Here is a 134287-nt window from a genome sequence, read left to right on the forward strand (position 1 = left end):
GGAGAGGTAGAGGCATGGTGGGAAACAGCATGAGCAGGGACTGAATGCTGCCACTGGCCCCTCCCACAGAGCTGGGAGGAACCAGCTTTTAAGCTGACCTCCCCCCCAGCACTCCCTCCTCTTCTCTCTTCCCTCCACCCCCCTCATTCACAGGCAGCAAGGGAAGTGACTAGTTTATCCAATAAGCTTTTGCTTATCGGATAGTTGATTAGTTGCTTACATTCCTACTGCAGACAGGGTTGCTCTTGTCCAGGGCAGCAATGAGATGCACTGCAACTTCATTTTTTTTAAAGTTACTTCAAAACTATCAAGTATCCTCTTTCCACAAGCCAGAATGACAATACTGAACTAACCATAATTACAGGTTGGGGAAAACCATGTCACTAACGGTCACCACCACTGCTTGAAAGGTACATTTTCCATGGAGGTCAATAGGGCTGGGTTATTTTATATATAAAGCTACTGAGATGTCAATATCTACATTATGTAAATAATTACCTAATTGCCAAATGAGACCATGTCCCAACCTGCTTACAAAGGACCCACCTGATCCAATTTAAACTTTAACCTAGGATTGGGACCAAATCAATCTGTAGACATTATCCAAGAAGATCCAGTTAACACTTAAGCCTGCAGTCTAGAAATAGTCTGAAAGCTTTTCCAGAAGAGAGCTTCTGGAAAAACTTTTTGAAAGAGTGTCCACACAGTGCACCGAAAAAGTGATCTGCTTTTTTGAAAGATAGTGTCCAATCAATGTGGGCACTAGAGCACCTGTGCTTTTTCCTGAAGGTCACCTCTTTCGAAAATAACTCCTCTTCCCCATCCACACATGCCTTTTCCCAGAGAGCTCTTTTGGTAAAAGGCTTCTTCCTCATAAAAGAGGTTTACTGCTGTTGGAAAAACCAATGCGTTCTTGCCACTTTCTGTTGAAAGATTGCAATTGCAGTGTGGACTAAGTTTTTCTGGAAAAATGGCTGTTTTTCTGGAAAAACTGCAGTGTAGATATACCCATAGTCTCCATTCAAAAATATAAGGGACCAATCAGTAGAAGCCCTACTGCTCAGTAGAGGTGATGTTTTAAAAAAAATTAGAGAGGCTTTGAATTGATGACTTCTGACAACAGTAATTTCTGTCAGTGGACGTGGAGTTTTTAGCACAGGTTTCACTTTGTGTGCCAAAATAACTCAGAAATGCATTGTCATAGCTAACTCCATTCAGGTCTAGGCAACATGCAGCCCAAAGACAGAAGCACAAATCCCTTGAAACTGGAAGTCAAAACTTCTCACCTCTTCGCAGAGCTCACAAAGGGCTTGTTTACCCAGACACACCAGTCATGACAACCCTCTCTGGAGAGAGATGATACATCCTGCCTCTGTGTGGATGTACCAAGTGTTTTCACATGGCATCTTAACATGTTGTTTAAATCATCAATTGCTTGGATGAGGAAGACTCATAAAGAGTCTGTCCATCATCCATACCACTGTGACATGGTGATTTTACCACTGTGGTAACAGATCCCCACTCTGGGGGCTCTTGTGGAGCAGTAGGAAGCCCAGGGCAGTCCCTTGGGGAGAGAGGCTGGGGGTACCTGTATTTCAGTGGTTCTCAAACTTTGGCCCGGGGACCACCTGGATCAATATAAACCTTTCCACAGACCAACAGTTGCTAATGGAAACTTAACATTACTTACATAATTATGCCCAAGCCATTTTGCTAGTACTGCAGCTAGGGAGAACTGTTTAATTATCATAAACAGATTAAGCATTTTAACTCATGTTACTTTATCACACTTCATTTTAAATAAAATAAATTTATGTTCAACACAAGGTTTTAAGGTTTTCTTTATTTATGGCGCAAGGTAGGGAACCTTTTTTGGGTGTCAGGTCTCTGACCCACAGAAAAATCAGTTGGGGACCATACAAGTGAAAAGCAAAAAAAAAAAAAAAAAAATCCTCCTAAAACCCCCAACTGATGTGGCCCCCAACCGAGACACCCTACTTCTCTGTCACTCCAGCCTTATGGGCTGAGAAGGGACAGGGAGTGCTTCCCACAAGCCAGATTTATTTTTCTCAGGTTCTGGAGTTAGTGGATTTTTATGGACCCCTTATGCTATGGGGTGGGGACAAAAATGAGGGGTTCAGTGTTCAGGACAGGGCTGTCAGCAAGTGGGATTGGGATGGAGTATGAGATCTGGGAAGGAGGTGGGGTGCAGAAGCAGGTTGCGACTAGGGTGTCTGGCTAGGGGGAGGGAGCAGGAGCAAGGGAGGATGCAGGAAAAGAGTGGAGGTAGGTGTCTAGCTGGGGGAAGGGTGCAGGAGCAGACTAGAGGTAGGGTGTCTGGCCACGAGGGAGGAGGCAGGAATGGACTGGGGAAAGGGTGTCTAGCCAGGAGGGAGGGTGTTTGGCTAGCATGAAGAGAGCAGGAACAAGAGAGGGTGCAGAGTTTGACCATGGGGGAAGGTGCAGGAGCAAAGGAGGGTGCCTGTTGGAGCATGCTAGGGGTATGGGGTTTTGGTGAGCAGAGGGGTGAGAGCGAGAGAAATTGTGGTGCAGGGGTCTGAGCATAAGGAAGGGTGCTTACCTGGCTTAGCACCCCTTGCAGCAGGAAAGCTTTTGGACAGCTCGCTGCTGTTCCCCCAGGGGGGTTGAGGTGGGGGGGAGAGAGGGTGAAGCTTAGCCCACACCCTTCTCTCAGCACAGCCGTGAGGCTGCAGCACCAGCTCCCCGCTTGGAGGGAACATGGGGGTAGTGAAGAAAGCCCCAATCTTTCCTGCCAGACCCAGCTTGTGAAGTAGAGCAAGCTGCTCCATGTACTGCTGTTCCCCCAGTGTGGTAAGGAGGGGTTCAGGAAGAGAGATCGGCAGTGCACAGGGCACACCTTCTGGACCTGAGTGCACTCAAGCTGGGCTCTGCAGTCCCTGCCAGAGCAACTCCCCTGGGTTTTGCCTTGGACCCGCCCTGGCAGCAGCAGCCGGGGTAACAAAGTACATGCAGCACAGAGAAGGAGGAGGAATGGTGGCAGAGCCAGATTGGGGACCCCATGTGCCAAAGGCAGTCCTGCAGCAGGCTGAAGGGGGCCACACAGCATGCAGTGGTGGGGACTCGCTGGGCAGCAGCATGCACTGGAACTCAGAGAATGCTCCAATCTAGATTTGAATCCAGACTCCACATTCCAATCTGCTTTGGAAACCATGCACCACTGAAAGCCAGCCCAGCTGCCTGTCCAGAGACCACCAAAGGAACCTACTATGCTCTGATAGGGATTGGGGAGGCTGTTGCTGCTGTGCTGTGCTAGGGTGTATCCCTGCAAGGCTGTCCCAGCTGAGGGAAAGGAGAGATCAGTGCAGGGAGCCATTTCTGGCTCACTTCTTCCCCACAAGCTGGAACTGGCATGGCTTTCTTCCCCCTCCCTTCCACCAAAATATTGGAATTTCCAGGACATTTCACTACTTGATGGGACACTGGGATAGAGTATTTAAAATTGAAATTGTCCCGGAAAATCCAGGATGTATGGTCGGTGTAGTGATAACTCAGAGCCATCGGGGGGCCCCCCTAATGTCTGATGTTTTGTCGGTGTGGATGTTTGTCTTGAGATGAAACGCTCTAAGTTAGAAATGTTTGTATGTGCTGCACATTAGGCATGGGTCTGTGAAACCCAGGCTCGTGGGCTCAGCGTACACATTACATGTGCTGAAAGGGCCACATGGCATTGCACAGCTGGGCTCCAAATGGGCAGCCCGTCCCACAGCCCTGCTAATGCGTCCAGGCTGCACTACACCTCGCTCCTGACTCGGGCTGTGGCAGGTTCGCCTATAAGCAGGGGGTGATGCGTACCGGGTCCAGTTCACCAGGGGGAGCAGGCAGCGGTGGGCAGCTCCATCCCAACCACCATGGGGGCTCCACGTTGAACTGGTTAACCCATCGCACGGGGAGCGTCATCCCTACTCCTGACTCGGCTCGGCCCGCGGCCACAGTGCGAAACAGCGGGGGGGGGGACCAGTCCCGGCTGAGCCGCGCTCTCAGCGGGGTCCTAAGACCGGGGCCTGACTTGAGCGGAAGGGGAGTCAGAGCCCGCGGACCTGCGCAGGGAAGCCTCCCTCTCGGAGACCCGTAGGGAGGCGGGGCCAGCAGCACCCAAGGGAGCGTCCCGTCCTGGCTCATCGCTGCGGAGCCAGGCCCCCACCGTGGGGCAAAACCCGGAAGTCGCGGCTCCGCCCCGGAAGTGAAGCTGTTGGATTCCGGGGCAGGCTGAGTCCGGCGTCGGTTGCCAAGGAAGCCCGGTTGCTACGGAGGCAGCGGCAGGCCGCTAACACGCTCCCTCCCCAAACAATCGCGCCGGGCTGAGCCCCTCCCCCTTGGCCCCGCAGCATGTTCATCTACCTGAGCAAAAAGGTGAGTGTCAGCGAGCCCGTCCTGCGGCCGGAGCCGACCTCGCTCCTTCGGGCCTGGCCAGGAAATAACTTACCGTTTGCACGAGGCCTTCCCCTCCTAGTTACTTGTCAGGGACTTTCCTCACCGCAGATATTTCCTCAGCCTTCCTGCAGTGAACCCCAATTCCACATGCGTCCTCAGGCCCTAGGCAGGAATTCCGGGGGGAGGGGAGGTGGTGTGTGTGTGTGTGTGTGTGTGTGTGTGTGTGTGTGTGTGTGTGTGTGTCTGTCCCGCAAGGATGTGACTGCATCGCCCGCGGTCCCCAACTAAGCGGGAAATCAGCCCCAGCCTCCCCCCGGCCGGCCAGAGCATGGGGGAGGGAGGTTCGGGCTGCCCGCCTCTGGCCTGCGGGAGCGTGCTTACTTGGGAGACCATGGGGACGTGCTTTCGCCCCTTCCCGCTCCCGCGTACGGGCCTGGTCCTGTTCCCCTTGTTCAAATGCTCGCTCCTCCTCTGTCAGAGCCTGGGGAATTGAACGTGGGTCTCCCACAACCCATGCACTAATCGAGGGTTTATACACTATTATTGAGGAAAAATACACTATTTTACACTATTATTGAGGAAAAAAAGGCATTTGGGGGTTTGTGCTGATAAGTCAATCAAGATTTACCATTACTTGTAACTGAGCTAAACCCAAGTCAAGCTCAATTGGTGTTTCGCTTTTGTCTCTATTTAAGAGTCAGTAAGGGATGTGCTAGGCACTAACTGCTGAAAGGAGGGGGAATCTAGGCAAACAGCTCTAAGTGACGGGACTTAGCAACATTCCCTGTAAGCTGAGTGCTTGGATGGCCACCCAGGAGAGTTTCAAATGCTGCCCACCTGCTTAGCAGTGTGCTCACAGCATGTGTTTCTGTTGGTGGTGCATATCTGTACATTCCTCCTTGTACACATTTATTCTTGCACGTAGATGGTTTGAAAACCACTGCTCTAGAAAGACCCTTGTAATTCCAACATAAGTAAATTCTCAGTGTCATTATCCCTTTCTCCCTTAGGGCTCGTCTACACTGGCCCCTTTTCCGGAAGGGGCATGTTAATTTCAGCTATCGTAGTAGGGAAATCCGCGGGGGATTTAAATATCCCCCGCAGCATTTAAATAAAAATGTCCGCCGCTTTTTTCCGGCTTTTAGAAAAGCTGGAAAAGAGCATCTACACTGGCCCCGATCCTCCGGAAAAAGCGCCCTTTTCCGGAGGCTCTTATTCCTACTTCTAAAAGCCGGAAAAAAGCGGCGGACATTTTTATTTAAATGCCGCGGGGGATATTTAAATCCCCCGCGGATTTCCCTACTACGATAGCTGAAATTAACATGCCCCTTCCGGAAAAGGGGCCAGTATAGACGTAGCCTTAGTATTTGGCACCTTCCACCAGGATTCAGATTGCTCAAAAGATAAATAAGTAGACCCTCTACAATAGATGTTAAGAAATGTCCTATTTTTATTGATTATAATTATTACACTTTCCCTCCCTTGTATTTGATTATCTTGGTTTGTTTAATTTTATGTAAATGGCCTTTACAGTATTCTCTCAACTTTAATTCCAGTAATGTGTTTACAGTTCTGTTAAGTTACTATAGCAATTTATATTATGATGCACAATATCCCAAGTGCATTTGCTTAATGTTTGTGGTTGGGGTATTTTCAAAATAAAACATTGTTGTTATTATTAATCAGTCCAAATGAAAAATATTTATTTCTTTCAGATTGCAATTCCTGGTAACGTTCGACTAAGATGTATATCTTGGAACAAGGAACAAGGTTTCATAGCTTGTGGTGGAGAAGATGGATTGTTGAAAGTTTTAAAACTAGAAACACAGACAGGTAAATAAAAATGCTGAAAAAAAAATCCACCTGCTTTCTGAACCCTTAAAGAGACACTCTTCTTTGAAAGTGACATTGAAATATGACATTGTGGGTAGGTCTGTCACGCGATTACAAAAACTTATTTGTGATTAATCACACTGTTAATAATAGAATAACATTTATTAAAATATTTTTGGATGTTTTCTACATTTTAAAATATATTAATTGCTATTTCAAAACAGAATACAATGTGTACAGTGCTTATTTCATATTTTTATTACAAAAATTTTAACTGTAAAAAACCAAAAATATTTAATTTAACATAATACAAGTACTGTACCACAATCTCTTTGTCGTGGAAGCTGAACTTAAAAAGGTAGAATTATGTACCAAGAATAATTGCACTCAAAAATAAAGCAATGTAAAATTTTAGAGCTTATAAGTCCATTCAGTCCTCCTTCTTGTTCAGCTAGTTGCTGAGACAAATAAGTTTGTTTATATTTGAAAGAGAGAAGGATGTCTACTTGTTTACAGTGTCACCTGAAAATGAGAAATAGGCATTAACATAGCACTGTTGTATCTATCATCACAAGAGATTTACACACCAGATGTGCTAAAGATTCATAAGTCTCTTCATGCTTTAATCACTATTCCAGAGGACATGTGTCTAGGCTGAAATGGGTTCTGCTTGATAATCCAAAGCAATAGAACTTAGGTATATTTATTTTCATCATCTCAGGCAGATGCTTCCAGCAGAAGGTTGATGGTTTTTTTGGTGGTTCATGTTTTGTAGTTTCTACATCAGGGAGTTGTCCTTTTAAACTTTTGAAACCATGCTCTATACCTCATCCCTCTCATATTTTGGAAGGCACTTCAGATTCTTAAACTGGGTTGACTGCTGTAGTTCTCTTTAGAAATTTCACATTATCATCTTACTTGCATTTTGTCAGATCAGCAGTGAAAGTGTTCTTAAAATGAACACATGCTGGGGCATCATCTGTAACTGTTATAACATGAGATATATGACATAACGTGGGTAAAATACAGAGCAAGAGACATAAAATTCTCCTGAGGAGCTCAATAATAAACTTAATTAATACATTATTTTTAATGAACATCAATAGCAGGAGCCTGACCTTTGGAATGGTGGCTGAAGTATAAAGGGACATATGAATATTTAGCATATCTGGCACTGAAATACCTTGCAATGACAGCTACAAAATGCCATCTGAATGCCTATTCTCACTTTCAGGTAATGTAAATAAATAGCGGATTCATTATCTCTTGTAAATGCAAACAAACTTGTTTGTTTTAGGAATTGATTGAACAAGGAGTATACAGGCAGTCCCTGAGTTACGCGGATCCGACTTACGTCGGATCCGCAGTTACGAACGGAGCCCTCCCTCTCCCTGGTCTCCAGCAGACCAGGGAGAGGAAGCAAAGCGGCGGAACACACGGGCAGCGGACAGCCCAGACGCGTCTGGGCTGTCCGCTGCCCGCGTGTTCCACCGCTTTGCTTCCCTTTCCCCGTGGTCTGCAGACCAGGGGGACTGGGAGCAAAGCAGAGCAAAGCCACGGAGCCCGAGGACAGCAGGATAGCCACGGCGCGTCTGGGCTGTTCCGCTGCCCCCGTGCTCCGTGGCTTTGCTCCGGACGCCTGTGGTACAGCAGCTGGGGTGCTGCCGGTTGGTCCCGTAGCGCCGCTCTGGGCGCCACTGGACCAACCCGGCAGCACCCCAGCTGCTCTGCCCCAGGCGTCCTGATTCAGCCACTGCTGGTCAGTTTCAGCAGTGGCTGAATCAGGATGCCTGGGGCACAGCAGCTTGGGTGCTGCTGGGTTGGTCCAGTAGCGCCGAGGAGAGGCGGCACTACTGGACCAACCCAGCAGCACCCCAGCTGCTCTGCCCCAGGTATCCCCAAGTCAGCCGCTGCTGAATCTGACCAGTGGCTGACTACAGGAAGCCCCTGCCCCAGGCTTCCTGGAATCAGCCGCTGATCAGTTTCAGCAGCAGCTGACTTGGGGATGCCTGGGGTTCTTAAGTTGAATCTGTATGTAAGTCAGAACTGGCGTCCAGATTCAGCCGCTGTTGAAACTGATCAGTTTCAGCAGCGGCTGAATCTGGACGCCAGTTCCGACTTACATACAGATTCAGCTTAAGAACAAACCTACAGTCCCTATCTTGTACGTAACCCGGGGACTGCCTGTACTGAATGGACTTGTAGGCTCTGAAGTTTTACATTGTTTTGTTTTTTAATGTAGTTATATAACAAAAACAATCTATTTGTAAATTGCACTTTCATGATAGAGGTTGCATTACAGTACTTGTATGAAGTGAATTGATTAATACAGGATGAGCCTCCCAAATCTGGGACTTTCTGGTCCGGCAACAACCATTGTTCGGCAGGGCCATGGACATTGCTGGATCAAGTAGCTCCGGAGGCTAGGAGCAGGAGCCAGTTGTGACAGAGCTGCAGCAGCTGGGCCTGGTGGAGGACTCCAGGCAAGCTAGGGAACCCCCAGCATCAGCAAGTTTTGAAGGGTGGGAGGTGGGGAGCCTCACCCCTGCTGGGGAACCCTCCAGAATCAGTGGGTCCAGGCGGTGAACAGAGGCCAGGTGGGGGTTGGGTGCTCCCAGACTGGGGAACTCCAGGAAACTATCAATGGTAATGGGACCAGGTGGTCCAGGAGCCCCGGCTGGGGAATCTGGGGATTCCCGGTAACAGCGAGGCTGGGGTGGTTGGATGGCCCCGGCAGGGGAACCTCTGGCAGAAGTAGGACCCAGCGGTGGCAAGGAAGCATTGGCCAGGGAGGCCTGAGAGTCCCAGTGGCAGTGGGGCTAGCAGTGGCCAGGTGGTCTCAGCTGGAATACTGGGGAACTCTAGTGGCAGCAAGCAGGCGGCAGGATGGGAGCTCCAGCCTTGGGAGCTCCAAGGAGAGGAGCCTGGGAGTGGGGCAGCCAGAAGGGGAACATTGACTTCCTCTGGTTTGGCAAACTCCCTGGTTCAGGACCCCGAAGGTGCTGGTCAGGGAGGTCCAACCTGTACTATTTCCTTTGTTTATCATTTTTATAGTGCAAATAGTTATCATAAAAATAAAGTGAGAACTGTACATTTTGTTTTCTGTGTTTTAGTAGAAATCAATATATTTGAAAATATTAAAAAATCTAAAATATTTAATACATTTCAGTTGGTTTTCTATTATTATTTAACAGTGTGATTAAAACTACAATTAATCATTAATTTTGAGTTAATCATGTGAGTTAACTGTGATTGACAGCCCTAATTTGTGGGTCTCCATAAAGACTTTGAAAACAGACACACATATCAGATTTATAGAGTAAAATGATGCACTTTTTACAGTTATATTACTTAAAGCAATTGTCATTTAAAATCATATTTTGAAAAATGCAGTCTAATTTATTTCCATCATATGGGTATCTCAGTACATTTTTGTACGATCAGCATCAGTACTCTAGATCAAAATTCCTTGGAACGGAGACTGTGGGTGAAATTTTCGAAACTGCATAAAAGCCTCAGATTCACAAAGGTAATTAGATACCTAAGTTCCATTTTTAGGCATCACTGTGGACCACAAAACTTCCATTTGACTACTGCTTAACATTGTAGGGATAACTTTACTTTTCACTCAAACATCTGTAAAAGTTCCTTAAGCACCTATGTTTCAGTCTCTAAGCATGGGCCCTGTCCCCTCTAGGTGTCTTCCTCCTTTGTCTTGCCTGGTTCCTATTAGGGTTGCCAACTCTCCTGAACAGACAGACTGGACACCATTTGTGGCAATGGTATCTGGTCCATCCTCTCTGGGATAGTTGGCAACCATAGCCCCTATATGATCTATTAAGTAAGAGATGATAGGTGGAGGAATTCCTGCATTGCCTGTTGGGCCTAATCCGGTAAGCAAGCTCAGAGGCTGCATAGCTCTGCAAAGCAAACAATAGGACATGGGTGGCCAACCCATTCTGGGCAAAGAGCCAAGATAACAGTGGATCCAGCGCGAAGAGCCGACGCAAAGTTGTTGAGGGGGGAAAAAAAAAAAAAGGAATGCCTCTTTAAAAGGAGCCCCTGGTTGCATTTGGTCGAGCACCTCCACCCCCAACCCACCCAAAAGGCTCTGCCCCTTTAAGAAACCACAGTTAAACGCATTTTGAGGCTTTTTGGCCACAGCAGGTTCCTGCCGCCATCTTTACTTCTGCAGCTTTCATGTCCATTCTGGACCGCTTTCCTGCCCAAGTCAGCACAGGGAGCTGGGAGGAGAGGGCTGTTTTTGAGGGGGGGCAGCTTTCAAGCCACGGGGGGCACTTCACGAGCTGCACCCGGGGGAAGGGAAGAGCTGCATGTGGCTCGCAAGCCTCGGGTTGGCCACCCCTTCAATAGAGAGAAGAATGACCTTCCCTTATGACCTTTAGCTTGGTGGTTACTGGATTTCCTCAAGATATAGTTCTCCAGTTCAGTTCACTCCACAGAGGAGAAGAGATTTGAACAAAGATCTCCCAACCCTCAGATGAATGCCTTATGCACTGAAGAATAGTGATAGAAATGTAGCCGTGTTAGTCTGGGGTAGCTGAAGCAAAATGCAGGACAATGTATCACTTTAAAGACTAACAAGATGGTTTATTAGATGATGAGCTTTCGTGGGCCAGACCCACTTCCTCAGATCAAATAGTGGAAGAAAATAGTCACAACCATATATACCAAAGGATACAATTTAAAAAAATGAACACATATGAAAAGGACAAATCACATTTCAGAACAGGAGGGGGATGCAGGGGAAGGGGGGGGGGGAGGAAGGAAGGTAAGTGTCTGTGAATTGATGATATTAGAGGTGGGGAGAGTGGGATGTCTGTGAGCTAATGGTATTAGAGGTGATAATTGGGGAAGCTATCCTGGTAATGGGTAAGATAGTTTGAGTATTTGTTCATTCTTTCCCGGAGAGTGTCGAATTTTAATATGAATGACAGTTCAGAGGATTCCCTTTCAAGTGCAGATGTAAAAGGTCTTTGTAGCAGAATGCAGGTGGTTAAGTCATTGAGAGAGTGTCCTTTCTGGTTAAAATGGCAAGAAACTGTTTTTTCTTTGTGATCTTGTCTGATATCTGTTTCGTGGGCATTAATCCTTTGGCGAAGTGTCTGAGATGTTTGTCCAATGTACATAGCAGACGGACACTTTCGGCACATGATAGCATAAATTATATTTCTGGATGCGCAGGAATATGTGTTCTTGATCTTATAACTCACTTGGTTAGGTCCAATAATGGTATCAGCAGAATGAATATGTGGACAAAGCTGGCAACGGGGTTTGTTGCAAAGGAAGGTACCAGGGTTGGTATTAGTGTGGTATGTCCTGTGGTTGTTGGTAAGAATCATCTTGAGGTTAGGTGGTTGTCTATAGGAGACTATGGGTCTGTCTCCCAGAGCCTCTTTGAGTATGGTATCCTGTTCCAATATAGGCTGTAGTTTATTGATAATGTGTTGGACAGGTTTAAGTTGGGGGTTGTAGGTGATGACAAGTGGTGTTCTATTGTTGGTTTTCTTGGGTCTGTCTTGAAGTAGATGGTTCCTAGAATGACTTAACCACCTGCATTCTGCTACAAAGACCTTTTACATCTGCACTTGAAAGGGAATCCTCTGAACTGTCATTCATGTTAAAATTCAACACTCTCCGGGAAGGAATGAACAAATACTCAAACTATCTTACCCATTACCAGGATAGCTTCCCCAATTATCACCTCTAATACCATTAGCTCACAGACATCCCATTCTCCCCACCTCTAATTTTAACAATTCATAGACACTTACCTTCCTTCCTTCCCCCTCCCCCTGCATTCCCCTCCTGTTCTGAAATGTGATTTGTCCTTTTCATATGTGTTCATTTTTTTTTAATTGTATCTTTTGGTATATGTGGTTGTGATTATTTCCTTCCACTATTTGATCTGAGGAAGTGGGTCTGGCCCACAAAAGCTCATCATCTAATAAACCATCTTGTTAGTCTTTAAAGTGCTACATTGTCCTGCATTTTGCTTATGCACTGAAGTATGGGATAGTCTGTTGCAGGCCTCTCTTAAATAATTGAATAATTAAATATTAATTGGGCCAGAGAGGGTGACAACTACTTTACATATGCCATTGCTGAATAATAAAGGTTGTAAAGGAGGCTCTACTCTCGCCCCTGCCGCCATCTGTTTTGTGTGGAGTTAAATGCTTGCCTAATTCTGTCTTGCAAGAAGTGACGTAGATGCCTAAACAATCTGATTCTATGAAAGGGCTTCCTAGATATGAATCACAAGACAAGATAGGTGTCTTCTTCAGTCCAGATTGAGTCCTCAAAATCCAAAAGGGGTGGGGCTTGGAGCTCATCCCTCTCCTTGGAATCCCCCAAGGTACATCTAAACTACATCCCGTTTTCGATAAAGGGGTGTAAATTAGACATATCGAAATTATAAATGAAGCCAGGATTTGAATTTCCTGCGCTTCATTTACATAATGGTGGCCGTGGCTTTTTTTTCAAAAAGCCGCTTTTCAGAAGAAACCCTGTGGTCAAGATGGGGATCGTTTGACAGAAATAGCCCATTTTGAAAAATCCTGTATTACAGGAAAGCTTACAGGATCTTTCGAAACAGGGCATTTCTGTCTAACGATCCCTGTCTTGACCGCTTTTTTTTCTGAAAAGTGACTTTTTGAAAAAAAAGCCATGGCCGCCATTATGTAAATGAAGTGTGGGAAATTCAAATCCCGGCTTCATTTATAATTTCGATATGTCTAATTTACATCCCTTTATCGAAAAAGGATTGTAGTTTAGATGTACCCCCATGGACTAACTTCAGTGGGTCCCTCCTCCCCCATGTGCTGTTTTTTTTTTCCCTGGGTTGCATTCTGAGGCACATGTGAAACATCAATGTTTCTTAAACTGTGTTCCGGGGAACACCAGTGTTCTGCGAGGCAGCCGAAGGTGTGCTGCGGAGAACAACAGAGTTCAAAATGGCTACTTTTTTTTTTTTTTTTTGGATCAACAAAAAATCCTTGGTGTTCCTCATTTAAAAAAAAATTGTTTGGTGTTCCTCGGTCTTAACATTTAAGAAACACTGCCATGCATTCATTGTACAGGCAGTCCCCGGGTTACATGGATCCGACTTACATTGGATCCCTACTTACAAACGGGGTGAGGCAACCCCGCACTAGCTGGTTCCCCCCAGCAGACCAGAGAGACGCGAAGCTAGCGCCCCCCTCCCCTCCCAGCAGACCAGGGAGACGTGGAACGGCTTTTCTCAGCAGACACCTCAGCTTGAGAATAAAGGACTGAGGGAAGTGAGGTGTGGGAGAATAAAACTGAGCTCTGGAGAAATGTTTGGCTAGAGTTTCCCCTACAATATGTACCAGTTCCGACTTACATACAAATTCAACTTAAGAACAAACCTACAGTCCCTATCGTGTACGTAATCTGGGGACTGCCTGTATAGGGAGCCTAGGTGCTTGATTCAGGTTTAGTGGATCACATCATTTTACCAGTGATTTTTTTCCCTAGGTGCTTAAAAGCTAGGCATTGGGGCACTCAGCATTGCAACAATTAAGCTCCTTTGTTGATCCAGGCCTACAGATGATGGAAGTAGGGGGTGCTTGAGGTAGTTTCCATTATATACATGGCTTACAATTTGGCTCAATTGCGCTCAACACCCCCACTATAAAAATTGTTCTAGCACCGCTGTCCAGACCTAAGTAATTTAGGAGTAAAAGTCCCTTTGAAAATAATTTACTTACTTACAAATACTTACCCTTTTCTCTGCAAGTTGCAATTCATATTTAAATAGCTGTTTGTTGAACAGCAGTTAATATTAATTTAGTTTAAAAAGAGTGTGCTACTTGGATTGAGTTCAAATTTGAGAGAAATCTATTTTGTAGTTTGAGAGTTCATTTTAAAATAAGTATGTTAGTCACATTATTTGTTTGTTAAAGCGTCAAATCCCAATCCCTGTCAGTGGGATTTTGCTCCTAATCCATTTAGGTACTTGAAAAAAATCTTACCCTATTCCTGTTTATATTAAGTACTGGTGCAGTTCTGAAACACCTGCTTGGTACTTAACAAATAAGCTGGCTTGTATATTTATTTTGAAATGAATTCTCAAACTGTTAGGCTGATTTCTCTCAGATATGAACTCAATCCAAGTAGCTCACTCTTCTTAAACTGAATGAATATTCACTGCTGGCCAGCATATTGCTATTTAAATGTGAACTGTAGCTAGAGGAGTAATGGTTATGTATACATATTTGTAAGTCATGTCTGCAATTTACATTGCTTTCATTATTGTTAAATCATTCTTCTGTTATACAGCAGAGTCTAGAGAGCAGTTTAAGCGCGTTTTACAAGTTAAGTACATTTTAGGAAAAGGAAATAAGTCTTTCAAATTCTTGTGCTTTTTCAAATGGAAAATAAATAAGGGAAGTTGGCTTTGGTTTCTCTTCAAGCCTCTGGATCCTGATAAGAGTCTGAGCTTGGAGAGCAGGTGCAGCTAATAAATAGTGCCCTTATGGGGCACCTGGCATTGGTCACTGTCTGAAGGCAGGATACTGGGCTAGATGAACCAGTATTTTACTCTAATACTTACCTGGCATTGCCTGTGTCCTTCAAGTAGGGGACTGACAATGTGGGGGGTGCAGAAGTCAGGGCAGGGCCTTGGTGGATGTGGGGAACTCATGGCAGGCGGCCAGGGGCATGAGAGTGTGAGAGTAAGGGTTAGAGGTTGATACGGGCTCAGGGCAAGGGGCAGAGGGTGAGGAGGTCTCAGAGTAGGTGGTGGGGGTGGCCACTGGCTTCTCCCGGGGGATGGCCCAGGACAGTGGCAACTGTGCATCCTGCCTGCCAGCTTGTCCCTGGGTGCCATCAGGGCATATCTGTTCGCTAGCCCAATCTGGGTTGGGGGAGTCTTTCCCGTCCCCCCAGGTCCCTCTGGTGGTGGTGGTGGGGTTGTCTCCCTCAAGCCCTTCTGGGGGGGGGGGGGGGGGACAGCAGGGCAAAGGGAGGGCCTAGTGACCTTTTCTGGTGGCAGGCAAAGTAGCAGAGTTCATCCCTACTAGCCACTCACTTGGTAGTGTCGCTGCTCGCAGTGGACACTCTTCAAGATAGCTCTCCCCTGCAGGCTTGCTGCCCCCAGTGTCCACTCTCAGATAACTTCCCTTTTCCAATGTTTCTGATCTCCTGGCACAACCAAATCCTGACCTTGGTTCAAGTTATAGTAAGAAGGAGCTACATACAAAATGTTGTGGCCCTAACTTTTACCATTTAGGGGGAATTCTTAAACAAAAGGAGTCACAGACAGACACACTCTAAAATAGATATAAAGATATGAAATGTAGATAGAGGATGGTCCACATATTGCAATACTTTCTTCAGAGAGTAGTTTTATTAAAGTCAGTGGGATTGATGACATGTATTTGGATTGCAAGATTAGATTCCAAATGTACAAGTTGATGTATTTTCTTATTACAATTATAAAAGCTGTTTGTATTGTATTTTTGTTTAGATGAAGCTAAATTAAAAGGACTTGCAGCTCCTAGCAATCTTTCAATGAATCAAACTCTTGAAGGTCACAGCGGTAAGAGTTACATTATGCTACTCTGTCATCTTGTGCTTAATATTAAAACATCTAAAGGTTGGAGTAAAAATGCAGCTGTTAATACTCTATTGTGAAATTGATAAAATAATTTTATTGTTGTGCCATTTTCCATTAGATGACTGGAACAAAGATTTTCAATATAAATATCAATCATGTAACATCTTGTCCATCTATTACTTTTTTCCTTGGATTAATTTGTATTTAAATGGGCTTGAACTGCTGCTCACAAACAGGGAGGAACTAGTTGGGGAAGTAGAGGTGGGTGACAGCCAGGGAAGGAGTGATCATGAGATGGTAGATTTCAGGATCCTGACCAAAGGAAGAAAGGAGAATAGCAAAATACACACCCTGGACTTCAGAAGAGCAGACTTTGACTCCCTCAGAGAATTGATGGGCAGGATTCCCTGGGATGCTTTCATGAAGGAAAAAGGAGTCCAGGAGAGCCGACAGTGTTTTAAAGAAGCCTTATTAAAGACACAGGAAGAAACCATCCCAATGCACAGAAAGAAAAGCAAATATGATAGGCAACCAGATTGGCTTACCGGGGACATCCTTGGTGAGCTTAAAAACAAAAAGGAAGCTTACAAGAAGTGGACACTTGGACAGATGACTAGGGAGGAATATAAATATATTGCTTGAGAATGCAGGGGAGTTATCAGGACAGCGAAAGCACAGTTGGAATTGCAGCTAGCAAGGAATGTGAAGGGTAACAAGAAAGGTTTCTACAGGCATGTTAGCAATAAGAGGGTGATCAGAGAGAGTGTGGGGCCATTACTGGATGAGGGAGGAAACCTAGTGACAGATTATGTGGGAAAAACTGAAGTACTCAATGCTTTCTTTGCCTCTGTCTTCATGGACAAGGTCAGCTCCCAGACAAATGCACTAGGCCAGGGGCGCCCAAACTTTTTTCAAAGAGGGCCAGATTTGATGAAGTGAACAAGCGTGAGGGCCGACCATTTTGCCTGACATTCTTTGAACCATTAAAATTAAATGCAAATTAACTATTTTATGCAAAGTTTATTGCAAACGGCATACTTTTCATTTCGTCACATGGATGACAAATCTAAACAGGTGTTAAATCACTCTGCCTTTCATATCTGAAGGCCAGATGAAAAAAAAATCCAGGAAGCTGAAATATATGTCAGGAACATTGTAAAGTACATTACATGTTATTGGTAATAAAGGTTGTCTGTCAACTTTTAAGTTCAAAAAATATGAACAGGAACATAACACCAAGTATACATGTTGTGTCCAAATATATTTATAACTAATTTAGACCAACTGACATTAACTGAGATTTTACAATGTATTCATCTCAATACATATGGATTCGTTGGGGGCCATAAAAGATAGATATTGCCAAATTACCTGTGGGGCCGTATTAAACCGGAACACGGGCTGCAATTGGCCCGCGGGCTGGACTTTGGACATGCCTGCACTAGGCAGTGCGATATGGAAAGGAGGTGGACAGCCCTTGGTGGGGAAAGAACAAGTTAGGAACTATTTAGAAAAGCTAAACATACACAAATCCATGGGCCCGGATTTAATGCATCCGAGGGTACTGAGGGAGTTGGCAAATATAATGGCCAAAGGCTCCACAATGACCTTTGAAAACTCGTGGAGATTGGGAGAGATCCCGGATGACTGGAAAAAGGCAAATGTAGTGCCTATCTTTAAATAAGGGAAGAAGGACAATCCAGGGAACTACAGACCAGCCACCCTTACCTCAGTCCCCGGAAAAATCCTGGAGGGGATCCTCAAGGTATCCATTTTGAAGCACTTGGAAGAGGGGAAAGTGATCAGGAAGTCACCATGGATTCACAAAGGGCAAGTTGTACCTGACCAATCTGATTAGCTTGTATGATGAGGTAACTGGCTCTCTGGATATGAGGAAGTCAGTAGATGTGATATACCTTGACTAGAGCAAGCTTTTGATACGGTCTCCCACAATATTCTTGTCAGCACATTAAGGGAGTACGGATTGGATAAATGGACTGTAAGATGGATAGAGAGCTGGCTTGACTGTCAGGCCCAAACAGTAGTGATCAATGGCTCAATGTCAGGCTGGTGGTCGGTTTCTAGCGGAGTGCACCAAGGATCTGTTCTAGGACCGGTTTTGTTCAACATCTTTATTAATGACCCAATTGAGGGGATGAATTGCACCCTCAGCAAGTTCGCAGTTGACACTAAGCTAGGAGGAGAGGTAGATATGCTGGAGGGTAGGGATAGGGTCCAGAGTGACCGGACAGATTAGAGGATTGGGCCAAAAGAAATCTGATGAGCTTCAAAAAGGACAAGTGTAGAGTCCTGCACTTGGGACAGAAGAATCCCAAGCATTGTTACAGGCTGGGGACCAAATGGCTAAGGTGCAGTTCTGCAGAAAAGGACCTGAGGATTACAGTGGATGAAAAGCTGGATATGAGTCAGTGTGCCCCTGTAGCCAAGAGGGCTAATGGCATAATAGGGTGCCATAGGGGGAGCATTGCCAGCAGATCTAGAGAAGTAGTTATTCCCCTTTATTCGGCTCTGGTGAGGCCATATCTGAAGTTCTAGGCCCCCCACTATAGAAAGGATGTGGACGCATTGGAGAGGGTACAGCGGAGGGCGACCAAAATGATAAGGGGGCTGGAGTGCATGACCTATGAGGAGAGACTGAGGGATTTGGGTTTGTTTAGTCTGCAGAAGAGTAAGGGAGGATTTGATAGCAGCCTTCAGCTTCCTGAAGGGAGTTGCCAAATAGGATGGAGAGAGGCTGTTCACAGTAGTGATGGATGGCAGAACAAGGAGCAATGGTCTCAAGTTACAGAGGGGGAGGTCCAGGTTGGATATTAGGAAAAACTATTTCACTGGGAGGGTGGTAGAGCACTGGAATGGGTTACCTAGGGAGGTGGTGGAATCTCTATTCTTAGAGGTTTTTAAGTCTCGGCTTGAAAAGCCCTTGCTGGGTTGATTTAGTTGGGATTGGTTCTGCCTTGGGCAGGGGGCTGGACTTGATGACCTCCTGAGGTCTCTTCCAGCTCTATGATTCTATCACCTGGCATGGCAGTTTTAATTGAACATATATGTACATCATATAAATAGAGTTTGTAGTTGTTGTAGGGTAGGACTAAAGAAGGGTAGAATGGCAACTTTTCAGTACCAAGAAAATGGGCATAAGGAAATTGGAAGCACTTTGAATTGTTCCATTAGATAGAAAGAGTCATGGACCATGGAAGGTGAAATTTGAAGAATCAAGGAGTTCACTATGTACACTTAAGAGAAAGAGAAGTTATTGTAGGTTAAGATGACATCAGAGAACAGTCCTTTGCTTATTTTGAATATTCTGAAATGAGGCTTGTTGGATCTTTGGCATTTGAATGTCATATTTGAATGTGATGGAAAAGGTCAATTGTGAGAGAGATTATACCGAGATTTCCATCAGTCTTAGATGGATGATTATATTCAATCCTGAAATAGACAGGAAGTTGGTATGCTGTGTTAGCTATCTTGGTCCCAAGGTATTAGATATTGGCAGATATTTCTGAGGGATGAGTGTGACCTGGATCTAGGTGAGAAGATTAGTAACCACTGCTTCTTAAATTCAAAGTTTGCAAAGTTGGGAAGGAGGACATAAAGAAGGGAATGTTGTTAGTCAAGCTAAGAAGAAACGAAGGCATAACAGAGTTTGAGTGGTCTTGTCAGTTTCTAATATGAGTTTAGTATCATAGTTTCATAGAGCTAGGAAATTTGGGAAGTAAATCAAGTTATGAGGTTGATCATGGACCAATATTTTTGATATAAGCAATTGTGAGATTTGGATCTAGAGTAGTGGTGTGCAGGATGTTCCATGTAATAAGGAAGGATTTTCAAGGCCTTAGGCCAGGTGTCGGCAACCTTTCTGAAGTGGTATGCCAAGATTTAACCCTTTAGCTCTGGGCCACGCTGCTCTTCTGGGATGGGAGGAGGGGCTCTCTCCACCTCCTGCCCTACTTGATCTCCTGCCCTGGGCTTTGCTCCGGCTTTTCCTGGTATACTTTCACAGTTTCACTTTTTTTTTTACATCGTGATTAATATTAAAAATAAAATAAGTAAAAATAAAAAGAGGAAACCCAAAATAAATCCCTTTGTCAATAATAAAGAAATAAAACAATAAAATTTAAAAATTATACAAAATACAAAAAACAATACTTACTTAAAACCTTTAAAAGTTCAAAAAAAGGTTTAAAGAAAAAAACCAACCTAGCATGCGCACACACAAATCAATATAAAACAATAAAGCCCAACTATTAAACTCCTATTCAAGATAGGGATGTAAATGGTCAACATCACCTTTACTGGGTGATGCTTATTGCTTACCGTCAGTGGGCTGCTCCAGCTCTATGGGGCCTGGAGTGCCACAGGCAGGGATGCTCCAGCCTGGCAAGATCAGTCTCCACCTCAGCAGGGACTGCTGGGTCTGCTGCTGCCCAACACGTGGCCTCCACCTTTGGTCCCAACTGGGACCACCAGAGCAGCTGCCGCCCAACATGCAACCTGCGTATGGGGTAGGAGGACTGAGTTCCTACCGCATGCCACTTATGGCATGCATGCCATAGGTTGCTGTCCCCTGCCTTAGGCCTTAACTGCCACTTACACCTTTGAAAATCTTCCCATGGTCGAATTTTAATTATTAGGTTTGTTGGCCTAAAGAAAGATATTATGACCCATGAGTTGATGAGGGTATGGCAGGCAGAAACAGAAAAAGAACAAAAACTATGTAAGGATACAGACTTGGGTTTTATCCTCACAGAAGTAATATGGAAGGTTGAATTTGGAGAGACTAAGGGAGCAGAATAGCTGAAGAGGTGGGTGCACTTCATTAGAGGTCTGTGGAAAGGAGAGCATATATTGCCAGTCACAGAAAAGAATGGCTAAAACAGCAGAATCAAAATTAGTAGCGACAGGAGATTCTGTTAAAAGGGTGGTTAAAGTTTTTAAAAGGATGTAATCTTTACTACAGTATCTTAGATCATTTCCTGATTAGTATAAAAAGTGAATTTTATATAATTTTCCAGGTTCTGTACAAGTGGTGACCTGGAATGAACAGTATCAAAAGCTAACTACCAGTGATCAAAATGGACTTATCATTGTATGGATGTTGTATAAAGGTATTGTATGGGTATGGTGACCATGTTTTCTGAACCAAGATTAGAGACACGTTAGCCACGCCCCCAAGCCTACATTAGCCCCCCTCCCCCTCCACAAGAAGTACCACTTCCGAGGTCAAGATGGACACATGACCAGAAGCAAAGGGTGTCATGACCCCTCTAAGAACTCCCCATACTGTCCACCTACGACTAGGGATATGTTTGGCCCCTGCAAGTCCCCCATGCAACTATCCTGCAATTGCATTAACCCAATTTTCATTGCATTAACTTGGTGGGGAGAGGCTGGGAAAAGTGTTCTAATATTTTCCTTCTATGAGTGGAGTGAATTTTGTCGTGTGCACCAGTATTGAGTTGCTGTGTGTTTATTCAGATGTGTGCCACTGTGGCACTCAAGTTATTAATAAATATCTTATTAACCTCTCATTTCCCTTTGCTGCCATGTTTCCTACCCTTCCCTTGCCCCATCTGCTCCCCTGATGCCTGCTGCCCCTCACCCTCCTCGGCTGTCCTGGCTCCTGCCTTTATCATTCCGCTCAGCCCTTTGGGGACCTGCCCCCCTCCCCTGTACCAGCCCTTCTCTTCCTTCTGTGCCCACTCTTCCTCTAGCCCCACTCTGATCATCTATAGCTACCCCTCTCCTTTCCCTCTCCTAACACCTCCCTCATCCACCTGCCCTGCCTCTCTCCACTGTCTTTTGGTGCCTTCCCCTTCCCTCCCTGTGTCTGCCCCTCTGCTTCATCCCCACAATCTCTTAGCACCTTCCCTTACCCCTGCACCTTCCTGGTGCCTCCCCCTTCCATCACTGCCCCACCCTCTTTCTCCCTGGTGCCCACCTGAGGCCTCTTCCACAAGTGGCATTTACTTATCAGATAGTCGACTAGTCCTTCACATCCCTACTTTAATTGTGGGTTACAAAGCTCAAATAGGTTTAAAGTGTATTTCAAGTTTTTTTTTAAACAAACTTTGAATAACTTTAGTTGTGCACAATTTCCATAGTATAATCCTTTATAAAGAATGAAATAATCTTTCCAGAACTGTCTTAGGAAAGATGACCGTTTTCAAGCATACACTTTATGGCTGCCCCTGTGACCTTTCAGAAGCACTTCTGGGTGCCTTCTTCTGTTGACAGAGCGTCCCGCAGCCTGGATGCTGTTATGTCGACAAAGCGATGTAGTCTGGACACTCTATGTCGACATAAGTTTTGTCAACAGATACTGTCGACAAAACTTATGTCGACGTAAGCCTGTAGTCTAGACATACCCTAAGTAATATATAACTTATAGTACTCATTTGCTGTTTAATATTTGAGCTTTTAAAAATATATGCATCAGCGCAATTAAAAATTCCTCAATTGTAGAAGTGCACCAATTATCACAAGCAATTTTACCAACACAAATCAATGAAAATGTATATATTGAGAGAGAAAGAAAGAAAAAGTCTTTGTTAGAAAACAGAGTCCTTTATCAAATTACTAGCATTCTTAGAGTTCAGTTCCCTATCTTGGTTGCATCAAATCTGATGGTTTACTTTGGCTAGAATTAATTTTACTGGTAAAACACTCATTAGGTCATTTAGTTCATTACCCTGTCAAAGAAAATTGTTTCCTATAGTATATTGTTTATGTATTGTCTATTGAATGTCATAAGCAGGAGAGTGATAGAAATGTAGCCATGAGTTTTCTTTGCATCCTTTGTGAAAGCTATTCCATAATCTGGTAGCTCTCATTTTAGGCAATTTTTTAGTTATTTGTTTATTTTAAATACACATCCTAAGTTTTCTTTTGTTTCTTAACTTGATCACTTTACTACTTTGAACCATCCTTTTTAATTCTCCATCTCTGGTGTCTGCACTTTATGATATTTGTTGTTTTGTAATGATGCCTTTATACTTCTCGTTGTTATTGGATGACCTGTACATCTTAATAAATCATGCCTCTCCTTTCTGTTTACATCACCTCTGTGTATGCAGCCGAATGCCACATTAGCCTTTTTTGTTGCTGTATCACATAGCAAAATGATACCCAATTTTCTCTAATTATCTGCTCAGTCTCACCTTAGATCTTGTTCTTTATTATTGTTCCACAAGTTTCTTCCTTTTGCTGAATATCTGTATTTCAGATAAATTTGAATCTAATTTTATTTCCAGATAACGTTTATAACCCCTTTATGTTCTATTATATTCTTTCTTCCAACTTTCATGTGTTCATAATACTTCAAAGTTAGCATCATTTGTGAATGTCATTATTATGCTATTTGCAGTTTTTTGACATTTAATGACTAGCCACATCTGAATATGTCTTGGGTTACTTTCAATAAACACTGTACCTTAAAGGATTGAAAAGTGAAAGGTACAACTTAGTTCCGTTCTCTGATAACAGGTGCTTGGTATGAGGAGATGATCAACAATAGAAATAAATCTGTTGTTCGAAGTATGAGCTGGAATGCTGATGGACAAAAGATCTGTATTGTGTATGAAGATGGGGCTGTGATTGTTGGTTCAGTGGATGGTAAGGTTGTTACAAATAGTAAATAATAATAGTATTACCATAGCATACAACCACAGAACAAAAATATGGACCCTGATCCAATGAGCTTACAATCTAAATATAAGACAAGAGACAACAAATGGTTACAGACAGAAGACACAATCTTGGTCACCATGATAGGTGGTGATCTCCAAGCAGCTTAACTGTTCTCAATTTTTTTTTTTTTTTTTTTGTAGTCATCAGAGCATAGGAGGCTTTAAGGGAGGGATTTGAAGGAGGATAATGAGGCTCTCTATGACGTGCTCCTCCCAAGCTAAGGGACAGTTTAAAAGAAATCACTAAGGAGAGTGTTTGAAAATTTAAGAAGTAGTTTATGGAGGCTGGCATCATGGGTTATGTTTCCCACAGTAACACTGATTACAGAACTTTCTGCCTGAATATACATATCACTGAGTTAGTTGCTGTGTAAACTGTAACTTTGAATATCTCATTTGTTTATGTTGTTTTTGCAGTGTAAGTAATTTGCATCTTTTCAATTTTCTGGTATGTTTCATAAGTTTAATAATGTTCTATTAAAGGTAATCGTATTTGGGGGAAAGATTTGAAAGGTTCACAACTGTGTCATGTAGCATGGTCCTCAGATAGCAAAACTCTACTCTTTGGAATGGCAAATGGAGAAATTCATATTTATGACAACCAAGGGAATTTTCTTGTAAGTTCAGAGTTATATACTATATAGTATACATGTCAACTATCTAATTTTTAATATAAAACTGTAGATCACAAGACAGATATACTTTACAAGTACAGTAAAAGCTTCATTGTCCAGCATATTGGGAGAGTGGGTGGTGCCAGTAAGTAAAACATTACAGGCAGTCCCCGACTTACGCGGATCCGACTTACGTCGGATCCGCACTTACGAACGGAGCTTTCTCGCCCCGGAAGTCGGGGCGAGAAAGCCCCGTTCGTAAGCTGCTCTGGTGCCCCTGGTCTGCTGGAGACCGTCTCCAGCAGACCAGGGGCACCGGGCGGGTTCCCGCGCTTCTGAGGCTTTGCCAGAGCAAAGCCTCAGAAGCGCGGGAACCGCTGCTGCTGCCCCTTGAGACCCGGTGCCTGTGGTCTGCTGGGGACGGTCCCCAGCAGACCACAGGCACCCGGACTGAAGCCGCAGCCGCGGGGGGGTCCCGCGCCTCTGAGGCTTTGCCAGAGCAAAGCCTCAGAGGCGCGGGGAACCGCCACTGCTGCCGCTTCAGTCAAGAAGCTCTGGCAAAGCCTCAGAGGCGCGGGACCCCCCCGCGGCTGCGGCTTCAGTCCGGGTGCCTGTGGTCTGCTGGGGACCGTCCCCAGCAGACCACAGGCACCCAGACTGGAGCGGCAGCCGCGGGGGGGTCCCGCGCCTCTGAGGCTTTGCTCTGGCAAAGCCTCAGAGGCGCGGGACCCCCCCCCCCGCGGCTGCGGCTTCAGTCCAGGTGCCTGTGGTCTGCTGGGGACCGTCCCCAGCAGACCACAGGCGCCCAGACTGGAGCGGCAGCAGCGGCGGTTCCCCGCGCCTCTGAGGCTTTGCTCTGGCAAAGCCTCAGAGGCGCGGGACCCCTGCGGCTGCGGCTTCAGTCCGGGCGCCTGTGGTCTGCTGGGGACCGTCCCCAGCAGACCACAGGCACCCAGACTGAAGCTGCAGCCGCGGCGGGGTCCCTCGCCTCTGAGGCTTTGCCAGAGCAAAGCCTCAGAGGCGCGGCATCCCGCTGCCGCTGCGGCTCTGCTCCCCGTGTCCCTGGTCTGCTGGGGGGGGGGGCGCAGCTAGTGTGCTCCCCCCCCCCCCAGCAGACCAGGCTTTTGTTTTGGACTCTGGGGCAGAGCAGCTGGGGCGCTGCCGATTGGTCCTGCAGCGCCCGTGGGCACTACTGGACCAACCCGGCAGCACCCCAGCTGCTCTGCCCCAGGTCCTGATTCAGCCGCTGCTGGTCAATTTCAGCAGCGGCTGAATCAGGACGCCTGGGGCAGAGCAGATGGGGTGCTGCTGGGTTGGTCCAGTAGCACCCCAGCTGCTCTGCCCCAGGCGTCCCCAAGTCAGCTTCTGCTGAAACTGACCAGCGCTGACTACAGGAAGCCCGAGGCAGAGTTGCTCTGCCCCGGGCTTCCTGGAATCAGCTGCTGATCAGTTTCAGCAGCAGCTGACTTGGGGACGCCTGGGGTTCTTAAGTTGATTCTGTATGTAAGTCAGAACTGGCGGTCAGTTTCAGCAGTGTCTGAATCTGGACGCCAGTTCCGACTTACATACAGATTCAACTTAAGAACAAACCTACAGTCCCTATCTTGTACGTAACCCGGGGACTGCCTGTATAGTTAAACAAGAGGTGGAGAGTTTGGATGCAGGAAGGGTTGTGGGGTGCCAAATTTGGGTGGTGCTCACCTGAGGCCTCTCTCCACAAGTGGCAATATGTTCCTCTGCTCATAGGTGGAGGCACGGCCAGGAGGCTCTGTGCACTGCATCCACCTGTGGATTCTGATCCTGCATTACCTATTGGCTGTGCTTCCCAGTCAATGTGAGCTGCAGAACCAGTATCTTGGGGCAGGACTGGGAATTCCCATGGCTGTTCCTCTGCATAGGAGGAGCAGGGATATATGGAGCCAGGCAGGGAACCTGCCATCTCTGCAAATAACTGCGCCCTATTGAAAATCAGAAATGCCAGTTTATAGAGACTTCCAGTTGGTAAAATGCTGGATAATGTGTCTTTCACTGTAGTAGCTATAATCTTTTATAAACTCTGGTCATCTGGAGAAATGGGCTGTGCCCACGAAAGCTCATGATACCATCTACATGTTTTGTTAGTCTATAATGTGCTACCAGACCATTTGTTGTTTTTTAAGTTTAATCTTTTATTAATTAGTTTGTTTTGAATCTTCAGAATTGCACAAGGTCCTATGTGAAGACTTCTTATTCTGATTTTTATGCATGTATTAGAAAACTTGGCAATGTGAATATTCTGATAAAGTTTAAATACACTGTTGTTATGAGCAGCTAAGTGACAAGAACATCAATTAAAGCATTCTTTGTCTTGTAATCCACTATTTAAAAGAGAAATTTGAAAACATATAGATGCTAGCTGCATGAGCTTCATTTCATTTATCATTAGAACTAGCGTATCTTTGTCATAGAACAGTGCGTCAGTACAGTGAAACAGAATTTTAGTGTTATATTAAATTAAAGCTCTTAAAATAATTACATCTCATCAAGTCCCTGCAGAAAAATAAATATGTATACTATTTTATGTTTCTGTCAGTGTGTATTTTATTTGCCATTGTTTAGTTTGATCTTCTAGTTATGTGGAGTATAGGAATAACTTTGAAAATACTTCACTGACTTCATTTTTTGTTATATTTGGAATTTGTAGCATTACATTTTAGGCAACAATACACTAGAAAATCCTCTATATGTCCATCTTGATGGATAGCCTTTTGCCCTAATTAACTAGGTGTATCATTTAATAGAAGAGACCATTTAAAAAGAAGTCCAAAAAGACTTGAAGTGCTTCTGTAGACCAAAAAAAATTCCTTTTATTTAATTTTTCTTTTTAAAAATTGATAACTACAAGAGGTCAGATGCAGATAGATGATAAAGCAGTAACCTGGAAAGAAGGGATTGGTAAATATCTACCCTCTCTCAAATTCTAGCCCTGCTACCATTTGTGAATAAGTAAATCAATACCACTGTTTAAAAGTGGATAATATTCTTTGTGTCCTCACTATGCAATTTTAAAACTCTGTGATAACTATTTTAAAGACACATGTTTTAAATCCAGCTGTGATCTAGTCTCAACCATGGTCCTGGTTTAGCATTGTTTAGAATCTGTTACTCAAAGAAGGGCTCCCATCTAGTTTATACAACAGTAATGTGAAGTATGCTTCAAACCATTTTCAAAGTCAGTGCATCTTTTTGCTTGTGTGTTAAAGGTATTAAACAATACCAGATATTTTGAGTCTTTTCCTTGTACGTGTTGAACCTTTCAGATCCAGCAATATCCATGGTCCAGCATGATTTTAGTTAGCCAGATGCCCACTTACCATGGACATGGCCAAGTGTCCCTTGGTGCCATAAAGTTTGTTTACAGCCACCAGTCCTGGCTCTCAGTGTTCTGTGCTGTTGTTTAACTCTAATTCACCCCTACATGTCTTCTAAAAGCCCAGTAAACAGTGGAAGTGTTGGTAATGTTGCTAGACAACATTGACCTTCCGTGATTGAGCAAATTCTCTGGTTCAGCACTCGTCAGGTCCCCAGGGTACCGGACTAGAGAAGTTCAGCCTGCATAGTACTTTATCACCCAAAGCTCATTTTGTTTAGAATATGTGGGAAGATTGGGCTCGAGTGACTTTAAAACATACTGTAGTTGTGGATTACAAATATATATAAAACATCAGCTTTTTCCAGTTGTCTCTTGAATTACTTAGAAATGTATTTAGTTTTATAAGAATTAACATCTGCAAACTGTATAAACAAATGGGGAGGCCTTTTGTAGAGCTGGTTGGAAATTTTACTGTTAAAAATGCTGATTCTTTTAAACCAAAACTTTCATCAGGAAAGGGTCAGAGTGGGTTTTGACAAATTTCAAATTTAGAAGTAAATTTTTGTGGAAATTTTTTTTGAAATTGTATGTCTTTATTGACATTTTCAAAATAAAAAAAATCCTTTATTTGGTTCAAAATTACTTTGTTTTGAATTTCAAGTCAATTTATAGTTAAAAATACATAATAATTTTAAAAGGTTGCAATCTAAATGCAACATTGTGAAATTATTAAAACAAAATGCATCAGTTGACTTGAACCATTCCCCCCACCACCATATTTTCTTGATTGTTGAGCTTTTGTTTTGAATGAGAATGGGAAAATCTTCTTGAGATCTTGAGAACTCTCCTGGAAGGGGACAACCACTTCCCACCCTGCTCTAGTAAATTTGTAAGATGTTGGTATAAATATAAATTGCACTTATAACCAACTTAGTTAAATACATAGATTAGTTAAATGATATAAACAATTCCCTTTCTAGATGAAAATGAAACTGAATTGTTTGGTGAATGTAACTGGAGCATTCAGTATTGCTGGAATACATTGGTACCCTGGTACAGAGGGATATACTGAGCCAGATTGCCCTTGCCTTGCTATCTGTTTTGATAATGGAAGATGCCAGATAATGAGACATGAGAATGACCAAAGTGAGTATAATTTTCTTTTTAGCCAAGCAAAATGAGGCCTTATTCTCAGCTTGAAGAAATTTCTCTGTTTGTCTGTAATGCCATTACTTTTGAATGCTTCATCTTCGTAATTCCAAAGTGCCAGGGTATGTTCAAGGAATCAACAGCCAGAAACAAACTGATTTTTTGTGAAAATCATAAGGGGAAAATGAGGAACACATGGAGACCCTAGCATCTCTTGGCTGATCCAGTAGCTTCAACCACCTGTGTAATTGTCTGTAGGTCAAAGTATTAGTTGACAGCCCCAGACAGAAAGAGAAGAAGTGGTGTGGGGTGATAGAAGGCTCATATTGAGCTTTAGGCATAGAGGGAGACTAGGGAAACCTGCTTCAAGGGCTCAAAGACATCTAGCCATGGTTAGAAAGGGGGAATGAAGTGGCAAACATTATGGGGGGGGTGAAAATGCCACATCTCTTGCCATTGGGGGGGGGGGGCGGAAATGGAAGCTATGATATCATGGAGGGACACAGTGCAACTGGTATGTCATTGGGTGGGGGAATATATGCCTTCTTCCATATGCCAGAGCAGGGGTGGGCAATAATTTTTGACTGGGGGCCACTTCAGAAATTTTTTAAGTGGCCCCGGCCACCCCAGAAGGGGCAGGGCCAGGACACTTCCATGCTTCCACACCCACAGACCCTGATTGGTCTGAAGGTAGGGGAGTGTGCAAAGTCTTTTCCTCCCTCCCTCCCCCCCGAGAAAACCACTTTGCGTGCTCCCCCTCTACTCCCAGGTCAATCGGGATGGGGAGCACGTGAAGTCTCTTGCTCCCTGCCCCGGCCCTGCAAGGTAGCACTGTGCTTAGAGTCAACCGCCAGTTGAGTAGTAGCTGGCGATTGACATTAACTGCTGAGCCCTTTGCAGGGCAGGAGGAGACTTCATGTGCTCTCTCCACCCCCAAACCCTGATTGGCTTGGAGGTGGAGGAAGAGTGTGAAATTTCCTCTCTCCCTGCCCTGGTCCTGCAAGGAGCATGTGGCGCTTAGAAGTGCCCCACCCTGACAGGAATGCATGGCACTTAGAAGCGCCATGCACTCCTGGCAGGGCAGGTGGAGACTTCCTGTGCTTCCCTCTACCCCCACGCCAATTAGGGCTTGGTGGTGGGGGAAGCACACCAAGTCTTCTCCTGCCCTGCCAGGAGTGTGCGGTGCTTCTAAGCACCGCACACTCCTTGCAGGATGGGGGCGGGCGGAAAGAGACTTAACGCTCTTCACCCCTGCCCCCAGCCTCTGATTGGCCTGGGAGTGTGGGGAGCAGCAGGGCCTCTGCTGGCTGGATCCGAACCACAGAGGCCCTTTTGCTCACCCTTGTGCCAGAGGCATTGCAATGGGGAGCACACTGTACCTGTGGTATGTAGTGCATGGAGTAATGAAGTAGCACACAGAGCTCCTGTCATGAGGATAGGGGTGGTACAGAGTCCATAAAATAGAGGAGAATGGGAAGGTGGCAGACAAGGAGCTTGCGGGGAGAATGGACAAATGCAAGGAGTTCTTTGGAGTCAGTGGGGCCAACAGCTACCCCGGGCCCAACGACAAAGTGTGGGGGCTGCCTGGCTCTACTTGGGCAGAAGGGGACAGCTGGGGGCAGCCAACCCACAGCGCCACCTGGATTGGGGCATTGGATCTCCCACTGCAGCCCTCAGAGCCATGCAGAGCGGTGCTCCGATGGCAGTTCAAAGCAGTTCTGGATGGTGGTACTGTGGCAGAGGCAATGGCTGGAACTCTGGGTCCCTTTGAATTGCTGGGCCCAGGGGCAACTGCACTCTTTGCCCCTCCTTGTAAGCAGGCATACTTGGTGTATGTAATGCACATGGCCTACAGAAGCAACAAAGTGACCCTTTGTCATAACATCTAAAAAACTTAAAATTATGTGTCCCTAAAATTTGAATTGATTGCCTTTTCACTCAGGTATAGGATACTGAATACTGAGTGATTCTTGTCCAGAATTGATACTTAAACTTTTTACATTTTTCTTTTTTCTTTCTAAAAATTAGACCCTGTTTTGATTGACACTGGTATGAATGTAGTGAGTATCCAGTGGAACCACTGTGGAAGTGTGTTGGCTGTGGCAGGCTTCCAAAAAGCAGCTACTCAAGATAAAGATGTAAATCTGGTGCAGTTCTACACTCCTTTTGGTGAGGTAAAAATATTTAATATAGTTATCGTATTTCAGATGGAAAATGCACACTATCTAAATCCCAACCAATTTTGGTATACATTTTATTTATATGGTGATTGCCAAAACCATGATCAGTGTGTCAGAAGTGCACTGTAGTTTGAATATATAGTAAGAGTATATGGAGGTTATCTTAACATTATTTTTGTAGGGAATTAATTTGTCTACTTATTGCATGTCTACTAATTGAATGGATAATCAAACAGTATTAATCATCACGATTTGAGAAGTTCATTGTGTGAATTTATTACTGCACAGCATTAGTATGTTATGCTGTAACTATATTCAGTGAAACTTAGTTCATGACACCTGACATCAATGACACCTCATCTGTTGGTTGGGCATAGTTTTGTCATACACAGAGTTCTAAAGGTAGTTAGGTGCTTAACCGATACTTTCAGAAATCTGCTCCCAAAATCTTTTATGCCCTATCTTCCTTGCTTTACCCCATAATGAAGGTCTTTGATATAGCTATAGCATAAGCCAGGCCACCCACCAGTTTCCTCCTCCTAAGTGATGGGATTTTTGTATTTTTTGCTGCTCTCACAATACATTGTCTAACCTCTAATATATATTGGCCTCTGTCGAATGACTGGGCTAAATGGACCTTTAGTCTGACCCAGTATGGACATTGTTATGTAATATAACTATTTCTATTATTTAAGGATCAACAGAATTATGTAAAATAAAGGTAATTTGCATATAAGAAAATTTCTAACTTTTGTAGGGAAGGAAGTAGGAATTTAATAATTGTTTAGTTAACTGGTTAAGCAGTTAAAACTGTAATGTTTAACCAGTTAGTTGCCTGCTCAGCCTAAAAGGAAGTCCAGACTAGTTCTGAAGATAGTTGTAGTAGGTTAATAACAGTGAGAGAGATGTCTTACATTTTGCTCTGAAAATAAGATCCAGTATAACCCTGATTTTTGGAAGGAGGGCTGATCTACAGCTTATAATATTTGATGCCCAAATCTTTGGGACAATTTAACTGATGTCTGTTTCATTACATGGGTGACTGAACCAAGCATTCCAGATGAACGCAGAAATATTCATAAGTAAACCATTCTGATTTTGAGGTCTATGGAAAATTGTGTTGTATTAATTTCTGTAATAGGGAAACCAATGTAATAGATTAGGATTTATTGGTGTCCTTACCGGTCTCCTGCTCCAATAATAATGATAACCAGAAGGATGCATGTGTGTGTGCTCCGTCATGTGTGCCATGTTGTCTTGCACAATTAGTTAACACAGGAGACTCCTAAAGAGCCCCCCAAATACCACAAATCAGATAAGGATCGAAGGTGCCAGGCCAACTTTATTATTAAGCAAAGTACAGTAATATAGTTGTCAGTAGACTCTACCGTACCACTACGCATATGTACCCTATAACAATGGACTCAGCTCAGTCAATGGTAGGTTCTACTGTCCTCTCAGTTGGATAAAGACTGTCCCTCCAAGATATCACTTTGTACACAGGTACAAACAAGTTACACGTTACTCCTGATGTGTCAGGTTGCCACCTCTGCTGTTGTCAGGTTACCACCCATCCCCCTGTACCTCGTGGTTTGATTAGAATGTCTCTATTCATCATGCTGTCATTTTAGACTCTTTCCTGAACCTGGGTTGGTATCTGTGGGGAATGTGGGTACTAAGGTCTTTAACAAGCTGGTGGTACCATCCTTTTGGAATGTGTTTTCAATTTATGATCAGTACCAATTACTGTTTTACAATCAGTCCCTAGTGCCAATTACTGTTCTACACCTGGGACTATTACCAATTAGTGTTTTGCACTCTGTCCTGTTTGTGCCAAGTTCTTTGAGCAGGGGCCTGCCTGTTGCTAACAGCTTAGCTTTGCTTTCTAATAGCCAAGGTTTGTCCATTGTTAGGTAGGCCTCAGGCCTCAAACCGGGCCTGTGCTACATGGGCTTTTGTTTCAAGTCCTCCTCTTACTACAATTCCAACACTTACAAATAATGGCTCATGTTCTCAGAAAATGTCCTCTCTTTTTGTGAGTGTAGTTTATGTCCACAGTATATTTTGGACTTAAATGGCTATGTACTTGAGTTACACCCTTTGATGGACAATTAGTCATATAAATTTGTACCTTCTGTTAATTTGTGCCTAACGTTATGCCCTTGAAAGTAGGGATATTAGCGTATAGTCATGTAAACGATTAACTGATAAGCCTGGGCAATAGGGTTGCCAGGTGTCCGGTATTGACCCGGACAGTCTGGTATTTTCGTCTCCTGTCCAGTAAAAAAATTCAGAAACTACCGGACACCTAAAATGTCCGGTATTTTCTGATATTTTTTTCCCGGCCAGGAGGCGAAAATACTGGACACTTGGCAACCCTACAACACACTTGGCAACTGGGCCCAGCCCCTGGCCTCCCCACTCCCCTGATACCTCCCCACCCCCCCAGACCACCTGCTTACCTGATTCCACAGAGAAGCTGCGTTCTGGCTTGATCAAGAAAACAAAATGGCTGCCGGCAAAAAGCCTAAAGACCAAGGGGAAGCAATGCTTTCCCTGAGTCTTGGTGCTCATCAGTTCCCCTGTTCCTATCCCTATTATGACTCTGCACACACACTGAAAGGCCATGCTGTTTTAATACTGTTTTATTTTTAAATATTTTTTTCCTCAACAACTTTGGTCTCCCCCCTTTTTCCCCCTCAACAGAATTTTTTCCCTGGTGGGTTTTTTTTTTGGGGTGGGTGGGGGGCGGTGTTCAGTATTTTTGGTTAAACCATCTGGCAACCCTGTCAGTTAATCCAAACAACTGCATGCACCCCCATGAACACTGCATCTCATGAAGCTGCCTGACCCCCTCCTACCTCCATGCTGCTGTCTCTGATAAGAGAGGCAGCAGTATAGATGGTGGGGGGCAGACAGAAGCTGGTACACGGCGTGGGGAGGGGGCAGCTTTTAAGCCAGTTCTCCTTCCGTACTGGCTCCATAGAGCCTCCTGGCTCCCTTGCTGCCTCCCACAGAGGCAGGGGCTCCCTGGAAATGGTGTTGGAAGCACATTGGCTGCTGGCCCTGCTCCCAGGGTCCATCAAATAATTGTGTAATCGCTTAAATTTGGTGCTGTTACACAATTATTAAATTAAAAAATATCCAACATCCCTGCTTGAACTGGAGGTCATACTGAGGCATGAAAATCAGGTTCAGATGTAACAGGAATGTGTTTTACAGAAGCCATAACATAAAGATCAATGCATAGTAATATCCTGATTATTCCAAAAACTTACAAACAGGAATAGATCTACAGACATGAGTAATTTTATATATAGAATAGGACTACTTGTAATTTTTTTTACTTGTATATGTGTCTACAGGCTATAGTTAATCTGTAGAAATATATGGATTTCAAATGTGGCATTTTGTGAACGTCCAGCGGTTTACAGCCTAAATCTTCAAACAGTGCTGCCAAATAGAAAATTCTGCAATTGTGCCTGGAAGTAATTCCTCAATTGGATGCTATGATAAACATGATTATAATATCGGGATAAACTAAATTCTTGATAAATGTAAATGTCTATACTGAGTTATTAATGAGTTATTAAGTTATTTATTTAAAAAGTAGCTCAAATAATGTATATTGTGGACTGAAGGAAGATAAATACATGCTGTCATTCATGTTTTAATATTTAGTTTTGTGAGTTGAGTTATGAGTGAGTCATTTATTGTAAATTTTGTGGTTTTCTTTGACCAATAAAACAGTACAGTAAAGGCAAAATAACACTTTATGGTGATGCAAATTAATTTCTTTTAAAAATCTGTTTAGGAATACAAGTACCAACTTCAATGATCACTGTAACTATTATCTATGACTGGTATAACTGAAAATATGATTTAGCTTCAGATAATTCAACTCTAATCATGAAGTAGTGTGCAGAACTTTATGGTATATTTCAAATATTCTCACTCTTTCTCTTTTTTTTAAAGCATTTGCGTACACTGAAAGTTCCTGGCAAGCAGATGTCAGCATTATCCTGGGAAGGAGGTGGACTGAAGATTGGGTTAGCTGTTGATTCTTTTATATATTTTGCAAACATTCGGCCAGATTACAAGGTAGGAAGTAGTACAGCACTTGATTTACCTTTTATTACAGTCATTAATGCACTGATAGTAGAGCACACAATTTTCTGTTCTATATTATGTGTAATCAACAAAATACCGTAAAGTTTTGACTATCAGATTTTGTGCAAAGCGAAGAGAATGTAGCTTAATTTTTGCATACCAGCTTGTGCGTGGAGTACTGACAGTCTAGAATGTTTTGGTTTTTAATCTGACCAAATGTAATATGGACTCTAGTAATGGGAAGTAAATACACATCATGGCAGTGTCATTTCTATATGTGCTCTTTTTTTAATAATTACTGTACTTTAAGGAATTTTGATAAATCTTTTTCTAAACTAGTTTAAATTTTTCATATCTTATATCTGCTAATGTTTGTGATGGGAAGTGGGGAGAAATTATCCATCAGTTTTTGAAAAATCTCAGCTTTTATTTTAAAACATGTAACCATCCCTAAGCATATTTGAAGTTATTTACACTGAAAAATTTCCCCACCATATTTCCCCACCAGTGCTACCATTAGTTGTAACAAGGGTGGAAGTTATAGTTGAGGCAGAGATCAGGTGTGTCTTCTTGTTACTAGTTAAACTTTACCTGAAGGAGCTAGCTTTCACTAATAGTATCCTAGCCTTGTCTGCCCTACCATTTTCATCATTGCTACCACTGGTGAAGAGGCTGTTGCAGCATATGAGCTTCCAGTATGATCTAAGGTTTTTGGGTTTTTTTCCATACTAACAGCCTGAAACATTATAAAGAGAGGGAAACTGATTGATGCAAACTCTCCATTCATATCAATGAGATCTTATTTGGGTCTCAAACTGCCACTCTTTGTTCCCACTGTAATTCAGTTCAGCTATATTAGATTTGTTTTCCCGTGTAAGGATAACTGCACATAAAAAGCAGCTACAACACTGCTTCAGTGAAAATGCTCCTGTGCTGACAGAAGAGCTTCTCTCATCAGCATAATTAATCTACCTCCATGAGAGACAGTTACTATGAGAAGGTCTCCTGCCTACATAATAACGGGGTTAAGTAAGTATAACTGTTGCTCAAGGGTGGGGATAAAAGTCTCTAGTGAAGACCTGACCCAGAGTGTGTAACCAGTCACCACGATAGTTGATTTAAAACATGGTTTGTATCTGCTCATCACTGAGGTCCTACTTTGCGATATTGCAAATCCCTCCATACTAGGCTTTCACCACAATTTTATCAGGGGACCTTGCTTGGGGCTGACAATAGACTCCTCTGCTATCAGTTCTGTGAGGCTTCCGTTTGTTATATAGATGATCTCTTACACCAAAAATCACAACAATATTCAGTTACTCCCCACCCTAAAGGACTAGTCACTTATTCCAGGTCATTAGTACCTCAGATCGCATACCAAAGACAATGCTTATAGCCAATTCTGTAATAAACTAAAGGTTTATTAACTCAAGAAAAAGAAATGGGAGTTATTTACAAGGTTAAAGCAGGTGAACTTACATACACAAGTGAGTTACAGTCTTATATTTCAAAAGGTAATAGAAGCTGCTGTAATATTCAAGCTCTGAATGTCCTTTAGGGCTAACCCAAGATAAGCAGCTTGGGGATCTCTTGCTTATGTTTAAAAATGTTGTCCTTGTTACCTGTGCTGGGACTCCTCCAAGAAATAAACTTGGACAAAAGGTGAATTTGAGCATGACTGAGCTTTGTTTATTAGTACATATTCTTAATGATAAGACACACACTGCATTCATGCTGGTAGGTTAGAGGCAGGCTGCAGGTACGACATAGATTACTTTTGATTTCACAGGCAGCTGAAACTGGCCAGACATCAGCTTCCCAGAGATCGACCGTGAAGGCAGCAAGGGTCCCCAGAGATCCCTATGGATCTGTGGGAGGGCTCTACTTCTTCCAGGCTGTCCCCAGGCTTGGCATGCTGTTACATCTTGTCTGAAAGAGAGACGTCCACCTTGTCACGTTAATTTAAACACTTTGCAGATCATTTCTTGCCTTAAAAGGTAAGGTTCTGGACAGCCTTGTGATTGGGTGTTTCTCATTCATACTTCCTCATGCATTCCATAATGGTATATACATATTCATAAACATGGATACAATCAATTTATCAGAGCAGTGGCAGATTCTTAAGCAAGTGTCTAATATTATTGGGACTTTTCCACTATTTCAGCAAAACAGGAACTTGGTTAACCACATTTGTTCTTAGTCACTTTTATTCTGTATGATAAGACTACAGCTGAAAGAGAGGAGAATGGGCTACAGCTAAGGGACAGCCGGGGGACTGCTGGCTACAGTCGTCAACAAATTCCACTTCTGTTTTCTTCTGCTCAGGCCTTTTTATTCCCATTCCTGTATTCCAGTTGATAGAACAAGTGTCTGTGCTAGTCTGCTCTTCAGGAATGTTGTGGAGGAGAGGAGCAGTCAACAAAGTGTTTGTCCTTTTGATGTCTCACAATGGCTCATTTTGTTTGTGGCCTTATGTACAGGACCAGCACTTTACACTAATTAATCTTTCTTTGGTGAGTTGCACAGTTACAGTGGCTTACAATTAGGGTTGTCAAGTGATTAAAAAATGTAATCGCGATTAATCGCATGCACTGCCCCTTTGAAACGCTGCAGCAGCATTTCAAAGGGGCAGCGCTGCAGGACCCCGGGATTGTCTAGAGTCCACAGCTGATCCCAGGCTTAGTGCAGGTGCCCCTTTGAAACGCTGCCCCAGGAGCAGCACTGCAGAAGCCCGGGATCAGCTGGAATACCCAGCTGATCCCAGGCTCTGCTCATGGTGCCCCTTTGAAATGCAGCAGCGGTGTTTCAAAGGGGCAGTGCTTCACGGAGCCTGGGATCAGCTGGGATCCAGAGCTGACCCTGGCTCTCTGCGGTGCTGCCCCTTGGAAACACTGCCCTGGTGTTCCCAAAGGGCAGCACCGTGGGAGCCCAGGATCAGCTGGAGTCCCCGGCTGATCCCAGGCTGCATTGTGCTGCCCCTTTGAAATGCCAGGGTGGTGCTTCAAAGGGGCAGCGCTGCATAGCTGATCCCAGGCACTGCCCCTTTGAAATGCAGTGGCGGCATTTCAAAGGGGCAGTGCTGCCCGGGGTCAGCTGTGGACTCCAGCTGATCCCAGGCTCCTACTCTCCTGGAGGCGTTTCAAAGGAACAGTGCCGCTGAAACACCTGTGATTAACATGTTAAAAAAATTAACATGATAATTGTGCTCTGCGTTAATCGCAGGCGTTAACACACATTAATTGACAACTCTATTTACAGTTCAAATACTCAATATAACTTTATACCATAGGCTACAGATGTTATAAAGGAGATCACCACATGCAGCATTCTACAAGCATTTCATCAAGTTTAAACAATAAATACATACCTATAAATTTAACATCTATTTTCACTGCTAACAAATAGGTGATCCAGACTGAACTACAGTTACTCATTTGTGAGTATTCCGTGAGGTCTGTGGACGTTGGCATGAGAGCTGGTTCCTCGCCTGTCATTATCTCAGTGTCTCTTTCCTTTGGCTTCCTGCCTTTTGCTGGAGACATGACGAGACAACTGCCTACATTTTCCCAGAAAGCACTCATGTAAATACCTTCAGGCAGTGAGTGTAAACATGGATGTGATGGCAACAATACTGCTGTGCAACAGAAACCGAGCTGTCCCATTAGTAAATGCTTACAAAATTGCATGTAAAAGTCATAGTGTGAAGAGGGTGTTAGCTTTATACCTGAAAGTGCTATATAGCTTATAGGAGTGGGGAACCTTTTTTGGATCGGGACCACTGACCCACAGAAAAATCAGTCGGGGGTTGCACACAAGTGAAAAGCATTCTCCTCGAATACCACCTAATAGATTTTTTGTGACCAGCCCTGCGGTGGGGCAATTGGGGGACGGGAGAGGAGAGGCTGGAGCCCCAGCACGGGGCCAGATCCAGGCCTGAGGTTTAAACATATGGGTCTGGGAGATTTGAAAGACTCTACTTTCCTTGAAGTCTGCATAGACTTCTAGCACGTTTGAATAGTACAAGTTTGATTGTGACTATTGGGTCATTTATAAAGTTTTACAACAGCCATTTTGACTTATGGTATTATGAATAATTTCATTTGATGCAATTATATTACATTTGTTTTCCTGTGCAAAGTTAAAAATCATATTACTATAAAATTGGCAATACATATTAAAAAGGTAAATAAATTAACATTTGTGTTTAGGTACAGTTAAACAGTACTTATAAAATCTTTATACTGTGTTGTATATAACTTTTTAAGAAAAAACAGCAGTACAAAAGTGGATTTCTGGTTAAGAGATTAGTGAGGCATTGCTTGCCTGTTTTATCTGATGTTATCTGATAGCAAATGTATGCTGTCAGCATGCTGAAAAAGTTGTCATTTGAACAAAGAATATTCCATGCTATTACATTTTAAGAATAATATAATAGTGAAGAGAGGTTATTGAAGTAATGAATTGAAAAGACTGCTTGTTAACCATTCAAATTTTTGTTAACTAGCTTTTAGATAAGATTGTAAAATAAAGCTGAAAGGAAGAAAGTGTAATGTGAAACTTGCAGAAGAATGTATTACAACTATAATTGAAGATAGTTGAAACACTATCTTTGTTGTAAAAAGCCACAAGAAAATAAGCTGTGTTTGCTAGGAAAAGACCATGAATAGTTCACTGTAAATTTGTTGAAAGTAGTTCTGGAAATTTGCATTGGAAAAAATTTCTAATCAACCCCAGAGGAAGCACTGCCTAGTGTGTTCTGTGGGAAATTTGTAACAACTGGGATACATGCCTATAGTATTTTTATATTAATTTGTTTTTCTTAGAACACTGAAACAAAAATTTGGGTAGCATCCCTGTATATACATATTTCCAGACCTGCTAAGAGGTAGAACTATCAGAAGGAGGAATAAGGGATTTTTTGAAGTCTGATTTCTAAGAACTTTGTATGTAAGCTGCATTTCTTTTCCTTGAAAAACTGAGTCTGTGTGGTAACAGTTGTGCTTGCACAAAGATATGAATTCTTAGCTACGCATTTGTATTTAATTACCCTTTCATTTTCTACTTTATTAATGCAGCAAACATATGGAGTCTATTGACAGTACATTTAGTTATAATGTTAAAGATTGCTAGTTCAAAAGTAAATTTTGTCTTTATTATATAGCACATTTGATTACTTTTGTGACTTTGGTGTGCCCTTCTGATTATATCAGTACCCTTTTCATGGGAAATAGCTGTTCACAATGGCCACTGATGGTAGTGATTGAAAGTCATTAACTTGGGCCAGATTTGAACCAGTGAGCTAGAATTGAAAGGCTTAGTATCCCATTTCCACTCTATTAAAGCACCCAGTCCCTAACATCTTTCATTTAAGTACTATTGGCAACAATAACAGATGACTGTGAATTATATGACAAGCAGTTAATATTGTGTGCCGCTACTAAAATAATGAATGTGGGAGGTCCCATATCTTCTTACTATTATATAGTATCAGAGGGATAGCTGTGATAGTCTGAATCTGTATAAACAATAAGAAGTCCTGTGACACCTTATAGACTAACAGATTTACTGGAGCATAAGCTTTCGTGGGCAAAGACCCACTTCTTCAGATGCACTCATCTGATGAAGTGGGTCTTTGCCCACGAAAGCTTATGCTCCAGTAAATCTGTTAGTCTATAAGGTGCCACAGGACTTCTCGTTACTATTATATAGCATAAATTGAGTGGAAGTTTTAGCAAGATTCAATTATATCTTAATGGTCAAACCTTGAATTATTTCTACAGTGGTTTCAGAGTTTTTGATGGTGTTTAAATGATTTATCTCCAATTCATGGAGGGCAAGTGTTCACATCACAAAAATTAGCACAGATGATTCATAGAGTACTTAGAACCCACTCTATCAAATTTAACAGAGACTAGATTGTGGAAAATGTCATCCTTGGGGGACTATTCCAAATCAAGGTTCAATGGGTTGGCATAGCAGTGTGGGAAAGAGGTCTCCTACCCATTTTGTTACTTAACAGAAGGCTTCAGTCTCCTGGTTTGTCAGTCTAGCAATTTATAATAGGTATACATTTTACAATTTTTGATATGGCATTTTACTTGGGAGGAAGGGGGAAATATATCGATGGATGTTGTTAGTGTATATGAATCAAACTTTTCTAGCGTAGCAACATACTATGTGTCACTCTACTTAAATAATTTCTGCTCATAATTAACAATGTTGTTTATCTCTGCAGTGGGGTTACTGCTCCAATACAGTGGTATACGCATATACCAGGCCTGATCGTCCTGAATACTGTGTGGTTTTTTGGGATACAAAAAACAATGAAAAATATGTGAAATATGTCAAGAGTCTGATTTCTATAACCACTTGTGGAGACTTCTGCATTTTGGCAACTAAAGCTGATGAAAACCAACCTCAGGTAAATTGTTTTTATCTCACTTGAAAATATCTTGATTTTTTGCACACATGTGGCTAATCTTAAAATTACAGTCAAGTGTAGGAAAATGTACTTCAGTTTCTGAATCCGCACCATTCAATTAAATGTAGCCACCATTTGGTTAGGACACACTTAAACAAGAGAAAAATTGCTGGCACAGTTAACTAACAAAATCAATAAAATGTAGCTGGAATCATGAGCTTTCGTGGGCACAGCCCACTTCTTCAAATGACCAGAATGAAGTGGGCTGTGCCCACGAAAGCTCATGATTCCAGCTAAATGTTTTGTTAGTCTTTAAAGTGCTACCAGACCATTTGTTGTTTTTTAAATTTTTCCTGTTAAAGACTAACTTGGCTATCCCTCTGTAGCTTTTTAACAATCAATGTAAGGCAGAAAATGAAATAGCCATTATAAACCCAGACCTGTGCACTGTGTAAATTCAAAAGCTTGTCTCTCTCACCAGTAGAAGATGGTCCAATAAAATGTTACCTCATCTACCTTGTCTTTCTATTGTATTTGACAGCAGTCCTTTCATAATAATAAAAAAGTGATTAATATGTTGAGTCAACCATAAACTGATAATCTACATGTTAAACATATGTTGGCTTAAAATGCAGGTAGTCCCTGATTTACAAACGATTTATAAAAGCAATAAAATAAGTTTAGATAATGTGATTAAAATAATAGGTGGGGAAAAGATAGACTAAAATGGACATTCAAGTCTGAGTCCAAAGACCGGTCTATGCTGAAAAATTAATATAAAGGGAATGAGTGTGAAGTTGAGATGCAGGCATCATTTCTTCTTTTTTCATTTTTAAATTATTATAAAAATAAATCATGCTTGTATAAAAAGTCTGTATATGTTACTAAAGGGTTAGTACCATGAACTAGTGCTGTTATTTATATATTTACATTTCACCTTCCACTTTCTGTGTAACACTAAGATATTATGGTAATAGATGCTGTAAAAATGGCTAAAATAGATGGGTGTACATTTTACTACCAGATTTACATTATGTAATAGGTACTACATTCAGTTCTGAAATAATTTAGTTATTTTCTGTATCATTTGTATGTTGCTTACAAAGGAGGAGCATGAGATGGAGTCAATTGGTGCAACGGTAAAAGAATCATTTTAGTGCTAATTCAACTGATTGTACCATAATAATGTGCTGGTGTGTGTGCTGAAAATGACACTATCATACATGGCCAGAAACACCCATCTAAATTGAAGTGTAATTAACTGAGGGGTTTTCCTGTTCTGCAACTGTAATCAGGGTCACTATGAGAGACAGCTGAAGTCAGTCAGTTAGGGTGCAAGCCAGCACAAAACAGCTTCTGTACTACCTCACTGGTTACTCAGAAGTTCAAACAACACAGGTCCCTTAAAATACCCAGGCCCAGGCCTCCATCCAGAGACTCAGGTCAAATATGATGGGGTATGTCTACACTACCCCGCTAGTTCGAACTAGGAGGGTAATGTAGGCATACCGCACTTGCAAATGAAGCCCGGGATTTGAATTTCCCGGGCTTCATTTGCATAAACTGGGCGCCGCCATTTTTAAATCCCTGCTCGTTCGAACCCCGTGCCGCGCGGCTACACGCGGCACGAACTAGGTAGTTCGGACTAGGCTTCCTAGTCCGAACTACCGTTACTCCTCGTGGAATGAGGAGTAACGGTAGTTCGGACTAGGAAGCCTAGTCCGAACTACCTAGTTCGTGCCGCGTGTAGCCGCGCGGCACGGGGTTCGAACGAGCAGGGATTTAAAAATGGCGGCGCCCAGTTTATGCAAATGAAGCCCGGGAAATTCAAATCCCGGGCTTCATTTGCAAGTGCGGTATGCCTACATTACCCCGCTAGTTCGAACTAGCGGGGTAGTGTAGACATACCCATGATGATTACTGAAAATCTTGTTGCACCATATAAAAGAAAAAGTTCTTCTGATCCCAAAGGAGCCAGTGGGTGCCACAAGGCTCCCTGATTGCGGTGCTGGTAAGTAAACAAACCGGGACAGCCATTTAATAAGTTTCTCAAAGTGATTTTTGTGGACCACTTTGAGAAACACTAGTCTAGAGACAGGATCCATAGAAGGAATCCCAGCACAGTATGCCTTCTAAGATACTGGGATGGGCGACTGGCCTTGTCACCTTCATATTGCCCCTTGCTGGTGAGAATCTTGTTCTTTCATGTCATCTCTTAACTAGTAGTTGCAATCTTCTGATAGTATGTAGTTATCATTTTTTCAAGCCCCATTTCATAGTTTGTCTCAAATATAAAGGTAGGAGGTAGGAATAGCATTATTCTCATTCATTGTGTTTATGGTGGCTTTGGTATTTTAGCTTTCCATGCTGCTGAACATGATTGTGATTCTGTGAGATGTAAATGTTATGAGCAACATTTCACAAAAGGATGACTTTGTACAGTATATTAACTTTCTGACCTAAACAAAAATTGTAGCATTGATATTTGCTCTTATTTCCACACAGTATGTGCTGGTTCTCTGCAATTCGATTGGTACACCCCTTGATCCAAAATACATCGACATTGGTAAGCAAATGTGAACAATAGTGTTCTGTTGCTTTTTCCACCTCTTATACCAAATATAACAATCATTTAAACAAATACCTTTGAGTGATACAATTTTAAAACATAGCATTCAGGTTTTACCACCTGTTGTTTGCTTGATTGTATCCTTTTAGATATAACTGCCTGTAACAATTTTAAATGTTATTCACATCTCCATCATGCTAACTGTTGGTTCTAGGCATGTATTATTTGATAGCTATAAAATCAAACTTTTAATATATTTATACCATGCCCTTAAGTATGGTTACAGTTTCATGATATCAGGAAGTTAGTGACCTTGATTCAGCAAGATACTTAACATATGTAACTGTAAGCAGATGAATAGTCCTACTGAAGTCAATATTATAAAATCATAGAACACTAGAACTGGAACGAACCTTGAGTGGTCTTTGAGTCCAGTCCCCTGCTCTCATGGCAGGACAAAGCACCATCTCTAGACCATCCCTGATAGATGTCTATCTAACCCGCTCTTAAAACTATCTCCAGAGATGGAGATTCCAGAGCCTCCCTAGGCAATTTATTCCAGTGTTTAGCCACCCTGACAGTTAGGAAGTTTTTCCTAATGTCCAACCTAAACCTCTCTTGCTGCAATTTAAGCCCATTGCTTCTTGTTCTATCTTCAGAGGCCAAGGAGAACAATTTTTCTCCCTCCTCTTTTGACAACCTTTTAGATACTTGAAAACCGCTATCATGTCTCCTCTCAGTCTTCTCCTTAACAAACCAAACAAGCTCAATTCTTTCAGTCTTCCTTCATAGCTCATGTTCTCTAGACCTTTAATCATTCCTGTTGCTCTTCTCTGCACCTTCTCCAAATCTTTCTTGAAATGTGGTGCTCAGAACTGGACACAATACTCCAATCAGCACAGAGTAGAGCGGAAGAATGACTTCTCATGTCTTGCTCACAACACTCCTGTTAATGTCCCTGTTTGCTTTTTTTGCACTAGTGTCACACCCATAGATCCCTTTCTGCAGTACTCCTTCCTAGACAGTCACTTCTCATTCTGTATGTGTGAAACTGATTGTTCTTCTTCGAGTGGCCCCGTGGGTGTTCCACTCTAGGTGTCGGGTCCCGTCCCGTCGCCACGGCTCGGAGAATTTTCATAGCTGTGCCCCGCCAGCCCGCGCATGCGTGCTCCTTCAAAGCGCTGTTCGTGCCTTTGATCAGCCGCGCGCAGGCTGGCAACCACCAGTTCCTCTCAACCGCCTCAGGTCGCGGTCGGAGCTCCCTGTGTTGTTATATTTATATTTCTCAATAGCATTATTAGTTCGTTTCTCAGTGTAGATAGTTACTTTTAAGGTTAGTCATGTTCCTGTTCTACAGTTCTATTGTTCTTTTAAAAAAAAAAAAAAAAAGTTTTCTCGTCAGATCAATTCCTTTAGCGCTACGGCCAAGCGCTAAAAAAAGCTGAAATTGACAAAGAGCAAAAAGACAGAGACTGCCTGGGTCGGCATCCAGCCACCCTCTTCGGCTCCTAGAAATGCCGGGGTCTCCCGGTTTCAAAAAATGTTCAGTTTGCCGCGAAGCTATGCCGGCGGCTGATGGCCATGACGCTTGCATAAGGTGCCTGGGCGAATCTCACGTTCCTCAAAAGTGCACCCACTGTTGCAAGCTCATGTCCAGAGCCCGCAAAGAGCGGGAATTAAAGCTCCGGATGATATCGTTTGACAGGGCACTACAACCTGATCCGATACGCTCAGCAAAAACTTCTGATTCTAAAAGGAGAGCGGCTTCTCCCGGACCGGCGACTTCAAAGAGGGCAAAGCTGTCCCCGACTCGCTCCCTCCCTCTGGCAGCCTCAAGGGCTTCGGCAGCCCCCAAATTGACCCCCGTGGGGTCCCGAGGCTCTACTGACTGCGGTGATAGGGGATCGCAAATGCCGAGGGCCTGGGCTGCTTCAGTGCCGGCATCGGCAGCACCGGCTTCAGCTTCAGCAGCTGACGGTGCAGTGCTAACGCTGAAACTGACAAGCCAGTCGGTGCCGGGCTCAGAGGCCTCAACTTTAGCGGTGCGGGCTCCAGCAGCACCGCTTGTGACTGCACCGGCGTTGGCGGCACCGGACTCAGGCGTACAGGTCTCTGACATGGCTCCACCGGCAGATTTAATGACGTCGGCACCAGGCGCTCTACCGGCACCGACAACAGAGCAGCTGCAGCTGATCTCCCCGGCACTGCTCTGCTTTCACTCCGTGCAGAGCTCTCCAGTTGCCATGGAAACTGACAGTGCCTCAATGCCTAGGAAAGCTCTATCAAAAACTCATGGGAGGGACAGGTCTGCCTCCCCAGCTTTCTCACCAGGACCATCTCCATCGCCACCAAGGCGTGCACAGTATCGAGACTATAGTGTCTCTCCGATCCATGTCGCATACAGACGGCGCGATTATAGAGACACAGTATATCTAGAAGCACAGCGATCTCGTTCACGATCTCGTTCTCCGGGTCGGTCATCTAGATATGGGTCCTCTAGACGTTCTCCACGCCGCGTCTATTACATTCAACACAGTAGTGCACGTTCATCGCGTCATTCTTCTCCGTCACGTTCTGAGCGCTACTACTGGCACTATTATCACTCGTGCGACGGCAGTACCCACTGTGAACATGTATTATCCTCACATAGGGGATCATCCTGCAACTGCCGATCACCAGTCACGCAATACTTACCTCAACAACCACAACAGTTAAACTCACCTCCTCCATCGATAAGCCAATCTGTCCAATAGGATCAGTCTGAGCTGGAAGAGGGGCAGCTGTCTGACACAGAGGACCCCAAGCCAGAAACCTCGCCAGCGGACTGCGCATCTTCATCACCAGATGAGGCAATCTGCCTAGGTGAATTGTCTCCACCGGAAGATCTAAAACAATTCCAAGACCTGTTTAAAAGAGTAGCAGGCACGCAGGAAATACAGCTGGCAGATGTTCCAGTGAAGACACACCGTCTCTTAAAGAACCTCCGTCCACAGCAGCGTGCAAGGATCGCCTTACCAATTGACGAAGCAATCGTGGAAGTGGCGGATGAGATATGGCAAATGCCAACTTCGGTTACTCCTACGAGTAAAAAAGCCGACAAGAAATACTTTGTGCCGGCAAAAGGGTTAGATTTTCTATTCAATCACCCTCAGCCCAATTCGTTAGGTGTTGACGCAGCACAGCGAAGGACCAAAGCACCACAGTACAAAAATGCGCTCCCTGATAAAGATAATAAAAAGTTGGATATATTTGGTAGGAAGGTCTATTCTTCAGCCACACTCCTATTACGTATTGCAAACTACTTGGCTCATTTATCAAACCACAATTTTGATAATTATTCAAAGCTATCAGAGTTATTACATCATCTTCCGGACGCTAAGAAACCTCTACTAAAAGCAATAGTACAGGAGGGATACGCAGCATGTAGCACTGCATTGCAGATTGCAATGGATGTGGCCGACACAGCAGGATGTGCGGCCACAGCTACGGGTATCGCAATGAGGAGATCATCATGGCTTTCGTCTGCAGGAGCACCAAAGGAGCTGCAAAGTAAAGTCGAAGATCTCCCCTTTGATAAGCTTAAGCTTTTTGCAATGGATGTGGCCGACACAGCATGGATGTGCGGCCACAGCTACGGGTATCGCAATGAGGAGATCATCATGGCTTTCGTCTGCAGGAGCACCAAAGGAGCTGCAAAGTAAAGTCGAAGATCTCCCCTTTGATAAGCTTAAGCTTTTCGCAGCAAATACTGATGAAGTCCTCCATTCGGGCAAGGATTCTCGCGCCACCCTACGTACACTGGGGATGTACACGCCCAATTTTAAGCGTAGGCGCTATTACCCTTATCAGAGAAGATATGATTTTAATTTTCCCAGGCAACAGACAAGCATGTCGGATAATCAGCATCCTAGGCAACGGCCTCAGCGGAAACAGCCCCAGCAAAATCGTTCAGTCAATCAATCTTCAACCAAACAGCAGATTTGACTTCTCCATCGAGGTTGCAAGCACGCCTTCCTTGGTCGATGTGGAAAACGAAACTCCTCATCTTTTCCACCATCGACTGAAATCATATCATCACCAGTGGTCCAACATCACCACAGACAGATGGGTACTAGAAGTGGTAAAGGACGGCCTCCCAATTCCTTTTCTCTCCATTCCCACCCCACCCACCCTGTCCCTTTTCAGGGACCCTTCTCACAAACAACTGCTGAAACAAGAAGTTCTTCGCTTGCTCGCAATCGGGGCAATAGAGAGAGTACCCAAACAATTTTGGGGAAAAGGTTTTTATTCCCGATATTTTCTCACACCAAAGAAATCGGGAGGCTGGAGACCCATCTTAGGCCTTCGAAGGTTAAACCGCCATCTTCGAAAATGCCGGTTCAAGATGGTGACCTTATCAAGTATCATTCCGTCGTTGAACAAAGGAGATTGGCTTGCAGTCCTCGACCTGCAGGATGCTTATTTCCACGTTGCTATTCATGTGGTTCACAGACGTTTTCTTCGATTCCAATTAGGGAACGAACATTTTCAGTACAGGGTTCTACCGTTCGGATTGGCGTGTGCCCCCCGGGTCTTCACCAAAACTATAGCTGTAGTGGCGGCTCATTTACGCAGGACAGGAATGACAATATTCCCTTATTTGGACGATTGTCTAATCAGGGGCTCAACATATGCGGAGGCATGTCATATGGTGCAGGCAGTGTCCAGCGAGTTTGCATCCCTGGGCCTTCTCATAAATGTAAAAAAGTCATCATTAATTCCATGCCAAGACCTGGTTTTTTATAGGTGCACGGCTCGACTCAGCCATGGCATGGGCGTACCTACCGTTGGAACGTTTTGTGGTGATCCAAGACCTTGTACATACTGTCACGCATGCTCCAACAATTCCTACACGTGTCTGTTTACAGCTGATGGGCCACATGGCGGCTTCCACCGTAGTCGTACAAAACGCAAGGTTACATTTTCGCTGCTTCCAGCATTGGTTGGCCATGGTTTACAATCTGGCAAAAAACAGTATCCACAGACTGGTGGTGGTACCCCAACATGTCCCAGAGTCTATTCAGTGGTGGGTCAAACCAGGCAATCTTCTCACAGGCATCCCATTTCATCGCCCGCAGCCTACAAGGCAGATAACTACAGATGCTTCCCTCACGGGCTGGGGGGTGCACATGGACAACCTGACGATTCAAGGTCGCTGGTCAACTCAAGAAATGTTACACATCAACGTACTCGAGTTACGGGCGGAACGACATGCTTGCAAGCATTTTCAGTCCCACATACGGGATACAACTACCAGAATCATGACAGACAACATGGCAACTATGTTTTATATCAACAGGCAGGGAGGCGCTCGATCTCGCTCCCTATGCGCGGAGGCTGTCCGGTTATGGAATTGGTGTATTCACAACAACACCATCCTAGTAGCATCCTACCTTCTGGGTACCGACAACTTAGTAGCGGACTCACTCAGCAGACGTTTCCCCCACGACCACGAGTGGGAACTCTGCACAGAGGTTTTAAGACATATATTTGTTCGGTGGGGGTTTCCGACAATAGACTTGTTTGCCACAGAAAACAACAGGAAATGCCCCACCTATTGTTCAAGAGCTGGAATAGGACGTCAGTCACTAGGAGACGCCTTCCTTCTCCACTGGGGGCGGACGCTGTTGTATGCTTTTCCCCCAGTCGTTCTAATACCCAAGGTTCTCGAGAAAATCAGCATGGATGGGGCTCAAGTAATTCTTATAGCCCCAGCGTGGGCTCATCAGCCTTGGTTCTCAATGCTCCATCAGATGTCGGTAAGAGCACCGTACCCCCTACCTCTCCTCCCAAATCTCTTGACCCAGAACAATGGATTCCTGCACCATCCAAAACCCAAGATTCTACACCTCACAGCATGGATGCTCACTGGTTTAGCAATTTCGAACAGCGTTGTTCCCAGCGGGTCAAGAGAGTGTTGATACATAGCAGGAAAGATTCTACGCGAGCTACTTATTTAGGTAAGTGGTCCAGATTCCAGGCATGGTTTGCAGTTAATAACCTGGACCCCTATTCCACATCTCTACCTCGTATATTGGAGTACATTTTACAACTGTGTGAGAAACAAGGGCAGCATCGTCAGCGAAGAGTAATTCTCGGATGAGTTGCCGCACTGTCTTAGTATGGGTCTTTAGTCGCCTCAGGTTGAACAGACTGCAATCAATACGGTATCAGATATAGACACTGTCTTCATCATCAAGTTCTACTTCGGCTCTTTGGAGCATCATACTGAAGAAGATCGTGAAGAGAGTCGGCGTGAGGATGCAGCCTTGCTTTACACCGTTGCGTATTGAGAAGGGCTCTGAGAGGTCAGTGCCATGTCTGACTTGGCCACGCTGGTCTTCATGTAGCTTTGGTCTTCATGATCATTTTAATCGATCCTTTTAACAAATAATTATCCTCCTGCAGTGTTTTAGTCTACATAGTGCAGCTTCATAATGGTGCATTAAATTAATGGTAATTACAATAAACTACTCATAGTACTAGCTGAGAGAGAAACTTAATCATCTCAGGTATTAGGGATTGTAAGCAAGGAATTTGTTCATTTAAAAATTATTTATAATTCAATAGCTTTATTTCAGTTAAGATTATTCTCAAATTATTTTCTGGTACTTAGTGCGTATGAAAGTGTTGGTTCTTTTGTTCGTTGTTTCATATTCCCACTTTATGCCTTGGATTTCTTCAGATTGTTCTTTTATAATACACTGGAAGACTTACCCAGTATTGCTCAGGTTCTTCAGGCCAGGGGGCTGGCAGTGTGGGGGGTGCAAGAGTAAGGACTTCTTATTGTGAAAGGCTTGTAGCTCCTTATGGAGTTATTGCCAAGCGTGAAAGATTTTAGAACGATTTATTGCAAAAGATTTGGATTTCGAGTTCTTACTATGTAACCTGTGTGAGTGAACCTTTTGTTTCTAGCCTAAGATATTGAATTTCTTGAATTTGATTTCTCATTTGGCAACACATTACTCTATCTGCATATTTTAAGGCCTGAGTCATTTAATTGCCCAGTTTCTTTTCTGCATATTCTTTTAACTACGCTTTACAACTTCATTCTAAAATTCAATAGATGCATACAGAAAATCACACATTGATCCATGTACATTTATTTTCCTCAGTGAATACTGTAATATTATATTATTGTAATAGTCAGTTATTATATTATTTTGCTCTGTGGAAATATGATTATGGGGATATTAGTAATAACTTTGGAATTACCTGCCTGTTTTAAAGTTTTTAGAAAACAGTATTAAGGAAGCATCACAGTGCTTTATTTCTTTGGGCCATGCTATTTACCACTTCAAATATTTTCTTAAATTGAATTAAGGACATTTACATTTCCAGGAAGCGTGTCCACACAGGAGTTTAATGAGGTTTACCTCATTCACTTTAAAAGTTAATTTTGGATTAGCTTTCCTGAGCATCTACGAGTACAAGACCTTACATTGTTTGAGTTGGTATCTAGTAGCTTAAGTTGCTATAAATACCACCTGCTTAAAAGATATGAAATGTATTAAACTATGTATGCACAGATATTAAGAGTAGGGGAGATTCAGGTGGTTTAAGCTAGCTTGATTGAGTTAACATGATTGAAAACACACAGTTTTGCCTATGTATGGACAGTTACAGTGAAGTAAGTTGGTAATGAACAAAGTACATTATTTTGCTATTTTTTTCTATGGGACTAAAGAGATGCAAGTCTGTCCACTTAAGCAAAGTTTCGCTAGTTTCTGTATGATGAATTTGGTTTATATCTTAATTTGCCATTCTAATTTTATTCATTACAGGACCGTTATTTGTTACAATGACCAAAACCCATGTGATAGCAGCTTCAAAAGAAGCATTTTATATTTGGCAATACCGTGTTGCCAAGCGGCTCACAGCAATGGAAATTAATCAGGTAGCACGGACTAGAAAAGAAGGCAGAGAGAGGTTTGTCTCCCTTTTTAAGTTTTTTCTTGCTTTAGCACAACATAACTGTTGAGAGACTTCCTAGAAATATCCACTCCTATTTTTTCTTTTAATTTTATGTCTTCAGTTTGCTGGCTCCGAAGCCTATTTAAGGAGATGAATAAGAATAGTTTTAAAACAAATGTGTAATTGTTATATAAAACTGCTTTTGGTTAGAGCATTTTCACAGTATACTCCTGTCTCTTTGACCTCCTGTTCAATGGCATGTTAGAGTTTTGAGAATGGGAGAAGATGGTTTTTAGCCTCTTTTTTTTTTTTCCTTTGCACCCACTATCTCTAGGCAAGTTTATCCACTCCATAACTATTTCCATGTTGATGGTATCCACATCCACCCCTTGCCCAGAGGCAATGCATGGTGGGCAGTCACATGGCATGTCCTCTCCTCCCCTGACTTTCTGCCAACTACTAAATGTTCCTTGCAAATTCTGCCCTACAAAGCAATGAGGGTGGGCAGGGCCTTGGGACACCCAGCAGCAAGAGGCAGCAGTTTCCCCTGACATCAACATTCATTGTGGGTCTGTGCAGCTCGGGGAGGGAAGAAGGATTGGGATGACTTGCTGTGGGCTGAGCATCTCCCCCTAGCCCTGCTACATGGAGCTGTTTCTCTTTCCTTGCTGCTGGAATCCCAGCATTTCCTGGTGCCTGCTTTGCAGGCCACTTCGGCACAACTGCCCTGGGTCTGTTTCCAGGACAGAGGTTGCTCTCCCACTCCTATACCAGGAGCTTTGCCTAAGGGAATATTGTTCCCTTCATACTGTAGCAGGGCCTGCCCTGCTTTCCATTTAATAATGGCTTCAAAGGTGAGTTGGGGCAAAAGTGGTACTCCCTCTTTGGGCTAGCCTCAGCCACCTGGCAGCCCCTGGCCAAAATGTTTGGCATTGCTATTCCCTGCCCCCCTGAATATTCCTCTATGCCCCTGTAGTGGGGCATACCCTACTGTTTGAAAACGCTTCTTTAGATCCAGAGGAGGCCACCCCAGGGCCTTTAAATTATGTCTCCCCTACTATCAACCGTTATGTGTTACCCTTTTTCTGACCTGTATCATTATAAACAAATTCACACCTCAAACTGTCTTTCACCTTATCTCCTGTATGGCATGCTGCCATCTCAAAGTAGGCATTAAAATCTTGTTTAAATGTTAACCAGTTCAACTATATGTTTAATTGGCTCACTGCATCATGCTGCAGGTGGTAGGCCCGGTTGGGTTGGGCAGGGCCGTGGCACAGTCTGGGGCTAATCCATCTGGGTTGGGCAGGGTCTGCCTCACCCTGGTATGCTGAAGCCGGGCAGGGCCCACTACCCTGCAGGTGGGGGCTGCTCTGGCTTAACCAGGTTGGGGGGCTGTCCCAGCCAGGCCAGGCAGGGGCCACAAGCAATGAGCTGCTCTGGGTGCTGGTTAACTGGTAACCCTGGTAAGCAGGCAGGCAAGGCAATGCTTACTGGGTAACTGGTTAACCAGTTATCCCTTTAAATCTTTATCTCAAACTCAGCATGTCAAAAGCTATTCTCCTCATCTTTCTTCCAGAATGTTTCCTTCTACTACTTCTCCATCATTGGCAATAATGTCACTATTCCTCCTGTCTCTCAGATTCCAAACCTTGCTGTGATTTCTCCACCCCACCCACTGCTTTCCATCCTTCCACACAGATACTAGCATTGGCTTCATAGCATCCTTCAAATCCTCCAGCTTCTCTATTTCCACATTTTCATGTTAATCTATAGTATTGTGTGTATAGCAATAATATTAACTCTTCTTTGAATCGACTTAAGGGAATTAAAAAACATTACTGTACCTACCATGTCTCTTTTACAGGGACACTGCCAGAGCTTAAAAACTGACTTACTTTTAATCTTTCTTCTTTGAGAAGTCCCCATGGATGCTCAACGCTTGGTCTTGGTGCCATCCCCAGTGCCTAGATCGGAGATTTTGCAGCAGTCCCTGCCGGGCCGTGCATGCACGGCACCAACCGGCGCGCACCATGCTAGTTGGCACCATGCATGCGTGGCCCGCACTCTCCAGTTCCTTCTCAACCTCCCTCAGCCTGAGTCGGAGTTCTACAGTTCTCTGCCTTGTTCATGCCTTTCATCGTTCATTAGCTATTATTTCTCAGTTTTAGTTAGTGTTGTTAACAGTTTTGATAGTTACACTAGTTACCAAAAAAAAAAAATGTTCGTCATGCTCGGCTCTCTAGGTTTCAAACGCTGTGCCTCCTGTAGAGATGCAGTACCTATCTAAGATGGACATTCGCAATGTGTCAGATATCTAGAAGAACACTATACCTCTCAAGATTGTCCTTACTGCACCAAACTTAAGGCCAGAACTTGCAGGGACAGGGATCTTCGCCTCAAACTCATCCTTATGGAAAAGAAGGACCACCTGGCTTCGGATCTGGGAAGACAGCCTAGGGAGGTACGTTCACCCCCAGGCTCATCTCAGGGCAAGAAGGCACCCAAAAAGAGGAGTTCCTCTGTGCCCAATCACCAGTCCTCCTTGAGAAAACGGTCTCCGCCCAAACCATCAGTGCAGAGGCCTCGTGTCTTCACTTACTACGCGCCGGGCATCTCAGGTGTCCAGGAACTGTCGCACACCGGCAGCACCGACAGAAAACGGCTCAAGCATCACCCTAAGACCATTCCGGCACAGACCTTGGTACTGTCATCCACATCGGTACCAGCTCAGGCCCCACCAACTTCATCAGTACCGAAAATTACGGTACCAGTTCCATTAACGGTTCCAGGCTCTATGGCACTGATGGTTTCCACTGCACTGACGGTACCTTCTCGTTCGTTGGCACCATCGGCACCGCTCATATATTCGGTACTGTCAACATACTTGTGATCTCTGCCATCTATGCTGAACACTGCATCTGCACCGTACAGACCCACATTACAAACCCCAGCACTGATACTCGTGGTACCGTTGCTGTACATGCGAAGTGCTGACTTGGCAATCACATCTGCCCCTCAATCACCACTCTTCAGCGCCAATGCTTTGCCAGTATTGATGACATCATGGGCTTTATCTCCGGTGCAGTCACAATTCTCTAGCTACGATGAAGAGGAGGTACAGGCCGCCTCCTCTCTGCACTGCAGCCCTCTGATGAAATATTACAAGCCCAAATATGATTCAAGAGTGATTCGTCCTTGGTATGGACACCACTGGATGCCTCCTCCAGTACCGTATCCGACACAGTGGCCTTATTGGAGTTCTTGGGGCTCATACAGAAGTCACTACAGCATGCAATGCAAGCCCTTATAAACACAATGCCTCTCTTACACCTCAAACATCCACATCGATGCAACAATCAGAGGCGCCCAAGCAACGGAGGAGTCACCCCTTGATTTGTCACCTCTCACCAACTCCTCTTCATCACCGGATGAAGCGATCATGCCACCGCCACCCACGTATGACGTCCAGCACTTTAATGATCTTTTTAAGAGAGTTGTGGATGAGCTCAAAATTGCCACGTAGGAGGTGGCACAACCCCAGCATGAGCTTACTGATATACTGATGAGCTGCTCCATCCTACAAAATTGCCCTCCCCATCAATCCCACCATTTTAGACCCGGCCAACACAATTTGGCAAACACCTGCATCAATTCCACCCTTGTGCAAGCATGCAGACAAAAAATATTACATGCTCACCAATACCTCACAATTCCTCTTCACTCATCCCACACTGAACTCGCTAGTGGTGGAAGCCACAAAACAACATTGGGCAAAATAACATTGCTTCCGCAGTACTCTACTGAATAAGGACACAAAGAGGCTCGATCTGTTTGGGCATAAAACTTATACTTCTGCAACTTTACAGTTCAGAATCTCAAACTATTCCGCTTTATTAGTGAAATACGACTTTCTCTGTTACTCCAAACTCATGGAGTTCGTCAATGATATCCATGAGGCAAAAATACCTCAATTTTCCGCTTTACTTTTGGAGGGACACACCATTTCTAGAGTTGCCCTCTAGGCAACACTGGATTCCGCTAGAATCACGGCTACTGGCATTGTCATGTGCGGAGCCTCTTGGTTTTCCTGGCTACTCTCCCATGTGAAATCCAGTCCACTGTGAAAGACCTGCCTTTTGACTGTGAAAAACTGTTTGTGGCCAAAACAAATTAAGTCCTCAACACAGTGAAGGACTCCCATGCCACTCTCCGCATGTTGGGGATACATACATCTACCAACAGGCGGAGACAATACCGCTACCAACCATACCAACTGCCACGTTACCCATCCTATCTTAACCAGCAGCAGGTTCTGTTGGATCTACGCAAGCTACATCTAACAGCATGGCTCCTCCGTAGCTCTCCCAGGGAGAATGAACCTTTCCAGAACAGATGCAAGCAATCCTCATCCATAGTCATAAGGACTCCACCCGTACCTCTTACACTTACAAATGGAAGTGATTCTCACATGGTGCACATTGAGAGGCATCCTTGACACCCTCTCCTTTATCCTCGACTGTTTGCTCACCTTAAAACAATCATTGCTCTCCTTTAGCTCCTTTAGCACATTAAAGTACACCTAGCAGCCATAATGGCCTTCCATTGCAAAATTGATGGCCATTCCATGTTTATTCACCCTGTTACCAAGAGGTTTCTTAAAGGATTGCATCTTTCACATCCCAACATTATACAACCGGTACCTACCTGGGATCTAGGGCTAGTGCTGTGAGCCTTGACCAGGCTGCCCTTCAAGCCCCCTCGCCTCATGCTCCCTTTCGCACCTTTCCATGAAGGTTGCGTTTCTGGTTGCCGTCACATTAGCCTGCCACGTGGGTGACATAGTAGCTCTCATGGCTGAACCACCCTTCACAGTATTCCACAGCGATAGGGTTGCCCTTTGTACACATCCAAAATACCTACTGAAGGTTCCATCATCAGTTTATATAAATGAAATGGTAAACCTACCTGTGTTCTTTCCAAATCCTCACACCAACTCCTTTGAGTCTGCCATGCACACCCTTGATGTTCGGCATGCATTGTCCTTTTATTTAGAAAGACCCAGACCCTTCAAACAGTCACCTTGCCTATTCCTTGCTTTTGCTGATTGAGTGAAGGAACACCCCATATCGAAGCAGAGGTTGTTGAAATGGATTACAGACTGCATAAAAACTGCTTATGCACTCAAGGGCCTACAGCCACCATTACGCTTGACAGCTCATTCCATCAGGGCTGTATCCGCTTCCACAACATACCTATGTAACATGCCACTAATGGACATTTGCAAAGAAGCCACTTGGGCATTGCAACTTACTTTTGCTAAGCACTATGCACTTCCCTATGCGGGAAACACCGCAGTGGGCTCAGCAGTACTTTCTTCTGCTTATCGTAACATTCCGAAGCCCCAGCCACCAAGGGGCAAAACTGCTTGTTAATCACCAAGCGTGGAACATCCACGGGGACATCATCTCGAAGAACTTCAGTTACTGCACAAGGTGAGTAGCCTTCGTTTGCCTAGATTTATGCAGTTTTTTTCAAAATTTCAGCTATTCAAACTGATCTCTTCTTTGAAACCCTACTCCTTTGTACAGGATTTTTCACATTGATGATACCCCTTCTGGAGCTATCGATGGAGTGCTTGATTACAGCAAGACCATTCAAGTAAGTGATCCTCTTAGCCAGTATATTATACTATCATTGTATACTTAATAATTGTTAGCATTGCTCTGTTCAGATTAATACATTTTAAAATGTGTGTGCTCATTTTGTTTAAACTGGCTTGTACATGTGTTGTTCCTCTCTTCCTACTGCTTATCATCATCACACATTTTAACAGTACCATGAATTTTAGAGAACATAGAAAAGGTATGGTTCCTGTTCTAGAGAGAGAGAGAAAATAAACACAATGCCCAAGAGACATCAGTAATTTAAAAAATTGCCAGCTGCCCTTTTAACTGTGCTGTCAAGATGTACACATGCTGATGCTGAATAAACTTGAGATCTTTGTACAATGCTTGTGTTCTTCATCATCTCTGTTTTCTCCTCTTCACTTCTTATTACCCTTACTCATTTCATCATATCTAAAACTACAGTTGTAGGCTATTCAAATCAGGGCTGTGCCATCATATTTGTTTGGTAAATTTGGGAGCAATTATTACTACTTCATTTCCCAAAATGCAGGATCATAATAAGCAGCATTGTTTACAAATGATGCTTGATCATTCTTTCCCAGATCCATGGCTGCTTGGTAACCCCTCTGAATTGCTTTCTTGTGGATTTATAGTAAGCAGGCTTCAATTTCCTACTGTTGATCTCTGTCAGAGCAGTTCACCTGGGGCTTCACAGACTACAGAGAAAAGAAGTTATTAAAAAAGACAAGTGAAATTACATAGTAGGACATAAATAAAATACAAATGAAATTTTGAATTGATGTGAACAAATAAAATAGCTGAAATTTGTCATATTAAAGCAAAGCAACATACATTTTTAAATATTTTAATTGAAAGTAGTTAGTTCTGTTTTAAATAAAAGAAATATTATTTATTGACTTACAAGTAAACAGAGAAATACTGCTATTTTCCCATACAACAAAATCACCAGATTTCATAAATGGTAATGTGTTCTCTTCATTGAGATATCATGTACTGTTCAGCCTCTAATGAGAATTTAAGTAGACTGGAGAACCTGAATTTTAAAAATAGTTTTATTTAGTAAATGAATGCGGTACATGAAGGGCCTCTCTGCCATAGCGTGCTGAATAGAAAGCATTGATGAACATAAGTGTATCCAGTTGTCACATACCAAAATATAGGGGAAGGGAATCTTACTGCCACTTGTTTGGTCTTCTTTCAATTATTCAGTAGCAGGGGGACTGTCTCAATTCAGTGCAGCTGCACCTGTATGTCTCCTTTGTGGCCCAGCAAGGGCACCTACTCTCAACTCCCAGCTCTCCATTCATTGCCTTTCTGGGTGGAAAAACATGGCTCTCTTCCCTCTGACTGGGGTATTTCCAGGGCGTACAGTTCCCTGCCTTCACTGTGTATTTCCCAGCACAGATAGATTGCCCAAGGTTTCCAACTTGATTTCTCTTCAGCGGTGGTTAACAGACTGGAGAACCTGAATTTTGAAAATAGTTTTATTTAGTAAATGAATGCAGTACATGAAGGGCCTCTCTGCCATAGTGTGCTGAGTAGAAAGCATTGATGAACATAAGTGTATCCAGTTGACACATACCAAAATATAAGGGAACAGATATAAGCACTTCCTCTGCTAGCCAATTACAACAGATATAAGCACTTCCTCTGCTAGCCAATTTTAGGGAAAAAAGCAAAGAAAACAGTAAAAGAACCAATATGCATGCTAAAAAATCTTACCAGAATTAACCTGAACCCTAACATAGTTCTGTTGGAATGCAGTTCTTCCATCCCCCACCCAGTGTGATTCCTTAGCAGTCAAAAATTAATTATAGTTTCAGCTTAGAACAAGCATGCTCATAATTTGTTTTGTTCACACTTTATACCATTCAAAGGTCTTTGATCAAGAGTTTTGTTCCAGAGATTACATTAATCCTGTCTTCCTGCTAAAGAAGTCCTATATAGTCTCAAAATAGCACATAAATGTTTGTATTTTAATACGCTGAACTTCAAAGATGTTTAACTTAATTCAGTAAAGTTCATTCAGGATTTTTCAGGAAATTGACAGTATCACAGGGAGATAATGCTATTTCCACCTGTATTACCTCCTAGATTTCTGTGTAAATCTTTCAAGTAAGACTGATCATATGTGAACCTCTGCCATAGGTGGTGGTGGTGGTTATTATTATACAATGTAAGGATTATTTGGAGTAAGAACAGTCTTTCATGAAGTCAGTAAATTAATTCTAGGCAAACTAAAAATCTTCCTGCTAGTTTGAAATAAGTTTAAATCCTTGATCTGTATCAAGCCCTTTCTAGGGTGTATCTCTGATGCATTTTGCCTTTTCTCAGTGGGAAAAACCCAAGTCTTTTCCCAACTTTTTATTTGCTAGTTTGCAATTAATTATATTGTTGCTCTGCTGCTGTTCTTTGACAATCAGTTTTTACTGAGAAGAATTAAAACGGTTGTTCCGGTGACATTTATATGCTTTCAGGGGACAAGAGATCCAATTTGTGCAATAACCGCATCTGATAAGACACTAATAGTGGTAAGTGGCATAGTTTAAATAAGCTGACCTTGGAAAGTCACAAGTTGGAAGAAACTTCCACAAAGGTTTGAATAAGTATTCAAACATCTGAAAGTTTTTTTTTTCTGAACTGAACTGAGTTGTTGGTCAATTCTACTCACGTGAATGCTGTAGTACTATTGATTTTTATTGAGATTACATATATGAGGAAAGACAGTAAGTTTAGCTACAATTTTGTAAACTTGGCTTGTGAATCAGAAATGAAAAGTGCCCTGGACTTCTGTCACTGATCTATGTTTTCTTAATAAAAATGCATGATTTGTGAACAACAGTCTCTTTTTTGCTTGTATTGAAGGGGTGGGAGATTACAGGCAAGAACACTCAATGCAGGGGTACTTCGTTGAAAGTAACATGCATAACTCTCAAAACTGGCTATTCATAAAACTGTCTTTCAAAGCATCTCTGATTAGTGTTGCCCCTCGCTTTGCTGTGCTTGTGGACCTGGTGTCTGGCTGCTCAAAATGCTTGACTAGGTGCTGTGCCTCAGCATTCCACCCAGACAGATACATGTCACCCTTGCTCTGACAAATATTGTGAAGCATATAGCAGGCTGTCTCCACCATGGGAATGTTGCTTTTGCTGAGGTCTAACCTAGTTAGCAGACTGTGGAACCTTCCCTTTAAACGTCCCAAAGCTATCCCCATTCTGCACTTGCTCAGTCTGTAGTTGACCTTGTTGCAGTCCAGGTTGCCCATGTATTGCTTCACGGGCCACAGGTGCAAGGGGTCAGCTGGGCCTCTAAGGATCACTATTGGCATTTCAGCATCTCCGATCATATTTTCTGGTTGGAGAAAAAGTTCCAGATTATAGCTTGCGGAACAGGCAGGAGTTCCTAAAGGTGTGTGTGTGTGTCATGTACCTTTCCTGACCATGTTGATATGAGTAAAATGGCCCTTGTGATCCACCTGCCCCTGCAGCAGCATCTAGAAGTACCCCTTGCAATTTATGTACTCCTTTGCAAGGTGGTCACATGCCAAGATGGGGATGTGTGTTTTGTCTATCACCTCATTCCAGCTCAGCAAAGCCCTTTACTATGTCCTCCATATTTCCAGAGTCACTACCAGAGCCGGCCCAAGGTACGGGCCAACCGGACTACCGCCCGAGGCGCCCCATTGTAGGGGGCGCCGTGCGGGGCTCCTGGGCTGGGCGGGGATGGCTCCATGTGCCCTGGGGAGCGCCACACAGGCTCCGAGCTCCCAGGGGCAGGGTCCGTGCATGCACGGGGGGGCAGGGGATGCCACGCTCCCAGGGGCGGGGCCGCACATGTATTGCACTCCTGGGGGAGGCGCCGTGCTCTCGGGGCTCGGGGCATACGAATGGCTCGGGCCAGCCCTGGTCACTATCCTCCATCGCTGAAAGGTATTGATTGTCTTGGCTACTTGGATCACAACAGTGGCCTTTTAGATTTCCCCACTCAAATTATTTCCTAATTGACCACTAGCTGTATGGTACTGTAAGCTTCCACAGGGCTATTACCACTCGCTTCTTCACTGAGAGAGTGAGTCTCATTCTGGTATTGCACTTCAGTGAGGGGGAAAGCAATTTGCAAAGCTCCATGAAAGTGGCCTCATGTATGCAAAAGTTTTGCAGCTACAGTTGATAGTCTCCTTTCTGCACCACAATGCAATCCCACCAGTCTGTGATTGTCTCACAGCACCAGAATCTGTGTGGCACTGTGTCCAGAGGATTGAAAATTGAGGCATTTGCAATTCGATTATTCTACATAATTTTCCATATTCTGAATCTGATTCTTTTGAATTATTTCTCTTTATTGGCCTCACAAAAGAACTGGGCCCTTCGTAGGGATTTGAATGAGGAAAGTGTGGGAGTCAAGAAGTTGGGTTTCTTCAATGTATTAATAAGTCATGAAGGCTGGGGTGGGAGAAGAAAGTGAAAAGGACATTGAGGTTGGTGGTATTGATAAAAAATAAGGGGAAATGTACGAGATAAAAGATCCGAGATTTATGTCAAGAATGTGTGGTAGCTTGAAGATGAGGATGAGAAATTAAACTATATATTGTGAGCAAGAGAAAACCCATGGAGCAATTCAAAGGAGGTAATGATGTGGTCTGATTGGATGAGGAAGATAATTTTGACCAATTTATTTTTTGGAGTGATTGGAGCAACATTATATATAGCAGAATTCAGAGATTTGTTTAATGTTGTGGTGGTGTTCCCCTTCTGTGTTCCTTCGAGTTTGTTCTTCATCCATGAAATCTTATTCTTAGGACATCATTGAAAGATTTGTTCAACAATATTAGGCAAGTTATATGGACTGTTTCAATATTCAAAAAGTTCCTTTTTCTAGGGGCGTGAATCTGGCACCATTCAGAGATATAGTCTTCCTAATGTTGGATTAGTTCAGAAGTATATCCTGAACTGTAGAGCCTATCAAATGTCTTTGAATTGCACCTCCAGGTAAGACTCAAATTTGGTTCTAACAGTTACTTAATTTTGAGATAATTTTCTAATAGATTGGAATGGTTTCCTTGGGAGTTGTTTCATGGTTTTAAAATATATTATTTAATCTAGGAGGTGGTAAAGTCCAGTGATAGGATACTAGACTGGGAGTCAAAACCTGGCTTCTAGTACTTGCTTACAGTGGCTTCCAGTTTTACCTTGTGTGACTCTTTAATTTTGCTATACAGGCAGTCCCCGACTTACGCGGATCCAACTTATGTCGGATCCGCACTTACGAACGGGGCTTTCTCGCCCCGGAGCTCACAGGCAGCGGTCAGCCACCTTGACCTCCGGGCGAGAAAAGCTGCTCCCGATGCCCCTGGTCTGCTGGGGACCGTCTCCAGCAGACCAGGGGCATCGGGAGCAAAGCAGCAGCCCCGGCGGGTTTGCTCACGGTGCCCCTGGTCTGCTGGAGACGGTCCCCAGCAGACCAGGGGCACCGCGAGCAAAGCCGCAGCAGCGGCATGTTCCCCCGCTTCTGAAGCTTTGCCAGAGCAAAGCCTCAGAAGCGCGGGACCCCGCCACGGCTGCGGGTTTGCTCGCGGTGCCCCTGGTCTGCTGGGGACCGTCTCCAGCAGACCAGGGGCACCGGGAGCAAAGCGAGACCCGCACCAGAGCAAAGCCTCAGAGGCGAGGCACCCCGCCGCTGCGGCTTTGCTCCCCGTGTCCCTGGTCCGCTGGGGGAGGGGGGCAGCTAGTGTGCCCCCCCCCAGCAGACCAGGCTTTTGTTGTGGACCCTGGGGCAGAGCAGCTGGGGCGCTGCCAGTTGGTCCCGCAGCGCCGCTCTGGGCACTACTGGACCAACCCGGCAGCACCCCAGCCCTCTGCCCCAGGCGTCCTGATTCAGCCGCTGCTGGTCAGTTTCAACAGCGGCTGAATCAGGACGCCTGGGGCAGAGCAGCTGGGGTGCTGCTGGGTTGGTCCAGTTGCGCCAAGGAGCCGCGCTACTGGAGCACCCCAGCAGCACCCCAGCTGCTCTGCCCCAGGCGTCCCCAAGTCAGCCGTTGCTGAAACTGACCAGCGCTGACTACAGGAAGCCCGAGGCACAGTTGCTCTGCCACGGGCTTCCTGGAATCAGCGGCTGATCAGTTTCAGCAGCAGCTGACTTGGGGTTCTTAAGTTGAATCTGTATGTAAGTCAGAACTGGCGGTCAGTTTCAGCAGCGGCTGAATCTGGACGCCAGTTCCGACTTACATACAGATTCAACTTAAGAACAAACCTACAGTCTCTATCTTGTACGTAACCCGGGGACTGCCTGTACTTCCTTCTCCCCATCTGCAAATGTGCTTTGTAAAGCGCTTGAAGATACATAGAATAAAGGTGCTATTTAGATACCAAATGTTGGTTTTAATTTTATTAACAATGTTATTGTTCATTAATATTATTTTTATACCATGATTGGCTCTCTTCTCCCACTGATTACATAGTTCCTGCTAGGATTAACTGTAATTGTTTGCACATGATTGACGGTAATTTTTCTCATTTTATTCTTATGTTAAAAGTGCAAAAGTTATAAAAGTAAGTTTTGCTTTTCAGAATTGGTTGTTTTAATTTCATAGTGAGAAACTTTATCACACGTGGGACCTCTTTATTTTTATATAGAGGAAATTCTTTAGCATTGTCAAAGTAATATATTGAACAATAATCCAGTTAATTAATCTCTGCAGTTATTTAAAATACAGTTTGAAGTATAGTTTTTGATAATTTTGATAATTTCCCAGTTTTGCAGAGGTGTGTAATCCTTTATTACTGCAATGGAATTTTTCATTTTATTTGCTACTTACCGTTTGTTTTAAGATGTGGCAGGGAATTTAGTACAAGACATTTTAAAAATACCTTTACAAATTAATTATCATTGAAGAGTTACATTTGGGTTTGGGCATAATAAATAGTGCATCTTATTGGTATAGTTATCATGAAGTCAACTGTATAGGGTCAGATTTTGCAATTTGTTGAGCTCCTGTAAAGTACTAAGTACCCCACAATACACATGAATGGGATTTCAATGTATTCAGCACCTTGTAGGATTAGGCCCTACATGGGTAGATGAATGTGTGCCATTTGGAATTTAAAGTATTTATTTAATTCATTCTACCCTATGGCCTTACTCTTTTCTCACACCAGCATAACTCATATATAACTGCATTGAAATCAGTGAAATTACATTAATGTAAAATTACTGAGAAATCAGAATCAGGCCTTTAGCATCTATTTTATTCTGTCTCTTGCAGAAAGATGGTAGTTGTTTAGATTTGAATACTACTAATCAGCTTTTTCATTTTCCCCACTGCCACCATTTTCTGATAGTCGCCTGGCTATCATAGACCTTTCTGGAATTCTAACATTCTTTGACTTGGATACGCGAGTAACAGACAGTACAGGACAGCAAGTCGTAGGCGAGCAGTTGAAGTTGGAGCGCAAAGATGTCTGGGATATGAAATGGGCCAAAGATAATCCAGACTTGTTTGCTATGATGGAGAAAACAAGAATGTATGTTTTCAGAAACTTGGATCCTGAGGTAAAATGATCAGGATATGAAAATGAATCACAGTGTATTTCATACTGTACATTTGAAATTCTGGGACTAGTAGGACTTTTCACATGGTTAAAGTTAGACAAGTACATACATATCTGGTCTATATCTGGAAATCCCAAGAAACCAGCTAGCTATATTGTATAAGTGCTGCCTACAAAAATAAATTACCAAATTTCATTTATGTTACAAAAATAAAAAAGGATTTAACTGCTTTTACTTATATTCTATTTGTGTGAGATTACAAAATAGTGCTATAGATATTATTTTAGATATCGTGGCTAAGATTTTATTGAAAATTAATGGTAAAACATAGAGAGTTGGTTAAATCCACCTCTGAACTTTTCCTTATCTACTAGGTATAGAAATATATGTTTATCCTAAATAATAAACAGATTTTAATTGTTCATACATCCAAATGCCAAGATTATTGTCCTATGCATCTGTTTCTCATAAGAAATGTCATTAAAATTTGATTTGGCAACAAGGAAAGTTTGTTTACATGTATGAACCTATGAGAGAGACAAGGTGGATATCATTTATTGGACCTAGTGGAAGGGAGAAGTTTTTGAGCTTACACAGAGCTCTTCAGGTTTGGTAAGGTACTCGAATGCCACTAAAATAAAGGAGGTGGGTTATAGAATGTTGTAATGAGCCATAAATCCAGTGTCTTTACCAAGTCTATGATTTTTAGTGTGTAACAAAGTTATGAATGTAAGCCCCCTAGCTCGTTTTTTGAAAGTATTGTGAAGGTTTCCTTTTAGGAAGAGGACTGAGAAGTCAGTTATGGAGTGATGGTTTTGTGAAACTGTTAGTTTTTGGTCTCAGTATGCATCCTCAAAGAGAACTTGCATAACACCTTCAAGGGATTTTGTTAGGATGTGTGTATTCTAGAAAAGATACGAGGAACAGCTTTTCTATCGTAGACATTATTGCGACACAAAGGGTTCTTACATCATTGTAGTAAATCCGATCTCCCTGAGGTCAATGCAAGAATTCTTCTGGTGAGCTAGCACTGTCCACACCGGGGGTTTGGTCAGCATAGCAATATCATAGAATCATAGGGCTGGAAGAGACCTCAGGAGGTCATAGAGTCCAGCTCCCTGCCCAAAGCAGGACCAACCACAAATAAATCATCCCAGCCAGGGCTTTGTCAAGCTGAGACTTAAAAGCCTCTAGGGATGGAAATTCTACCAGTTCCCTAGGTAACCCATTCCAGTGCTTCACCACCCTCCTAGTGAAATAGTATTTCCTAATATCCAAACTAGACCTCCCCCACTGTAACTTGAGACCATTGCTCCTTGTTCTGCCATCCATCACTACTGTGAACAGCCTCTCTCCATCCTCTTTGGAACCTCCTTTCAGGAAGTTGAAGGCTGCTATCAAATTCCCTCCTCACTCTTCTCTTCGACAGACTAAATAAGCCCAAATCCCTCAGCCTCTCCTCGTAGGTCATGTGCTCCAGCCCCCTTAATCATTTTGGTTTCCCTCCGCTGGATCCTCTCCAATGGGACCACAGCCTTTCTGTAGTGAGGGGCCCAGAATTAGACGCACTATTCCAGATGTGGCCTTACTAGTGCCAAATAAAAGGGAATAATCATTTCTCTAGATCCTCTGGCAGTGTTCCTCCTAATGCACCCTAATTTGCCATTAGCCTTCTTGGCTGCCATGGCACACTGTTGACTCATATCCAGCTTCTCAACCAGTGACTCTTAGGGGTGTTGATTTTTCACACCCTTGAGAGATATAGTTATGCTGGTGTAAATTTTCTGTGTAGATTAGCTCTTACACACTACAAATGCAGGGAAATTAACTGCTAACTTCACTTTGAGTGGTACCTTACAACATGTTAACTATTAGTTGTTAGTTATTTTTTGAAGTTTTTTTAATACGTTAACTTGTTATACTAAACAATCTGATCCATCTTGAATTTAACTGTGATACTGTAGGGCTGGTCTACACTGTGTCACTGATGGGTACAAAAACTCCATACATCTGAGTAATGTAGTTAAGCTAAGCTAAGTAACAGTGTAGAGAGCACTAGATCAAGGGAAGAATTCTTCCATTGATCTAGTTATTGCTTCTCCGGGAGAAGGTTTAATTCAGTAATGGGAGAACCCTTTTGTTTCCATAGCAAATGTCTAAAATAGGTATGTGAATGAGTAACTAGTTAACTGGTTTCATGGTAAACATCAGTCTTACTGGGTGAGGCTTACCAGGTACTCGTTAACTGGTACCTCGGAGCAGCCCCTGCTTGTGGCAGGATTGGAAGCCAGCCATTCCACATGTGCAAACGCGGAGGTGCTGGGAGCAGAAGCTGGCCACTCCACATGTGGGGGAATGGAGCGGGAGCAAACGCCAGTAGCTCTACAGGCTGAGGGCAGCTCCAACTGGGCTGGAGCAGTCCCTCCTGGGATCCCACTGAATCAGCTAGCCAGTTTAACCTAAGGGATTTTACATCTCTAGTCTAAAATGAAATAAGAGTTGCCATAGTCTACACTTTTCTGGTGTAGTACTAAAATAGACAGCGCCTGCATACATTTCACAGATTTCAAGAGCTCTCTGTAAGCTTGAAATCTTGTCTTTTTCATCAACAGAAGTTGGTCCTATGAAAGAGATCACTCACTTTTTTTTCTCTAATATACTTTGACAAACACAGCTACAACAACACTGCAAATAAATATGAAACTTGTATCAGATTTATGTAAAGTTGTTTATTATCTTTTAACCTTATTTATTTTAAGGAACCCATTCAGACTTCTGGATATATTTGCAACTTTGAAGATTTAGAAATTAAATCTGTTCTGTTGGATGAAATATTAAAAGTAAGTGTGATTAAATTTTTATTGTAGAAAAATCTAGTGTCTAATAGGGATGTGAAAAATGAAAAGAATATAAATATTGTAACTGATAAAAATCAGTTATCAGTTACACGGGTAACTGTTCTGGGGCTGCCATGGCTCCCAGCCTTGTAGGGCTGCCACCACTTCCAGTTCCACAAGACTGCCAGTGCTGCCGTGGCTCCCAGCCCCATGGGATTTCCAGGGCTGCTACAGCTCCCAGCCTATGGGGCTGCCAGGATTCCTGGCTCCAGGGGACTGCTGGGGCTATCACTCCCAGCCCCACAGGGCTGCTGGAGGCATGGGGCTGCCAACCCTCCCAGCCCAAAGGAGAGTTTAACTGGTGGGGATAACCAATATGTGTTAACTTATTGGTTAACCGATTAACTTACATCCCTAGTTTCTACGTTACATGATTTGCACAAAGGCAGTTTCTAAGGAGTGGTAGAGGCATTGAGTAAAATTTGGTCTTTTTTTCCTGTCTTTTAGAACCCTGAGCATCCTAACAAAGAATATATAATTAACTTTGAGATCCGATCACTACGAGACAGTCGCGCATTGATTGAAGAGGTCGGGATTGAGGAGTCTTCCCAATTCATTGAAGATAATCCACATCCTAGACTTTGGTAAAATCCCTTTTCAAAATCCATTCTTCTACTGCTTCCATTGAATTATAAACCTGTCTTTTCATATGCTTCTTCTTAAACAAGTCCCCTAGTTTATTATAAAAAGACAGAATAGGCCTCTCTGACACACAGCTCAATATTGTGCTTTTTAAATAGCTCTTGTGTCTGTTGTATTAAACTCAGCAGACAACTGCTCCATCTTTGCTCTCCACTATTGTGGCTACTTTTCCACCTTTTGCCTCAAATATTATGCAGGACACCACAGGCAGCTATAACCATTGGGATATTTTTCTCAGAAATCCAGTTTTTTGAGTAAACAATATTGGTTTCCTTTCAGTCTACCAAAAGCACACCGAACTGTCATTCTGCACCTGCTGAGCCAGTAGCTGAATGTTTCTTTAGTGATGTCAAGGTGTCAAGCTTCTTTATGGAAGCTTGAGCAAGGGGTAGGCTGGGTCCTCCCAGGATCACTAATGGCATTTCAGCATCACCAATGGTAATCCACCAGTTGGCAAAAAATGCCCCTGCTTGCAGTCTGAACAGTTCTGTATTCTTAAATATATGAGTGTCATCCATCTTCCCTCCCCAGCCCATACTGATATGGTGAAGTGACCCAAGAATCTACCAGTGTTTGCATAACAATGGAAAACACTTTCTATTGGTATACTCTGTGGCAAGCTTAAAATAGGGATATACATACCACAGTTTAGAAACTCCATTGCTGCAAATTCATCCACAATGTCCTACACATTACCAGAGCCAACGCCAGCATAGTAGGTTACCATTAACAACCCTGTACACTTATGACAAAGGTTCCTGTGGTGGATTTTCCAACTCCAAAATGATTTCCCACTCACTGGTAGCAATTTGACCTTGCAAGCTTCCATAGTGCAATCACCACTTGCTTTTCAACTGTCAGTGCAATTCATTCTAATGTCCCTTATTGGAGGGCTGAGGTGGGTTCAGCAACAGATCCAAGAATATGATCTTGAATATCTGAAAATCTGTTCTTCATCCCAAACCTGCAGTACAATGTAATTCTACCTTTCATTGGTCATCTCTAAGTTCCAGAAGCGGGACTCTGCCATGTGAGCTGCTCTGAGAATTCAACAAGTTTGAATTGGCTTTTGCTATGTCTCACAGCAGTCTGTCATCTACAGAATTATCATGTTCTCTTCTGCTGCTGGAGGCACATGCATTCTGTGTTTGCAACACTCATGACAATAGGGTGTTCCATGCTTCTATTAGAGATGGCAAACAGTGACAAGTGCAAGACATGTTTGAGGGATTAGACTTAGGACCCATGGCAGAGATCCAGAGCCCCACCGCATGGGATGGAAGCCTGGGACCCTGAGCCCACTCCCCCACCCCTGGGTTAAAGCTAAAGCCTGAGCAAGTTAGCTTCAAAGGGCTCCCTGTGGTGTGGGGCCTCAGTCACTAGCACTGCTTGCTACCAATCAATACTTGTCTTGGCTTTTATATGCAGAAAAACATTTGTTGTGGCACAAGTGGGCTGTGGAGTTTTTATAGCATTTTGGAGATGAGGGACAACTCAGAAAGAATTTCAGAACTCCTTGTAATGATCAGGCTTGATATATCTGGTCTATGTAGTTAGTGCTCTAGTTGTATTGACTCATTCAATATGTTGAGAGGCTAAGCCAGACCTAGTTAGTTTTGGGTTTGTAATACATTTTAGAGCTCATTCAAATGCCAGATTGACCACTTTGGGGGTAGAAACCCTTTATTTATCCACAGAAAAGAATAGCTTGGGATGTGGCAGTGTGGGGAGTGCTCTTGCTCCTCTACACTTTACCTCCCTGTGGCTCCATCTGCCATGGGTGTGTGGAAGGGCCTGCCCACTGCTGCCATCCTGCACCAGGGCCCCTCATCAGTATCCCCCGAGACCATGTCTTTTGGCATGCCATGGTGGGGGAGAGGGCATGGTGATGGTGGGAAGGGCCAGGACTTGGGGAGATGGGAACAAACAGCCTCCCCTCCTAGCCCACTGAGACTCTCAGGCCAGATTTTGCAGCTGCTCAGAACAGGGATGGCCCATGGGCTGGAATTTGAGATGCCTGCTCTAGCATTTTCCTTGGATATCTTTGCTTCTCTTATCAATTTTCTACAAGTCCTAGTGTCTGTAAAAATTAACTGAAACAAGCTAAATATGTGTCAAGAGTATGAGACTGATACAAAAAAGGCAAATATGATTCTGCAATGCATTAACAGTAATATTGTGAGTAAGACACGAGAAGTAATTATTCCACTCTACTCTGCGTTGATTAGGCCTCATTGAAGTACTTTGTCTAATTCTGGGCACCTCATTTCAAGAAAGATGTGGAAAAATTTGAGGGGGTCCAGAGAAGAGCAACAGAAAAGATCAAGATATAAAAGACATGACCTGTGAAGGAAGACTGAAAGAGCTACGTTCGTTTAATTTAGAAAAGAGATGACTGAGAGAGGACATGATAGCAGTTTTCAAGTACCTAAAAGGGTGTTATAAGGATGAGGAAGAAAAATTGTTCTCCTTGACCTCTGATGATAGGACAACAAGCAATGGGCTTAAATTGCAGCAAGGGAGTTTTAGGTTACACATTAGGAAAAACTTCCTGTCAGGGTTATTAAACACTGGAATAAATTACCTATGGAGGTTGTGGAATCTCCATCATTGGCAGGGGACTGGATTTGATGATCTCTCGAAGTCCCTTTCAGTTCTAGTATTCTATGATATTATCAAAATGAAAAATTTTGAAACCAAAATGTTTTGGTAATATACAAATGACATTTTGGTGTCATTTCAACCCCCCCGGCCTCTCCTCACCCTTCCCAAAATTTATGTAGTTTTTCAGGTGTTTTGACAAAAAGAAAGGGTTTGAAAATAACCTGAGACAGTAGTAATGTCTCTCTTATTGGTATTAAGCCAGCAATTGGGTCATTCATCTGGGGTCATTCATCTTGGATGCATAGGTTCAAGTCCCCCTTCAGCCTGATGTGAAGGAGGGACTTGAACTTAGGTTTCCCGTCTCTCAGGTGAGATTGCTAACTAGCAGGCTGTAGAGGCATTCTCATTTTCTTTCCCTGGCCCAATCACTGTTCCTTGTCATATGAATAACTATGATTTGCCACTGTGAATAACAGTGTGGTGTAGGAGACTCAAGTTCAGGTTCCTGCTCCGACGACTATCCATAGAGCAGGGACCTAAACTTGGGTTTAGCATTACCAAAACAATGACCCGCTCATGATTGTCTCTGTCTGTCTGTCTGTCTTAGGGTATGTCTACACAGCAAAGTTATTTCGAAATGACAGACATTATTCTGAAATAACTTTACTAGTGTCTACACAGCCAAGCCGCTATTTCAAAATTAATTCGAAATAGCGGAGCGCTTATTTCGAATTTGGTAAATCTCATTCCACGAGGAATAATGCCAAATTCGAAATAGCTCTTTTGAAATGGGGGTATGTCTACACTTGCAGCCTATTTCAGATTAGGGCTGCAAATGTAGGCATTCGGAATTGCAAATCAAACCTGGGATTTAAATATTCCACGCTTGATTTGCATCTTCCCGGCCGGGCGCTATTTTTGAAATTTACAAGCCTGGAATAACTGCCCATGTCTACACGCGGCAGTGAAACGGGCGTTCGAAATAAAACCCTATTTCGAACTACTTGTTAAACCTCATTGCAGGACTTTTGCCATTTGTTGAACACAGCACAAAGTAGTGAATAGTTTTGGTCAACCTGGAACTGCATTTTTTTTTTGGTTAATAACTATTTGTATGAAATTTTTTTCCTAGCTCTACTGAAGAGTCACAAAACAATCTGTCCCTGATTCCTTACTAACCTAGAGCAGTCTTGACTAGGGATATAACCGACTAGTGGAGTAGTGACTCGACTAGTTGCTTCCCCTCTCTTGCTGCCTTTATCAGAGACAGCAAGGGGGGAGTAGGAGCCAGTGGAGTCTTAAAAGCTGGTTCCCCCCAGCACCATCTTCGCAGGGGCAGGGGAGGAAGAGGCATAGCGGGGGACCAGACAGGAGCCGGGAATCAGCTGTCCCAGATCACGCCTGGTTCTCCCCACCACCCCCCTTTTCCAGCTGTGCTTCGGCCTTTTACATGTATTAAGAGCCTGCCAGTTCTTAATACATTTAAAAGGCAGAGCCACAGTGGGATCAGCTCCCAGGACTGAAAGCTGATCCCACGCGGCTCCTCAGTTTCTCCCGCTTATCTACTAATCAACAAATCAAATTTCCATCAACTGGTTGATTAAATGCAATTTAATATCCCTAGTCTTGACCAGGTGAGCTAGAAGGGGAAGCAGTGGTACTGGAACGATTTGTATAGTGGGGGTGCCGAGATCCATTGAACCAAACTGTAAGTCCTGTATATCATGGAAACCACTTAAAAACAAGTGTTGCAGCAGCATCCGCAGAACCCCTAGTTCCAGCACCTATGAGTGGAAGCCATTACAAATTTTTTTAATTATTTGTACCATTAAGTTCCAATGAATGCATGCTTCTTTCAGTACACTCAGTGGAACTGGACACTCCACTGGATATTTGATGGCATACACTCACGTTGAGGTTAGTGATTCTAGAAGTGAGTGCTGAATTAGCCCTCATTCAGGTGTCTCTTTTAACTTGACTAGTTAAATGATTCCTAATATCACTTCCTGGTATGGCTGCTTTTCTAGCTATAACCTCTGTTCTTTGCCTGTGACACACATGTCTAATTTCCTGTGGGTTGTATGTTTTGAACTCATTTTGGTTGCTGGATTTAGTGTGTGAGTGCTAGGTGATACTGGTGGCCTGTCTTATACAGGACAACAAATTAAATCTAGTGGTCTCTTTTTTCCTTAAACTCTGTGACTATCTGTGCTGATCCCACAGGCGTCTCCTGGCTGAAGCTGCTCTTCAGAAGCTAGACCTACAAACTGCTGAACAAGCATTTGTGCGCTGCAAAGACTATCAAGGCATTAAATTTGTGAAATGCCTAGGAAATCTGCAGAGCGAGTCAATGAAGCAGGCTGAAGTGGCAGCTTACTTTGGCCGCTTTGAAGAAGCTGAAAGAATGTATTTGGATATGGACCGAAGGTAATTACATAGAGTAACTCCAGCAACAAAAGTGGGAATGTTTAAGCAGTGAGGGCTTTTTCAAGTTCTGAGAAAAAGAACAAATTTACTTACATAGAAAAAACTGCTGTACTGGTAGATTACAAATCCCTTTATTATTTAGGTTAATTACCGCTAATGCATTCCAAAGAGTCTTACTTCCACTCTCTTTACTAATTGATCTCCATAGCAATCTTCATAGACCTTTTGGAATGTGAGTCTGAATGGCTCAGGTAAGATTCCAAAAAAAAAAAAAAAGAAATAGTTTAAACTGTTAGCCAAATCTTGCATTCTTTGAATTACACATGCACATTGCTGGGTTGCTAAATTAGCAGTAATCACATGGGAAAACACAATGGATGACATTTGGACAGCTTAATGAAAACTTCTGCTCAAGGGTTTGTGTTTTTTACTTACAATTTTTTAGGAAGTAGAAAATAAAATATTGAAAACATTATAAACTAGGAGCACACATTGAGCTGGAATTCTGTTTAGTTCTGGTCATACCATTCCAAGAAGGGTTAGCTGAAATAGGGATCCAAAGACGGAGGACAAATGAGTGGAGGCAAGAAAAGGCTGCCATACATTGGGTGGGACTTCACGAGTAGATAAACAGAGCCATGAAAGAGGTATCAAAAAGAACAAATATTATTAGGTATGTCAGTCAAAGCTTCCATTAGCTTTTCTCATGATAGAAGAACAAGGAAACACTCAATAAAATTGAAGGTAAGAATATAAAGCTAATAAAGAAAATAACTTTTTTACCCAATAGAATAGAAGGCATTCTGTATCAGTGAGGCAGAGAGCCCTAGGAGGCATTCTGGTTGCACAGTCTGAGAGATCCCTTTAAGGGATACAACATATACCCTTCCTCATGGCTGTACAGTGGAACTACTCAGTGGGAGTAGTGGACAGCCAGGATTCTGCTTATTTCCTGACTGCTTCAGGGGAAAAACATTTCAGTATCAGCCACTACCTAGGGGCTAGAGTTCTGGGCAGTCTTTTATTCCCTTCCCCATGACTGTGAAAGCTGCATAAAAACAATCAAAATGTAGCCCAAAGTAAATAATTCTCTTTTTCAAATATACTTTTGAAAATTCTTTTAAAACAGATATTCTTATTTATTTAACTGTTTGAAGCATGATAACTAATCAGGGTAGTTTGTCTTTGTTTTATGCCACTTTAAGTCTTCAGGCTGTAAGTCTTTCATTTCTTCTCTCTTTTCACCTGCAGAAGTAGTACTTCTAACACTTATGTCAATTTCTGCAGCTTTTTATTTTCCTTGTTTTCTAATATTTTCTAATATTTTCAGAGATCTAGCTATTGGTCTACGGATAAAACTAGGAGACTGGTTTCGAGTATTGCAGCTATTGAAAACAGGCTCAGGCGATGCAGATGACACCCTTCTTGAACAAGCACATAATGCTATTGGAGACTATTTTGCAGACAGACAAAAATGGTATGTGTTAATAGCAGGAAATAATGAGGTGGTTGTAGCTGTTTTGTATTTAAGACTCTGTTTATAAAGCCCAGCACTAAAGCATGGTAGGTGTATTCAGGAGCTGGAGTGTAGAGTGTGTAAATGTGGAATGAACAGGCATGATCCAGCCCTGTCACTTTGAAGAGTTAGTAAGTTTCAAATGGAATGTGTCCAGCCACTACTTGCTGCTTTGAAACTCCACAGAGAACAGTTATTCGTAGTGGAGAGAATTGAGAAGTAATAATTCCAGCTCTCCCAGGATTCCAATCACTAAAAAAAGTCTTCAGCTTTAAAAAAAAAAAAGTCCCTAGGCAAACAATTTTGTTAAGATAAGAGTTAAAAATTATGAGTAAATGTTAATTACTAATTAGGGCACGTCTACACTGCAGGGCAAAAGTCAATTTAAGATATGCAACTTCAGCTATGTCATTTGCAAAGCTGAAGTCGAAATAGCTTAATTTGGCTTTTGGCTTGTGGTCTACACAGCAGGAAGTCAAAGGAAGAACACTCTTCCTTTGACTTCCCTTACTTATGAAATGAGGGTTACAGGAATTGGAGTAAGAAGTCCTCCATCTCAACATTATGTCAGAATAATGGCTTGCTATGTATACATGTGTTTTGTTATTTCGAAATAATGTCAGTTATTCTGAAATAAAGCTGCAGTGTAGACATACCCTAAATGGCCAAAACCCTTAAAAGTATGTTGTAATGAAATAAACAAGAGAGAGAGAAGACTGAGGAATTTCAGAATTTCACAGTGTACACACTGAAGACCACCAAACCTAAACTTGCTCTGCTCCAGAGAATTTAAAGGCCACAATTTGGGTGCCCAACTTTAGATGCATAGGGCCTGATTTTTCAGAAGTATTGAGCACTTTGCATCTTCCATTGACTTCAACTGAAGTGAAGATCAGACCATGGGCATCTAAATGGAGATACCCAAACATAGACAACTTCTAAAAATTTAGATATAAGTCTTTTGTCCACTCATTGGCAGATGAAGTAATAAACACCAGGTTTTCTGACTCTTTACCTTTGCTGTAGTTGTTGGATCCTGTTACTGCTGCAACATAATGAAATTCTGAAGCTAAACATCTCGTGTGTTTTATAATAGCTGTAATGTTCATAGTTTATATAATGCCAAAAAACATAGCTAACATGAAAATATTTATTTCTGATTTACAATTCTATAATTAGCGAACAATTTATTTCTTAGTGTTTGTCTTAATAGGCTTTTTTCTTCCCTAGGATAAATGCTGTACAATATTATGTACAAGGAAGAAACCAGGAACGTTTAGCTGAATGTTACTACATGCTAGAAGACTACCAAGGACTAGAAAATCTGGCTAACTCACTTCCAGAAAATAACAAGTTACTTCCTGTAAGTAAAAGAAAATTATTTATGGTTATGTTTGTTTTCACATTGTTTGCACTCGACTTTTTTGCCTCAAATTTCTCATGGTTGCTACCACTGGTTCAGAGCTCCCTTGACAAGTGCAACAAAGGTAATGTTAATGAAAGTTGAAGATTGGAGTTATTCCTGATCCTGAAAGAGGGAGAGATCCATCAATATGAACTTTATTAATGACCTGGATGAGTGGATGGATTGCACCCTCAGCAAGTTCGCAGATGACACTAAGATAGGGGGAGAGGAAGATACGCTGGAGGGCAGGGACAGGGTCCAGAGTGACCTGGACAGATTAAAGGATTGGGTCACAAGAAATCTGATGAAGTTCAACAAGGACAAGTGTAGAGTCCTGCACTTGGGACGGAAGAATCCCAAGCATTGTTACAGGCTGGGGACCAAATGGCTAAGTAGCAGTTCTGCAGAAAAGGACCTGGGGATTACAATGGATGAGAAGCTGGATATGAGTCAACAGTGTGTCCTTGTAGCCAAGAGGGCTAATGGCATATTAGGGTGCCTTAGAAGGAGCATTGCCAGCAGATCCAGAGAAGTGATTATTCCCCTTTATTCGGCTCTGGTGAGACCGCATCTGGAATATTGTGTCCAGTTCTGGGGCCCCCACTATAGAAAGGATGTGGACGCATTGGAGAGGGTCCAGCGGAGGGCGACCAAAATGATAAGGGGGCTGGAGCGTATGACCTATGAGGAGAGACTGAGGGATTTGGGTTTGTTTAGTCTGCAGAAGAGTAAGGGAGGATTTGATAGCAGCCTTCAGCTTCCTGAAGGGAGTTGCCAAATAGGATGAAGAGAGGCTGTTCACAGTAGTGATGGATGGCAGTACAAGGAGCAATGGTCTCAAGTTACAGTGGAAGAGGTCTAGGTTGGATATTAGGAAAAACTATTTCACTGGGAGGGTGGTGAAGTACTGGAATGGGTTACCTAGGGAAGTGGTGGAATCTCTATCCTTAGAGGTTTTTAAGTCTCGGCTTGACAAAGCCCTGGCTGGGATGATTTAGTTGGGATTGGTCCTGCCTTGGGCAGGGGGCTGGACTTGATGACCTCCTGAGGTCTCTTCCAGCTCTATGACTCTATGATTCTAATTGAAGTGATCCAGTGAGTAACAGCTAATGGAAAATGTTTGATTTGTATGTTGTTCCAGAGTACGTGGCAAAGGTAAATCATGTAACTTAAATTTCCTTTCAGTTTATTAAACTGTTTTGGACAAACACATCCATAACCCCCTTCTTTCGCAACCCTACTCTGTTCTGCTCAATTTTCTAATGTATGCGCTAAAATCCTAGGAGGAAGAAACAACTGCCCACAACTAAAAGTTTATTTTCTGCCCTGCACCACTTTTCATTCAAAACCTATATAGTTCTGAAAATCAGGGTGTAACAGCAGAATATATTTCTTTATATTACTGCAGTGTGTTTTCTGTCTTTGTAATCTGTAAAGAACATCAGTAATCAAAATTCAGAAGCTTGTAATAGTATTATAATTACAAAAGTACTGTCCTGAAGAACTGGAAAGATATGGTAAACAGATTGTGATGTCTTTTGCAGGACATAGCTCAAATGTTTGTGAGAGTGGGGATGTGTGAACAAGCTGTCACTGCGTTTCTGAAATGTAATCGACCAAAGGATGCAGTAGATACCTGTGTACATCTCAACCAGGTGAGAAATTTGGCAGCTGGCAGAAGGTGGTCTTGGAATGAATAAAAAGATTAATAATGGATTTTTTTACTACTTGGTGCCCCATGAGATTATTTCAGATTTGTCATCTGATGACTCTTCAGAACTTCATTATTTAGTGCTTAAACCAAGAACTGTTAGGGTCTGAGACCTATTATTACATGCTATTCTATACTAGAAAGTTAGGTTAACCTAGCTATGTTGCCTCAAGGATATAAGTTATGCTGATCTAAGCCCCAGTGTAGACAGCACTAAATTAATGGAAGAATTCTGCCATCATCTTAGCTACCGGCTCTTGGAGAAGGGGATTTACCATAGCAATGAAGATTCCTTCTGTCACTTTCGTAAGTGTCTATGCTACAGCATTATTCATTTACCAATTAGGATCATGATTGGCTCTCTCAGAAAAGACATCAGGGACCAAAAAGACATGGAGAATCAGATCAACAAAGGGACTTATGCATTGTGACACAATGCTTAGCTTTTAGGTGCCCAGAAAATCATAACAATATTGTGAACTACAACCCTGAGTTAGGTGCTGAGGCTCCTTATACAAAACATGGAGAGAGATGTCTACAAACGTGATCCTCAAAAAACAGTGTGCTTTTGATGGATACATGTTGAGCCTTTTTCAGACACTTTCTATAATCAATGTCAATTCTGAAAATTAAAAAATGTGGCTTGCTATATATTTTTTAGTAAAATAATTTCTGTTTTTTAACCCATGTAAAAGACGATAGGATATTTTGACTATAAGAAAATTAACATTCCCAATGGCTACAAAAATGAACACAAGGTTATTGACGGAATAAATATTTGTAGCTGTATTGTACTTACCCGTTCCTTTGACTTTATTGTGTCAAATGTTCTAAAATGATGTTTTAACTGTTGCACATGAAAAGAGTGTTCCTGGTATATATTTGAAAACACATGAAATTGAACAATTGTGACTATTCTTATTTTCAGTGGAATAAAGCTGTTGAGCTGGCTAAAAATCACAATATGAAAGAGATTGGATCCCTACTAGCTAGATATGCATCTCATTTACTGGAAAAGAATAAAATCCTTGATGCCATAGAACTCTATCGTAAAGCCAACTATTTTTTTGATGCTGCCAAACTCATGTTCAAGGTATTATGGTTTTTTATTTTATGTAATATGGGCCAGTCAGAAATAGCATCCGTTGCTTTTGTGTGGTGTGAAAATTTTCCATTGTTAGCCATTTGTTCCCTGGAAATAGTTGTTATTGCATGGAAACCTGGGTAACCTCAAAACTATCTAATTACCCCAGTTAGATTTTATTTTCTTCACTTCCTGTGAAAAACTTGCTCTCTGCTGTTAAGTTTCAGATATGGGTGACTGTATGTAGTTTGAATCCATTTATATCCAGTCGAAGTTTATAAAACAATTTTGACATTTTTTGGATGACAACCATTATATAAATATCACTGTCACAGCAAATGTTTATAAGATATTATTTCTAATATTGTTTCTCCTCTTGTGGCACTAACAGTAGTCCTTATAGACAGCTGTTTGTCAAATTTGACTTTTAAAAAATCCAGCCAGTTTTAGTTGCATGACTGCAAAAAAAAAAAAACTACAAACCATACTTGGTATAAAAAGCAGATGTATTTTTAGTTTTTTTTTCTTCCAACAAAGAAATTAAAAAGGGCTATATTATTTTATCAAACTTTCAAAATTTACCTCTTGACTTATAATAAATAAGAGAAATTTCAATTCAAAATGTAACTTTCTAAAAACAATTCTAAATGCTTTAGTATAATATTTTTTAATAGAAATACTCTTCAACCATAACCAAGCATCTCCATTGCCTGGTCACCCCCCACCCAGCAGGGCCAGAAGGTGCCGCCAGCCCTGCTCCTGGGGAGTCGGCTTTAATGCAGCAGCAAAGCCTCCTCCTCAGGAGCAGGGCTGGCAGCTTTATACTTCAGAGCCTGCAGCATGTGTAACCACTGAGATTTTTAGGTGCAAGTTTCATGGATAGGTGTCATTTCATTGATTTCAATAAAACTAGACTGATTTATACCAGCTGAGGATATGGCTTTATATGCCTATTAGCCACTAGGATATATAAATTCTGCACTTAAAACTTTGAGGATGATGTTCAAATATATGTTTATTTGTAAATTACTAATTTGTAAATTCTAAAATTCAAGTAAAAATGGATTTTTGACATAGCTTCCTGTGTTACACAAAGATTTTTAATATAGTTTTAGCATAGAATTGTAAAAAAAAATAGTACTTTCATTTTTAGAGACATGATTTTCCACATTCTTTATTTCTTTCAGATTGCAGATGAAGAGGCAAAGAAAAGGTCTAAACCTTTACGAGTTAAAAAGCTTTATGTATTGTCTGCTTTACTTGTTGAACAGTATCATGAACAAGTAAAAAATGCACAGAGGGGAAAAGTTAAAGGAAAGAGTTCAGAGGTAGGTAAAGTGTCTCAGAAGCTTTCTATGGAGGTGTAGCTGTTCCATTCCCAGAATATTAGGGAGACAAAGTGGGGGATATAATATCTTTTATTTGACCAACTTCTGTTGGTGAGAGGCAAGCTTTTGAGCTTACTTGCAGCTTTTCTTCAGGTAACCTGGAGCAATTTAAACTGAATTTTGTAAATCTGTCACTAAAATATTATTTCAAGCATAAATTGTGGGTCAGATTTTTTCAGACATGTACACAATTTAGTAATTTATACAGATACAATTGATTTTTGCATGGCTGAAAGTGTGTACCCTGTACTGTACAGGGGTTGGCAACCTATGGTACACGTGCCATCAGTGGCACATGAGCCGATTTTCATTGGCATGCGGGCAGGAGCTCAGTCCCACCCCTGGACCACACAGCAGGGAGCCTGCACTGCCACTTGAGCCTCCCACCTGGCCAGCACATGCAGGGAGTTATTGGCGCGCGCGCGCGCGTGTGTGTGTGTGTGTGTGTGTGTGTGCGCTTGTCAAGCAGCTGCTAAACGGAGCAGCTCCCTGCTTGAAATGGAGCTGCAAGATGAGGAGGTGACTTAGATTTACAAACACCTAACGAGACAGATAGGTGCCTAATGGGAATTGCATTTATTTTCATTTGACTTTTAATGGAAGTTAGACATCTGGGGGTTTCTGGAGTGCAAAGCAGGTTAGGCATATATCTGCCTCTTCAGGCACTCAAATACCTCTGTATATCTGGGTCTAGATATAAAAAACAAAGCTAAAGGCTCTGATGGGAATTGTCAACAAAAGCAATAACTCATGATTTTTCCCTGCGTTACCAGAGCTGGCTGAAATATGGTGTTCTATTTTCACAGAGGGGGAAAAACAAAGGATTATCTTATGAATTTGTTTTAATTTCAAAGTGTGCCAAATGGACCCATTTTTTAATGTTTTTCCTCCTTTTTCAAAATGCACTATATCTTTTCTATTTCCCACTGCCCTCCCAAGAAGTTAGTGAAATTTTTCCTTTACAAAAAGCCCCTCCAAAAACTGGTGCTAACTGGTTATAAAAGAGTTTGAAGTTTGAGTTAGTAAAAAGGCATGACATTTTTTACACAAGAGGAACCATTTTGACAATATCAGCAGTTTGGAATGAGACTGTTTTGTTTTAGAAAAGAGTCCTTTCCTGTTCCCTAAAAGAAAAAAAACTTTAAAAATTTCAACCAGCTGTGTTGCACTCACTTGGGTGCATCTTCAGCTCCCCTTAGTGTTACCAGGTGTGTGTACTCCACACCTTACAGAAGCAAGTTTTTAACTGCAGTGCAGATCTACCCTCAGTGCACTAGCTCAGCTAAAGGTAGTGTATGTATGTCTACTTGTGCTGTAACTTACACCTCCAGCTGTCCTGTAGAGGTACCCTCAGGGGCTTACCTAAGAAGTCTGTTATGGAGCCTAGAATTAAGCCTGTGTATCCCAAAGTAAGAACAAAAAAGATTCTTGTAACAGAATTTTTTGGAGTGTTGCAGATATGTAAAACTCTGATCTTAATGATTTTTTAAAAAATCCTGCATTACTAAATCGGTAAAATCTGCTGTAAGTAGGACTATTACTTGGTACATCTATTATACCACACTCTTTTTTGAAAGGAGATATGCAAATTCTGTGCTAATTTGCATATCTTCTGATTGCTTTTTCAAAAGCTGGTTTTTCGAAAGTGAAAGTAATCTGGACACATTTTTGGGGGGGAAAAAACCTTTTTGAAAAAACTGCTCTTTCTAAAAAAAGGTTTACACGGTTTTTCGAAAAAGGGTTGCTTTTGAAAAAGCGATCGGAAGAAGATATGCAAATTAGTGCCAAATTTTCATATCTCCTTTCGAAAAAAACCATAGTCTAGATGTACCCACTGACTTTAAAAAGTATCAACGGCATGCAGATCCATAAATAGAAGTGAGTAAGTTAAATCTCAGCATGTCCTTTTCATGCTGACCCGATACAGTATGAATAGTTAAATATATATACATATACATACATAAGTTAATATAAAAATAGATATAGTGACTAGGAGTGCAGAAAATCTCTTTTCCCCTCTTCCTGTTCATTGTTTTAACATACATTTTACCTGTGATATTTTCTTTTTAGGCTACTTCAGCTTTAGCTGGTTTGCTAGAGGAAGATGTTCTTTCTTCAGCTAATCGCCTCACCGATAATGCATGGCGAGGAGCTGAGGCTTATCATTTTTTTATACTTGCACAAAGACAGCTCTATGAAGGTTATGTAGACACAGCAATGAAAACAGGTAGGATTTATTACAGTACAGAGGGTATGAAACTAGAATCAGTCTAACCACACAAGCCTGTTAACGGTGTTTGAACAATCGTCAGCAGGTGCCAAGTTAGTTGCCAGTTTGAGGATAAGATAATTCTGCAGAATAATTACCAATTTTACCAACATTTCTAGAGGCTGGTTACCAGATAACTGAAAATTTAACTTGTCACTATCTACAAGATTAGATAATATCCATACGATTGTTATTGACCATCCATTTATGCACATTGATGGATGCTTCCATGGAGCTCACATCAAAGCTGTGAGGCTGCAGGGGAATCAATGGATGTTAGTTGGGGAGTTTGTACCTTCTACCTTCTCTCTGTATTGAAAGACCTACTTCAAACACTTAATTTTCGATTCACAAAGATACATTTTCTTAAAGTAGGGAGGAGTATCTGTACACTCTGTTTTCAGACTTCATTTTTTCTGTTTTATCTCATGTGATTGATATAAAGAATACAGTTTACTAGTACAAGTAAATTGTACAGGTGGTAAAGGGGACATGGTGTAACTTTCTCATTCTTTCCATTTGTTAGCCCTTCATCTGCGAGATTATGAAGACATTATCCCTGCAGTTGAGATCTATTCCCTTTTGGCTGTCTGTGCCTGTGCCAATAGAGCATTTGGTACTTGTTCAAAAGCCTTTGTCAAACTGGAATCCTTAGAAACCCTTAGCCCTGAACAGAGACAGCAATATGAAGATCTTGCCCTGGAGATATTCACTAAACATTGTCCTAAACATACCAAAAAATCTGATCTGGATGGTCTTCTAGAGGGGTAGGCTGACTATATTTTGATTTTATTATTGTGTTACTAGAAGACTTGCCCAGCATTGCCTGGGACCTTCAGGGCAGGGGTTGGCGGTGTGGAGGGCAGGGATAGGAGGCTGGAAGTGTGCAAGAGTGAAGGTTGGGGAGTGAGGAGTGGTTCTTGGGAGGGGGGAGGTCCCATCCAGCAGGAGCCATCTCTCCCTTCTCCCCCAGTCACAAGGAGCCATCCCTCCCCCAGTTGCCTCAGTGCTGCAGTCAAGGGCTGGGGAGGGGGCGGACGGGCGGTTTGGGCATATCAGCTACTTACCTGGTCTAGATGTTTTCTTCTTTTCATCTGATATTGGAAGCTACTGGCTCTAAGTGCTGATGCTAGACTTAATGTATGTACTGTGTCATATCAGGAAGATTACTATACCTAGCCCTATTAATAATATATACTTACCTGTGATTTAATTATGCTGTACTAATAAAATGATGCAGGGCTAAGTAGAGAACAGCTAAATTTGTTCCAGATGCCACAGAAAATTTTTTGCACGTCACTAAGATACTCAGGCAGGTTTGATCTAAAGCTATGTGTTTTTTCTCTCGTTTTATTAGTGGAGAAGAGAAACTTCCAACATGTGTTGCAACAGGAAGATCTATCACAGAGTATCAGTTCTGGATGTGCAATGTGTGCAAGCACTGTGTGCAGGCCCAAGAAATCAGCAATTATAACTTCTGTCCTTTGTGCCATAGTTCAGTGACATAGTATGGGGAAAATTGTAAGTGTCCCCTTGTGTATGTTATACCTCAAACCATTACAAACATAAAAAGACTTCAAAGTCTGTATTGAAATGTAATACAGGCACTGTTACAAAATGTTAGTAAGATTATTAGAGAAAATATTTTTCAGAAAGAAACAATAACTAGAGTACTGAAAAAATGTAACTGTTAACCCATTTTTATAAAAAGGGTTAAGGTTTTTTTTCCCCCTCCTAACTGTGAACAGGGCCTAATACTAAAACCAACAAAAATTGATGTGTGTTTATCTGTCTTTCCTTTGAAACACCCTCAGGGCTTGTCTACTCGGGGAAGTTATTAGGTGGCGTGCTAGGGTATAAATCTAAAATACAAAGCAGAGTAATTGCTATCTCCCCACACGTGTGTTTGTATTGTGCACCAAAAGTGGCCTATGGAGTGTTTATGCTTAATGCACTTTAAACTGTATTAAACTGTCTACAGGCGGGAGTTAATACAGAACAACTAGTGCACTGTAACACCCTAGCTTGCTGTTCATTAACTGCCTCATGTAGACAAGCCCTTAGTTATAGGAACTTCATTCTTCATTTTTATAATATACGGTTAGTTTTTATATATTTTTCCCAAAATACAGACAGACTCTTGGAGTAAAGAATTTCCAGCTGGAACCAATGTTCAAGTAGCACTCTTTATAACCTTTGTATCGTGTTATACATTTTCCTATAACTTTTTTACTACAATGATATTTTAGTCATTATATTTAGGACTAAATATTTATGTTGCATTATTTTTCTAAACATATTTAGAAGTAAAGTAGTTCCTTTGTTGGTATAAGAGGTGATCTGCCAAGAAGCTAGGGTTTATAACCTGAATTCTTGGGTGCTCTCTTTTGAATATTAACCATTTGTTTGACCTTTGTGTATCCACATTGAATCACCCAAGGTTAGTAATAACAAAAACCAGGTACCAGCTGATAGCTCTTAATGAACTATATGATTACAAATTAGCAAACTCAATCAACTGGCAGTGTGTCCATATACCACTGTCACAGTTGTCATCTTTATTTGGCAGTGTGAATGGCAATTGAAGAATATGGTGACTGAATTAAGCGTCATTCATCTAAATTTGTAGAATGGAGCTACACTGAGGGCAGAGTGTAAAGCTTGTACAGGTTGGACCTCCCTAGTTTGGCACCCTCGAGACCTGACCAGTCCTGAACGAGGGAGGATGGGAGGGACCTCCCCTTGTCCGACATGTCCCATGCTAAACTGCTGCCCCTGCTAGGGCACCAGCCCAGCACCACTGTATCCTGCCTGGCCATGGCTCCCTAGGATGAAGCTTCCTAGCTGCTGCAGGGGGCCAAAGCTCTGGCCGGGGCTTCTTGGCTGCTACCTGACCCCAAGCTCCACAGCCACTGCTGACCCTTGCTATCTCCTGGCCATGGGTGTAGGACTCTCCACTGTGCCTCCCACTCCTCTGTGTCTCCTCCTCCCCCATGGGGCTCCCTGCTGAGTCAACAACCCCCCCCCCCCCGCCTGCCACGCTCCTGCCCCACAGCCCGACCTCTCTATACTTGGACTCTGTGGTCCAGCAACATCCTTAGTCCTATCAGACTAGGGATGTTGCCGGACTAAAGACTCCTGGTTACAGGAGGTACAATCTGTATTTCAACTGTACATGTTTCAGCTGTACATAGAATGCTTTAATTTCAGTCTTATTAGTCTGGTATCTTTCACAGGCACTACATTCACTTTGAGGATTATAATTGAAGAAAGATAGTCAGGAATCTTCTTTTCTCTTGGTTTGTCTTTCTGGGTGAAAAATTACCTTTGTAATATCCAGAAGTTAAATCTTGGGTTCTTTTGAATAGTTTATTCCTTCTATATTGGAAAAATGTATATGTGACAAATACACCGTTAAATAAAATCTAATTTTTCTACACAGATACTTGCATGAGTTCTCTTTTCTCTGGTTTTCTAGCTATAGATGCTGAATTACACTGTTAAGGAAACAAATTAAATAAGTTATAAGGCTATGTGATTCTATGCCAGCATTAAGATACAACAAAAGTGACACCGGAAATAGTATCAAAGTGGACAAATTTTCAGATGCTACTTTTTGTTGTTTTTCTAAGGCTTGTCAAAATGAGCTAACCTACAGATCTTTCCAAATACAGTACACATGTAGTACCACTGACATGCTGTGCCCTGTGATGAGAGCAGCAGCCAGACAGCATTCAGCTCACCAATGGGAAGGAAAAGAAAATATTTGTCAGTGATGCTGGAGAAATTGTACTATTAGTGCCACTGGGGTTTCAGTCAGAGCCCAGCGATGAACCCCCCCACCCCCATTCTCATGTAGTCCTGGGGGGCGGGTGTTTAGTTTTAAATCTCCTTCCTCTGAAGTATCAGGGATGGCTACAGCTGGAGCTAGGACAGGGAGGGTGTGACATTACCCAGCATACAATCTAGACTGCTGAATAACTGTTGTCTGAGTTCTCCACTCTATGATGCCTTTTATGTTGTTTTGCTGCTGACCAGTCACACCTGGCCAGGTAACATTCTGCACACAGCATGTAACTTCCACCCAGCATTAATTGCTGCTAGCTGTGCAGCAGTAGCAGATTCTGTTTCCAGATTTTCCTCCAGAAATCTGCATCTTGTACTGTCAAACACACTACTGAACAATGCAAGATTATATAACATCCCCCATTTTATCTGTGAAAAATTATATGCACCAGCCTTGTTAACTTATGTCAAATGGAATTCCCCACACACTTTAATCCAAATACCTTATTTTATTAGTGTAAGTTTAACTGCAGGAAAACAAATTTTAAGTAATTACTAGCGAGCTGCACCCTCTGCTCACTACGTTCACCAACCCCCACTTGGCCAGGGAGGGCATGGGACTAAAGCCACCTTGGCTCTTCCAGCTGCCAGGGGAGGACTTGGTTCTTTCTCACCCCTCTTTCTCTCCCCCCAATGATCCCTGGCCCTTTCTTGCCTACTCCCCCACCTGCTCCCACTCTTTTTCACCCCTCCTTCCCTTTCAGCCCAGCTGTTTCTTGCCCCCTCTTCCATACCAGCTCTCACCCCTCCTTGCCCCTCCCTATTCACTCGCGACCCTTCTCGCCCCTCCTTATCCCCTTCCCAGTCCTCTTTCTTGTCCCTCCCCCCAGCCTGCCCCAGCTTTTTCTTGCTCCTCCCCCTGGCTTTTTCACCCACTCCCCGCCCTTGGAGAGGGGCTGAGGCCACACTGAACACCAGGGAGTGAGGAGCAGAAAGGTAGCACAATAGCTTGTGGCTTCCACCTCCCTAGCTGGAGCAGAGGAGGGAGGATGGGGCAATGCTCAGCTCCCTCCCCTGGCCTTCCCCTGGCCAGCTGGAGCATGGGGGGGTAGGAGAAGAGGAGGAATTTGGGAGGGTGCATTACCACCCTTCACATTTCCCCCTGCGTATAGGCCTGGAGGAGCTGCAGCCGGTAGGGGTGTAGGCAAAGAGGCTGGTCAGAGGGGAAGCCTGTCAGTGGAGCTGGCAGCGTGGCAAGAGGCTACTTCCAGGCGAGATGTGTGTTGGGCTTGGAGTTGGGGGTGTGGTGATGCAGTGTGACATGACATCACTGTCATCCCATAGGAAAAAATGTTTTATATATAGAGAGAACTAATGATGCATACAAGTTAGGTTTGGTTACAAAAGGAATAAAATTCAAGCTAATGCCTTACTTAATAAGCTAAGGAACTTTAAAGCAAACAAGGTTTTGTCTCACTATATGCTTACAGGTTGCAATTTCAACGCAGTATGGTCCGGGCCACTGCTTCCCACATCTCCCTTTGGCTGTAGATGGTGAACTGGAGCCAATGGGAACTGTGGGTCTCCATGGCTGCATAGCTGGTAAGTAAACAAACCGGAGCTGCCCATTAGCAGCTTTCTCAGAATAGGCCCACAGTAAACATTGAGAAACACTGGTCTAGTCCAATAGAGCTTTCAGAGCAACATGTTACCAACCCTCCCAGTTTCACCAGGGCTGTGTCTACACTGGCCACTTATTCCGGAAAGGCAGCCGCTTTTCCGGAATAACTTGCCAGCTGTCTACACTGGCCACTTGCTTTTCCGGAAAAGCAATGACGATCTAATGTAAAATTGTCATTGTTTTTCCGGAAAAACTATGCTGCTCCTGTTCGGGCAAAAGTCCTTTTCTGGAAAAACTGTTCCGGAAAAGGGCCAGTGTAGACAGCCCAGTAGTCTTTTCCGCAAAAAAGCACCGATCGTGAAAATGATGATCGGGGCTTTTTTTGCGGAAAAGCACGTCTACATTGGCACGGATGCTTTTCCGGAAAAAGTGTTTTTCCAGAAAAGCATCCTGCCAATGTAGACGTGCTTTTTCCGGAAATACTTATAATGGAAAACTGTTCCGTTTTAAGCATTTCTGGAAAAGGGTGCCAGTGTAGACGTAGCCCAGGGGTCTCCAGGATTTGGGCTCTATCGCCCAGAGGCTGCAGGAACCAATCCAGCAGATTTTAAACAACTTAAAAGTTTGGCTGCGCAGCAAGTCTAAGGCAGATTTCATATCTGCCCTGATCCTGTGTCCATCCCAGAAGGGGCCAGCACAACCTGGCACAGGGGGGTCTCCTAAGTGCTTGTGGGACCTGTGGCAGAGCACGGCTGTCCTAGGTCCTAGACCCCACATCCTGTTATAGACAACCCTGCTTATCAAACACTCCCACCACCGCATATGAATTCAGGTTCCTATTACACAGCTGTACTTTGCTCCTATCACAGCACAGGATTATTTAAATAGCCATTTGACCATTGCATATTATTGCCACCTACTGTTCCTGTTTCATTGCATTTTAAGTCGTGACTCCTTAGCTGTTTTTCAAACGGAATGGCGGAGGCCAAGACACAAATGCCTGAACGCGAGTTACACTTACGCCAGCAGGTGCCATAGAATAACAGTTCTACAGCAGACCCCCATTCATCTGGTCCAACTGGTAGAGCCTGGCACGATACACAATTTGTATCCGCATCGATCGCCACAGGCAGCTGCTGGTTTGCCGGGTTCTACATTAACAAATAATGGTGCCCGTGGCTGTGAAAAGGACCCACAGCTCCCCCCGGCTGCCGAGCGGATGCGTAGGGCGCTACTGCCCCGCACCAGGGACAGCCAACAATTCAGCTAATCCGGAGCAGGCGGCTGCAGCGCTTCGTGGGGCCGGGCTACGGCTGCTGGCAGTTTGGCGGGACACACAGGACCCCGCCTGGCCCCGCGGGACGAGCTCGGATTCCGGCCCGGCCCGTGGGCGCCCAGGCCGTAACACCGGAGAGGCGGCCGAAGGCGGGGGCGCTGCGGGGCAGGCCCAAGGTCTGAGGCGACCTGCGGGGCTGACAGGACTGAGGAGCCTGGTGCGCGCGCACGCCTCTGGGGCGGGAAGCAGTGCAACGCGCTCGAGGACCGGCCGTAGCCGCTGGCAGCCCAATGCATCATGGGTAGTTCCTCCGCTGCACCTGCGCTCGACGGGGCAACGAGGGGCGGGGCTGTGACGTCACGTCTGCGTACGGCGGTAGCGGGCGGCCCCCCACACTCGACCGATCTCAGCCGGGCGGGGGGGAGGGGAACGGTTGCTAGGGTGATGTGATGTAACCGCGTCATGGAGCAGGAGCCGGCCCACGAGACCCCGGACTTGCTGTCGGCCGCGCACGTGCAGTTCCAGGAGCAGCGGTTTCAGACCGCGGAGGAACTCTACATCCGCTTCATCGCGCAGTGCGCATGCTCCTCCGCTGGCCCCGCCCCCAGCAGGTGAGTCTCGGGGGGAGAGGGGCTGGCGTCTCTGCGGAGGAAGGAGGCAGGCTCTTCAACTGGACGGCGGGGGCAGCTCTGGCTCTGCACGCGCCGTGCAGCCAATGGGAATGCAGCCTGAGGGGCAGGCGTCATGTGCAAGGGGCGGGTTCGGATGATAGGCCCCGCCCTCCCGCGCGACCCAGCATTGTCCCTCCGCTGGGCCTAGCCCCGCCCCTGCCTGGGCGCTTCCAAGGGGCGGGGCAGGGTCTCAGACCTGTCCACCTGCTAGTGGCTGGGGGAAGTTCTGTGACCTGGGTACAGACCAGATGCTCTCAGGCAGGGGCTTCCTCTGAGCCCTGGCGGTGCTAAGCCCCCTGCCCGGCCCTGCCACCTTCATCCCTGGCCACCACCTGCATGTTGCGGAACAGCTGTTCACTGTGGGGAGGAGGTGCTGGGGATAGGGGGTGGGAGAAGTAGCTGAGCAAGAGCTGCAAATGGTCAGGAGGGTGCCAAGGGGGAGAGGGAGCTGCTGGTGGCTGCTCCGCACCTGCTAATGTGTTTCGGTGGCTGCTGTAGCACTAGAGCATCCAGTGAGTTGGTGCCAGTGTCACAGTCAGCCCCCTGGCCTGGGTGTCTGTAGGTGTGTCTACCCTTAAAACATTACATTGTCATAGCTGCAGTGCTTTAATGAAAATGCTCTAAGCTGATGGGAGCATTGGCGATACGTGGGGGATGCACGTGGAGCCACATGCACCCCCCCCCATGGTGGGGGGACCACCCAGCAGCTGGCAGGAGGGCCAGTGCTGGCAAATTCCCTCCCTCGTTCCCTCCCTCCACTCACCAGTAGCAGTGCTGAGGAAAGTGCAGACCAGATGGCTCCCGCTCATGCAGTGCCACTCCAGGGAGTGCTGAGAAGAGGTGTGGAGGGATAGAACAATGTTGGGGAGAGGCAGGGGTAGTGCCAACACTCCTCGGCTGCGTCTAGATTGGCATGATTTTCCGGAAATGCTTTTAATGGAAAAGTTTTCCGTTAAAAGCATTTTCGGAACAGAGCATCTAGATTGGCACGGACGCTTTTCCACAAAAGCACTTTTTGCGGAAAAGCATCCATGCCAATCTAGACGTGCTTTTCCACAAAAAAGCCCCAATCGCCATTTTCGCGATCGGAGCTTTTTTGCAGAAAACAAATCTGAGCTGTCTACACTGGCCCTTTTGAGCAGATTAGTATTTCCGCAAGAAGCACTGATTTCTTACAGTAGGAAGTCAGTGCTTTTGTGGAAATTCAAGCGGCCAGTGTAGACAGCTGGCAAGTTTTTCCAGAAAAGCGGCTGATTTTCCGGAAAAACTGGCCAGTCTAGACATAGCCCTCCTGTCACAAGTTGCTGCTGGATGGCAGAGAGGTCTTCCATCAGAGTAGTTAATTCATCTCCCCAAGAAGCAGTAGTTATTTTAATGGAAGAAGTTCTTCTCCCAACCAAGCACTGTTTACACGATGAGTTATGTAGCGTCCCTCTCCACCCAATTACCTTCTTTAATGCCAATCTGCCTACAGGTTTCGGTGGACAGGTTCTTCTGGATCCCGCCACCCACTCAGCTGGGTGTATCTTCTTTATTTTTTCCTATGAATTTATTTGGTGGTTCCTCTACCCCCCTCACTCCTTCCTGGCAGGGTCACCAGGGCAATTTGGGAGGAAAATTCTAACCACAGGGTAATCCCCACTTACTTGCGAGATAGTTGGAGACTTCAATAAATAACACAAACACATACAATATATTCAACACAATAATTATATAAAACAGGAAACAATTATAACATAACAAGGTAAAACACTATTTTTAGGTTCACCGGTGCCCATGCTGCTACTACCTGTGACTTTCCTCAGTCACGTGACTTGATGTAGCAAATGTAAGATTAGTGTTCCGTTGGTACACATACTTTGTTGGGGCCCCTGATGACCTATGACCACAAAATTCTTCTCTGTAGTGGTTTAGCAGTGTGGCTGACTGGGTTCAGTACAGCCCAAAGGACTCACAAGAGGGAGAAGGTGGTAAATCCCTCCACAGGTATAATATGCAGCAGGTTATAAAATCCCCAAACCCTTACTCCCTGGATTGAGGACACAGTTCAGGGAGTAGGGAGTCCCCAAAACAAATTCCCTGACTGACGAACTAGAAGATGGTGCACTCTCAAACTCCATGAATGATCCTCCGGTTTAGAGATGACTCTAGACTCCTCAGTTACTGCAGAGGGGCTGATCTCTGCTAGCAAGGATCCTATTCAGGCAAGAATCAGGCTGCTTCGATCCCAGGATTTCCCCTTACCACAAGGGGTTCAGGGCTCAAGGTGCAGATTACACAACTGTACTAAAATCCAAACTGTAGTCTCCTAGCCCAGCATCCAGACACACACACAGCAGGCAGCAGTCCTGAACTAGCAGGCAGAGCAGAACTGACCATGTGGTGACTGGTCTCACCTAGGGAGCTGGAGGGCTAACTCAGCTTGGAAGTTTCCCAGCAAACTCTACAAACTGGGAATCATCAGTGGAGAAGGAAATCCCAGCTGAAGGACGGAGGCGTAGTGAACGGGGCGCAGGGGGGCAATTGCCCCCGGGTGCCACTCTAGGGTGCGCCGGGCCGGGGTCAGAGCGAGTCAGATGTCAGTGCTCCAGCAATATTCATAGCCAGGAGCCCTGCTCCAGCAATATTTAGAGCTGGGTCTCTCCCCGGCCCTGCCTGGTGCGGGCCCCGGCCCCCACCTGGCGGCCCCCCCGCATATCCCCCCAGGCCCTGGACCATCCCTGCTGTGTGCAGCGTTCAGTCTGCTCCCCCTTGCCGGCACACACTGCCGACTGCTGCTGCCACCATGCGCAGCGTTTCCAGGTGACCGGGGAGACACCTGGGCGTGACATGACGTCACAGCCCGGGACTTTAAAACTGCTCAGCGGTGCATTGCGCCACGTGGCCTAGCTCCCAGTTTGGAGTCCGGGGCCCAAGCGCAGACTCCGACCCCGCAAAGTGGAAGGCAGAAGGTACGGCAGGGCAGGGAAGAGGGAAAACTAGGGGGAAGAGGTGGGAGAGGAAGGGGCTTGTGCGGAGGGTAGGGGAGAGGGTGGGAGAGGAAGGGGCTTGTGCGGAAGGGGAGGGGAGGGTATGGGAGAGGAAGGCACCAAGGGACAGCCTGGAGGAGAGACAAATGCCAGGGGTTCAGGTGGAGACAATGAGGAAAAGGGAAAGAGGGGAGGTGTCAGTGGGAGGGGGGGACAGGGAGGTGTCAGCTGGGAGAGGAGAGGGTAAGGGCACTGGGGTCTAGATGGGGGAGGGGGAGGTGCTGGGAAAAGGCTTGAAAGAAGGGGTGGGCATGAGAAAGGTGGGGATGGAGCAAGTCGTGTGTGAGGGCACAGAGGAATGGGGGCAGAGAGTGATGAAGGGGTGGACATCAGGGAGAAAGAGGACAAAGGGGGCGGGGCAGTGAAGGAAGGGGGAGGCACCAGGAGGGTGCAGGGCTAAGGGGAGGTGCCAGGGGATTCTGGGGGCGAAGCAGAAGGGCAGACACCTGCAGGGGAGGGACCAGCACCAGAGGAGAGAGACTGGGCAGGTGTGAAGAGGGAGGTGTTAGAAGAGGGGATGAGGAGGGATAGCTCCCATGATCAGAGTAGGGCTACTGGAGAACTGGGCACAGGGGGGAGAGAAGGGCTGGTGGAGGGGGGCAGGTCGCAGGAGGGCTGAGGGCAGTGAGAAGGGCAGGAGTCAGGACAGCAGAGGAGGGTGAGGAGTTGGGGGGCAGCAGGCACCAGGGGAGATGATGGAGCAAGGGGAGGAGACAGGGCAGCAGAGGGGAAAGTTAGTGGTTCATAAGATATTTATTAATAACTTGGGTGCCACAGTGGCACATCCAAACAAGCCCCATGAACTCAGTACTGGTGCACAACACAAAATTCATTCTGCTCATGGGAAGATGCGGTACAAGTTACCCTCAGCTATGCACCAGGTTCGGGGCTGTGCCATGTGGCGGGGGGGTGAGGAGTGCAAATTTTTCCTTTGTCCCCGGGCGCATAACACCCTCGCTACGCCTCTGCTGAGGAATCTTGCTTTGAAATCCCTAGAGGCCAGTTCTCAGGGGGGAACCTGCATGCAGACCTGGGGCTTACCAGCTCCCCACACAGCCAGGCCTGCCCTTGCCCTGGCTGGCTCCAGCCTGACTCATAAAAAACAATGGTTTCTCCCCTTTCCTGAACTCCCTAGGACAGGCATCTCACTCTCTATGGTTGCCAGGCAGACTCTGAGTTTGCCTTGGCTCCCCCTCCCTACCAGGGACAGTGTGCCTCTCCCCAAGCTGCCAGCAGACAGAGCCCCAGGAATCTCCTTGGGGGTTACAGTTAGGTCTAGGGATGTGAATGACTAGTTGACTATCCGATAATGCTTATTGGATAGTTGACACAACTAGTTGCTTTCCCTCTCTCCCCTTCCTCCTCCCCCTCCTCCCCCCGGCTACCTCTATCAGAGTCAGGGAGGGGGGCGGAAAAGAAGGGGTACTTCAAAGCAGCAGTGCCACGTGGAGCCTGGGGCCAGACCCTGAGCTGCACACAGCGCTGCCACTTTGAAACACTGTGTGCAGCCCAGGGTCAGCTGAGGAGTTCCCAGGTGGGCCTGGGCTTCTGGTGGTGTTTCAAAGTGGCAGCACCCTGTGGAGCCCAGGATCAGGTCGGGACTCAGAGTGCCCAACTGACTCTGGATTCCACTGTGGTGCTGCCGCTTTGAAATGCCATGGGAGGCCAGTGGGGGACTGCTTGAGTCCCCCATTGGCCCCATGCTCTCTGCAGTGCTTTCACCTTTGAAGTGTAGCAGCAGCCCTGAGGCTGTTGCTACACTTCAAAGGCAGGAGGTGCCCTTATCGACTAATCGAATAGTCGATTGCATCGACTAGTCAATTAATCTAAATATAACATCCCTAGTTAGGTCAGTATGACACTCTTGATCTGGGGTGTGGATTTATCACACACCTCACCAACATAATTCAACTGATACAGGTATGTAATATGGACCAGATCTTTAACTCTCTTAAATACTCAGAGCCTGCTCTCTCTTTTATTTAAAGGAAATGCATTACTCATGATCTTGCCACTGCTTTCAACAACAGGGGACAAATCAAGTACCTGCGAGTTGACTTCTATGAAGCAATGGAGGACTATACATCAGCCATACAAACCCAGCCTGATTTTGAAGTCCCATATTATAACAGAGGATTAATACTGTATAGGCTAGGTATGGAAAAACATGTTTTTGTTCACTTTGTAATTTAGTATGTCGTCTTTGGAGACTGGGTTGCACAGTGGTGCCCCATTCTTAGTTGCCCGTAAATACTACGATCATAAACATAATGCTATTATTGTGCTGCAAACTTGGACTTGCATTATTTCAGTTTCATGCTAATGAAATTATACCATAGTAAAATGGTGGGAAAATCAGTCCTCTTAAATCACTGCCCAAAGTAATTGCTTTAAAAATAAACAGGAAACTGTTTTTTTAAATGTGTTTATATGATATTAGTATGCTGAACAGACCAAGTGACCCACCAGATAAGTGGCAGCCTTTTATAGTGCAACTTAATCTGTGTTAAAAAGGGCCCCCAGACTAATTTGTTTCTGTCTTTTTATATGAGCTGTGTAAAGTTCTGGGGATAGATTTTTTGGCCTTGATTCTGCTCAAACAGTTTTACACCAAGGAAAATCCATTGCTTTCAATGGAGGTATTCCTAACAGCAGGCCATGGTTGAGAGCGCGACCAGGAACAGGTAACAGGAGAGTTTGGAGAGGGAGTTCTCCAGGTAAAAGAGGAGTAAAAATGGGACCCTTGTGGTAAGTGGCTGTCTGGAGTGTGTGTTTGTGTGTGGGGGAGTTATTTGCAGTGTGCTGAGCTTGTGTTTGTCTGTTTGGTTGGTTGGTTTGTTTGTTTGAAGGAGCTTCTAAAAGGTTTGAAATCTAGAAGCCTCTGTTAATTGGCTGAGCCTCAGTCAGGGGGAGGGGCTACCAGAGCTATATAAGCCTGTGACTCAGCGACCAGGGAGAGCGCTACCAGGAACAGGTAACAGGAGAGTTTGGAGAGGGAGTTTAGAGGGCACGAGTGACTTGTGTCCTTCTTTAAAACCTAACTCTTAGAATAATCTATACTCCAGAAGTTTAAAAAGAATCCCAGTTTGTACTTAAACTTATTCATTACAAACATGGAGACAGAAGCCCAGCAGCAGAGTGGGGGCTATCCTGTTTATTGTGTTGAGTGTAACATGTATGATTACCTGCCCTGTGGGCGGGTGGCGTATGTGTGCACCCGTTGCAAGGAGCTCCTGACCCTCAGAGACCGAGTTCGGGCTTTGGAGGACAGGGTGGTTGAACTGGAGGAGCTAAGGGAGGTAGAGAGCTATGTTGATGAGATTTTCCGGGACCCTGTAGTACTGTCCCACCTCCAGTCTGAGAACCCCAGTGATCTTAAGGAGGATGAAAGTCTCAAGGGAACAGAGCATTTAATGGGAGCAGAGGGAAACAATCCCATAGTTGGGACCCTCCTCCCAGAGGATGTTGCGGTATCCTCTTGCACTGAGGATACCTCTGATGGGGAGGGAATGCCAGCTAGGAAGAGGCAGGTGTTAGTAGTGGGTGATTCGATCATTAGAAACATAGATAGTTGGGTTTGTGATGACCGGGAGAACCGTATGGTCACTTGCCTGCCTGGTGCAAAGGTTGCGGATCTCTCGAGGCATCTAGATAGACTTCTGTGTAGTGCTGGGGAGGAGCCGGTGGTCGTGGTACATGTAGGTACCAATGACATAGGGAAGGGTAGGAGAGATGCCCTGGAGGCCAAATTTAGGCTGCTAGGAAAGAGACTGAAATCCAGGACCTCTATGGTGGCGTTTTCAGAAATGCTTCCAGTTCCACGCGCAGGGCCAGATAGGCAGGCAGAGCTTCAGAGTCTCAATGCGTGGATGAGACGATGGTGTAGGGAAGAGGGGTTTAGATTTATTAGGAACTGGGGACACTTTTGGGAGAGGGGGAGCCTATACAGGAAGGATGGGCTCCACCTAAACCAGGGTGGAACCAGACTGCTGGCACTAAACATTAATAAGGCCGTAGAGCAGTTTTCAAACTAAGAGATGGGGGAAAGCCGATTGGTGCGGAGATGCACGTAAATCGGAGAGAGACTTCTCTTAGAGGAGAATCCATTGATAGAGATTCTCTAAGCTGTAGTCGGAAAGAGAGGAGGGGAGAGGGCAAACCATTGGCCAGAGCTGACAAACAACCGCATACAAAGGAATCCAATGCATCAGGGAAGGGCAGACAAATAACCAGTGGCAAATTTTTAAAGTGCTTGTACACAAATGCTAGGAGTCTGACTAATAAGATGGGTGAACTAGAGTACCTCGTATTAAATGAGGAGATAGACATAATAGGCATCACTGAAACCCGGTGGAATGAGGAAAATCTGTGGGTCACAATCATACCGGGATATAAAATATATAGAAAGGATAGAGCAGGCCGGGTGGGTGGCGGAGTGGCATTGTATGTGAAAGATAATGTAGAATCAAATGAAATAAAAATATTAAGTGATTCAACATGTTCCATAGAATCGCTATGGATAGAAATTCCATGCTCCAATAATAAGAAATTAGCAGTAGGGATATATTACCGACCACCTGACCAGGACAGCGATACTGACATAGAAATGCTGAGGGAGATTAGAGAGGCTACCAGAATAGAGAACTCTATAATAATGGAGGATTTTAATTACCCCCATATTGACTGGATACATGTCACCTCAGGAAGAGAAGCGGAGATAAAATTTCTCAATGGCTTAAATGACTGCTTCTTGGAGCAGCTAGTGCAGGAATCCACAAGGGGAGAGGCAATTCTCGATTTAGTCCTGAGTGGAGTGCAGGATCAGGTCCAGGATATAACCGTTACAGGACCGCTTGGGAATAGTGACCATAATATAATAACATTCAACATTCCTGTGGTGGGAAGAACACCTCAGCAGTCCAGCACCCTGGCATTTAATTTCAAAAAGGGGAATTACACAAAAATGAGGAGGTTTGTTAAACAGAAATTAAAAGGCACAGTGACTAGAGACAAATCCCTGAAAGCTGCATAGAAACTTTTTAAAGACACCATAATAGAGGCCCAACTTAAATGTATACCCCAAATTAAAAAACATAGCAAGAGACCTAAAAAAGAGTCACCGTGGCTTAACCACCATATAAAAGAAGCAGTGAGGGACAAAAAGGTATCTTTTAAGAAGTGGAAGTCCAATCCTAGTGAGATAAATAGAAAGGAACATAAACACTGTCAAATCAAGTGTAAAAATGTAATAAGAAAAGCAAAAAAAGATTTTGAGGAACAGCTAGCCAAAAACTCAAAAAGAAATAACAAAATGTTTTTTAAGTACATTAGAAGCAGGAAGCCTGCTAAAAAGCCTATGGGTCCCCTAGATGATCGAGCTATAAAAGGAGCAATCAAGGACGATAAAGCCATTGCGGAGAAACTAAATGATTTCTTTGCTTCAGTCTCCACGGCTGAGGATGTTGGGGAGAATCTGCATCGTCCTTTGTGGGTGATGAATCTGAGGAACTGTCCCGGATTGAAGTGTCATTAGAGGAGGTTTTGGAACAAATAGAAAAACTTAATGTTAACAAATCTCCGGGACCGGATGGCATTCATCCAAGAGTTCTAAAAGAACTTAAATGGGAAATTGCTGAGCTATTATCTGTGATTTGTAACCTATCCTTTAAATCGGCTTCCGTACCTAATGACTGGAAGGTAGCCAACGTGACACCAATATTTAAAAAGGGCTCTAGAGGCGATCCTGGCAATTACAGACCGGTAAGTCTAACTTCAGTACCGGGCAAATTAGTCAAAACAATAGTAAAGAATAAAATTGTGAAGCATGTAGAAGAACATAATTTGTTGGACAAAAGTCAACATGGTTTCTGTAAAGGGAAATCCTTACTAATCTATTAGAGTTCTTTGAAGAGGTTAACAAACATGCGGACAAGGGGGATCCAGTAGATATAGTATACTTGGATTTTCAGAAAGCCTTTGACAAGGTCCCTCACCAAAGGCTCTTGTGTAAATTACATGGCCATGGGATAAGAGGAAAGGTCCTTTCTTGGATTGAGAACTGGCTAAAAGACAGGAAACAAAGGGTAGGAATAAATGGTAAATTTTCAGATTGGAGAGGGGTAACTAGTGGTGTACCCCAAGGGTCAGTGCTGGGACCAATCCTTTTCAACTTATTCATAAATGATCTGGAGAAAGGGGTAAGCAGTGAGGTAGTAAAGTTTGCAGATGATACCAAACTGTTTAGGATAGTCAAGACAGAAGCAGACTGTGAGGGACTCCAAGAAGATCTCACCAAACTGAGTGATTGGGCAACAAAATGGCAAATGAAATTTAATGTGGATAAGTGTAAAGTAATGCACATCGGGAAAAATAACCCCAACTATACGTACAGTATGATGGGGGCTAATTTGGCTACGACAAATCAGGAAAGAGATCTTGGAGTTATCGTGGACAGTTCTCTGAAAACTTCCACACAGTGTGCAGCGGCGGTCAAAAAGGCAAATAGGATGCTAGGAATTATTAGGAAAGGGATAGAAAATAAGACCCAGAACATCTTACTGCCCCTGTATAAAACTATGGTATGCCCACATCTTGAATACTGTGTACAGATGTGGTCTCCTCACCTCAAAAAAGATATTTTGGCCTTGGAAAGGGTTCAGAAAAGGGCAACTAAAATGATTAGGGGTTTGGAACGGGGCCCATATGAGGAGAGGCTAAAGCGACTGGGACTTTTCAGTTTAGAAAAGAGGAGACTGAGGGGGGATATGATAGAGGTCTATAAAATTATGAGTGGTGTGGAGAAGGCTGATAAAGACAAGTTATTTATTAGTTCCCATAATAGAAGAACTAGAGGACACCAAATGAAATTAATGGGTAGCAGGTTTAAAACTAATAAAAGGAGGTTCTTCTTCACACAGCGTATTGTCAACCTGTGGAACTCCTTGCCAGAGGAGGCGGTGAAGGCTAGGACTATAATAGAGTTTAAAGAGAAGCTGGATAAATTCATGGAGGTTAGGTCCATAAAAGGCTATTAGCCAGGGGATAAAATGGTGTCCTTGGCCTCTGTCAGAGGCTGGAGAGGGATGGCAGGAGACAAATCGCTTGATCATTGTCTTCGGTCAACCCTCTCTGGGGTACCTGGTGCTGGCCACTGTCGGTAGACAGGATACTGGGCTAGATGGACCTTTGGTCTGACCCAGTACGGCCGTTCTTATGTTCTTATAAACACACACAATATTAAAGTGTGAGAAGCCAATAAAAGCAAGGAAATAATAAATTGGTTTTCAGTCCTCACTTCCATCAGCCCATTTGGCCATTATAACTGGTATCGCAGTTGGTGTCCCAGCATTTGTTTATCATCTTTTATTTAGAACTTGCACTAGGTTGAATATCTGATAAATAAGAACTGATTTATTCAAACTAACGAGACTGAGAAGATTAACACCATTTACAGAAATTATGGTCACATGAAATCAGTGTCATGTCAGATGGAGAAAACCAATCCCCCAGAATTCTAGTTTGCAGATTGACTTATTTATGCACATGGACTAAGGTCCCTCTAAGCTTCCAGCCATATTGCTGTGCAGCTGCCTATTAAGCACCATGGAGATGCTCAAGGCTGCAGCAGGGAGAGATGCCTCTCCCCAGGCTCTAGACCTGCTGCAATGCCCTTACCTTGACCCAGCCAGACATGCTGAAACCATAAGAGGAGACTGGTGCCCCAGCCCCAGCTGCAGTCAAGGATGGGGAATAGCGCCCTGACACAATCCAGCCCAGAGCTGCCACAGTTGTGGAGAAGCACCTCTCCCCGGCCCAGCCCCATTGGGGTGTTTAACCTATTACAAGTTTATACCTTAAAACAGCAGTTCCCAATCTTTTCGAGCATACAGACCCCTTTTCAATCTGTAAATATTTTACAGACCCCCACAAGGGGAGTGACAGCCAGCATGTCCTTTGACCTGTGCTGCTTCCTCAGCTCCCACCCCCGCTGTCTCCTGCCCATCCACGAGGGGGTTCTCATGGCCAAAGGCAGCTCCTGCCCTGGCACTCTGTCTTTGGCCATGCACAGACCCCTGGGGGAGGAAAAAAAAGGAAAGGAAAAGTAGGGATTGGGAGTAGGGAGAGAGCTGGAGCATAAACAGCAGCACAGCTGAAGGTAGGAAGACAGATGGTGCTTCCTGGCACATTTAGATTCCATCCCGAGGGTGGGAGGCAGCAAACATGTGGCGAGTCGCATACAGAGAGCCCTGGGGCGGAATCGCCTGATGAAAAGTCCCAGTCCTGCGGTCGGCCCGATCCTTACTTTCTTTTCCTTTCTTTCCCTAAACTTTCTGTGGACCCCTTACAGTACTGTCACGGTCCTCCAGGGATTTGCAGACCACAGGTTGGGAACCACTGCCTTAAAATTTCAAATACACAATGCCCAAAATCTTCTGGGGTTTGTGTTGTTTTTTGTTTTGTAAAACCATCAGGAATCATTCTTCAGCTTTGGTTTGTGAAATTGATTGAATGCAGAGATAAGTAATGCGTGGTTTTTTTTTTTTTTTTTTTTTTTTTGGCACAGGTTACTATGACGAGGCTTTAAAAGATTTCAAGAAAGTTCTAGCATTAAACCCTGAATTTGAAGATGCTTCCTTAAGTCTAAAACAGACTATTCTTGATAAAGAAGAAAAACAAAGAAGGGCCTCTTAAAAATCCTACAATATCCATACAAATGCTTTCTTGAACACTCAATTATCTTGAGATTTTAGTCTTTGAATAAAACACAAGATTGTTTACATTTAATTTATCTTGCTCTGGAGAAAAGAAACTTTTTGGTTTAGATAAATAATCAAAGTAGGTATGTACAATAATTGCCAAGTAAACTATAGATTTTCTTTTATAGTTCTGAAATTGCAATGTTGGACAAAAGCACAGTGTTAAACTTGTCTATGATGCTGGTCATTCTGTGTTGAAATATTTATAATATATACAAAGATGGTGGACAATTCAGAAATTATTACTTAAGTCTGTTAAAAATGTTTACATGTACTCTTGCACAGATTTATTTAATAAGTCTTCAGTGAAGGAAATGGACAAATTATAGCAAGTTTCAATACTTGAAGCTTTTTAGTAGAAATAATCTGTTTAACATTATTAAAACTGTTTTACAGTATGTTAGTAGGCTGGAATATAACATCTGCCAATTGATTTCCAGTATGGCCATCACAAAGGCAACGGACTATTGAGTAAAGGATACTAAATGGATATATTGTTTTGATTTCTGTATCATGCCGGAAAGCACAAGGACTGTAATTGTTTGAGTTGTTCATAGGCAAATATCTTTTGGCTTGTTTTCTGTTTTTGGAAAAAAAAAATTATTACATTAAATCTAGTGTGATCTAACTAGCCACAAGGGTAAAGGCACAATGGTGCATCTTTTATTTCAGACTGGACTACAGAAGCAGCAGCAACTCAAGTCACAAGCATAGGATCTGTTATGAGATTGTGTTGTGCACAGCAATAAAGTTCCAGTTTAAAAAAAGGTTTTGATTGCAAGTATGGTATCAATTTGAAATGTATCCTAAATAAATAAGATCACTTTAATGTTCCTTTTATACTCTGTATTGCTTCATGGAAGATGTCACAGCTCCTTACAAATGCAAAGTCACATCCTGTTGATGCTCAGAAATCATTCCAATGAAGTTTCATACCATACTCAATCAGCAGAGAGTGAAGTTTAGCCCTTAAGTTGATTTATGTTCTGGCTACCATCCTTACTACTTTTGTTATAGAAACTGCTTCCAGCTCTGGGCTGAACCATTAAAGCAGTTTGTGAGCACAATACCCCGTAGACACAATTTTGTACAACCTATAGTGCTTCATGGACAATAGTTTTAGACTTCTGACACCCCTGTTAGGTTTTGTGACATTGTTTTCCCTTTTATTAAAGGTGGAGAAGCAGACCTACTGTGCCAGGAGGATCCATATACTGCAGAGTTTCTGTTTACGTTTTAGGTGAAGACCCCTGTAGTCATTGTGTTCCCCATGAAAGGTGTGTCTTAGTGAGGACTGCTTTGTCTATGGCAGGCTCCCATTTCATAACTGGGACAAAAAGACTAGCAAGTGATACATACATTATTTTTATGAATATTCTATTTCTGTTTAGGTGTTTCTTCTTGTGCTTGCCTATGTGGAAATGAATTAGAAGGTGGTGTTAGGAAGAGCAAGTACAAAACTGGTCAGATAAGACTGCTCTAGGCAAACAACTTTTAAGTAATCATGACTGTGCCAGTGACTAAAAAAGATGCTCTTCCCAGACATGAGCCAAAAATTGCACAGCTGTTTTGCTAAGACGAGCGCCTACAAATCCCAAAATGCCAAGCATGTGCTGGAGAACGGAAAGGGTAAGTGGCCTGCAGCTTCTGGAGGGGAAAGAGGAGAGAGCATGGAGCAGAAGAAGTTGGTCTGTGGGAGGAGTAGTAAGCTTTGGCAAGATAGGAGTGCAGATCTCTTGTAGCTTTTTTTTAAAATAAATACAATGTTGCTTGTGTGCCTGTGGGTGAATAGACAGTGGTTGTTGGGAAGGAAATGTTCTGAGTCATTAACCAGTGGGTGACCACTGGCTATCACAGGAAAGGGTCTTGCAAGTGCCTCATGTTAACATGGTGGGAAGCAGGAGGACTGCCCCCCTTGCGATCTAATATAAAAGTGGTAGAATGGCAAAGTTGCACTTGGAGGGAAAGGTAGCAAAATGTAAGCTGGTTGGTGCATACTTCCTGGCCTGATGATGAGTACAAATCACTGCTTACATTGCAATCATGAGTAGAGTGTGGTAGACTGGTGCTCCAGTTTATAACAGGATAAACTACAGAGGTACTCTATGGGAGAAGTTCAGGTAGATGCCTGTCAGTTACAGGTGCTTTCTATATGCAACACACATGCATTTAAAAAAAATTCAGAGACTTAACATGTATGTTTTGGAAAACAACCCCCTCCTTCACAGAACCTTTATGCTAGATCCACTCAGTTTTCCACAGACGTTTCATTTTATATATGCTGTTGTTGAGTTTTTATCCTGTTTGCATCATCACTATAGGAATGATTTGATGAACTGGGCATAACCTTACACAGCAGTTTTTCACAGTGTTTCCTTTTCTCAGCAAGACACGAGCTTCCCTGGCAAATGTATTGTATTTGTATTGTATTTTAAATTCTTCAGGTATCTCTGGCCAATAACTTTATAAGGTATCCAGATGTCTTTGCTGCCAGTCAATCTGACTCCATCTGCTTTTTCGATCTGAAGCAATTAAGCCTTGCTGTGTGGTATTTTCAGCCACTCAGGTCTGTCAAAAGGGTGTTAGGAAGACACCCTTCTCTCTGTCAGTAAACTGTTTGAAATATTTGCTACTCCTAATCCTTTCTGAATCATAAAAATAGCAGAGGGCAGTAAAATTGTATTTTTATAGTGTTTCCAGATGTAACTCAGAAAATCTCCCTCAACTTGTAAAATGAATACAATGTAATCTTTAGACAATATAGAGAGGTATATGGTACTCTGCGATTTGCCCCTTTACCAGACTTTACATGTTGTCTCTGCCTGAAACTTACAAGTTCTTGTAGAATGTCTGAAGTGATATTGGTTGCTCCTTTTAGAGCCCTGACTAAGTGTTTGCCTATCATGGTGTGGCACCAGTACATCCTACAGGCGATTGTTGCTAACATGCCTGGATTGGTATGGGCTCTCTCCACTAGGGACATTGCAGAAATTAAAAATTCACAGCCTTTTCTTCAAGGTCTCCTACAACACCCCAAAAAGCCATTGCCTGCTTTCCTCAGGCAGACCTCATGTTTGTCAGAGTACAGGTTTGACCTTCCAAAATCGGGACTTTTTCATCTGGTAACATCCATGGTCCAGCAGGACCCCGGATGTTCCTGGACCAGGCAGTCCTGGTTAGCCCCAGTGGCAAGAGGGCTGGCCGCTCAGAGCCTAGCGGGGCTGGGACTGGTGCCAGAGCCCCGGGAGCACAGCAGGTGCCGCAGCAGCCCCCGTTGCAGGGCCAGGGCCAGAGATGTAGCAGCACCAATAGCAGGGCCGGGGCTGGAAATGCAGCAGCTGCAGCAGCCCTAATAGCGGGTGCAGGGCAGTCCGGGCTGCTGGGGCTGTAGCAATATGGTGGCACGGCTGGGGCTAGCAATGGGGAAGGAAGGTGGTATGGGGAGCTGGTAGCAGGTGACCTCCTCTGATCTGGCAAATCCTCTCATTTGGGACTAGTCAGCAGACCTCCATTTTTGCGCAACCCCCCCCTCTTGTGCAAGAGCCATTCTGCCACTTTTTTGGCAGAACGGCTCTTGTGAAAAAGCTCTTTGTGCAAAATGGCGGCTCATTAAGTATGCAAATGAGGCATGGCAATATTTAGCGCTTTGCCTCATTTACATATTTTATTATGCAACACAGCACATTATAGACGTAGCCGTAGAGAATATTTGAGTAAGAAGATTGTTATTCATTGTTCAGATAATCCCAGTTCTGGGGAACAGACTTTTATAGAGGTCTACTAGTAAAGTACAGGTTGGACCTCTCTGGTCCAGCACCTGACCAGTCCCAAACGAGAGGGCAAGAGCTCTTCCACAAAAAGACAGGAAACATGAATTTCTTGCGCAAGAAACCCTTATGGCTAAAATTGCCATCAGAGCTTTCTTGCACAAGAGAGCGACCACACTGCCATGGATGCTGTTGTGCAAAAGCACATGGCAGTGTGGACGCGCTCTTGTGGAAGACCTTTTGCACAAGAAGCCTGTAGTGGAGACATAGCCTCGGGCTATATCTAGACTGGCATGATTTTCCGCAAATGCTTTTAACGGAAAAGTTTTTCTGTTAAAAGCATTTGTGGAAAAGAGCGTCTAAATTGGCACGGACGCTTTTCTGCAAAAGCACTTTTTGTGGAAAAGCATCCGTGCCAATCTAGACATGGTTTTGTGCAAGAAAGCCCCAATCGCCATTTTCGTGATCAATCGGGGCTTTTTTGCACAAAACAATACCGCGTTGTCTACACTGGCCCTCTTGCACAAAAGCATTTGCGCAAGAGGGCTTTTGCTTGAACGGGAGCAGCATAGTATTTCCGCAAGAACACTGACAATCTTACATGAGATCGTCAGTGTTCTTGCGGAAATTCAAGTGGCCAGTGTAGACAGCTGGCAAGTTGCCAGTCTAGATGCAGCCTAGGTGTATGGGTTACATACTTCCCCTAGGTGAGGAAGCACGTCCGAAGATTCAGAGATCTAGTTGAGCTCCAGGACAAGCCCCCACTTGTAATCACCACCGGGCAGATTTGAACCTAGGAGCTCTGGAGCTGAGTATAGGAGCCTCTACCCTCTGAGCTAAAAGCCAGGTACCTCCCAGTCCATGCTGTAGAGGTCTCTTGAGCTGTTAACTTTTGCTGTGGTCTAGGTACCACTTGCATTGCTCAGTAACCACACTAGGCCTACATCTACACTGCAGGCTTCTTGCACAAGAAGGCTATGTCTACACTGGTGGCTTCTTGCGCAAGGGTTCTTGTGCAAGGAGTCGGGCACAAGAACACTTCCACACTGCCATGTGTGAGATGTGCTTTTGCGCAAGAGTGCCCATGGCAGTGTGAATGCGCGGCAGGGATTCTTGCGCAATAAAACTCTATAGCTAAAATAGCTTTCTTGCACAAGAGAGCGTCCACGCTTGTGCTTCTTGCGCAAGAGCTGCGCTCTTTTCTTACAAGTGTAAGCTGTCTTGGCAAGAGCTCTTGCGCAAGAAGCCGTTTCTTACCATGCCGTACTGTACATCTTGCGCAGGACCAGGTAGGCGCCGGAAGTGTAGACATAGCCGAACTGTTTTGTGCGAGAGTTCTTGGGCAAAAGGTCTTCCACAAGAGTGCATCCACACTGCCATGTGCTTTTGTGGAAGAGCATCAATGGCAATGTGGACAATCTCTTGCGCAAGAAAACTCTGATGGCCATTTTAGTCATAGGGGTTTCTTGCACAAGAAATTCATGTTGCCTGTCTACACTGCCTTCTTCTGGAAGAAGAGCTCTTACACAAGAGTGCTTATTCCTCATGGGGAGAGGAATAATTCTTCTGGAAGAAGCCCTATTTTCCAACACTGTACTGTAAATTTACCTGGACAAGAACGGCTGTTCTTGCGCAAAAAGCCTGCAGTGTAGACGTAGCCTAGGTGTGTGGGTTACATTTGCAACATACTTTTGTATGGGAGTGAGACACACACTGCTTACTCTCTCACCAGGAAAAGAGATTCAACAGATTTTGTTTGTGTTGCTTTTGTCAAATCTTTAGGATCTCTTGGATGGGCGGAGTCACCAACACTGTGGTGCCCATAACTACTCAAATAGAGACACCTTGGCAGGCTTAGGCGTATGTGCTGAATGAATGATGGGCACATCCCAAAGGATACCCTCTATGGCAGGGGTTTTCAAAGTTGGGTCGCAGGCCCATCTGAGTAAGCTGTTGACGGGCTGCAAGATGCTCCAATTGGCTATGGTTTGCCAGCCAAGGGGAGACATACCCTTCGTTGTAAAGCAGTACTGCCTAGATCTTTTTACTACATTGAGACTGTGGGAAAGGAGATTTGACTTAGAGCTAGGCCAATCTGATCAGTGTCCAGGCTGACAGTTTTTTATTGAGAGAAGTGAGCACATTCAGTTAAATTTTACAGGGAATAAGCCATAAGTGAGGATTATGTTAGGCACATGTGTGTAATTACTCATTTACTATACTCAGGGGGAGCTGTGTGGGCTCGTCTACATTGGCCCCTTTTCCGGAAGGGGCATGGTAATTTCACGAGTCGTAATAGGGAAATCCGCGGGGGATTTAAATATCCCCCGCGGCATTTAAATAAAAATGTCCGCCGCTTTTTTCCGGCTTTTAGAAAAGCCGGAAAAGAGAGTCTACACTGGCCCCGATCCTCTGGAAAAAAAGCCCTTTTCCGGAGGATCTTATTCCTACTTCGAAGTAATTCAGCCCCTGCTTACAAATCTGTTAATCTCTAAAGTGTCACAGGACTCCTTGCTGTTTTTGCAGATGTAGACACAACGGCTACGTCTACATTGGCCCCTTTTCCGGAAGGGGCATGGTAATTTCACGAGTCGTAATAGGGAAATCCGCGGGGGATTTAAATATCCCCCACGGCATTTAAATAAAAATGTCCGCCGCTTTTTTCCGGGTTTTAGAAAAGCCGGAAAAGAGCGTCTACACTGGCCCCGATCCTCCGGAAAAAAAGCCCTTTTCCAGAGGATCTTATTCCTACTTCGAAGTAATTCAGCCCCTGCTTACAAATCTGTTAATCTCTAAAGTGTCACAGGACTCATGTCTACATCTGCAAAAACAGCAAGGAGTCCTGTGACACTTTAGAGATTAACAGATTTGTAAGCAGGGGCTGAATTACTTCGAAGTAGGAATAAGATCCTCCGGAAAAGGGCTTTTTTTCCGGAGGATCGGGGCCAGAGTAGACGCTCTTTTCCGGCTTTTCTAAAAGCCGGAAAAAAGCGGCGGACATTTTTATTTAAATGCCGCGGGGGATATTTAAATCCCCCGCGGATTTCCCTATTACGACTCGTGAAATTACCATGCCCCTTCCGGAAAAGGGGCCAATGTAGACGTAGCCATTGTGTCTACATCTGCAAAAACAGCAAGGAGTCCTGTGACACTTTAGAGATTAACAGATTTGTAAGCAGGGGCTGAATTACTGCTTGTTATGAGCCAGCTAAAAGGAGGGAGCTGCTCTGGGGGTGGGTGTGCTCACTACAATTGTTTAGCTCTGCAAGATAATTAACTGTTGATATGTAAATACAGCTCATGCCAGGAGGGGGAAGGAATCCGAGGTGTGGTTATGTAAATCCAACTCAGCCAGGGCTGATGAAAGATCAGTGTTGGAATGGAATGTGGTGTATTGTAAATAATTTGGGGCTGTTGTGGGGGTCACAAATCATGCTACCCCTAGATGTGGAAACTGTAAAACATGACACCAGTGCTTGCAGGAGAGACACCATCATTGTAAGAGGTCTCCAAGGAACAAGCCTCCCCCCTTCCAGGGTTGAGTGAATGGAGTTAGGGGAGGGGCTTGAGTCAACCTGCTTCATGTCTGCCAGGTGTGAGCTGTAAGACTGGCCCAACCTGTCTCTTCCCCTCTTTTGTTTTAAGGACAGATCTGAAGTAGATTCCATTAGGAGTCTCTTTGCTAGTCCAGTGAAAGCTCCTCTTTTGCCAGTCTAGGTGATGGCTAAAGAGTTGAAATCACTGGTTTGGCTGGGAGCTAGACCCATTGCAGCCAGCGGAGTGGCTGGTGGGACTGGCTGGTGGGAACGGCCGGCGGGTGGCTAGTGGAGCAGCTGGTGGGAATGGCTGGTAGGAGCGGCAGCAGGCGACTAGCGGAGCAGTTGGTGGAGTGGAACAAGACAGCTGTTGGAGCGTGGTGGAGTGGCTCGTGGTAAAGGCTGCAGCAGAATTGTACGGAGAGGAGGCGCCATCGGTCTCGGACCACGTAAGGTGCCCCTATCAACCCTTCTGCCCCCCTTTCCACCCAGTTTTGGAGGTAGAACCCTACAGGTGAACTTTTGAAGTCTGGGCAGCACTGACCAGGGACAGAGACTTTTGGGGTGTCGGACTCTGGGGCTACGTCTATATTGGCACCCCTTTCCGGAAAAGGGATGCTAATGAGACGAGTCGGAATTGCAAATCCACGGGGGATTTAAATATCCCCTGCGGCATTTGCATTTACATGGCTGCTGCTTTTTTCCAGCTTGGGCATAAGCCGGAGAAAAGTGCCAGTCTAGACGCGATTCTCTGGAAAATAAGCCCTTTTCCGGAGGATTTCTTATTCTTGAAAGTAGGAATAAGAAATCCTCCAGAAAAGGGCTTATTTTCCGGAGAATCGCGTCTAGACTGGTTCTTTTCTCCGGCTTATCCCCAAGCCGGAAAAAAGCGGCAGCCGTGTAAATGCAAATGCCGCGGGGGATATTTAAATCCCCCGCGGATTTGCAATTCCGACTCATCATATTAGCATCCCTTTTCCGGAAAGGGGTGCCAATGTAGACGTAGCCTGGGAGATTTTGGGCTGCTGGACTCCAGAGACTTTTGGACTACATCTACACTGGCAGCTTCTTGCGCAAGAACTTTTTTGTGGAAGAGTTCTTATGCAAAAACTCTTCCACAAGAGAGATGTGCTTTTGCACAAGAGCATCCATGGCAGTGTAGACGCTCTCTTGCGCAAGAAAGCTCTGATGGCCATTTTAACCATACAGGCTTCTTGCGCAAGAAATTCATGTTGCCTGTCTACACTGGCCTCTTGTGGAAGAGTTCTTGTGCAAGAGGGCTTATTCCTTGTGGGGAGAGGAATAACTCTTCCAGAAGAAGCCCTGTTTTCCAACGCTTTACTGTAAATTTACTTCTGGAAGAATGCTCTTGCAGTGTAGACAGCCGGCAAGTTTTTGCAGAAGAACAGCTGTTCTTGCGCAAGAAGCTGCCAGCGTAGACATAACCTTGGGGTGTTGGACTTTGCTCATGGTTTGGGCTATAAACTCTGTTTGTAGTATTTTCCCAAGTTAATGCCATGTGACTTCTCTCTCTGTTTCATTAAATGTTTCTTTTCTACACGCAGACTCTGTGCTTGTGAATGGAGAAGCATTGCCTCGCAGAGGCGCCCATGGGTGTGTAAATTTCCTAGGGTACTGGGTAGGGGCTCAAGCCAGTTCTATGTGAGTTGGACCCCTAGATATTGAACCCGGCCCTGGTTGCTGCCGGGCCTACCCGGCAGAAGGGTTACAGATTTATTTGGGCATAAGATTTATTTGGGATTTATTTATTTTCATGGGTAAAATCCACTTCATCAAATGAATTGGAGTAGAAATTACAGAGGCAGGGATATATATAAAGTAATAATATAACAAAAGAAAGGAGTTACTTATCAAGTGCAGGCCAATTTAGTCAGGGTGGATGTGATTCACTCACAGCAGATGATGGGGAGGTGTGAATAGCAAGAGAAGGACAAACTACAAAGGCCATTTTCCCTCTCTTGCTATTCACACCTGTCCATCAGCTGGTGTGAGTGAGCCACATCCTCCTCTTCCCTGGACTAAATTGGCCTCATTAACACTGGTCCTACACTTGGTAAGTAACTTCTTTCTTTTATTACACTAGTATATATAATCTCTTTGCCTCTGTAATTTCCACTCCCATTAATCTGATGAAGTGGGTTTTATCCATGAAAGCGTATGCCCTAACAAATCCATTAGTCTTTAAGGTGCCACAGGACTCCTTGTTGTTTTTTCATTTACAGTAGCCTGTGTGTATTGAAACAATACTCTTAGCCAATGTTTCAGATTTGCACTTTACCCCTTCATGAAAGTCAGTTTATGAAATTATAATAAAGCAGCCACGACATGACACAGGATGAGTTCAGTGGCCAGCTATGGCCATTATGTTTATGCATCAGCATCTGAAAGAGAGGAAAAATGTTACTGAGTTGCTTGATTTTTGTAGACTTCTCCATTAGTCATTGTACAGAGGGTTTACTAATAATTTGCAGTTTGTCAGCCTTGCAATTCTGTCATGGGTCTGAGAGTCTGTTCTCACTTCTAACAAGCCATAGTTCTGATCACCTTCAAGAACAGATAGGCCCTTCATCAGATAGTGAGACAGCCCCACCTTGCTATGTGATTCTACATGAGCAAAGTAAAAGACCCACAAAGGGTCTCTAGACCCCACTATAAACAGATGTAGTTCCACTGACCTACTTACCTAGTTTAGTCTATATGTTTTTCTCCTTAGTTGGTTCAGGATCAACAATCCAGACTGGCCCGGCCAATACATAACCATGGAGACCAGACTCTGGTTCAGACTGCTCACCTGGAAAGTTTTACAAGAATATTATTGACAGACTAAAGGATCATAGACACTGTACTCTGTTGGCTTTAAACCTACTGACATTCTGAAGCTGGGAAGTACTCATGTTTTACACTATCAGCTCAATATCACAGGAGCCAGTTAACATAGAGGATCAGAGTTTGAAAGGTATTGAGGTACCTTGCTACCTGTAAAAATGTACCCCAGAGTATTTTAAGTATAGCCAAATTCTCCCTGTTTAAACCTACCCATTTTCTTCTTGGTAGGGTCACACTGGCCTCCACAGGTCCAAATGCTGCCAGATGATACTTTAGGAGGAGAGCAGACCATGACTGTGCAGTGCAAATGCACCTGAGTAGAAAGAACAACTTGTTGGTAAGGAATCTATTTGTTAATTTTACCTTTCCCCGACTATTTACCAAATCTATGCTTGTACAGGGCAACCTCTGTCAAATCTGTCATTGAATCTCTAGTTCTGTGTTACAAAAAAGATTCTAAGAGAGTGGTTGAGACAGGAGGTTTTAACCCACTAGGCAGCTTATTAAGAAGCTCATGATAAACGGCCTCATGTTGGTTTCTAATGAATTTGTGAGATGTTACCTGAAGTTGAAAGGACTAAAGTTTTTTTTGGCCCTGGTTACCAGAAGCAGCTACTTTGAGTAGGAAGAGCAACTGGCAAGGCATCCTAAAATGGACAACCCTTGACCGTCATCTGTTTCCTTCCTTCACCCCCAGGCTTGCCAGAGACACAGATTAACATTCTAGGTCTGCTGCCAAATCCATCTGTTCCTCTGCCCTCCCTGTGACGGGGCATTCCTTATGCTTTATGAAAAGTTGCTTCTAATATGAATGACATAACTGGGAAATGCTTCATGCAAGAGGGTTCATGTAAGGTATCCCAGGCAAGATTATGATTTACTGAATGTGATTATCCCATTTGTATGCATGCAATGGAAAAGCCAAACAGGGTTTAATGGCTCATCAGTTAGTACAATGGACTTTGCATTCACTTGTTCTTCTTAGGGACCTACCATACTGCTTCTGACTCAAGGATGTTGTAGAGTCAGGTGACCTGCTCACCTGATACTAACCAAGTCATTGGTCTGATGAACTATTCTACATAAGGCTGGGGAGAATCAAAGGTTTCCTACTTTAAGGAAATTCTGTGTAAGGCAGAAAAGGAAAACAAGGATGGCTTTTAGTTTGCTTTTCTTCTATCTGCCACCCCAAAGAGATACTTGAAAACACCCCAAAACAAAAAGGTCTATAGCTGAAAGGGTAGAGGAAGAATTTCTGGACCCAGGCCAAGATGACACCTAGCCAATGCAGGATTCTATCTGAAATAATTTCTAGGGTGAGACATTATTAGTTATATCCAGTTTCTTTAGTGACTCTAGCTTAGATTGTGTGCTCTGTATTATTTTCTTAGTAATCAATTTTGCTCTATTTGTTAGCTCTCTAATCACAGTGCTGTGTCTACACTGGCCCCTTCTTTGGAAGGGGCATGCTAATTTTGAACTTGGGAATAGGGAAATCCGCGGGGGATTTAAATATCCCCCGCGGGATTTAAATAAACATGGCCACCGCTTTTTTTCTAGCTTGGGCAAAAGCCGGAAAAAAGTGTCTAGACTGGCGCAATCCTCCGGAATAAAGCCCTATTCCGGAGGAGCTCTTATTCCTACTTTGAATAGGGCTTTATTCCGGAGGATCGCGCCAGTCTAGATGCTTTTTTCCGGCTTTTCCCCAAGCCGGAAAAAAAGCGGCGGCCATGTTTATTTAAATCCCGCGGGGGATATTTAAATCCCCCGCGGATTTCCCTATTCCCAAGTTCAAAATTAGCATGCCCCTTCCGAAGAAGGGGCCAGTGTAGACACAGCCTGCAGTTTAACTATGAAAAGGTGTATCTTGTTTCTAGTTTATCATATAACCCAGTTTATATAATTTCTAATGGGAGGGAGGTGAGAGACATGCATACACATTGAGGAAGCAGGCAAACTTAATATAACTCTGGGTTGGTCCCCAAGGGGGCTGTGAACATCTGGGAGCTGGAGTAAATCCCTTAAGCCGAGTTTCCCCACAGCTGTTCTCATTGTCTGTATTTTATTCAGCTGGGAATGGTCCTGCCTGTGTGCTTTGCTAGAGGAAGCCTTAGTGCCTGGCTCAGCAAGACATGGTTAAAGCGAGGTCCAGGTTGAAAGAATAGGCTCTCCCAGTGGTATCTCAGAACCTCATTTGGTATCCCAAGGGATCTGAAACATCATACTCCTCACTAGCCAGGCATTTAAGTTGGCTGTTGGATGGGATGGAATAGAAGCACGTGAGCTGAGTGGTATTTCATATGGCTGTTATGGCACAGGTTGGTTTGCCTGTTTGACTTTGTGCCAAACATTTGAGTTGAAGGACCAAGAATCTGATCCTATAAAAAATAAGTGTCAGAAACTGTATAAGCATTATATACCCATACCAGGCCTTTTAGTTTAGTCCAGCAAGTACCACATTAAGACACTAAAACTGTGTTGCAAGATAAATTTTGGCTTTTGAGAAACCAGCCAAACTAAAGTATCCATCAGTCAGACTTAGTGGCCTGTCAGTCGTCCCCCAGGTAGCTAAGTCACAAACTCGGTGTTATCCTTTCAGGCATTTAAGCTGGGCCTATTAATAGAGGAATTTAGAATAGCATGTTTAAGTCTGTTCCTCAGTATAAATATATTTCCTCTATTTAGAGCAGGCAATGTTAGAATATCATTTCAGAGCCTAGATTCTCTAACTTCTCTTAATCTTACCTGGCCTAGCAAACGTATCATCATCCTTACTGCCAATCTTTTAAAGTGAGGGGGATGTTTCACTCTCCTGTTAACAGAGACTGGATAGAACTCTGTGACAGATTTGTTGTTTTCGTTCCCACAGCTATTTGAGAGATCAGAGCAACAACACAGTTAGATGTTAAAAAAGTGCTTCTGATGATCAGTTTGGTCATTAAAGCTACTTCTACTTGCCTATCCACAGTAATGTTCCACTGTGAGGTGCTGTTGAAGTCTGAAGACCCAGTCATCCAGCAAGTATTCAAGTGTAATTCAACATTGGGTTCCTCATCTTTTAGCTCTATCTCAAAAAACATGGGTGCCAAGGCAGGTTGAACTATTGCCATATTTGGTTCATAGAATTCCATGAAAGATTCATCTTGAAAAGAATGGGTTTGGGAATTTTATTAATTTGAGAACCATTTGATACAATCCTAGTTTTTAAAGAAGAAAACTTATACAGAGGCACTGGAATATTTTTAATAGTGGGGATGCTGAAAAAAGCTCCCTCTACCACTGTCCACTCCTCCCCTCAGACCTGGGGCTAGGAACAGAGCTGCGTCTATGGGAAGGTGGGATCCAGACAGTGGTAAGAGGGCCTAGGTTTGGGCCACAGCCATGGATGGGCACACAGATAGGTCCTGGAGATGGGGATGGCAGCTGGGACCCCAGGTGCAAGACCTGGGCACGGGGCAGCAGCAGGGACCTCAGGTGAGGGGCGTTTCAGCTATTCCCCCTCACCTCTAGTTCCCTCACCTATGATCTTACCTTTGGATACCTTTGCAATTATATTCAGAGCTTGTCTGGTCCTCCTGTATCCTACAGAATATAAACATTAAAAATGGTGTTTTATAAGATGCAATTAAACCCTTGAGATTAGGAGTTGTAAGCATTCAAGTCATGCAAATGTTTTAAACTGGAGGGAAATAAAGTCACCTACCTGACACATTTGATCTCACCATCACTGTACCATAGCCAAAAGGAGGGGATCCATTTGCAGGTTGGTTGCTAACCACAGCAGTATGGGTCAGTTTCTCTTTTGTTGGGTAATAGCACAAGACTGTCAATCTAAAATAAGAGAACTATTGGAGATAGTATGGTAAGAGTGCCTAGGAAGTGAGTGGAGTCAGCGAGCAGCAGTCCTACCTATAATCTGGATCTCTTGTGATTCTAGGCGGTCCCCATGCTGGGAGAATCTCTTTCTCATAAGATATTTCATTTTCATAAATAAGGCGATCACCTTCAAACTGTGTGAGCCAAAAATTGATTAGAATTTGAGTTTACTGAGAAAGTGGGGAAAAAACCCTCTTTCCAGTGGCTTACCTTCAGTGAAGTGCCACAAGTGGAAACGTGGAACTGGAAGAAGGCTTTTTCCTCATTAAATTCTTTGGGCTTGCAGCTGCTGTCCTTTAGTTTTGTTTTGCCCATGTCAATAGAAGGAATAGTTTTCATAGGGGTAGAGACTGTCACAGTTCCATTAGGGTAGCATACTAAGACAGTCAGAGAGGCTGTTAAATTGAGGAAAGGCATCACATTCCATTTTGTAGAGCAATACCTAGATCTCGCTTACCTATAAATTCTGAAGAATTGAAATTGCAGCTCACAGAGAATGTTTTTATGGTCTCCAGAGTATTTGCTTTCTTGAGTACAAGGTCAAACCTAGCTTTGAGTTGCTGAAAGGACACTTCCTATAAAGAAAAAGACAATATTTCTCCAGGCAAAATAGTTTACTGATCATAGAGAGAAGGCTCTCTTTAAACACTAGCAAAGATATAACATCTGAGACAAGCATGAAGATATAACATTTGAGACAATCGCGAAGACTTAAGCCTGACCCAACATGGGCCACAAGTCAAGTTTACTGGTGCAGACTAGTTGGGCATAATCCTAAATGCTTCACTGGCGATTGTATAGTAGCCTAGATTTGTATTATAATGTAGATTTTTGCATGAGCTAAATGCAACTATAGCTTAGTCACCCCATTAGCAGAAATTCTTTATCAAGAATCATTTTGAAACACGGTGCTTGACCCAATATGGATGAGTCTTAACACCTGACAATTTTGTGTTTGCTACACAGGTCTGGGGGACCATTTCAGCCACTGCACTGGGTAAATAAATGCAGTGGAATCATAAGTTAGAAGTCAGATCTCTTGTTGTGGTTTTAATTACTTATTGGAATCTTATTTTCCCTTGATATTTTCTGCAGTAGAAGTGGTTACTGTAATGTTATATGGCAAGCCTGAGGGTGGACAGCCTTTCCTTCACGATAAGAAACCTTTTAGATAACAAAGCCTTACAATATCGTCTGCATACCTCATAGACAATCCCCATAGCAAACAGAGGTACTTGCAACACCAGATGGGTAGAATTGGTAGTCAGGAGATACCTATCTGAGAGCACAGTATGCTGATTCAGAGGTCTGTTACCAACGTACAGATTCCAATACTGATGCAGAGCTGAAATGGGAACTGCTAGATACAGGTTCTCTTTATCACAATAGCCAACTGCTTCTGGTAGTTCTGTGAAAGAAGCCAGGATGTAGATTGGATATACAAGTTTCAGCTACAGTATTTATTCTTATCATGGAAAAAATGTTTGTATTGATACAATAGACTGTACTAAATCCCTACTGCTAGACGGTAAGGTATTGTATACAAGATATGGCTGAAAGTCCCAAATGATTAGCAGCTGCCCAGCTGACTTAAGGATAAACTCCAACCTTAGTAAGACTAGTTGGGCTTTATTTTATCTCTGCCATCTTTCAGCCCAACCCAAAACATGTTTTCTAAGCCATGGCCTACAATAGGGCATTATTTCGAAATAATAAGCAGCGCATCCACTCTACCAAACTGGATATTTCTAAGGCTGGTTATTTTGAAATCTGTACCCTTGCTTTCCTGGATGAATAAGCATATTTTGAAATAAATGACTCCTGAACTAACTATTTGAAAATAATTTCCAAGTGTAAGCATGCCCTAAGATGAAGGATCAGAAGGATCTTGTGGCCAGGCACATTGTGAAATCCAGAAGTTGGAGAGACTGTCATACAGTAGGTCTTAATTGTTGACTCTCTGACCTATTTGGACTAATTTTGCCATTTCTAGAGATTATAGAGCAGTGTTTGGGCTAACTGAACTTTATCCTGGATGTGAAAGCAGGTTATATTATAGGATAAGTCAAAATCAAGGTCTGCAAAATATTACCAGTATATGCAACATACTGGAGTTGACTGGCTTTGGTTAGTTTGACTTTTTTCATTGGCCTCGACTTGCCATTTCTTTTAAAAAATGGTTTCTGACCCATGACTAGGTTTTATTCCTTTAGTATCTCAATTATCTTTGACAGAATGAAGAAGAGCTGCCATCTGAAAAGCAACTTAACTTTATTGTCAGTAATGAGCAATTATAGAGTGGGATTTTCCCCAAAAGCTCTCCTCACTGGTCTAATTTGGTTCCCATTGAGGTCAATGAAAATCCTGCCCACATTATACTAGTATCAGCCAGTCCAGAAGGAAGCTTACCAATATCAGCAACCACACATTCTACTTCTGCTGGATGATTATATGGTTTCTTTTCAGGACCCACATCTAGCGTATAATTAACACGGAGGGTATATTTTGTTTCATTTCTATTCACATACTGAAAGAGAGTCAGAAGAAAGTGAAATCTCAGCAGCATTTGCTTCCAGCTCAGATAAGAATGCACTTACCCTGCACACCTGTTTTTGTTCTCCACAACTGAAAACAACATTGATCTTCACATAACAGCCCTGTGTGAGCTGGTCCAAGATTGCATTGAAGGGCCTTTCCTTCCTCACTCATTTCATACAAAAGGAGTATAGCCCATCCCTACCATATTACAAACTCGTGCTGCAAATGTATCCAACCCCAGGCTTCGATATCTATTTGTAATCTGCCTAGCATTTACTCACTTGGTATGCTGCTTAACTCATAGTTTGAACTGCATTATGGAAAAAGCAGCTTGATGAATGATTTGATGTTGGTTGACTGCAGTATGGCAATAAATGATCACTGTGTTTTTCTGAAGTAGGCAGTCCCATCCCAACAAGTAGTTATTTAATAGACTGGATAAGGTCCTACAGCTGTACAGTCTGTGCATGACTCTTACCCTTGCCAACATCAGAAGAAGCCACAGTTTGTAAGTTTAGTCATACCTGAAGTTGCTTTTCTCATGCAGTCTTGTTATACTGCAAGGCAGGTGCTCAAGACATTTCAAACAGAATGTTAATTCTGATCAGGCTGGTGATACCTTCGTTGGCATTGTGTGACTGGTGGTTAGTAATGCCAGATGTATGTTTTGAACAATGGCTGCCTTAACATGTTCACACGACAGTCATAATTAGGGCCCTACCAAATTCATGGTCCATTTTGGTAAATGGAATGGCCATGGAATTTTAAAATCCTTAGGTTTTGTAACTGTGGGGATCCAAACCGAAAAGGGATTGTGTGGGGGAGGGTCACATGACTTTTCTGTGTGTGGAGGGGGTTGTAATATTGCCACCCTTCTGTGTTGCTGCTGGTGGCAGCACTGCCTTCATAGCTTGGATCTCAGCCAGTAGCCGCAGAGTTTTCTGCTTCTGGGAGAGGTTCACTGAGGTGGATCTGACCTGGCCCTAGGAACAGCCTGTGCTGGGGAGGAGGAAGTCCCATTGCTATCCAGCCAGGGACTAGCACTTGGAGCCTGGTGTATGGTAGGGTCCACCAGCCCTGCCCCTTCCTAGTTCTGGGCCCAATTCTCTGGATTAAAGGGGTCTTGGGCTGGCTGTGTATGTGGAAAGTGAGGGTGACCATTGCTCCCCTCTGACCAGAGTGCCCTGGCATGGTTGCCTACAGTACCTACCCATAAGGCCAGCCTTGTCCCCCCAAAAGTGACAGCCCCCCCCATGCTTTGAAACCCTCATTTCTGCTTTGCTGCTGACAGTGAGGCTATCTTCAAAGCTGGGTGCCCACTCAGCAGCTGCCCCTCTCCAGATATCTAGCTGTGAAGGCAGCACAGAAGTAAGGTTGGCAATACAGCAATCCCCCTCCACTAGCCCGATTCCAGAGGGGAGACCAGATTTTATGGTCCAGGATGTGTTTTTTATGATCGTGAATTAGATAGGACCCTAGTCAGATGTGTCATGTTCTCTAACATCATAGCAGAGCTGGCTGGGAATTTTCCAATAAAGTGCTGGAAGTTAAAATGATGATTCAACAGAACCATCCCTGTTTGCAGGAAAGGGTTGGTTTCAGTGAATTTTGACTCTAAAGCTTTTTGAAATGTCAAAATATTTTGTTGAAATGTTTCCCAAAATGTTCTGTGTGTTTTGTTGAAAATTACTTTATTTTTTAAAATTTAGGCTCCGTCTATGCTATGTGCTAGGGGTGTGATTCTCATCTAGCACACATATACTTATGCTAGTAAGAATATAAATAGTAGCGTAGCTACAGAAGAATGGACAGTAGCATGGCTTACCCGTACTGTGTACAAACCCACCTGAACTTCATGGGTACATAAGCAGCACAGCTAAGCTAAGCTGCCACTGCCTGTTGTTACTGTAAGGGCGGGGTTTTGACTAGCTTGACCTTGAAAGATTTGGGGGTTCATGAAAATTTGAGATTTTTGACCCAGTTCAGGACAGTAAAGTTTCAATAACTTGAAAATGTGTGAGATGGGAAGAACAGTTTCCTCCTGAATTCTACCTCATAGCTTCCTTATCTTACCTCCTTTAGAACTGTAGGGTCATCAAAAGGAACTTCTAAGTTAAATCCTTTTGTTCCATTGGGAAAAGTAATTTCATAAACATTGTACCCATGATGCTTTGCCTCTCTTGGGGAAAGTGGCACATTTCCTATTGTGATTGTCACCAGAGACACATCAGGAAGAAAGGATCCAAATGCAACATCAAATGTTCTCTTCTCTGGAAGAGTATCTGTTAGGTTGATAGCATATGATTACTGCAAATAGAAGATTAAATAAACACAACATGCCTGAAGGAACAGGCCTTACTTTCTAGAGATCTATTATAAGAGTTATCCCTGTGTTACAGTCAAGGAATTTAGACTAAACAAATATTTGGGATATGTAATATGGTAGTGCTACTATATTAAAGTGTCGGTGATGGATAGGAGAAGTGCTGGAAGCAATGGTGACTAAAGGGTTAAACTCAGGTAGCTAGGGGGTGTTGGCAGGGAGCCAGGAGAGCCAGTGGGAAAGGGAGTTGAAATCTGAATTGAAAAGATATACCTGCCTACTGTTTTCTTTGTGGGTTTAAGTTAGGAGCTGGAGGAAACAAGATGAATTGAACCAGGCAGAACATACCTACAAGGAATACTGGGCATGGAAATGGACAGGACCTTGAAGCATGGATCATGAGTAGATAGGAAAATGTATATTTAGTCATGATCAGGTTATTTTCTTTGTTTTGTTAAAATTCTCTTTGCTAAGTCCATGTGCCCCCCCCCAATTCACTGTATCTAAGCTGTAGCCCTGAAATACAATTTTCTCTGTTTTAATCTGTTCTTTTTCTCAGTTGCTCTGTAACACCTAGCAACCAAGTCGCTTTATCGTGTATATCTTTTTGTTTTGTTAATAAAATCACTTTTTTTTTAAGGCGATGATTTGATTCTTGTTTTCTGGAAGGCATCAGGAGGTCTGTGTATGCATGCCTAAGACTGAGAGGTCAGCTGTCAGGGTACGTCTACACCACAGAGGACATTGAAGCTGCCGCTGTCAATCTTCCAGGGTTCAAATTAGTGGGTCTAGTTAAGACAGCTAATTTGAATGGAGAGGGGCACTCCTGTTGATGCTGATAGTCCTTACTATTGAGCTAGCCACAGGAGGGACTTACTGTTGATGACTGTTGGTATTCGAGGCAAGAAAGGTGTAGTGATGGGCTTGATCACAGTGTACTTGGTCATATGCCAGTCTACATCTGTCCAGATATGATCCAAGAAAAAGCTGATACTATAGATTACTCCATGGACTCCATTGGCCACAGTGCTCTAGGAGATAAGATTTCAGACCAAGGAGAATTGAGCATGGATAGGATTGCAGGTTTGTCACACTTGGGAAAAAAGTCAGAGAGCGCCCGATTTTCCCATTTGTCCGTGACTTTTTCTGTGTATCACACCCCCACAGTGGTTGCTCCTGACACACAGACCTGTGTCCCGCTCTCCATTCTGGGTGTTCAATGTCACCGTGTCTTATCCAACTCCCTGTTATGACTGGAAGAATGTCTCCCATTTTATCCTCCACTCTAGTAATGTGCTAGAGTTGGCCAAGATAGTTTGTATCCTGCAGACACACTGCATCAGCTCCATCCCAGTGCAGGAGCTGCACTGCCCAGCATAAGGGGCAGGACAGTTAGGAATATGGTAGATTCTTTGCTGGCATCATGTACATTGCAGTTGAAGCTTCAGAGGGCAATTTAAGCATAAACTTATATTTGGGCAGGCAACCAAGAATCAGGGACTGACTTTCCCTAAGCCTTTCTAAAGTATACCCCAGCTTTGCTCAAGATGAGACAGCTATTGAGACCTTCATAGCTTTTTAATACTCTTAATTCACTTTAATATCTGGAAGAAGTTAGCATCATTCATACAGCACATCTCCACCCATCGGTGCTGACTCTGTGGGTGCTTCAGGTCTACAACACCCACAGAGAAGATTAGCAGGTGCTCAGCATCCACTGGAGCATCCAAGCTCCCCCTCTCCTTCCCTCCCCTCAGCACCTCTTGCCTGCTGGTGGCCCCGCTGATCAGCTCCTCCCTCTCCCTGCCTCCAATCTGTTTTGCAGCATTCATGAGCTGCTGAGCGGGAAGGGAAGGAGTGGGAACAGGATGTGTTTGGGGGAGGGGTGCAGAAAGAGGTGAGGCAGAGGTTTGGGAGAAGGGGTGGAGTGGGGACAGCATCTGGGGCAGAGGGGTTGAATTCCCAAGCTAGAGAGGAAATTGGCACCTATGTCTCCACCAGCAACTGGGTTGATGGACTACCGTTTGGAAGTTTTTGACCTTTTCCATTAAGCTGTTAAGTTATGATAGGTTCTCACTAACCTTTAATCTTCCCTCCGGGGCTCCAATGGGTATAGTAATTTGAATGTGTGTCTTGTTGTGTTCCAGAATATAGTTCTGTTCAGGCTGCATTATTCTTTGGCCATCGACTCCCACTGAAATGTTTTGGGTTACAAAGGTGGATCCTTGAGGCACTAGTGTAGGGATAATGTTTGGCACAGTCCAAGTTATAGAAGTATCCGAGAAGCTGGTGCCATCTGTTGATTCAGATAATCAGACCATTCTTCAGTGCAAGAATTTGTATTTCTAAAGAAGCAGGATTGAGCTTGATTTCATAACAGCTGCCGCCACCTTCTCCTCTTCTTTACCATTCCATCCCATCTTCCCATTCTATCCAGGTATTTCTTTGGACATCACGAGAGCATAAATTATCTAGCAGAGATTATCCCTCAACAATGGCCATTTTGTCATAAGAAAACCTGGTATTCAAAGTAGTCTGATCAATGTCAGATGAGTTACTACTTTCTTACAAAGATACTCACTAGCCATGCTAGGCACCTTCCTCTTAAATCTCCTTTCCCTCTTAAAAGACACTCCACAACTTCCCATTCTTTATTACACAAGAAATCTCACCTTCTTTTGGTGTTGCAACTCTACCCTAGGCATTACCTAAATATGACTCCCAACCCAGTGGTAGAAATAGGGTTTTTTTGGTCTTGATACTCAGTTGCAAGTTTTTTTGATACAGCTTTTTTGATGGCTTATTGCCTTTTTGTAAAGGTCGGTATAAGGGTGAGGGAGAACTGAGAAAATGAATTAAGGAAATCCTACTTTGGAACACCTCTAGGATAGGTTTGTTTTTACATTGCTTCTCTTGAACAGCCAGCTGCAGGTAGGCCCAAAGGAAGCGTTTTCTACTAGCTTGCTCAAGTGGCTGTTCTTAGTAATCTTGGTAAATTGTGAAGCGATTCGTACCTATAGGACATGAGACAGTAGTGTCAATCAACAGAAGCAACCATCTCTGCTTGTACATGGAAGTGGAACTGACTGTATTCATACTCACACCATTAGCCTATGGAAAGATAAGAAAAACTATTGCTAGAAAGAAAGAGAGAGTGGAAACAATATTACTCTGAGTCCCACTATAAGAGCTACCACTCACCACTGTAAGTTTGGATTCATTACTGGAATATGGAGCACGGAGGAACACTCGAGCCAGGGTATTATTGAAGCTGTAACCCAACTTGGCTGCATCGCTTACCATTATTTTCTTTCTCCCTGAAGGAGAAAGAAAGATCAGTTGCCATACCTGGTACTCAACTTTTTTAACCTGAAAGAGAAACATAGTTGGATGAGATATAAGTGAACCAAATTATTCTGTCATTAAGATTTAGGCTCAAGGGAATAACATTTGAGGACACTGCTGGCCTAGCCCAAGCCGGAAGTGTACATGCCTTACATGAAGGCAAGGCAGCATGCAGCTTTTGCAGCCAACTTCCAGAGAAGCCACATGATCTTTACCTTTGGAGCTAGTTTATATTTGTGGGCCTGAAAGAGTTCCCACAATTGAGAGGCCCTTTAGTGCTTTAGGTCAGAGCGACTCAACCTTTTGATACCAGGGACCAGCTTGCTGCCTTCCTAAACTGTGTCAGGGAGATCTCAGGAATTGGTGCCAGTCCATGGACTGGTCACTAAGGGTTTGTCTAACAGCAATGTTATTTTGAAATAACTTAGTCCTCGTCTACGCAGCAGGCAGTTATTTTGAAATAATGTTGAAATACTGTCAAGCTGGAAGACTTCTTACTCTGTCTGACTCTTGTAATCCTCATTGTACGAGGAGTGAGGGAAGTCGGAGGAAGAGTGCTCTATTTCGAAATAAGTGCTGCGTAGACACTCCCAATTTCGAAATCAGCTATGCAATTGATGTACCTCAATTTGTGTAGCTCATTTCGAGTTAAGCCCTGCTGTACAGACACACCCTAAAAAACATTGCTTTTGGTAACTTCACTCCCTTAGTGTGCTTTTATTGTTGGAGCAGCCTATAGCTCAAATGCCAGACGAATTTAAGGAATAAAATTCATACAAATGGCCATATTTTGTTATTACATCCACTTTTCTCTTCTGTAGTCTAGTGAGCTTGTTATAATTTGCACAGTGTCCCTTATCTATGAAAGTTCTCCTCTCCTGGGAGGCTGACTTGCATTTCCTTGAGAGCATCTCTGCCTTTCACGCTTTTCTAGAAGAGCTTATAGGGTGTCAGAGGTCAAGAATGACAGAATCGTCACCCAAGCCATTGATCTATGTAGGAGAGCAAGGGAGCCAGGGAAAAGTCATTAGAAAACATGCTCCTCCATACCTCTGGCAGAGCTGACATCCATGTTGCAGTATCATCATCTGAAATTGCAGGAACATCAGTCTTCACTGACACCTGGAAATAGGGCAGAAAGAGATTTTGGGCAAACATGAATACAGCATGCCTTTATGTCCTGAGGAGGCAGGGAGCTTTGAAGGAATTAGTGTCTCAGTGATGTATGAAGAGCATTATCAAGCTACATGGGATAGCTCAGTGGTTTGAGCATTGGCTTGCTATACCCATGGTTGTGAGTTCAGATCAGGAATACCCAAAATACTGAACTTTACAAATTTTAATCTATTATTAAGCAGATGCACTTTGTCTGTAGTACATATGTGAAATTGGCAAATGTCCCTATTGCTCAAGTTGAGAGCTTTTCCTTATCCCATGATATAGGTAGTGTAGAGTAAACTGCTCGTGCCAGTGTTAGCTTAGAGAGTGCACTGATTTGCAGAGAACTTCAGTGTTACAGCTTTTGATGGATAAGTTACCTCCATATAGTTTTCTTCACATACAATTTCTCTTGGAGCCCACGGAGAGTAGGTACAGTATATAGGGTAGGTGTATGTGGCAGCTCGCCTCATGTCTGGAGAGGAGGACACTTTTATGTTTATAGTAAGAGAAAACAATTCATCTGCCTAGAAGAAATGGAGTGCAAAGGAAAGTTTTCTAGTAATTTAAGAAAGGACTTGTTAGACTTAAGTAGTAACTAGTATTCTTGCCACAGATTTAGGGCATTACAAGAAGTCAGAGTTAAAAAATGTGTTAGCCATAGGCTGTTTCACTGAAAAGAATAATCAGGATAATTATCCCACTGCACTGACCAAGCGGAGATGAGACATTGGTAGTATTTATCTGGATAAAGCCATTCATGGTCAACCCTATACAGGCAGTCCCTGACTTACGCGGATCTGACTTATGTCGGATCCGCACTTACGAACGGGGCTTTCTCGCCCCGGAGCTCACAGACAGCTGTCAGCCACCTCGACCTCTGGGCGAGAAAAGCTGCTCCCGGTGCCCCTGGTCTGCTGGGGACTGTCTCCAGCAAACCAGGGGCATCAGGAGCAAAGCTGCAGCCCTGGCGGGTTTGCTCGCGGTGCCCCTGGTCTGCTGGAGACGGTCCCCAGCAGACCAGGGGCACCGCGAGCAAACCCGCAGCTGTGGCGGGGTCCCATGCTTCTGAGACTTTGCTCTGGCAAAGCCTCAGAATCGCAGGACCCCGCCGAGGCTGCGGCTTTGCTCGCGGTGCCCCTGGTCTGCTGGGGACCGTCCCCAGCAGACCAGGGGCACCGCGAGCAAAGCCGCAGCAGCGGCGGTTCCCGCGCTTCTGAGGCTTTGCCAGAGCAAAGCCTCAGAAGCGGGGGAACCCACTGCTGCTGCAGCTTTGCTCCCCGTGTCCCTGGTCTGCTGGGGGGGGGGGGCTCAGCTAGTGTGCCCCCCCAGCAGACCAGGCTTTTGTTGTGGACCCTGGGGCAGAGCAGCTGGGGCGCTGCCGGTTGGTCCCGCAGCGCCGCTCTGGGCACTACTGGACCAACCCGGCAGCACCCCAGCTGCTCTGCCCCAGGCGTCCTGATTCAGCCGCTGCTGGTCAGTTTCAGCAGTGGCTGAATCAGGACGCCTGGGGCAGAGCAGCTGGGGTGCTGCCGGGTTGGTCCAGTAGCGCCGAGGAGTCGCGCTACTGGAGCAACCCACCAGCACCCCAGCTGCTCTGCCCCAGGCGTCCCCAAGTCAGCTGTTGCTGAAACTGACCAGCGCTGACTACAGGAAGCCCGAGGCACAGTTGCTCTGCCCTGGGCTTCCTGGAATCAGCCGCTGATCAGTTTCAGCAGCAGCTGACTTGGGGTTCTTAAGTTGAATCTGTATGTAAGTCAGAACTGGTGGTCAGTTTCAGCAGCGGCTGAATCTGGACGCCAGTTCCGACTTACATACAGATTCAACTTAAGAACAAACCTACAGACATACAGATTCAACATACAGAACAAACATACAGATTCAACTTAAGAACAGTCCCTATCTTGTACATAACCCGGGGACTGCCTGTAACTCAGTGATCTCCAACCTTTTTACACCCAAGATCACTTTTTAAATGACAGACCAAGCCAAGTTCTACTGCCCCGCCCCTTCCTTGAAGCCCTGCCCTCTCTATTCTCCTCCTCTCCATCACTTGCTATCCCCAATCCTTATACTGCTGCTTTAAAAAAAAATTCTTCTGTAGGAAGAGGTTTTTCCAACATTTGGCCTGTCTAGACTGGACCAAATGTCAGAAAAAAACCCCTTCTTTTGGAAGCCACCTTATTCCTTGTGGAAAGAGGAATATAGGGGTGACCAAAAGAGCCTGTTTGCTCTTCCACTAAAAAGCGGAAGAACAAACGCAACCCTGGATGCAGAAGAGTTTTTCTGGGATATCTCCAGAATCCTGAAAAACTCTGCAGTCTAGCTGGACCCTTGCTGTGTTGAGACAGCATGTGTAGTCTCTGGGGTGGGAATGAGGGATTTGGGTGTGGGAAGGGGTGAGAGGTGCAAGCTCTGGGAGGAAATCTAGATGCAGGATGAGGTGGAGAAGGGGACACTGGCTCGGGGAGGAGGCTCCAGGCTGGGCAGTGTTGGGATACTAAGCAAGCCACAGGCTTGAGGATGTGAGGGTGCAGGAATTTGGGTTGGGCTATGTGAGGGTCTGAGGGTAGGAGGTTCCAGTGTTTGATAGGCTCAGATCTAGGGTTTGGGGAAGGGGGAATGCAGGAGTGGTTGTGGTCAGATGGGGGCTTGGCCCCAATTGGGGGTTTGTTGGCCAGGCTTCATTTTTAAATAAAATACTATGTTAAACACAAAAAGTTTCTGCATTGTCTTTATTTATGAGAATGGCAGGAAACCTGCCTTGAGTCAGGGGTCACTGACCCATAGAAAAGTCATTTGGGAGCAGGGGACACAGTACTGGGGAGGGGTGCTAGTGGGTTCTGGGGCAGGGAACAGGGTGCCAGTGGGGGCAGGGGAGAGGAGGCAGGGTGCCAGGACAGGTTTCTGCAGAGGGGAGCAGGGGGACAGATTTCTGTAGTAGGAGACAGGGTACCAGAAGGAACTGGTTTCTGCAGGGGAGGTAGGGTGCCAGGGGACAAGTTTCTGCAGAGGGGGGTCAGGTTTCTGCAGCAGGGTGGGGGAGGGCAAGGGAGAGGGAACAGGGGGCCAGGAGGGCGGGGGACAAGTTTGGGGCAGAGGAGAGGGAACAAGGTTGGGGGCAGGGAGTTCCCTACACCAGCCACGGAGGGAAGCCTCCGACCTGCGCTCCCTCCGGACTGACCACAGGGCAGCTGGGCTGGAGCAAAGAAAAGTGGCTGCCCAGCCAGCTGGCCATGGTGCTCAGCCAAGGTGCCACCAAGCTCCACATGGGCAGGCACAGAGGGGAAGCTGGCACAGAGGGGAAGCTGCCGATCAGCTGGAGCGCGGGGTAGCCTCTTTCAGCTGAAAGCCACAGCCAGCTGGCTGGAGTGTTTCAGCCCTCCCAGCTCCCACCATTCCTCGCAGCTACTCACCTGTGGTGTTGCTCGGTGAGTAGCTGCTCCTCAAATGAGGAAATCTAATGTAAATGCACTGTGCAGGTGCGCAGTTCAGAGAGGGCTCAAGAGCTACTCTTAGAGCCCCTGAGATCTACCGGTAGCTTGCGATCTACTGGTTGGTGACCACGGCTATAACTTCACCTTGTATTTACCTCAACTGGCATCACCAAAATAAATACTACCTGTATCTCATTTTCACTTGGCCAGTATACAGAGAGAGCTATCCCAATATGAGATACTTGTTCATCTATGAAAAGGCCTTTTTGCTAGAAATTAGTATACTTACAGTGCCATTAAGCAAAGACCTAGCAGAATGCAAAGCTGGTCACTGTTCTTCACACAACTTCACCCCATTTCACAGCAGAGTAGATTCTCACTGGAACTTTTTACTTTACTTGAGTCCAGAGCTTCTGTGACTTCCCAGCACTAGGCCAAGCACTTCAGTGGGTGATGTATTGTAGCCAAGGTGTGGCAAATAGCTCATCCCCTCATTGTTACTAGGGTTCTAAATCACACAAGCTTGTCACTGGCCTACACCTGAAGGTCTGAATTAGGACACAAAATACCACTCAAGTTAAGGCAGTAAGTGCCTGCCAGAATAAGGCTACAGATGCTGCCTTTTCAGCAGAGGCCTACAATTCTACTACTTTCCACTGAGAATTTCAAGACTCCCCAGCAGCAACAAGGACAAGTTTGAACTAGCAGCTAGTGAGCAACAACAATCTCATCTCCCCTCCACACAGTCAGCATGACTTCTCATGTTCCCATCATGCCCTGCTGAGAAGTCACACAGCAGCCTAGTCTGGTGGCTACTCTGCATTTCCTCTAGCAACTGTTTGAAGACCAGACCTCCATGGTAGGCTTTGGGCCTCACCTCATTTGCCACATGACAGCCAAGTACAGAAGCCCGGAAGATAGGATTGCCCCACACATCTTCAGATAGGACATAGCCACAGCGAGCAGCCATTTTCTCCTCAAGCAAGACTGTGCCACCAGAGGGATCTAATGACAAGGAAAAGACACGTCTCTAGTGAGTAACAAGACATGCAAAACAGGTGGGAAAAGCTTTCGTGATTCATTTGATGTGGGTACATCAGGAACATGCGTTCAGAGTGACATTTAGATGGAGTTACAACCCCCACCACCATTCAGAAGGTCAGTTTAACTTGGTCAAGCCAGCATGCTCCTTTAAGAAGCAAACAAGACCATGCTTTCAAGGTGAACGTGACAGCTCTGTACTTTCACAAGACTCAGCTATTACATTATCTTACTGCCTAATCCTCTGTACATAGTATCCTGTACCTCAGATGTCTTGAGGAACCATTCAGAACAGTTTCCTGAAATATAACTGTCAAGTCACCCAAATTTGGTGCTCACCTCTGTTTGCCAGGGTGCAGCATTCTAGTGATCATGGAGGGATTTCATAAGAGGTACATTTTTAGTTGGGGAACTAGGCAACTGTTTGAAGAATAGGAAGTGCTAAGGGAAAGCTCATTAGCAGATGATATGGAAGAGAGATAGGTCTTTTTTAGTGTGATAGGCTGCAAGGGCTTAATCAGTGACTGATTGATACTCAGTAACTTGGAGAGTTAGTAACATTGTATTAAGTGAGTTGACTATTCCTTCAATTAAGGAGCTAGTTTAGTCAACGACTAGATGTAGGAATCAACATAAGACTAGTAGACAGAGTTTAACGAGCAGCCATGCCTAGTACTTATATAGCCCCAGTTACTGGAGAGTTTGAGCACCTCACAATCTTTAATGTCATACACCCCTCTCATGTAGGGAAGTAGTATTGTTCCTACCTGTAAATAAGAAACTAAGTGACCCAAGTTCAGCAGCAGAGTAGAGACTCAAACCCAGGTTTCCAAAGCCCTAGACCACAGGACTATCTTTCCTCCTGTTTCCTACTTACCTTAGATGTAAGGCTGTGGTCACCAACCAGTCAATTGCAGGGTCAACTGAGTCCGGGATCAGCTGTGGAGTCCCCAGCTGACCCTGGGCTCCCCGCAGCTGCGCCTTTGAATCACGCGGATGCGTGGTTTAAAGGGACAACCACCAAATAGCTGATCCTAGCGGCATGCAGCATAGCATGGACTCTGAGTCCCCCACTGATCCTGGGCTCCAAGGCTGGGGACTCTTGTGCATTTCAAAGAAGGCACCCGCATGCAGCCCAGAGTCAATGGGCTGTAAGTGGAGTTCTGCATTCTTTGAAATGTACAAGAGCCCCAGTAGGGGCTCTTGTACATTTCAAAGGAGGAATGCGGAAGTACCTATCGACTAGTCGATGGAAATTCCATTGACTAGTTGACTAGTCAATTAACCACATTTTAACATCCTTACTACCAACAATGGCCAAGGCCATAGCTGTTAGGCCATTAGTAAATTACATCACTCTGCTCCAACCATCTGCCAGCTTTTTAAAACAACATTTAAACAGCAGGCCCCTCAGCAGCTAACTTACAGGTTCTGCATTTAGAGGCAATTTTAGAAGTTCCCCAGCCTGCCCCTGGCTTGAGATCTGCCACTTTGGTACTCACCCACAATCTCCAGAGTGAAGAACTTGCCCTGCAGGAAGAGTTTGTCCAGTTTCACCCAAAAAATCCTGGAGGGGCAGCTGCTCTCTACAAAACCTGGGGTGCAGAAAGAGGAACAGAGGCTGAACAGCAGGCAGTTCCTAGCCCTCTCATGAAAAGAAAAGGGAAATGTTAGTGACAATCTCTTGTTGTATCCTTTTACCCACCTGGGGGAGCTGCCTGCCCCATTTGGGTCCTTCCTAGCCTGGGCTGGAGCCAGAGAAGGAGAAGTGAGATTCTGCAATACAGACAAGTGCTGGGGTGATCAGAACAAAGCAACTGGAAAGAACAGGGGGTGGGGGATGGGATCAGAGTCCCTTTACCTGCAGAGCAATCTGCCTGCAGCCTCCATGCTTTCCCACAACCCCAGGCAAGTGGGGCTGGATTGCAAAGGCTCCTCCCCTCTCTGGCATGCTGACATGGAGGCTGGGCCAGCCTAGGAATAGCAAGGGGGGAGCTGCTGCTGGGCCTGTTCTAGAGCATAGGCCACTCTCTCTTTTGGATTTCCCAGTGTAACTCCAGGAGGAAGTGTTTGTTCTAGGGGCTGGATGGGGGCAGGTTGAATCCTCTTGTATGTCCTTTAATCTCATCTGGGGCAGAAGAGGAACTTTCCACAGCTAGATGTTTGTGTGCCAGGAGGCGCTGACATGGAGGCCATTGGAAGCAGTTCTCGCAGATCCTATTGTTTTGCCCTTAGATATGGGGCAGTTCTGTAGCATTTCCCCAGCAGGTTTTCATGTCATTGCTAAATGTCTTCGTGACCCAGCAATGCCAGAGATAGCAGCTCTGTGACAGCTGCCCTTTGCTTTTCTGAGGCCAATCCTGCTTGCCCTTTGGTTTGTTTGATCAGTTTTGGTGAAAACTTTTCACTCTCTCCTGAAATGCTCAGCTGTAACCAAGAGGGTCAGAGAGGCGTGGCTCTGCTCAGTGATCAGCCAGACTCAACATGTTAGCAGAGAAGACAGCTAATGGTTTGTTAGGAGCTGTATTACTGGGAACAACAGCATCATCCACTTGTGGGAATGGGAATGGGAATGCTACTACCTAGGGAGGGGAATTCAGAAAGTGTATGTTTGGGGTGTCATTCTGATAGACCGAACTGGGACTTTTGCAGTGGCTTGGATGAATTTCACCTGTTTCCTCTGGGGTGTGTGACACACAAACTGGGGCAGTGAGGAAGTTCAGTAAGGTAAACGTTCTTTTCCTGTTGAACTAGAATATCATATCTGAATAATGGTGGTGGCCCCCCTCTAATACCCATTTTGGGGGACCAGAACCATTGTTAATGCAGCTGGGGCCTCATTCTTCTGAGCATTAAATTCATTCACTTGTTTGATTAGCTCTGTTCTGTTTTACGAGGAGGTCAGGTTTATAATAGTTTCTTTTACGTTGGAGAAAAGCAAGACCTGGGAAGGCCATTTGCACCCATGATACGGAATTGCAGGTCTGCCTCCCCTTCCATCTGAGGATCTCCAGGCTCTTCCAAAATAATGGATTCATTCACACAGCTGGCCTGTGAGGTCTCTTTATGTAGGTGAGAAGCTGACACATGCTGTAATTCAATGATTTATATAAAAAGGTCCAGAGCATGGACCTACAGGTCTCCTGGTATTGTGTTTTGGCTACAGAGCCTTTTCCCTTCAGGGCTATGTCTACACTAGCGGGTTCTTGCGCCAGAAATATGCAAACGAGGCTAAGCGTGGAATATCGCTGAGCCTCATTTGCATACCTAATGAGCCGCCATTTTTTGCAGAAGAGGCTCTTGTGCCAGAAGGAGCATCTACACTGCCCCTTCTTGCGCAAGAAACACCCTCTTGCGCAATGCCGTTATTCCTGAAAATAATTAGTGAAGCGGCATTGCGCAAGAGGGTTTTTCTTGAGCGAGAAGGGGCAGTGTAAACAGCTCCTTCTGGCTCAAGAGCCTCTTCTGCAAAAAATGGTGGCTCATTAAGTATGCAAATGAGGCTCAGCAATATTCCATGCTTAGCCTCATTTGCATATTTCTGGTGCAAGAACCCGCCAGTGTAGACATATCCCAGGAATGCCTGATCATTTAATGAGCTTCACCCAAGCAGAGAGGTCTGGCCCTCAAGCACCGATTAGAGAGCAAGATTTGGGGCTTGTCTTGCTCCACACGTGCTATGGCTCCTGGGAGCACACTGCCCATCCCTTCCAGCCTGTCCCTATGCATAGGGGTAGCCAAAATGCTCCATGAGCTGTGCTGCCCTACCCCAAACACCACTCCTGCAGCTCCCATTGGCTGGGAGCCGCTGCAAGGGCAAGGCCTGCAAACGGGGGACCAAAGTAAAGAACTGCCTGGTCAGGCTTCCATGTAGGACCTGGCTGGAAGGGGAATGGTGGATGAGTTGATTCATGTGTGCAGTTCAAAAAGTGTTTTGGAATCCTTTGAGTTGACCGGTGCTGTACAAGTAGAACTCTGTTTCTATGTGGGGCTGGAACTGTGTTTCATATTGTATTGTAGAACTGGAAAATTAACACAGAAAGCTGACTTTAATGGGAGCTGCGAGGACTCAGTAACTCTCTCAATCAGGTTTGTTATTAGCGATTTAAAAAAAAAAAAGTCCAAACCTTTCAACCAGTGTTCAGCTTTCTGTCTGTCTGTGTCAATGAACCCCACAGGTGGCCTAAATAAATGTTTTTTGGTTCTAAGTGTATGGACCTTTACTTTTAATTGC

At 44.1% G+C, this 134287-nt stretch overlaps 4 protein-coding genes across 4 annotated transcripts; 3 read left to right on the forward strand and 1 right to left on the reverse strand.

Annotated features, from left to right (window-relative positions):
• The first annotated feature begins 4093 nt into the window (after positions 1-4093).
• On the forward strand, positions 4094-86491 carry WDR35 (WD repeat domain 35). The gene is made up of 27 exons (XM_006137577.5): positions 4094-4392; positions 6129-6246; positions 15758-15829; positions 20884-20976; positions 23354-23482; positions 24040-24173; positions 28503-28668; positions 30700-30845; positions 34827-34952; positions 41197-41382; positions 43888-43948; positions 51775-51919; positions 57496-57565; positions 60033-60086; positions 62434-62543; positions 64893-65103; positions 67863-67943; positions 68448-68584; positions 73470-73673; positions 75004-75150; positions 76420-76552; positions 78139-78249; positions 79234-79398; positions 80577-80717; positions 82848-83004; positions 83573-83813; positions 84404-86491. The coding sequence occupies exons 1-27, from the start codon at positions 4369-4371 to the stop codon at positions 84552-84554; spliced, it is 3513 nt and encodes a 1170-aa protein (XP_006137639.1). The 5' UTR covers positions 4094-4368; the 3' UTR covers positions 84555-86491.
• LOC149524628 (uncharacterized) lies at positions 46195-48109 on the forward strand. Its single transcript, XM_089776909.1, has 2 exons — positions 46195-46584; positions 46705-48109. Exons 1-2 carry the CDS (start codon positions 46195-46197, stop codon positions 47650-47652), a joined length of 1338 nt encoding a protein of 445 aa, XP_089633035.1. The 3' UTR covers positions 47653-48109.
• A 2495-nt stretch (positions 86492-88986) lies between the features above and the next one.
• Positions 88987-102954, forward strand: TTC32 (tetratricopeptide repeat domain 32). The gene is made up of 3 exons (XM_075923440.2): positions 88987-90340; positions 95418-95584; positions 101993-102954. Exons 1-3 carry the CDS (start codon positions 90192-90194, stop codon positions 102118-102120), a joined length of 444 nt encoding a protein of 147 aa, XP_075779555.2. The 5' UTR covers positions 88987-90191; the 3' UTR covers positions 102121-102954.
• Positions 102955-111755: 8801 nt separating this feature from the next.
• Positions 111756-132051, reverse strand: LOC106731259 (uncharacterized). The gene is made up of 23 exons (XM_075923439.2): positions 131915-132051; positions 131759-131829; positions 131556-131648; positions 129890-130017; positions 125956-126102; positions 125468-125539; positions 124274-124441; positions 124087-124183; positions 123154-123368; positions 121950-122103; positions 120823-121031; positions 118621-118738; positions 117414-117619; positions 116669-116786; positions 116422-116588; positions 116245-116345; positions 116039-116166; positions 115867-115917; positions 115294-115477; positions 115081-115204; positions 112546-112648; positions 112193-112300; positions 111756-111890 (listed from the first exon to the last, which is right to left on the reverse strand). The coding sequence occupies exons 1-22, from the start codon at positions 132010-132012 to the stop codon at positions 112203-112205; spliced, it is 2850 nt and encodes a 949-aa protein (XP_075779554.2). The 5' UTR covers positions 132013-132051; the 3' UTR covers positions 111756-111890; positions 112193-112202.
• Between the last annotated feature and the right edge of the window lie 2236 nt (positions 132052-134287).

The sequence above is a fragment of the Pelodiscus sinensis genome, chromosome 3 (genome assembly GCF_052426305.1).
Source record: "Pelodiscus sinensis isolate ZL-2025 chromosome 3, ASM5242630v1, whole genome shotgun sequence".
NCBI classification, from domain to species: Eukaryota; Metazoa; Chordata; order Testudines; family Trionychidae; genus Pelodiscus; species Pelodiscus sinensis.

Excerpts from the sequence above, each read along its gene's own strand:
- WDR35 (XM_006137577.5), top strand. The coding sequence starts at position 4,369 with ATGTTCATCTACCTGAGCAAAAAG. Across the intron at positions 67,944-68,447 it reads TGTTGGATGAAATATTAAAA|AACCCTGAGCATCCTAACAA; the intron begins GTAAGTGTGATT and ends CCTGTCTTTTAG. Across the intron at positions 83,814-84,403 it reads CTGGATGGTCTTCTAGAGGG|TGGAGAAGAGAAACTTCCAA; the intron begins GTAGGCTGACTA and ends TCGTTTTATTAG.
- LOC149524628 (XM_089776909.1), top strand. The coding sequence starts at position 46,195 with ATGGAAACTGACAGTGCCTCAATGCCTAGGAAAGCTCTATCAAAAACT. Across the intron at positions 46,585-46,704 it reads GCAGTACCCACTGTGAACAT|GATCAGTCTGAGCTGGAAGA; the intron begins GTATTATCCTCA and ends TCTGTCCAATAG.
- TTC32 (XM_075923440.2), top strand. The coding sequence starts at position 90,192 with ATGGAGCAGGAGCCGGCCCACGAGACCCCGGACTTGCTGTCGGCCGCG. Across the intron at positions 90,341-95,417 it reads GCTGGCCCCGCCCCCAGCAG|GAAATGCATTACTCATGATC; the intron begins GTGAGTCTCGGG and ends TTTTATTTAAAG. Across the intron at positions 95,585-101,992 it reads ATTAATACTGTATAGGCTAG|GTTACTATGACGAGGCTTTA; the intron begins GTATGGAAAAAC and ends TTTTTGGCACAG.
- LOC106731259 (XM_075923439.2), bottom strand. The coding sequence starts at position 132,012 with ATGTCAGCATGCCAGAGAGGGGAGGAGCCTTTGCAATCCAGCCCCACT. Across the intron at positions 121,032-121,949 it reads AATACCAACAGTCATCAACA|ATACTCTTCCAGAGAAGAGA; the intron begins GTAAGTCCCTCC and ends TCAACCTAACAG. Across the intron at positions 115,205-115,293 it reads TGGAACATTACTGTGGATAG|CTGTGGGAACGAAAACAACA; the intron begins GCAAGTAGAAGT and ends TCTCTCAAATAG.